We start from the raw sequence: 144,179 nt of genomic DNA on the forward strand, positions 1-144,179 counted from the left end.
AGTATCATCAAACCAGCTACAACTCTAAAATCTGCATGTAGATCAATACATTAAAAATAATACCATTGGACAAGGGTCGTTTTTATGCTTAATGATTAGGTAGCCTACCTTTTCTTTTGACACATCTCTTTTGTGAGTGATTAGGCTATTTTTATGGAGTGATATTGCTGTATTTTGGATTTCAGTACTTAATTTAGTAGGTTCACTCAGGATTGTTATTGGCAGTCAGCCTAGTTGTTAGTTTGGTGAGGAAAATACTTCAAGGTTTACTTTCCCCGCCCCGAGAGGGGCGCTGCACCCTGACTGAATAATGTATTTTGGTCCCTGCGCCAGCCTCCTGGAAACAGCCTAAGTTACAGTACACAACAAAATCACACATTTCACCTGCGTGCTCAGCTGTTTACAGACTTGTCGGCACAGCACAAACTTTTTGGAGGAAGGACCACAATGCGCAATTACGCACGGGACTGAAGGAATTTAACGAGCAGCGTCTCTTTTTGTTTCTCCTCCAGGGGATTCGCTGCCCACAGTTTTGAGTTCTCTCCATTTACAGAGACGATATCTATGCACGACGTCATCAGTGCAGCTCAAGCCTCTCCTCACCTCCTGACTCTGAAGGTAACTATACAGTCCTCTATGTGCACAGGACAGGATGGGATGCTCCACCAGTTCCCAAACTTCAGCGGTAGATACGACTCGACCCAGTGCAAAGCCCGAGGAGAGCAACGGAGCCAGCACAACAGGTGATGCGCAAAGCTTTACAAGTATATCTAATGCAACACTTAGGTTTGTCGGATATGTGGAAAATACAAATAACGTGTGTTATATTTGCAGCTAGAGAGCATTCATTGCAAGCATATTATAAATGGCCAAACACGTTACTTGTATTAGAAAACTGGAAACAACACACTGGAAACAATAACTTCCCTACAAAAATACGTTTGAAATCTTGTATAATTTACATGTAAAATAAGTAATGTGAGATAATCCATCTCTAAACTTTGAAGCGGTAATAAAGCACTACTATGACTGTGACATATCTATAAATTTCCTTTTGCTATAATGGGACCACTCATATTATGTCCTCAAATGATTATTGAAATCAAGTGCATTAATCAACATACTTTAAATAGTTATAGATACTATAAATAGCCTTGTACCATTTGGGGTCATCATGGAAGTTCACTGACATCTCTGAACAGAGTTACATGAGCCATATAATTATACTGTGGTGAAGGTTGCTCTGATAATGAGGACCCAGTCTGCATGCAAATGATCTTCAATGTATTTCAGTGGGTACAGTATCTGATATCTGTTGTTTTAGTTAGCCAGAGCTCCACAGTGACAAGACGGGAAAGTTTATTGTCATTACTTAACAGCAGTCTCTTTCTCTGTCCTTTTTGAGAGAGAGAGAGAGAGAGAGAGAGAGAGAGAGAGAGAGAGAGAGAGAGACAGTGGCATGAAAGCAGATTTGGTGACAGTCTATGGTTTCAATAGGAAATGGAGAAGCCACTTTGGACACTTGTAGTGGGCCAGAGACGGCCCAACTATGGTGCAAAGTAGCACACGTTTCAAAGTAAACCATCAACACTGGATCCTGTGTTTGCATTTAGTGGTGTAAAGGAGGAGTAGGGACTTAAAAATATGTACAGGACTAATTTAGCTTTACAGAGGCTGTCAAATGTTTATTTACAACAAATCTGTTCAGTGCGATCACAATAAATGTGAATTTGTTTGCAATTCTGCCAGCTTAATTATGATTTGACAGACCTCAAAGAAGAGGTAGGTTAGAAACTGGTAAAAGATTCACTAAGCGGGACCTCCTCTGAGCGAATGCCTTTTGCTCCGATTCTCTCTTTGCATTCCTTAAAGTTCAAGGCCTTTTAGTGCAACGACAGCACGGAGATGGATGCACTGTCACATAACCGAATATGCGGAAATACACTGAATTAAGAAACGGGAGTGAGTGTTACAATGAGCTGAGAAACTGCTAATGTGTGTTTATGTTCATGTCCGGCAGCTGACCTCTGACCTCACTGTTAAGATGTACACCAAAAAGAGTTTACCCCTACGACTCTCGATGTTGTATCTCATCATTGTTGTCAGCTGATAATGGCGCATTTTCGTACTCTGCTTGTAAGTCACTCTCCAGGTCTATCAGCAGTTGTGCCCTCAAGGCTGGGGACATAGCCACCCGGAAATAACTGCTGCACCCGACATTACAGGCAGACGTCACTGCCTGTAAGAGTCTGTGGCACGCTCATTTTTTTAAGTAAGCATGAGATAGTGCTATGGGTTGGCATCCATTGGTACCAGCCATGTCAGCATAGCTTGTCAGTAAGAGGGTTTAATAATGTTCTAAATTTAGGCTCAGTTTTGGTGAGGGAACAGCAGACACGGTCATTTTCAAAGGGGTCCCTTGAACCTTCACCTCATGATAAGTAAATGAAATTGGGTTCTATGGGCACCCATAGATGGATTACTGAACAGCCCCAGGAACCTCCCTGGCTTTCACTTGCAAAATGTGACTCAAATTAGCAGGTACCAAGCAGGAAGAGACAAAAAAAAAATGACCACAAAAGATACAAAATCACAAAAAGATACATAAAAAAGAGACGCAAAACAACAACAAAAAGAGGCAGAACCACCACAAAATCTGTTTGTCTTGCTCCTGTGTAGGAGAGGTGGTGGGGCCCTTTGCATATCTGTGCCCAGGGGCCCATTTTCTCATAATCTGTCCATGTGGGTACCCACAAGTTTCCCCTTAACTTTAGAAGGCTTTTTCCTTGTAATTGGTTTGTTGTAAAGCCAATGCACTCCTTTAAATTCATATCTGTCTTTTTAAGCAAATTGACAGCCAGCCTATTTGAAGAATAAAAACCTGTACATACAGGTACATGACACATTAAAATAGGATGGTGGTGAAACTTTAAATATATTATATTAGTTGATGCACATCAGAAAATTAGTAACATTAACTGTAAAATAATCACTTTGCCATTCCATAACTCCATATTGACATAGTTACTAGCTTTTATACTTCAACATCATAATCAAATCAGCTGAATGAAACTGAACAGCAAGGCATTCCTGCGTCGTCTTAGAGGTCAGATGGAAATGTGTCAGGATGTTTTCTTCTTTTTGCATGTGGCTCATTTCCTTCACCTGATGCCACTTGCCACCCCCAAGACAGAGAGATGAAATTATTAAGCAGAGGTTCGTTCTTTTTTAACATTTAAAGAATGCAATCTTTGTTTAAAGGAAAAAATTGTGGCAAACATGTAAAATAGAAAGACGTCTCCTTTATACAAACATAGACGGCTGATTATTAAGACTTCTATGATCCATGCAAATACTTGCAAATCCCTCAGAAAAACAAGGAAGTCACACACAATATCACTAAACACATAGAAACCTGTTCACAAAGTGGTGCAATGTGCAGTATGTTGAGGTTAATGTTTATTACCAACAATCCACAGAATCATTAACCCTTTGTGGTTACAGTTATTCGTCAGTGGGGGGGTCTCCCTATGCTATTTTTTTACTTCCTAGCCAATGATCTGTGGCAGCTAGCGGCATATTGTTTAGCTTTTTTTTTCAGCTATTCAAAGGAGGAACAGTTGATCAATTATTATTCTGTTTATAAAGAAGTCAACATACCATTGCTGATTTTTGGGGGGTCTGGAGGTTAGAGACTGGAGTTAAATCCTTGGATATTAAGAGTCACTCTGCCTTCAAAGGCTCTTATTTTTATTAATAATTTAATTCTCAAAGTATTAAACATGATAGTATTTAAATATAATATTAAAAACAGCTATATTTCTTTAAATTTCTTTTCAATTGCTGTCAGAAACTTAGGAAGCATGATAGCTTCTTTTTTTCACTTCCTCATTGGCCGCTCCTGCCATACTGTCATGAGAGTAATGAAGTCTGCAGAATTTCTGAAGGTGCCTGAATAGTGTACAATCACGTGTTGTATGGCACCCATAATTACATGTGTTACTTGTCTCTGGTTTTGGGTGAAGTCAGCCTCTATAGCCATTATCTAGGCAACATAAACATGGACTTAAACAACAGAAACCCAAGAGCATAGTGTTGATGCTCCAAATTGTCTCACATTTAAATATTGAAAGTAGTTCTTCCTGACAGGATCAGTGTGAGTTTGTTTGTGTCGGCCACCGTTCATCATGTAACCATCATAAGTGGTTGTGCTACTGCCCTGTGTTGCCATGATGTGAAGTGTGAGGAGACATTTGTTCAAGCGTTTTTTGGATCATTTTTTATCACAGACAGTTGTAGAGAGATAAAAGGAAACAATGGGCAGAGTGGTGCAACAAAAGATCTGAGCTGGAGACATATTCAGCGCCAGGACTTTAACGTCTAACTCAAAGGTCCAGTGTGCAGGATTCAGGGGGATACATTGTCAGAAATTGTATATGATATGCATAACTTTGTTTTCTTTATTTTATAATCACCTGAAACTAAGAATTGTTGTGTTTTGTTTTTTTTTTTGGTTTTTTGTTTACCTTAGAATGAACTCTTTATATCTACATGTAGGATCCTCTTCCACAAAGTTCACAATGTAGTTTCTACCGTAGCCCAGAATGGACATATCAAACATTGGCTCTAGATAGTTTCAGCTGGCTGCAATCTGCAACCTCACAGATAGATGAAATTATATCTCACACACTAGACCTTCAATAGATGCATGTGAGGAACGTTTTTACCAAAAGAAGATAGAACAATATAATTGGAGGCACTTTACGGTAAGTCAGTGGTTCTCAACCTTTTTCATGTCAAGGACCCCTGATATGATACACATTAGTTCACAGAAAAGCTGTTTAATTAGATGTTGATTCAGGGAGCTCCATCTGAAAACATTTTGGTTGTTAGATACGATTAAAACCAGAATGTTTAAGATATCACCTGAAGTTGGTGAGACAACTGTGGAGAAAGTGAAGCCTATCAGAGTAGTTACTGTTATGGCTCTTACTCACACTGAACTCACTAAAAATAAACTATTTCACATTTTTCTAGGGACCCTCTAAAACTCAAGAACCACTGCCATAGGTAACCCCTGTGTAAATTTATAATACCTTGATCCTAGACATACTGTGGCCCACTCTTATGTAAACATGATCATGTTTCTCATCTTTATAACATTCAAATATTTTGTGTTTCTCAATATTGATAATATGAGAATAGGAACAATATGCTGCATAACTCATGCACCTTGACTGTAGTTTTAGTAGATCTATTAATTTGAAAAAGTTTTATATTTTATACTTTAGTTTCACATGTCTTCAGACTGTGCTTTTGGATGTTTGGAATGCGTGCCATGTTAACACTTCTGTTCTTGACAGGGGTGGCAAATGAGAATGGCAAAGTAGCCGAGGACAGCGAAACTATTCCGGACCAGACACCCGCTGGGGGTGGCGATGCTAAACCTGCAGAGGAACCTGCTGCAGCTGCAGCATCTGCAGACACCACCGCTGCTGCTGCACCACCTGCAGGGGAGGAGCCTCAGCCACCCGCAGCCAGTTCACCTACAGAGGCAGCAGCAGAAAGCACCACAGAGACAGAAGCAAACTCCTCAGAGCCTGCAGCTTCGGAGCAAGGTAAATTGGGGTCAAAACAGCACTGTGACAGGCCAATGACAAGTTTTCCTCTATTAATAGAAATTCATTGACAAACTTGAGATTAGGCCCAATTCTACATACATTTTTAATACAATATTTAGTAGACTGTGAGCAAGCTGCAGATAAACATACTCATTTTTTGTATTTAGTTCTACATTAATTCTTCTATCTGCTGTATACATATTATAATCTTTATCCGATCAAACCCACTTTGTTTCTGCAAAATTACCAGTTGAAGGCTGTTATCTGAGCCCTTACAAGGCTCTACGTATTTTCATTGAGTTTTATTTTATATGCAAATAACACTTTTCCTATCTCATAACACAATGACTGTGGCTTTCTAGTGACATCTAAAACACTGATCTCACAGAGTTATAAAGCTGATAAGAATAGAGCTAAAGGTTATCAAGTTATAAGGTAGATAAGAATGGAGCTTAAGGTTATTATAGTTAATAAAAAATACACCAAAAAAGTAAAACTAACTGTGGAAATATTTAATATTTAAGTTAACTAAAATAAAAATAAAAACTTTAGGGGAAAAAATAACTGAAATTATATTGTGTACTCACAAAACAAACTAAATTAAAATAAAATCAAATAAAATAAAAATACAGAAAATGATCGACAAGTATGAGGAGGAACTGACACATATGTTTATTGAGACTGGGATGTCTTTTTGACTGTGAGTCAACTGCCTTTATAAAGTGTTGTTTTGTACTGTAATACCCATTAACTTATTCAATCTTGCCCCTGAAAAATACCCTATTATTAAAATTTTGAAAAGAAACCTAAAATTAATACTGAAACTAATATAAACGTAACATTTTTAAACAATAAAACACTACACTGATACAACAAAACTATAATAACTCGGATGGAGCCTCATACATGTTTGTGGATTTATGTAGATGTGTGTTAGCCTCATCAGCTTTCTGTTTTCTATTATAACATTCCAAAAAGATATGTTCAAGGATTAAAACACTACAAATAGGGGAATTTTCATAGGTTCATAATAATGATGAAACATAATCTACTGTAAGGCCATAACCACAATGCCTAGACACAAAAGTCACAATGTTCATGTGTCACACCGAGGGAAGGGGAACTTATTAGGCACAATATACAATTGTTACCTTTGACCAGCAGTAACCTGAGCACTGCTCCGCCTCCTGCATAGTGACCCAACCAACACCAGGTACATTATGTCCCTTCCATCCTTCCCTAGACCATCCACAGTCCCACTGCAATGGTAACCAGGCGGTATCCAACAACACACAGAAATAGCTTAATGAACGCAGTGGGACAGCCACACAAATGTGTTAATAAGTCACACATCTCATTATTTAGTTATTATTGAGGAATTAGTCAGGTAGTCATAAATTAATACATTTAATGTGATAATTTTCTGACAGTGTACATAGGACTCAGGCCTGAACAGTCCATTGGGCTGTTGGCTGTAGCTGTTGTTAGGGATGAAATGTTTAACCCCTTGAAACCTGGAGTAACATAATTTATCTTGTGCTGCTTTCAGATGCCTTTCACAAGTAATTTAACCTTTGAACCCTAAGGACTTTGGTTTGATTTCTTTTGAAAACATGGAAAAAAGGCAACGAACAACTTGCTTAGAAATGTGCTTTGGAAAAACGATATTCATAATTATGATAATTACAAATGGAAATAATGTTGCACAATTTTAATTATCATTATTATTTTTTTATCTTTCTTTTTCATTATTTTGTTTGTTAGTTTACAAATTTTGCGGTAATTTTCTTGTACTTTTTTCTAACTTCTTGCAAATGTTTGAATCATTTCTCCTTTCATTGCTAATCGCTGCTTTGTCATGTTTTAAAAGAAATCAAGCCAATTTGCTCAGGCTTTAAAGGGTTAACTTTGATTATTGAGAGACCTCAAGTTTTTTTAAGCTGCTCGTTTGTCTAGCCAACACAGTTTTGTTGTTAAAGGATGGCATGAGCAATTCCTCCCTCACTTAATACACACTTCTATAGTCAGGGTACATTTTAAGCATATTTATTGTCTCTTGAGAAAATCCTGAACCTGTTAACCTGCTAGTGCTCTGGTAACAGGGGGATGTGCTAAATTAAAAATAAGTGAGCATGAATAATCCCCGCTTTTAATTCCAGGAGAGTGCTTCAGAGCGACTGCAGGTCAGCACAGCGACAATCGCTCTGCACACTAAATGATTATCTATACATGGAAGTGCTCCGCTGGGAGCTGCATGACACAGTGCAGCATTACATTGACTGCTATCAGCTCACTTATTGCCTCATGATGCAAATGACAAGCAGCCGACAGGCTGAAGAGGTCAGCTCTTCAGTTTGCTCTTTGTTGAATGCAAAGTGTCCACCACTGTAATGCAGTCCATTGAGGAAAGATGGACAAAGTAGCAAAGGTAACACTGCGCTTCTGCAATGGAAGAAATACACTTTGCATCCTTAGATTACAACATATTTCCTTTAAAGGTTTTCTGCTGTTGTTGTGGTTCAAGCATTGATTTTCACTCTGTGCATGTGCCATTCCTTTTTGTAGTGCTTACAGGGTCTATAGAAATATATAGCTTTGTTAATACGACTGATGGAAGTAAGTCACATATGTACTAGTCTCTCACAAGTCCCAAGTTACTGTGGTGATAAATGAGCAAATGAAGTCCCTGCTATAAGTCCAGCAAGCCACAAGTCAAATCATACAGAAATCTGAAGCTTCAAGATAATAAATTTGCTAGAAAGACACATTTATCTGCCATCATTGCCATCATTGCAAACATAATCCTTCAATCCAAAGGTTCTTATGCCAGAAAATTTTAAGCATCAGGTACTTAATTTCCTGCATTTTGGTAAATTTTTAAGCACCAATTTGCCCTTTCCATATCAATTCATGTTTTTTTAAGAAGTCAGATCTGCTTTCTCAGGTTTAAACGCTTGTGAAAGGATGTCAGAATGCAGCCCAAAAAACGTAAGTGGTGTTGAGATGAATTAAAATTATGTATAAATGTAAACTGGCTTTAAAATTAGTCAGCAACTCTTCTCGAACTTGGAATTCACTTGATCTCGACCCTCTTTGGTATCCAACATGACTCTCTCTCTCAGTTCACGCTTGACCAAAGTCCTGTATGGACGGCCTGTATGCAGTGTGTGTGTGTGTGTGTGTGTGTACGTGTGTGTGTGTGTTTGTGTGTGTGTGTGTTGGCAACACTTTGTTGTCATCGTGGTCTCATTAAGGTGCAATCTGAGTCCACAGAGAAACTAGAGCATGCCAACACATATAGGGCTTCCACTGGCCACGGGCGATGTTGTTGCCTCTGTTTCACAGCCAGTGGAGAGAGAGGATCAGGTGTCACATAAGCTGAGCGGACATGGCAGCTCGTCCCCTCCTGGATCTGTTAGCTGTCGATTTGATAGAAACCATTTTCAACAGCCTTTGATAGAAAAGTAAATGTTACTGAATGTAAATACGTGTTTCTGTTTGTCACTGACGTGGTCTCACAACTCTGTATTAAACGGTATTACAGGCAAAATAATGAATGTTTTTGTGGTCTTAAAGGGTCAGTTCATCCAAATTACAAATAACATATTCAGTAACATTTGCCCACAGCTTTATCTAACCATGCAGATAGTTTCTGGTTTTAGTTTTGTTTGTTGTTTTTTTTTCTCTCTTTGTGGTTATTTTGTGTCTCTGTGAGTGAGGTCATTTTGTATCTTGTTCTGGTTGTTTGTGTGTCTTTGCAGTCATTATGTGTCTACCTGTGTTTTCTTTTTTGTTTTGTTTTTGCTTTTTGTTTAGGTCTCTTTGGGGTAATTTTGTATCTTATCGAGGTAGTTTTGTCTTTTTTGGTCATTTTGTGAGTTAGTTATTTTGTGCATCCATGTGGTTGTTTTGTTTGTTGTATTTTTTGTCGTTTTGTGTCTCTTTGGGATATATTTGTGTCTTTTTTGTCATTTTAATCTCTTTGTAGTCATTTTGTGATTTTTGGGGGTATTTTTGTGTTTTATTGAGGTACTTTTGTGTCTCTTTCAGACCAATTTTGTCTCTTTGGGGTCAGTTTGCATCTTTTCGTGGGTGTTTTGTGTCTTTTTGTACTCACTGAGGCAATTCGGTATCTTATTTAGGTCATTTTATGTCTCTCTTTTCTTTTTGTGTCAGTCTGTAATCATTTCATGTCTCCTTGTTTTTTGCCACTTTTGTAGTTATTTTGTGTTTCTTTGCAGTTATTTTTAATCGTTTTTTGTTGTTGTTATTTTCAGTTAGTATTAATTTGACATTGTTCAGGTAAAGGCTAGGTGGCCCCTGACACTTAGGGCCCTGACGCCTGTGCCTGGTAGGCCTGTTCAGTAATCCATCCAGCCTCCAAAGCTTTAAATGTACAGTACTTGTTTGTTGTTTGCATGTAAAAATATTTTTATCTTTCCAAACAGAAAATGCAGAGGCCACCGCCACTGATTCAGAGCCCAAAACAGAGGAGGCACCAGGTGAGAGGCGCTGTGATGCCAACAGTCACATCATCTTTAAAAATCATCTGAACCTCCCTGACATGTTCTCCCTCTTTGTTTTCAGCCCCCAGCGAGTGAAGTGAAACATGAACGACTGCATGGATGAGTTTGTTGGAAGTGTCTTACCTTGTTTGTATGTTCGTCTGAAAGCATGTGTAGGTGTGTGTTTGTGTGTGAAAGACTTCACCTTGTTGCCAAGATGCAGATCCCTGTGATAAACCCCTTTCAGTCAGGGTTCCTCAGTCATCACTGTGCCTTCTTCTCCTCATGATGGTGTGTGGCTGCAATTTCTGCTCGCAAACTGCATATAGACAGACATCTAAGGCACTTCGTGTTTGTTTTCAGAGGATGTCCTCATTTCAGGATAAATTAAATGATAAATTGTCTTTTAAATTTCTATGTATTACCTGTATGGAAAATGATGATAGCAGGTTTTCTTGATTTAACCTAAGAGTTCATTCTGTACTTTTCTACAAAATTATAATTCTAAGGAAACCAAAGCCAAAGTTTATTTGATTTTTAAAATTATATTATTTTTGGGTAGCTGGCTTTGATTTTACAACCATGTTTGTAATGAATATGAAAAGCTGAGACTGTCAACATTAATATAAGAGCACGAATGAGATAAAAGTATATGAGACCTTTTTTTTTTTTTGCTTCTGATGTGTCATTTTTTCTCTCTGGGAAGACGACCTGAAATCTGTAATAAGCTATGAGCAGTCAAAAAATTAAAAGGCTACCTTAAAAAAATGATACCGAATTCATGTACTTTCTTTGATATGTTAAAGGGACAGTTCACCTCCAAACATATATATATCCAAACATATATTTTTCCTCTTACCTTTGTTGCTTTTTATCAGTCTAGACTATTTTGGTGTGAGTTGCAGAGTGTTGGAGATATTGGCCGTAGAGATGTCCTATCATGTTTGACAGAAGGCAGACATCGCTACGGCCAGTGAAACACAGCTGAATCATGATCAGCCAGTTATCAAGCAGCTTCACAAGTTCATAATGAGTTGATCATTTGAATCAGCTGTGATGGAGCAGACAGAAATCCAAAACACGCAGGGCAAGTGGTCCTTGAGGAGAGGTCTTAGAAACACTGCTTTAAAGAAACATTGCTGTTGAGCTTTTTAAATGTATTTTTCTGCGCTTTTAGCACCAAAAGCCGAGTGCCATCTCGTTCCATTAAACTGGAAAGAAGGCAGACATCTCTACAGCCAATATCTCCAACATTCAGCAATTCATACCAAAACAATCCAAATAGCTCTACAGGAATGAGGAAAAATAGGTATTTTCAATTTTGGAGTGAGCTGTCCCTTTAACGCAGGATGAATACATGTGTCAAACGGGACATTTTAGTGTAAAATAACCACCCTATCATCAGAGATGTTACTACATTTTTTTTTATTAGCGACAGATTCACTTTTAAAATGTGTTATGTTTTCCTGAAGTAAAACAGAAGATGAGCTAAAAACAAAAATAGAAACAGCTCCAACAGGAAGCTGATGTGACCCTGAATCTGGACACTGTGACCAGGGAATGTTTGACTGGTTGTACCGATACAATCCAACTCATCCAACTTCATTATTAAGTTTTGTTCTATGCTTGTGAATTAAGTAAAGCTCTTTTATTAAGGGTTTTAATAAAGTGGTAAAATACTTAAAGTAGTTCAGATGTGAAGTCAACCAGCTGCAAGAGGAGAAACAGATTTATGCTAAAACCTGAAAATATGGAGGAAAAAAACATCAAGATCCCAGTTTGGACTTTCATGTGTCATCTGGAAATACAATAAGGCTTCCACTGTGCAGCTCTGAAAGGTCACTAGACGGTTAGACTACAACTTGTTTGTGATGTGGCCGTCTAGTCAGGAGTCTGAGAGAGGACCGAGAACAGCCACTGCCTCAATTTCCACCAGCCCACCCTGAAGAGAAGGAGGAGGAGACAATGAGGACATAGGGCAGAAGGCAATGGGGGTAACAAGAACACTGCAATATTGTCCAATCAGATCTGAGTCTACACAGCCATGCCAGCGGCTCTTAGCACAGCTGTGCTTTTGGCTGAATGCAGCTTGTTGTGCATCTTATTCTGTGGATAATTGATTTGCTGCTCCACTGTATTGTGGGCCGATTCTGAAAAGACACTAACTCACTACAACACCTTTCTGTTTCCATGATAACAGTATTCATCAGCACCAATTTAAACACCACTCACGGTGAAAACAGCTGTACGATGATGAAAACCACACGGATGAATGAGCATGCACCTCACCACCACGATTCTCCACCACCCGATGTTTGTCAGTGTTTACAGGGTTCATTCAGACAGGGCAAAGTCAAATTCAAGGACTTTTTCCAAGCACTCACTTTTATTTTCAAGGCTAAAATTGTCTTCCTCTACAAGCTTCTTTTTGCGAGACAATTGTGCAGATTTATAAAGGGAGCAAACACATGCTACCGGGGCCTAAAAATTAAAGTTTTTTAATTGATTAACTGGTTGTTTTTATTCAGTTGAGGTCTGCGAGTGGCGATGGACAAAAAAAATCAGGAAATATACAGAGCGAAGAGCAGGACGCAGCTCATACCGCACAGACAGCATTAAAATAATTAAATATTTTAAAAATACCTGCAAGCATTTGCGTTTTGATTTAAAAACTTTTTGTAATATGTTTCATAAAGTAGTTTTTCATTCTGTTATCCTAACATTTTTTCAAGTTTTTTTCCCCCCCCTAAGGACCGGGTTAAAAGATTTTCAGATTTTCAAGGTATTCCAGTACTTAAATCTTTGAGTGTCAAATTCAAGTACTTCATGCGCCTAAAGCACATTGTACGAACTTTGTATATATGAACTCATACCACAGGGTGCTGCAGTTCTATTTTGGTGAGCGGGTTTTGTTTGTACTCACTCTGGGGAGAGCGGCGACTTGGTAGGCAGCTCTGGCGGGGAAGTTCTTGCTGAAAACTTGGAGAGAGAACATTCACATTATATTTACATTATAAGAAAAGCATATTGGAAAACCCGCAGATAAATCTAAGACTCTATATAAAAGTGGAACATTTGCTTTGAGTGTACCAGCCATAGACGATATATAGTCTATGGTGCCAGCTTTTAGCAATACATGATATTTTTTTTCCAAATACTAGGAATCATAGTAAATAATCTGCTGGAAAACTGTGACGTAGACACAAACACAAAAAAAGTTTTATAATAGAGACAAATCTCCAAAAGCATATATGAGTTCAGTCAAAACATTGTCATTATAAATGAAATAATAGAAAAATTTGCCTGACACATGTGTACTCCATCCTCTCATCAGGGTCAGGGAGAGTTCCCTGCCTCTGGTTTAGGACTGAGCAGAGTCAGGAGGGAGAGCTCGGAGTGTGTGCCCGAGTCAGCGGGGAGTTTGCAGAGAGGGTTGGGTTACATCTGTTTGCCTGGACGGCGGTGTCTATTTACAACTCACTGGGCTCTGCAGCTTCCATTACAGCTGTCTGTTGTGATCCAGGAGGAAATGCCCGGACTGAGCGGCCTGTGAGACGAGGCTGCGTTCATACAGCAGAGGACGGGCCGAGTGAGCCTGTCTACATGGCACTGCTTCACCTGTCAGCAGTCATTTTCTGAAATATGAGGCGACACATGTTTGGATCCTGGAGAGTGGCGCTGGAATAAACTGTGTGCTGGATTTCATTCCATTTTTGGGTTGAATACTATACACACATCCAAACACTTAATTTCCTGCATTTTTGTGAATTCGTATGCATCATTTTAACTTCTTAATATCTTTACATATATAGTTTGGCTAATATCAGAATTATCAACTGTCAGACTTGGTTATTTTTTCATTATATAGTGCTTTTTCTTTGACTAACATTCATGCAATGGTGAGAAGTGATTTTTAATGATATTGACCACGCACTTTAAGGGAACATTTCATAGATTTAAACATTTTATATTTTAAATTCAAAGTTTGTTGTGTTCTTTATCAGTTCTTTATCAGCAGTTTGTGTGTAGATATTATGGCAATTCATGATAAACTATGTATAAAAGAAAGTGAAGAAAAGGAACAAGCCACTGATCTATTTAATGAAAGTAAGTGATGAGCCAGTCAAGCGGCAAACTGTGACTCAGGTGTTTGTGCAAGCACAACGATCATTACTCTGTGACAGGATCAAAATAATGATGTTTATATAAAGAGAATAAAGTCGAGTGTGTGTAACCAAGACATGATGGGCCCCTGATGTAACAGCAGATTTGACAGTCTTGGTTACAGGCTGCCCCTGTGTGGCTGCTTTTAAGAACACATCTCCTATTTTCTATTATAATCTGCTTTCTGGCAAAACACTTAAAGCACTTGGCATGAAAATGAATAAAGTAGTCCCTCACATGTTTTGTAGACTTCGTTGACGCTGTTGAAGTCGTTGATATCAGCGAGCAGCACGGTCGTCTTCACCACTGAAATCAAAAAGTTTGCTCCATCAAAGAGTTTGAACATTTAAATGATATAAAACACACAAACAGCAGCAGCTGAGGTCGTGCTGAGATCTCACCGTTGGTGTAGTCACAGCCGGCAGCTTTAAGGATCTCCCCCATATTGACCAGAGCCTGAGGGAAGACAGTCAATCAGTTTTTGATATCACCTTTCACATTTCAGATTTTTAGATTAAATTGATATGAGGCCTTTTAATTCATTTAATTTATTCATTAATTTTCATTTGTGGCTTTGTCTGTTTTTATCTGATTTTTTAAAAGGTTTTAGTCCTGTGGCTGGAAGTAGTTATTATCTTTATCTTTAGTGACCTCTGTCAGTTTCTAATTTCTTTGGTTACAAAAAATAATGCTTTAGTTATCAGAAGCATTAAAAACAATTTGACATTGTACTACAACAATAATCCATAATGCTAGGATTATTAACACTTGTAATCTGAATTTAAAGGCAACTTTTGTTTTGGGCGAAACAAGACAATTGAACATGTTGTTGATTTAATATCAATGAACCAGAGCGCTCCAAGTCTCTGCTCTCTGTGCCAACTGCTCCATAATTAAAACAGACATTGATTGCAAGAATAATTTATCTGTGGAGCTCAAAAGCATTTTGCACACAGCTATGCTTCTTTATTATCTTCTATGTTAATTACTTATGGAAATAGTGTTACTGCTCTGGGAAAAAACGTCCTCACCTGTTTGGCCTGTGCCTGCACCCCCCCGTCTACCAGCTGACCAGAGGCCACATCCATCCCCAGCTGACCCGAGATGTACATCGTTCTGTCCACAACCACCGACTGGCTGAGGATGAAAAACACACACACACACACACACACACACACACACACACACACACACACACACACTCCTGAGGCCTGGCAGTGATAATTATGTTCATCCTAAATATAAGCAATGAAAACCACATTTAATTTTGATCCCAAATATTCACCATTACTTACTAAAACAAGAAAAATAAACGTATTTATTGTGGCTTCAGAAAAATGCAGTGTTGGGGAATAATATCTAATCAATTTACAAAATAAATGATAATTAAATAGGTGATAATATTCTGAATATTCATTCCAATAAAAGTTTATGTATAGAATGCAACATTCATTTCGTTACTTTGTGTGGGTTTGTTGTGCAGGAATGCCTTATTTTGGCAGAATCTATTTCCTGACATTTTTCAGCTTTATTGCCAAGTTTAAAACATTTGTCAGAAAAGTATTCAAACATAGTAAGTCACATTACTTAGATGAAGTAATTCAATCATTTACTTTTTTTCACAGGGTAACTTATAATCTTTAACGTATTGCATTGCTGGTGAATGAGTAGCCACTTTCGTAGTGATGTGCCCATTCTCCAAAATGTTTTTGTTTGTTTTTTTGTTTCATTCTTTTTTGTATACAACCATAAGAAAATTGTGAGTGCAAAATATCTCAAAGACATGTTTGAATCATCAGTCTAATGATCCCGAAACCTAAAATTCACCTCACAGCCAGTCTGTGTTATTCATTTGTTGTGTTGTTTATCAAGTCAGATTTTACCCCCAGACACCAACGGTAGGTGAAGAATCGTTTATTGACTTGATCCTGAATATATTTTTTAAATTGTCTAGTATGAGTATAACAAAATGAGGTATACAGAAATAAATGTCAGCCTACACAATACTTGCGCACAACTTTTGGTCTAACACTTTGTACAAAACCATACTTTTGCTGATACACTTTAATTAATGAACCACAAAAGAAATATGTCTGTAAGAAAACCAGAGAGAAAAAGATAGAAAAAGAAGAAGAAAAAGATGATATTTTGACCTAAAACACACCAACCTCACCAAAAATCCCAGAACTGGAGTTTCTACATTGCTATGAAGGTCACAGAGACAACATGTACAAACAAATAAATAAATATTCTTTTTAATAGGTTTCTAATTCCGATTTATTTATTTTTTTTAAATGACTTTATAAATAATATATGCACAACCTCATCAGGAAGCATCACATAGAAAATGATCGCCTGCAGAATCCTGTAACCCAACATAAATCAGACGCAATTTAGTCTGAAGTGACTCCACCCACTGACAGCCAATTGGTCAGAGCAGGAACACCCCTCACACTGTGCACTGACTGTTAAATTAACAGCAGGAAAAAATACTTGACTGTCACATTTACATTGTATGATTTCATTATTTCTGATCATTTCAGATTTATGTTTGTGTGATTAGAAAAAATATCGCTTTTTATGCTTTTCTGGAGAGTTAAACCCATGCAAACTTAATATACAGTATATCACAGAACACTGGCCCTTACCTGTATATTCCCTGTCTGACAGGGGCTTTTGGTGTGTAGGGGCAATATCGACGAATAGATGCCATTTCAAGTCAGCTGTGTGTCTCTACTCTGCGGTGCTTCTTCTGCTCTGCTTAAACTTTAACTGTGACCTCGGTTTTCACATGGTCAGGTGAAGCAGGTGAGTTCATTGCACGCTAAGACCCGCCCCGGATCAAATACTGCTCTATCCCTGTGATCCATCCATTCACTCAAACACTTTATGCACCTCTGCAGAGCACGTGCCACTGTATGAGTATATTTTTGTTTTTTAAAGTGTCCTTACCTGTAGGGTCCGATGGCAGCCGGGCCGATACTGTGTTGATGATCTTTCTGTTGAGTGCAGACATGTTTTCCTGTTGTTTTCCAAACTTTCTACCCAGCAGAGTGGCTGTGAATGACAGGGTGAGGTTGTGCAACAATTTGTAGAAAGCAGGAACAGTTGGTGACTGTCGTAAAGTCTACCGTAATGTCTGTCAATGAGAGCACGCGTAATATTTGGAGAATTTGTTCGTCCCGCACCTTCTTTATTTTGCACAAGTTCATTTACAGAAATGCAAACAGATTCATGGATCCTAATACTACTACTACTTCTACTACTACTACTACTACTACTACTACTACTACTACTACTAATAATAATAATAATAATAATAATAATAATAATAATAATAAATTAAAATGAAATAAAATGAGAAGACCAAAACTAAACAAACCAAAAATAATTATAATTACTTACATACATAAATACATACATACATACCAGAGTTTGTGTTTACTACTAAAATAACTAACCTAACTTAAAGGTATAAATTTATTTATTTTTTTAACCTTATTAATTAATATAATTAAGTGCAGGACATCTGACAATTGTCAGTTTAGTTTCTGACAATTTTTCCTTAAAAATCTTGAATATTCCAAAAATAATAAAAAGCTTTATGATACACAACATGTTATTTTCACTGACTAAAGTAGCTCTAGCATTACATCAAACACATTTATTTCAGCATTTATCTCTTTTTCTTCTGTTAGAAAGTTGGCAGCGTCAATACAAAACATTCTGGTTTGTATTTTTGAAGGAGCTTCTTCTTCCCGCAGCAAAATAATATTTAGCCACCTTAATAATGTTGGCGTATGCTATATTTAGAATATTTCTTGCCTTACACTCTAACACAATCACTGCTTTACCTTTGCTGCCTGACAGCCCTTTCCAACAGGCAACTGAAGCCGTTATTTCACCCGCTTCCAAAGCCACCAGACTGCTTTGACAAAAACATGAATTGTAGCTGACAGAACACAAAAGCCTCTGACCTCCTGCTGCCTAAATCAGTCAGCTTGTTTGTGTTATTGTGTGACTTTGGTGTTTTAAAAGGTTAGTTCGGATTCATCAAAATTACACAATGACACAAAAAACGAACCAATCAATGCAGCAGCGGACAAGCAAGCAAAAAAAAAAAAAAAAATTTGTCAATGGACTCCAATGACAAAATTTCTTTTATTGGCTTATTTTATGGCTTCAGCTTTCGGTTGGGAAAGGCTGTCAAACAGCAAGGTACAGTGGTAAAAACATTCTAAATATAGTGTACACTTAAACTGCTATGAATTTTTTTAAGATGAACCTTTTTTTTTTAAGTGGCTAAAAACTAAACAACTGACGCAGCAGTTGCTGATCGCCATTTGATTTCATGCATGTGATTCTGGGATTTTCTACACAGAACTTACTGAAAACAAACATTGTGATTCTGCTTATGAAAGCAGCGTCAATAGTAGAAGACTTACGGTACGACAGGTGCTAACTCATGATGGTTTTTGACCTGGAGGTTCATGTGTCCTTTTATAAACCCAGAGATAAGATCAAAGCACAGTCATGGTTAACTATAAGTTTTTATTATTTCTTGCACCTCTTCAAAATAAAGTATTACAAACAAAAGATAATAAATTAGGTGGTTCAAACATATATGCTTACATTCCACTCTACACCCTTAAGTCATTATATAGCAGAAATAACAGTAAAATAAATGAGACCAAAATCAAATAGCTATATATCAAATAGTGATTTCAGATTTTACTATACATATTATGGCAGATTCTCCGCAATGTCATTGTCACATCATTTCAAATGGGGCTTTTTAATTGTACAGAGCAAATAATTTCTGTTAAAGCTGAAAATCCAGCTTTCATATTAACAGTGCTGTCACCTGTACAGTTACTACAATAGCATTCCACTAAATAGCAAACATAATTATAAACATGCATAGTCTAGAACACGCAGAAATCAAGCCACATATATTTGACAAAGGGCAGAAATATAAACAGCCAAATCAGCTACCATATTTAAACCAGTGTCACAAAGAAATACGTTTTAAACACATTTAATAAATAAATTGTGAATGCTTGTGTGTAAGTTGCCAATGCACTGCCGACTTAATATATGAAAACAATTCATGACAAGAATGTTAATGATTTCTGTGAAAGAAAAGGTTAAAAAAAAAAAAATCACACAAACATACAGACATGATTATTCAAAAGCTGAGACAAAACTGATTGAAATTTGGTGTTTCAATATGTCAGCTCATTTTGGCCACACTGTCCGTCAGATGAGAGTGTAAGAGTGTAACAGGTCTATTCATAAGATTATGGTATTCGCAAAATGTCAACTAATATGCAGTAAGTGTGGGCTGAACCGTCAACACTGCATATTGACATTCATCGGTAACAGATACCTGCAGATCTATTGTACCCGCAATTTAAGACAGTCAAAACTCATTCAAAGGGTCATTATTAGCACATGCGTAAAATCAATGAGTCCAAACTAAACTACGACCACAAAACAGCAGTTTGTTTCCCTCATGAAGTAGGAGTAGAAAGAGATTTCACTTAAACATTCACACTGGTGATATAAAACCCAGTTGACATTGGATTTTTGAGGCTCACAATGAAATCAATATTTGAGAGCTGGCAATCTGATAACAGCCAATATTTATATTTTTTTAGGATAAACGCATGACATGAACCAGTTTGATATTCCTTACAGGCCAAGTGTGCAGGATTTAGGGGTATGTTTTGGCAGAAATGGAATACAAATTTGCTTAACTATGTATTTATTTGTGTATAATCACCTGAAACTAAGAAATTGTTTTGTTTTGTTGTTGTCTTTACCTTACAATAAGCTGTTTATCTCTACATACAGAGCAAATCCTCCTCCACACAGTCCGCCATGTTGTTCTACAATAGCACACAAACACTTGCCCTTTTTAAAAGCGTCTTCAAGACCGGAATTTCACGGCATTGTCCGACCTCGCTGTTTGTATAAAAGGTACAGTCGTGAAATGGTGGGAGAGTTGTCTCACCTTTAAGCTGGCAACAGCGCCAAAAAAACAAAGTCTGTATAAACAAGGCAGTAGCTGCAAGTAGTTAGTTATCAGATCAGAAGAATAGCAACCAAAAGTGTCTCCAAATTGCAAAAACAATGAGGTGCGGGAACTCCTAAACCTTGTGAGCAGAGGATGAGATCAGCCGCCATGTAACAAAGATGGCAAATGATTATTATTGTTCATAAAGTGCTGCACGTATTATATATTACACTACAGGCCAACGCTGTTGTTATATGTCATGCCCCTCACTTCTCTTTTGATTCCACTGTGCCAGTATGCTGTCTAAAATCAATGTTGTTTGGTTCTGTGTAAAAATGCAAAGGCAGCATGAAAAGGGTATTTTAGCGCCCCTATATTTTGACCTCTGTGTATAAAGGACCCCTTGCATTTTCTCATCAACCACTGTAGTTCTCCTACATGCTTAGCACACGCTCTGCAACCTCACCACGTTGCCACTAAATCCTACACACTCGACCTTTGTTTAAGAAACAATGTAACAGTTTTGTGTAAATTTTAGTAGATATGTTAAAATTAATTTGAGATAGCCCTTTTTTTATTTGTATGTATTCATTGTTTATTTTTTAGCTACTTTTATCATTTTGTATGAAGGTTTCTGCTCAACCTGATACAAGCTATTTGATGAAGAAGGCTTGAAAATGTGCCAGTTTACAGGATTAGCTGTGCCCGGTGACTTGGTGTTCCCTCACTGAGTGCTGAACTGTAAGCAAATTTGACTATCCTAAGACAATAAAGGAATGACAGACCCTATTCTCCCTATAATTGGCTAATGCGCATTGCCTTTGTTGGTTGGATTGGTTAGGTTTTGGCAAATGGAGTGGGATTGGTTAGGATTAGAGCGGATGTCAAGGTAAGCCAATCAGAGGCTTTTACTTCACTATCCTTGGACTCGCAAATTTGCAAAATGTTACTGTTATGCCTTTTCACAGCTTTGCATACAAAATACTTCAACATCTAGTTGAAATGTTCTAGAAAATCATATTTGAAGTAAATCATAGTGTTGAACAGTTACAGAAAACATAATCAGAAGAACCTTGAAAGAAATCTGCAGGACGTTTGTAGGGACATTAAAATAAGAGTCATACAGTATTTTGGAATGCTTTCACTTGTATGGAAATCTGTTTTGTTTTTTTTTTAACTTGGGAATGAATATTGGTGCCAACTCTGGTTTTAATTTGAGTACGGTGGATCATTTTGTCAATTAAAAGCTCCTTTCAAGTCCATGAAGAGCAGCGAGGAAGTGGGACAGGTGTGTTATGAGGCACTACGATGCATGGAGTAAATGTAGACAGTGCACTGGATGATTAAAAGGAGTCCAGAACATCAGACTCAAAAACTTATCATTAAGTCAATGATAATTAAGACGAATGAAATAAGTTTAGAATTTTCTGGTCCGCCATGAAAACATGCACAGTACGTTCTTCACCACCCACATGATTTCCATCATTTCTGTCCATTCTTGCTGCTTTCCACAGTCCACTTCCAACACATCTTCAAGTGCAGAAATGGATTCAACCACCTGGCGACTTGGTTGTTTTTTGTTGTTGTTGTTGTTTTTTTGTTGTTTTTTTTTTACATTGCTTACTTTAAAACCAGGTTTCAAATATTTTAAGGCATTCTCAACTTCACCTTGATTGTCTTTGGTCATGGACAAGCCTCCACAGCTTTGAGTTGCAGGTATTTCCAAACTACGCTCTATGTTACATTTACACTGAAAAAGTCTGAGGAAAAGACGACCACTCGTCATCGACCGCTGTGGTTATCCTGCTGCTACTGCCAGATGACTGGCTCCTTTATGTGCTAACGGGGATTCCCAGGGTTTTTTTCTGTGTGACAGGAAACTTCATTTCATTTGGAAAAGGGGTAATTCACAATGTGACTTTCAGATGTCTCATATCCAGGCCTCAGTTCTCTTTGGCTGCAGTCCTGAGCATCATTCATGGTAAACCAACTTTACAGGAACCAAAGACAAAGAGACAAGATCTAAACTGGAGGTACAGCATCTCGACATTATGTAGAAACAAGGCAGACGAGTGAAGATTCCAGGAGCCAAAATGGATGCAAAGAAAGCATCCTACTTCATTCAGAGGCCAGTTAGCAGTCAGAACAGCAGTGGGCTTCCAACAAGGACACTACGGTCATCTTAGTTCCTCTGAGTCAATAGGACGTAAGTTTTGCGGTGATGGTGGTTTTGGGAGACTAGAGGGAGGGGGGCTCAGAAATTCTGTTGTCGCCTCTTCTTGGCATCCATGGCATCCAGAATGGGCTGCCTTTTGGCGGTGTAGCGCTGCCTGAGCTCCTCAATCTCTCGCTCCATCATGGGATCCAAGGCAGTCAGGCGCATCTGCAGCTCCTCAAAGTCCAAATTCTTCAGCTGGACGACAGCACACATATGGAAACACAGACAAACAGCAACAGAGATGAGATGAGTCATGTTTAGTGTCCTGTTGAGGATAATATTGTAAGAGCAGCTTCTGTTTTGCTATTTTTAAGCTGTGAGGCGCTGCTGTATATTGCAATCCCTCAAGAATTTTACTGTTGCTTTTTGGGTTTGTTTCGGCCCGAAGTGCTGGATTTAATGGCAGCTTTTTAAAAAAAATGTAATGCATGACTTGAAATTGCCCCCACATTGAAATTGTGGGGGCAAGTGAATTTTTTTTAAAAAACTGTGATTTTGTCTCAGATTTGGATCCTGTTATTATAACCATTCAGTGTTTCCCTCAGAATTAGAATTTATTTGTGATGGTAGGGTGTACAACAGCTGTTCACCGACAATCAGCAGTTGCTGCCGTTTGACAGAGGGACCATCGCTGTGAGCTGCTCTTCTCCTGCTCCCTCTGCTAAATTAGCATGAACAAACAGCAAGAGCTACAAGGTACTGCTGTGGACAGTGGCAGCAGCAAAACATGTTTTAGCCACTTTAAAAAAATCAATATCAGTTCAAGTTTGTGCTATATTTAGAATATTTTCATTGCTCTCAGATGGGGAGCTGAAGCCTTTATGTACTCTCTCTTCAAAGTCACTTTGACAAAAACAATCATTTTACCTCAGAGAGCCTGGGTTCTGCTGATTTAGTGCCGTTCAATCAGTTATTTTGTGTTATTGTGTGATTTTGGTGGAAGAAAAAATACTTCTAAATAACCTCTTTAATTACAGCAGTGCCATCACATGCTCAAGGAAGATGTTACTCACAAAGTCAAAGTCTCCGTCCTGAGGCACCTTCCAGTTGTCGGGGAAGACGTTCTTGGACTGGATGTGGTAGCCAGGCTGCTCCTGTGGCTGGTTGTGGTTGTAGTTTTCCTGCTGCTGGGCGGCCTTGTTAGAGTCCTGCTTGTCAAAGTAGTCCATGAAGGATGGACGTATCGGCTGCTGGGGGGTGGCGTGTCCTGTGGAGGAGGAACAGGGTCGTGCTTCAACTTTTGATTAATTAGTGTCTTTAATTAGAACTCCTGTATGACAATGTCACAGACCAAAGCCACAACATTGACACTCTCCTGTTAGTTCAAGCCTTCAATTAACTTTCATCACCTGAAATGTGAGATTTGGAGGAAACTCTTGTTTTATGATAGTGGTAAGTGATGATTACACTTGAATTTTGATCACTATTCTCCACATAACTGGATCAACATTTGTGTGTGTGTGTGTGTGTGTGTGTGTGTGTGCTCTCACTCCTCATGGATCCCTGGTCCTCCTCCTCCTCTTCATCATCATCACTGTTGATGACCATAGTACCCAGGTCCGACTCCAGCATGGTGCTGCCGTGTTCAATCATGGTCTGTGCCCCATCACTCATGGTGCTCGTAGCCCGCATGGTTCCTGCGCCCTCTGAGCCCGACTTCACCATGGTGTGAGAGTCAACCTCCGTCTCCTCCTCCTGGAGGACATTCGGTCATATAGCATGAACAAAGAGCCGTCAAACCCAGTCAAGTTTACTATTAAGATCTCAGCATACGCACAGAGTTGTCGTCCTCCTCCTCCAGCTCTCTCTGCTGCTCCTGCTGCCTCTTGGCTTTCATCTCCATGGCCTCGGTTATCAGGTCTCTCAGAATCGTGACCGGCTTGGCCTGGCTGATAAACGGGTGCTGGACATTCACAAGAACAAAAAAATAAAAGTGTTTTGTGTCACAGTGTATACACAAATTGAACATCAATGTTACTTTGTTCAACTCTTGCATACACTTATAATGCACTACATCAGAGTTTCTCTGAGTGTATACACCCGGGCGTTTATGCTCTGCTTGTACAAGTTTTAATCTGTGTGTGAGTGTGTGTCCTTCTTCCAACCTGTAGGAGCTGTGTGGCAGTTGCTCTCTGCTCTGGATTCTTCACCAGACACTTCTTGACAAAGTCTGTGAAGTCATCTGACCAAAGCTCTGGCTTTCTGAATGTCGGAGGAGGGTTGGTGGGGATCATGAAGATCGCCTGGAGGAAAGCAGAAAAAAGTCAGGTGGAAAGATTCATTGAAAAGGATTGCAACACATTTTGATGGATGACACCTCAACACTTTTCCATGACTTTTCAAGGACCTATAATGAAATATCCATGAATAATGTAACTTAAATAACAAACAAAACTGTATAGTACATTTACTCCAAATGTTAACTGTATTAATATAAGCTGTCCATGAACACGGAGCAGTAGTGCTTTCACAGTGGGGAAGTGACAGCCAACAGTTTGATTTGCCTGTTGATACATTTCTTTAAAAAGATAATGCTCCGTACCTTTGAACTACCACGCTCTACATTCAGAGCAGTTAATTTACCATGATGGTAAATAAAACGTCACAACTTATTAGCGCTACGTCACATTTAAGATTACAGTAACAATTTCATGACAAGCAAAAAACTCCTTGTGATTTTCTGAACCTTTGAAGTATTTAATGAATTAAAGGATTTTTTCTGTTCTGAAAAAAAAAATGTGGAAGTTCATGACTTCACCAGCTTTCCATGACCGTGGCAAGCCCTAAATTAAGAATCATGTCAGTTGATTCTTTAGGTACCTCAAATCAAAACTTCTAACCAACCCCTGCTTCAGAGCGAAGTGGTTGGGTTTAGGCACCTACTACATCAAACTATGTTTACACTCACTCTCATGGGATGGATGTCAGCATAGGGAGGTTTGCCCTCTGCCATCTCTATGGATGTGATGCCCAGGGACCAGATGTCCGCCACACAGTTGTAGCCGATCTCCTGGATCACCTCTGGGGCCATCCAGAACGGAGTGCCAATCACAGTGTTTCTCTTTGCCATGGTGTCCTTCAGAAAAAAAAATGCTGGTATCATCATTATGAACTTGAAAATCAGTTTTTAAATTAGTGAAAGATCATGCACTATCAGTGGAAGTTAGATGAGAACATTCACTTTGCCATCAGTTGGACAAACCCTCAAACTGCTGTAATGTTACCGTTAGCTGTCCAGCGACTCCGAAGTCTGCCAGTTTGGCGTGTCCCTCAGTGTTGAGGAGGATGTTTCCCGCCTTAATGTCCCGATGGATCTTCCTCATGAAGTGAAGGTATTCAAGACCCTTCAGTGTCGACTTCAGGATAGTGGCAATCTCATCCTCTGTCAGCTGATGGTCAAAGGAACAACAGCACAAAGAGATGGAAAAGAAAATGCAGGAGTAAACAAAGATTTGATGCAGGGATGTAACATGAGTGTGACCTATTGGGTTTTTTTTTTATGTAATCAGCTGTCACACACACTGTCAACCAGGACACTTTTTCTCTTACTACATGGCTAAATGAACTCTGAGAATTAATAAAATTGTTGTGCCAGTGTTATAGCCAAAGGCGTACTCAGAAATCGATCCTTTCAGAATTTGTTGTGCACAACTGTTCAAAAAGTTTGGTAAGAACTGTGTAACAGCTAGGATAGTCATCGTGACATTGAGGCTTTTCACCCTCCTAGGTACTAAAAACAACTTCTTGTTAATGTCAATCTCTTGGACAAAATTTATCAGACTACATATTATAAACAATTTGCTCTAAATAAACTATAAAACACAAATATAACCTCTGATCAGTTGTGAACCACTGACAATTTGGTTGAGCACCCACCGTCTTGTTGCGCAGTCTGATAATGTCAGACACGGAGCCGGCCCCACAGTACTCCATGACAATCCACAAGTCTGTATTCTTGAAGTAGCTGCCATAGTACTTCACTACGTAAGGGCTAGGGAAGAAACGTAAAACAGAGTGGTTATCAAAAGAGAAGTCTTGTTTAGAACAAAAACAGCAGAAGTGAAAAAACGTGTAAATCACGACATCAGAGAGCTGTGCAGGCTGCAGCAGCTGACTACTACTGTTAAATTAAACATCTCATTTAGAGCAAAGTGAACTACTGACAGCAAATTTGAAGTTTTGAGGACCAAAATGATATTTAAGTCTAATTTATGTCAGGAATTTGGAGGTCTGGGGAGAGCTGTGTTCTCCTCTGACCTGTCACACTGCTGCATGATGGAAATCTCCTTGATGATCTCCTGCAGATCTGACTCCACAGGAACCTGCTTGATGGCCACCACCTGGCCCGACTCCTTGTGGATGGCTTTGAACACGCTGCCATAGGAACTTAACACACACATAAAAGTTAAAATATGTCCAGAGAGCATTTTATAATAATGATATTATTATTAAGAAATGAATGCATTTGACAACAAAGGAGAATGATCTTAAAAAGCACACTTGGTCTAATGGACTTAAAATAGTTTCAGTCAGTGGCACACAAGTGGAAACAGTTAGTCATGACAAAACATCTTACCCTTCCCCGAGTTTCTCTAAAACATCAAACACTTCCTCTGGTTGTTTGGTCAAACTGTCTTCACTCAGCTTTTTCAGCTTGCTGGAAAAAAATGGAACAAGTTAAGGATAACGTTGGTAAAACAAGTAGTGAAACCAAACTAAAACACTCTAGCATAGAGGCACCTAAAATCAAAGTTACAGGGGATTCTCACACCTTCGCATTCAGCTATAGACATCAGCTGAATTAGGTGTTAGAATATGTAAGTGACCTGAAAGTTTTTTTCATGTGGTCACTTTTAACAAACAGTTCAATGGTCTCATTTATACTGGTTATTAAGCAGAGATATTTTGGGTTATTTCAGGTGACATAAGTTAGTCTTTGAAAAGTGATGTGGGTGAATGGCAAGGAGATAGAGACATTAATTTCACTCACCTCAGTCAGATAAATTTGACATTTTTATACCTTACATTGAATCAGAATCGCAAAAGGAATTATTTTATTGCACTATTTTGCATTATTTTCTCTTACAATAAACCTTGGTTTGGTTTTAGGTGCATACATGAAAGAAGTAACTGTTTCAGAATAGGCTCATAATTTTTGAGCAAGATGATGTGACAAAAAAATTAAAGGGGGACACACCACCTACTATAAAAACTCTAATACATCATTCCCATGACCTTGGAAAGTTCAATCAATATTTGGGAACATGAACTACTCTCTCTAAAAGCCAGAAACCAGAGAAGTTAGTCTAAAATTTGTTATGTTATAGAGTATAAAGTCTGGATTCGCTCCATAGACAGTGAATGGGAGCGTGACACGAAGATTTCTTGTTTTCTTTTAATACCAAATTGAGTTTTATTTTAGTGTGGTGTTTTAGTTCTAAAGCAGAAAATGTGCTCATACACTCAGAGCATTTCCCCTCTCGGTGTCCCCTAAAACATTTTTCACTATTCATCATCTATGGAGCAGCTCCAGACGTTGTGACATCACAAATTTTAATTTTAGCACTCTAGCTTTTGGATTTAGGAGAGAGATGTTCATGTACAATTCTATTTTTTAGACTATCTTTGACCACTGGAATAACATGTATGTATTTTGAAAATTGGCATAGTTCCCCTTTAATATGGGGATGTGAAAAAGTTCACAGCAGAGCATTTGTAAAGTACAAAGAAAATAGTTCAGTACAGTTTTTCAAGAATCTGTCCTGAAAGTTTATTGTTAATCATGTAGGCAATCAATGGATTTATTTTTAAAAAATGTAACAAATTCAACCAAAAATGAATATTGTAGTTGAAGTGTCAAACGAATTTGCTTGTATTAGCCCGTTTCCAGTTTCTCAAGTGTGATAATTTAATGCATTTCTGTTTTTAACACTATCGTCATTTACATAATGTTATATAATTGGGTTTTGGACAAAACGAACCCTGTGAAGTCCTCAATAATAGAAAATCAATATGATTATTAAAAAAAAGATTAACATATAATGAAAATGCAGCCCTTAGTGAGTACATCATAGCTGAACAATTATAATAATAATAGTTATAATAATAATAATAATTAAATGAAAATGCATGGTTAGGAAAGCTTACACATAGACCTGAGTGACTGTACTGTTGTGTATAACGCTGCATCGCAAAGCTGTTTCTCCACCTCAGGTAATGAATGATCTTCAAAGAAATGAGCTCCTGTGATGTCAAGTTGGCAAGACGACCACACGAATCACCATGGCAATTAATCAAATGGATGCAAAGGATACTCATTTGCTTTACAGCGCTGTGTGAAATTGTTACAACTTAAACACAATTATTAAACTTGTATTATGCAGTTAATGGCCAAATATTAATGTAACATTACGTCAGATCAAAATGTTACAAAAGGTACTTATGAAATAACACAGTTACTCAACAGTGAAACTGATTGGAAAGAAACTAGCAGTTTTAACACCAGACCAGTAATTTTGAAGTAGAATGACCTCTAAAATCACTAACTCGTCTTTAGTGAGTGGAAAGTTTGACAGAAAAACTGTCGAAGCTAACTAAGTTAGCATCAGCTAGCTGACCGAGAGCTACCGCCTACGTTAGCCTTTGAGCTAGCTAGTTAATAGCTTACAAGCACGTTTTAAACCAGTCGAAAGTACACCAACCTTTTGGGCGCAGACGGCTCCATCGTGTTTAACGTCAAATAATAAAAAAGCAACGGACTAACAGCAAGTTATGGCAATTTTGAGGCCGATAGTCAAGATGTGAACATTGTCGACAGAGTCGTTGTTGTCAAAAACTAGTGGAGGGCCAGCTGAGTGTCCGTCAGATGGTGGACAGTTTGGGGATACAGCGCCCCTGTTGGACCGGCGTGCAAAACGAAAACATAACCTCTAGATTTAGGGACTGTGCGTTAGGTGTGAGAGGGGAGGGGGTGCTGCAAAAACGGGAAGGTATGTGGAATGTTTTTTTTTATTATTATTTTGGATGAGGGAAGGGTATACAACCTTAAAAGGCTGTATTTTGTTAATTTTACTGCTACAATCTTTTTAGCTTTGCACCTCTCTTTTGCGATCATTGTTTTTATTATGATATTTTAGATACAATTGATTGTGTTGGTGAGGTTACATGTTCATAGGTCAGAATGCAATAAATAGCCTAGACAAAGCATAGAAAAACAGCAGCAAAATTAAAGAAGAAAAATAACAATACAACTAAAAGAAAATCATTGCATTGGTCAGCCTATAAACAGGTCAGTAGTTCAAAGAAAAAATAATGAATATAATAAATAAAAATTTGCAAACAGCACCAACAACCCTACCCTCTTTACACCACCCACCACACACCCACCCCACCCTCCCAAGGACCCTATGGATATGAGGGATGATTAAATTAAGGATTTTATTGTACTTGATTGCTTTGCACCTCTTGTCTGCACGTTTGGTTTTTTTAATTCTTTCATTTAAAATTGTAAATTATTTAGAGACATCTCATATCTTATCTCTTTACTCTTTTTTAAAATCTGTATCCTTTATTACGTTTATATCTTATCGCTTTGTAAAGCACTTTAAATTGTCCTGTTGTATGGAACGTGCTATACAAATAAAACTTGCCTTCAAATTTGCTGGGACCAATCGTTATTTATGAGAGGGGTGCTGCATAAAGGAAGAGGCATGTCAAAAAACTTTGCATGGGATGGGAGTTGTGCTTTTTTTGTTTGTTTTGGCTCAAGGGAGGGGCATACAACTTTAAATGGCTGTATTATTATTATTATTATTATTATTATTATTATTATTATTATTAATTGCCCGATTTTTAAAGAAAACATGCCCTCCAAACCTGGTGGGAATATTAATGAAATGAATTATTATTTATTATATTATTTTTATTTAATTTATAAATTGATTTGAAATGCCTAATTAAGACAAAACAGACGAACAAAAGAAGTCACCCCCAGCCACCCCCCTCCTTTGATAAATAAAGAACAGCCCCTTATATGCTTAGAAACAATGAACAATGTAGAACAAATACATCACAAACATGATTTAATCTATTTTATTCTCAGATTATCTACATTAGTCTGTATGGGCGCAAAAGCACCATATGACATATCTTCTGACCAATCACGAACCGCTTTGCTTTGAGGTGCACGACGGTGGTTGTACGCATGCGCACAGGCAGCAGTGTGTGTGTGTGATGTGAAAAGAGAGGTAAACAGCGATCATTAAGCGAATTAAAGCGGTGAGATGTCTCTTATTTTATCGTTCGTCCTCTTGTGTATTTTATTTTTACTAAGATTATAAATTATTTACAATTTCTGAAAGCCCTTTGCGGTTCACTATACCCACCAGTTGAGATTGTTTGGGCTAACTGTCGGTACCACCATGCTGTTAATGTGTTAGCATGCTATAACGACACTTTGTGATTGCTTCTGCTGTCTTCTTTTTTAGAAACAAAAATGGATCCTCAGAAAGATCTGCAACCACCCAAACAGCAGCCTATGATCTACATATGTGGAGGTAAAATCCAACTTTTGCTTGTGTTGAGGGAACCGTTAGCTACTACAGTTGTACTACTGCTAACGATGCTAATTTACCAGCCCTTATTTTGTGCTGTAATGCAACTCCTACGACTGTCACAACTGCTACTGCTTTTACATTTTTTACCACTGCTAGTACTCCCATAACTATTTCTGTTACCGTATACTATATAATTACACACAGTTCTTTTCGAGCTGAGTCAACAGTAGCAACGTTACTGTTAGTACTGCTGCTGCATTTTGAAATAATTATTATGTAACTTTAAGTGCCTCAGTTTAGGAATGAATACCATTAAGTCCCAATAGTATGGTTTTATTCAATTAATGAATTTAGTTTATTTTTATCATTATTAGTGTTAAGTCATATAGCTGTGCCCAGACTAAACTGAATTACAGGATACCACAAAATAGATCCTAAGAGTCAAAAGATAAACTACTTCTTTTCAATAAAATCTTCATTTTGAACAACAAACAGTGCATTTAGCTTACAGATTCAACAGGTTTGTGAATGAAAAGTAAAATATTAACTGCTTCAAAATGCTATACTCTAATACTGATAAGCTAACATTTGGCAAATTATTGTCCAGCTCATAAAGTTAATTGTTTTTGTAATATTGTTTCTGTCTGTATTTGCAGAGTGTCACACTGAAAATGAAATTAAGGCCCGTGATCCAATCCGATGCAGAGAGTGCGGTTACAGGATCATGTACAAGAAGAGGACAAAGAGATGTATCCTTTAAATGTAATATTATGTGATGGCAAAATGTTTTTATAAATAATATGTATGAACTGAGTGTTATAACACCTCTACACTTCCTTGACTCTTTGATTTCAGTGGTTGTCTTTGATGCCCGATGAAGATGAGGAGAGCAGCCGTTTTGATTATTTTAGTTGTGTACTATTTTTGTAGTGTATGACCGTGTAAATAAACCGATTGACAGCTCCATAAGTTTTGACCTGACTACAGATTTCTGAATTATGGTTGACGCTCACTATTTTCATTTCAACACAGATAGCACTGTTTTATATGCAAGTAATGGATGAAAGGTTTTGGTTAATTAAAAAACAAAATTTTCACTTACCATCACAATGTTTGTGTTTTTCTTCATTTGACTCCATAATTCATCACTATCAGGTCACCCACATATTGCCATAATCTTCAACTGTAAAGAAATTAACATCTTTAAATGACAAACATTTAGATGGATACAAGAACATGTACAATAATTTGAGCAATGTTTTAAAAACAAGCACATTTCTATTTACCTATTCCTCTGTTCTTTTATATTAATATTTATTTTTTGTTTTACATTGTTTTTAGGTAGTACAATAACAACAATTAAGAACAATTAACAATTAATTGCTGTACAATGTTCCAACCTCTCTGGCTTGATATCCTTTAAAATAAACCAGTTTCTACTTTGATCCCCACTGGTTGCATATCTTTGACAGTTGTCACCAGTGACTGATTCTCTTTTTCATTATCAACTGAAAGGCTGAAATGCCTAAAGCTATCCAGCAACTTGCAAGAACAAATGCAAAGATGAAGAAACCTTTGAAAAAAAACAAACAATTTTGTGAAGCTAAATAATTTAGAAGTTAATATTAAGAAGTTATCCAGAGCTATGTAACGTAGTACTAGTTATAGGGAAAAAAGAGACCACGTATAACTTTTGATACATTCTCATCCACTGCCAGTGTTACCTAATCTTTCAATAAGTTTGAAGACAACTGAACATACAAATTCAGGCGAGTAGCTACACATCTGTCACATATATATATATATAAACACATGAGAATATATTAATGAAACAATGAAGTGTTACTAGGTGGTTTTCAGCTTCCCTATACTCTTAGTAATGCTGCGGCCCTTAAAATCAAACTTTTTGGGGGAGTCCCAACCCCTAGGTATTTATTTATTTTTTTTTACAAATTTATATACATTTTTAAAATAAATAATTATTTTCCACATATTATTGACTGATTTATTTTACCCTGACTTGTCTCAGGGAGTCATGACAGTGAGCCAGCATCCAAAATAGACCTTGAAACCAAAGCAGCTAATTGATAACATTATTTAGACCTGTGCTTTTACAAGTCAAAATGTCTCATTGAAAAACACTAATTGGAAAAAAAAAATCAATTTATAATGAAATGAAAAATACATACAAAGCAAAGTTTTAGTGTTGTGACAGTGTGAAGGGCAAATATTTGAGTAATTTCACTTGATCAGTTGCAACAACAGACCATGAAAAAATGTACAGTTAGTGAAAACTGTAATGGGCTGTTTACCTGTTTATTGCTGTAGTTGCTCTTAATCTGAATTAAAGTGCATGTATTTGTCCATTTAGTCATTTAATTTTAATATTTATGTTTATTTGTCTGTCTGTCCGTCCACCCACCAGAGCCTTTTACTCTGAGGTCTAACGTGAGGCTCTCCCATCAGGCCTGTACTACTGCAGCACTCATGGATGTATCACAGGCAGCACTGCATCACTGTGGCACTTCCCCCCTCTGTGATGTCACACCTAACGTGTCATCCAGGGGGCGTGTCCAACAGAAATCCCCTGCCAGGCTCAGATGTAGCTGCAGCTCTGTCAGAGCGAGAGGCAGGGAGGAAAGAAGAGTTTGAACACACTGCAGAGGGAGAGCAGCGATGGGGAACGCGCAGGAGAAGCCCCCCGGCTATGGAGGAGGGGGAGGTAGATGGGATCAGGCCACAGCGGGGAGCGGGACGAGAAGCCGGGGTGGAGGATGTGAGGAAAAGCCCCCTTCTCACAGTGCTTCAGGGAAGGGGGTGGCCAATGGCACTCAGAGAGAAAACAGCCCTGGTGGACAAGAGGAGCAGAACAGCCCTGCAGTGGACACAAGTTATCTGGACGCCCCTGCTGGAGCTCTGCCTCCTCACCTGGCCCGGCTCAAGAATGCAGGGAACCACCTCTTCAAACATGGGCAGTTTGCGGACGCCTTGGAGAAGTACACACAGGCCATTGATGGATGTGCTGAAGCAGGTGGGAAAGATATGAACAGTTTGTGTAATTTCTTCAGCTTATCTGTGGAGAAACACCTTTGTTTATCAGACAAATTTAGGTTACAAAACATATTTTACTGTAAGACATCTCTCCGGTTTGTAGAAACAATTCTGCTTGTTTTTGTGTTTTGTGCACACACAATATACAATACAATTAAAAACACCTTCAATAACCTGAATTGGCATTGTCAATTGCATGCCACATTAAGAAACGAGGCTTATTTTCTCGATTAATCTATTACGTTTGGTCTAGAAATTGTCAGAAGACAGTAAAAATGACCCGGTCAACTACCCTAAATCACAAGTGGAGATATATAAATTGCTTATTATGTCTGATCAACAGTCCAACTGCCAAAAATATTCACTTTAAAATTGCGTTAATTGTACAGTATGCCATTTGTAAAGATGGAGTCTTTGAATGTCGGTATTTTTTGTTTAAAAATGATTTGGAGAAAAAAAAGGCTCATCATTTTAACTAAAGAGCTGTACAGTCAAAACATTAATGATAATATGACTGCATACCTTAAACTTGAGATATGCCAGTCTTAAAAATCATGGTTAAAGTGACATGTCTCTGCTACTTTTGGATTAAGAAAAATCTTCGTCTCATGGCCACAAGCAGAGGTGTGAACTCAAGTCACATGACTTATCTTGAGTCAGACTCAAATCACAAATCACAAATCTAATGACTTTAGACTCGACTTAGCAAATCCAAAAAATACTTGGATGCTTGGATTTTAACATGACTTGTGACTTCACTTGGACTTGAGCCTTTTGACTTGACAAGGCCACAGATTAAAATGTATGTTATAAAAAAGTGTGTGATAAATTAATTTATGTTCCCCCATTTCCTGAATCAAAAAACGTTAATGATATTCAATCCCAGCAGTTTGAAGGACAACATTGAAGAACTAATGGTATGTTACTGAGTGCCAGTTAGAAAAAATTATCCAAAAAATATTTCAATCATATATAAAACTATGTGTCTGTAAACAAAAGAAAGAAAGAAAGATGCAACAACTTTGTTAAGTTGCACCAGGAACAGAAAGTGGAAGCAAATATTTACACAGTTGACGAGCTAACGTTAGCTTAACAGCTAAGTAAACTTGTTATAGCAAGTTTGTTAAATAGCTAAATAAAGTAAAGTAAACTTGTTATGACAAATAAATGCGAATTTATGAGGCAATAGTGATTCTTGTAACTGTAACATATTGCATTACATTTATTGAAAGCACATTATGACTCATTTAGGACTCAAAACACAAAGTTTAGGACTTAGGACTTCACTTGAACCTTGTAAACTGATTCGGCACTTGAGTCAAGATTGACTGTCCTGGCTTGGGACTTTGGACTTGAGTGCAAAGACTTGAGTCTGACTTGTGACTTGCCAATGACTTTGTCTAACCGCTGCTGTCAAGTCATTAATGTGGAAACAACATGGTGACACAGAGACAGACGGCCTCCTCTGAGTATTCGCCCTTTTAATGCTATCAGATATAAGTCGACTCAGAGTCTTTAAGCTCCACAATCCACAGTATCCGGTTTCAGTTTTAAATGCCTTATGCCTGCCATGCTGCAAAATTTCCTCTATTTACCAAATCTGCATGCAAGTGTTCACCATGCTGCATTATCAGTCTAGTAAAGGATAAGTATTGGTCACATTTCAAATCTGCCACCAGTCTGTGTTCTTAAACTTTCAAAAACTGCTACTGAGACATGAGGCGTCGTAGCTGATTTGTGAGTGCAGTGTTGGCACGAGACAACAGCGCTGACCGTAGATAGAAGTCATATGCCGGGGAATGGGGGCTTTTAGGGGAGATTGAATGTCATGCTGCACCTTAAGGAGCACTCAGCCAACTTTTACTCTCATAGCAAGTGAGAGGGATCGCTTTTTATACAGCACTTGAAACAAGCTGACAAGACTTGATTTCATTGTAGACTCTATAAGAAAAGCACTGAAAACAATATGTGATTTCCTTTTTTAATATAATAAAAAAAAAGAAAGAAATGTATTAGTATCAGCACTGTTGACATCAATTTTGGGGCACTGAAGCAGCACATAATGACTGATACTCTGCTGGAGGTTGTGAAACTGCAGTAGAGGCTCAGAGGAGAAAGGACCGAGTAGAAAATGACTACCATTTATCTGTCCAGCATGCACCCTCTCAGCATCTCTGGACAGTCTTCATATTGGGCATTGTCTGTCGTTCTATTCTCTCGTTGGCCACAAAATATAGCAAAAGTTAAAAAAAGAGCTATTCTGTATTGAAAGTCTGTCCTTACACGTGTGTGTTACACTGACATGAAAGGTGACTGGACTGTTAATTCAGCATGGGGTCTCTCAGATAAGTGTATTTGTTCCCCTGCAGGTGTTGATAGTCCAGAAGACCTGTGTATCCTCTACTCCAACAGAGCAGCCTGTTTCCTGAAGGATGGAAACAGCTCAGACTGCATACAGGACTGTACCAAGTATGTGACAGGCTCTGTGCATGTGTTTCTGTTAGATTTGAAAATCCACTTTATCGATTTAGCATTGCACTGCTACGACTTTTTCAGGCTCATTATGGATGGTTAAAAAAAATATCGTCTTTTTTTTAAATTCTACGAACATTTCTTCCTTGTCAAACTCTAGTGCCTACATTACCCACAATTCAGCTCAACCAGTGACAGCTGGGACAGAGGATTTGGGTGTGTTATGCTAGTATCAGCTAATGTTGCCCTGAGCTGCTAGTCTGAAGCAGAAACGAGGAGCAGGTTACAGAGGTCTGGTAACCTTACTCCTTTAAAACTCCACCCTAGGGCTGCTGGCACGTTATCAGATTTTCACAACAAGATTGTTGTGGGCAACAGAATCCATAATAACAATTTTATTGCAGTATCTTTAGAAAATTGACAATAATAATAATGCTATCAGTCAAATGTATAACTTTACAATGTGTTTTGTCTCTTAGTGATTGAATACACTAAAAAATAATTGCATGGACATGGAGAGGGAGACAAATTGAGACACAAAACAAACATAATATGAAAATGAAAAATATATGCGTATTGTTAACAAGATATCAATATCTTATTTTTCATCGCCACAATCATCAGTAGTGGTGTACCGCAACACCCAAACTCCACACCCTCAGATTTTTAATTTTTTTTAAACTCGTACTCTTTGACCCAGATCCATTGACTTAAGTGAAATCACTTGAGGCAGATTTTGTGCAGCTCCCTCTGCAGCCACAAAAGGCTTATATGCAGTCATACTTCCAAGCACTAGTAAAATAGATTTTGATTTGTAAAATCAGATGCTCCCTCTTTCTTTTTCCCCAAAGTAAAAATTTCAGGTTTTGGAGTTAAGTTTAGTCACAGTTTTATTCCTTCAACAGTAGAGCTTGTACAAGATAATTCATTTTGGAAAAACTACATAAAAAGTAGTTTACCAAACCACTAGCTACTTAATGAAAGACGATTAAACGACAGTAGAACATCTTTAAAAAATGTTGCTTGTCAACATTAAACTAGTCTCAAAAAAAATTCAGCTACAGCCAAACTACACCACAGACATTGAAAACAGTCTGTTTCAAGAACATGATATTGAAGTTAATCTAGTAATTGAACTATACTGGCGGCAGGTATCACTACAAGGCAATCTCATGTTATCTCTGCATGTCTATTGAAATAATTTCAAAATGTATTTGAAACTTATTTTTTAAAAGGTTCAGTCTACATCTTGTTTTTTTCTGTGTTAGGTATCAGGCATTATCATTTCTCATATATTTGCTTCACAGTTGCTTTTTTGGCTTTAATTTTTACCTTTAATCGCCCCTTATAAACTATAAACACACTCCATGCGGCTGCAGGAATCTCTTTGTCTAAATACTCCCTCACATGTTTATGAATGGAGAGCCACAGATCAGCCCAGTTCCACCTGTGACAGTGTGCAGGTGTAGACAGTTTGATCCTCTGTCTGTGCGTCTCTCTGATCCTCTTAGGGCTTTGGAGCTGCAGCCCTTCTCCTTGAAGCCTCTGTTGCGCAGAGCTATGGCCTATGAGTCACTGGAGCGCTACAGAAAGGCCTACGTGGATTATAAGACCGTCCTGCAGATTGACACCGGGGTGCAGGCGGCTCACGACAGCGTCCACAGGTCAGCTGAAGACAGCCACACATTATCAACTTTCATCTGTGTCTGCTTGTTCTATCCTAACACTGAAGATACATCATTTAGCATTACATTACATTCTACAATATGCATTTAATAAGGGCTGAAGAGCTTATTAATCGCGTGCCATCGAGGCCTTAGAGTTTGCACATTTTAATTTTACCAAACACTGAAGATGAAGCTGATTTCACCAGCACAGTTGTGTTAGAAAACTATGAAACTGTCCCACGTAAAGACAACAAATTCAGTACCACAGAGCGTTCCCACTCAGTGTTGAATGGAGACAAGGAAAGTGTCCCAGTTCAGTACTACATACAGCATTTAATCTGTACAGTATTCTGTTTTTGCAGTTAGTATAAAAGAAATGAACATGTCCATTTTCAGTCTTCTGATCAAACAACAAATATGTTCTACATAAAGCTTATTAATTGTTTTTCTGTAAGTTCTTGGAGTTATGTCACCACAATCTACAATTAGTTTTACTTTATTTCTCACTCTCTATTTTGAATAGAATCCAAACTTAAAACATGCTTAGAATCCGTGTGTTGTATGGATTTGAGACACAACTATTTTGATTTTTTTTATTTAAGGTCCAGTGTGTAGAAATTAGGGGGTTTTATCGGCAGAATTGGAATCTAATATTCATAACTATGTTTTCATTAGTTTGTAATCACCTGAAATTAAAACTTGTTGTGTTTTCTGTAGAATGACCCGATTATGTCTACATTAAATAATTTCATTCCCACTGAAGTTAACAGAGCACTGAACTGAGAGTTAGCCGCTCGACTGGTGAAAGTCTCCAGTGCGCCTGCTCTATGGGCCCTATGATGGAAGAGCAGGGCGGAAGATTAGGGTAATTTCACATGTGGACAACAAACCTTATTGGTTTTGTATGTCACTGAGCAAATTTAATTAGAATGAATGGGTCCCTACCTCTGACACTGTATCCAGTTCTCTTTATACATCCATGAGCAGGTTTCTTCCAGAGAGTCCGCCATGTTGTTCATGCAGTAGCCCAGAATGGCCAGTCCAGCTGGCTGTAGACGGGGCTGTTTGCATTTTCACGTCAGCCACCGTAGTTCTCCTGCATGCACAAATTACAAGAGAAGTTTCAAATATCTGCTACTTATCTCTAGATGCCACTTAATCCTACACAGTAAAGCTTTAAAGGGCCTACTCATGTATTTACTACTCACACTGGTATTTTCACTTAATTTGGCTGATCAGAAAGAAAAATCATTGGTGTACTTAATTAAATAAATGATGGCTGAATTGCATTAAGCTTCTTCAGGTTTAGCGTCCTGGTACGCTGGTTCGCTATCACACAAGGCAGGTTTCCATTACAGATTAGCACAAAACAAGCCATATTTTCAAAAATGTCGATAAAACACAATTGCAAGATGGCTGCATTTCCAAGAAACATGGCGATAGATGTTCAAAACATTAGCAGGTTTATTTCTATTGCAGCTGTCATTATTTCCAATCGAAGGCATGCGTGGGAATGTTATGCGAGCGATAATGGAAAAGTGAGCCCCTATATGTGGGAGTGGACACGTGTGAGGGATGTCAGGGAGGTGATAGTCCAAGATTTCACAGAGGACTTGTGGATTAAAAACTTCCGGATAATTCAATCAACTTCTGAAGAGTTATGTGATGCAATAACACCTCTTGTAGTGTTTGCTCCATCATGAGGGAGCCAGTTCCCACAAAGCACATGGTCATAGCATCATATGACCTATAAAAGAGAAAAAAAAGTTTCTCCATTGCTGTCTTGCAAAATGTGGCCTTTTGGAATCACCTGAAATACCACCTCATGCAAGCGTAAAAACTTAATTACAATAAATGGGAGTTTTTTCGAAATTTCCTTGTTTCTATTAGGCCTGTTTTATATTCGCAATTTCAATTTACGCAGTTTGAGGGTTAATGGGAACCCACCTATTTTCACACTGTCAGGACTTAGTGGGACACTTGAATAAAACAGAGCTGTCATTAATGTTCTTTTCACATCACAGAGGAGCACATGAACCCAAAGCATTAATCTATTTAATTACACTGTCCGTGCTCTCACTGCACGTCCCACTCTCCGTGTCCTCTGCCAGGATCACCAAGATGCTTATCGAGCAGGACGGACCTGAGTGGAGGGAGAAGCTTCCAGAGATTCCCTCCGTCCCTCTGTCCGTCCAGCAGCAACACAGAGACAAACCGGTCAGCGCCGAAGTGGCTCAAGCCCGAGCCGCCAGGGCTGTGCAGGAGGAAGGTCAGTGACATCACTTCCTTTTAGCTTAGTGAGGAGTTTTTTAAAAATAAAAATGTGCTAACGGTTCATGCACCCCTAGTCTTTCCCCTAAAACCATCCTCAAGCACAGGCACTCACACTCTGCAGGATTATTGCTATCACTGTGATTTACTTGATTTCAAGGTTTACCGAAACACAACTGTTTCTTGTCTTATTGCCTGGTGCATTATGGGTGGTAAAGCCTGAAATGAATCCGTTGAATTATAGAATCATAAGGCAGAAGCAGCAGCAGAAGTCGGTCAGTGAGAATCAGTGTGTCAAGCTGATGAGCAGCAATGAAGGCACTCCAGCTGGGAGATAGTGTGTGTGTGTGTGTGTGTGTGTGTGTGTGTGTGTGTGTGTGTGTGTCATCAATAATGCAGAAGGGAAGGCGATCCACACAGAGTAGTGCTGCTGTAATGGAACAATCCAGGTCAGGTTTCTTGTAGACTTTTGCTGCTCATCACACAGAGAACTCTCCACATGTATCATATATTCAAATATATTTAAATACATGAAATGTAGTATATTGCTATAAAAACACATACAAACATGCACTGTAATATAAATGTGTAGCATTATTAGTATGCACTACATGACATATACACAGGATTTAACTGTAACATAGATAAAGACACAACCTACACAGAGACAAACATTCATAAACACTTAATGAATATAGCTCAAAGTCAGAACAGAGCACATCTTTGAATAGCACACTGCTGTTGCTGGGAAACAGATGGGAAGTGGTTCATGTGGTTGTCAGTGTTTAACATCTCATATTTACTGGCAAAATCTGCTTTGTCACAACAGCATTTTGTACTTTTAAATGATAAAATACCAGAAGTTACAAATATCTGTATTTCTGACCCACTGACCTAAAGTCAGTACCTTGATAACTAGATTTAAATGCCTTTTTGTTGGCAACTGGGGTTAAGTTTAATTTATTTGCAGATGTACATTATTAGAAAAAAAATAAATTAAAAGAAAAACTTTGAACACTGTGCAGTAGAGGTTAGGGGCCATACATGGATTAACCATTTAAAACCTTGGTTTGATATCTTACAAAAATACGGTGAGAAGACAATGAGCGACTAAACAAGACATTGCCCAAAAATTATCAAGCAGTTATTTAAAAAAAAAAACCAAATACAAGCAAATTCTCTGAAATAAGGGGAAAAAAGTAAAGTAAGAAAACAAAAACCATCAAGAAAATGAAAAAAATTACACTTATACATTTTTTTACTGTAACGTATTTTGAATACATAATTAATTATTTTAAATATTGTTTTATATGGATATTTTCCCCCTTTATTCAAATGTTTCCCTTTTTTAAAAACTAATTTTCTGGTCATTGTCTTGTCACCCTTGACAAATTTCTTGCAATTTGTGGGACATTTCTTTCCCAATTACTCATTGCCCTTTTCTCCATGTTTTCAAAAGAAATCAAACCAGTTAGCTCAGGTTTTAAAGGGTTAAATTGCTTTAAAAGGTGTGTGAAAGCAGCATCAGGAAACTGATGTAGATCCACATTTCAAAAGGTTAATATCAGTAGCCACTGTGTTAAAAAAGAAAAACAAAGCAACAAAGACTGCATAATTCATCAAAGTTTCAAGACTAATCATTAATGCAAAAGTGACACAAACTGTAACAGCTGAAAGTGTGAAATGTACCTTTATAGCATAACTGTGTTGCCTAGATACAAGAGATGCATCAGACAGTGCCTTGAGCTCCTGTTTCGTTTTACCTCTCAACCCAAGTGTAATTTTTGGTGTCATGGGGCCTCTTTTTTGTTCGTGTATGATAAGTTAGTAGCTGTATAACCGGAGATAAGGTTGATGTGTGTTTTAGTGTTAAACGACGAGCATCATTTAATAATTCAGTGTTGCTTAATTTTTGACTATTGTCATCTTCCACGTTCCCCAAGCAACCTAAACTAAGAAAATGGACCCAAACATACAATTTATGAAAGAAGTTTGTTTACGATTTGAGACTAATTACAATGAATCCATGAAGTGTTAAAAAATTGAGCTTGTCCTTTTTAGATGTTTTTTGAATAACGATAATTTGTTGATTGCGTTAATTAGTAGTAGGTTGTATTTCAATGATGATTTGAATGGTGTCACATTCTCTGTCCGTCCCTCCAGTCACACTCCCACGTCCCCTCACCTGCTCGTTCTTATTCTCCCCCTGTCCACCTGTCCACCTGTCCACCTGTCCACCTGTGCCCTCTGACGGTTCCATCTGCTCCAGTCACCTGACTCCCTCCTTCACACGTTCACGTGTTTCCACTTTCTCTCGTCTGCTCTGCAGTAACCTCTTTCCCTTTACTCCTGGTCACCTGACCTTCCGCTTGTGTCACTGTGAGAATTTCAAATGAGCAGCCTCCGTTCGTGTAGACCAGCAGTTGAGTTCACTTTCACTTTGCTCTGTTTAGAACACAATGCTTTTCTTTATAAACCAGATACATCAAAATCTTGTTTTCTTTGTGGTTTGTTTTAAATAAAAAAAACAACAATAAAATCCATTCACAGAACTGACTGGATACATTAATAACACACAATTAAAGCTTGATCTCAAACTCAAAATGCTTTGTGATTGGCTGTTAAAAAAGTGGGATACAGCAATTTGCATGCTGTATCCCACTCTCCTGTGTGAAGATTATCTTTAAGTGGCAACAGATGATTTAGCACTACTGCTGATTCAACATGGATACCTGCACATTATTATGTATCAGATGCATTGTAACCTTATGTTTTAGCAATGATGTGCTTGCAAGTGGTTATGTCAGGCGCAAAAAGCACTTGGTTATATGGTTAGGAAAATATGCTTTGGCCTAAAATACATGTTTTTGGGGGCCACAATACTTGCAGGAAAAGCAGCTATGTCATGGGGAAAAGAAAAACCATCCTATCCGACAAAACACCAACATTTTGAGCCAGAAAAGCTGATTTAAACACAGCATATTATAATATCATGCAATATTTCTGTTTCAAATGAGACTGAACAAGAACAGTGGTACTCTGCTCATCAATGTCAGCTACAGAGCAGTGTTTGGAATAAGTCTGACTGAAGACAGGTGCAAAGCAGCATGTAACAGTATTGACAAACTCCTCAGCCAGAGGAAAAATAACCTTTGGTATACAGACATGGCCAAGTGTGAATTTCAAGCCTTGTCTTGTCTCACTTGATAGATAATTTAGAATTGGGTTGTTTCACTTATGATGATCTGTGTGTGTATCCGTGAGTCTATGGATATGTTAGAGTTTGTGTTTGTTCCTCTCAGCACAGCAGAGAGCTCAGTAAGCAGGAGTTGACTCAGACTGCTGCTGAAAGGCTGATGGATTTATTGATCACTCTTGAAAAAGACTGTGAGCTGAATTGATGGGAAAAGCATCTTGAAAGACAAACAGTGTTCAACGCAGTCTGCCTTGACATGAGCAACATCTCCTTAACAAGCAGCAAAACTGAGGGAGAAGTACGAATCGAGTTTTAAGGTGTTTTTTTTTCATGTGTTTCAATACTGAACTGTTGCAAATTTCTGTCAACAGCCAGAAGAAAAGACGCCCGCTTCACTTTACTGAAACGAGAAGGCAACGATCTGGTCAAGACAGGCCACTTCCAAGAGGCTCTGCAGAAGTACAGTGAATGTCTCACGTTAAAACCCGATGAATGTGCTGTCTACACAAACAGGTACGCATGACACGACCCCTACGTGCAACTTTAATCCATAACTGCACACTTACAGCAGGATAGTCCCTGAATTAAACACTGTACTAGCATTGTATCAAATGATTTTCAAACGATTTCACTGTCACAGACACATTTCTAATGTGGAATAAAATCATGAAAGTTTTACCTCAGCTGATTCGTCTGGTGTGAGGTGGTCAAAAAACTCCGTCTAATCTGTCTTTTTCTCGCCTTGACGTTCCTACAAAATAAAATGTTAAAATTTTATTGCAAATTTTTAGTCTTGGCTCATGAATGTAGTGAAGGTAAATGGCACCAACATTGTTGATAACCAATAGCTTCACTTTCTCCAGCACCAAACAGGAAGCAGTTAACCGGGTAAACAGTGAACATGGAGGGGATGCTGTGGAGGCTAACAATGTGGACAAGTGTTGTTCTTTTGTACTGTGGAAAAGGAGGAGAAACTGTTGTGGAGTGAACAAGATATTTAGATTTGATTCAGTGTGCATCTGATCCACAACCAAAACTTATTTTAGTGAGAAATCCAATTTTTTTAACGGTTCGCCTCTCATTCTTTTGGTTTCCTCTCAATAAAATAGTGCAACAAACAAATAGCCAACAAAATGGAATATATAGTTATATTTAATATGAAGTTTGTACAAACATACAGTTTTTCTTAATGGATTATATTGATACAGAATTGACAAGCATACTGTTGACACATGGTGCCTTTTTATCTTGTGTTTCTATAATTATGTATTTGTGTTTAGATGTACAGAATTATTTATATGTTGTATTTATTAAAGGGAGTTTGGTGTAATATTTTTGTAGGAGCAGGATGGGAATTATTCTCAAAAGGAATCTAGTTGTAGTTTTGCAAATAGTGACCCTGCAAGATCCCCAGTCTTTGCAAAATCTTATAGACTGTGACTAAATAAGTTTGTAGGTTGGCACAAGGTAGACACTGTAGGTAAAACATAGGGCGTAAAAAAAGTCTAATTTAACCTACCCTATCTGCTGTGGGCATCTTGAGCCAGTAAGTAGCTCTAAGGATTGTAAAAATGGGGACCAGAGCTTAAGAGGTAGCATAACGTTGGTTCTAAAACTGTCTGAGCTCTTTTAAGGACAGTATAATATGAAAAACAGTAGAGGGCACCACATGATTATTCATCTCTCTAATCCATAACATCCACTACCTGCAGCAGTACGATAAATGACAGAAGGGGACGTGCTGCGTTCACTGACTCCTGCCCTCTTTTCTTCAGAGCCATTTGCCTCCTGAAACTGAGTCGCTTTGAAGAGGCCAAACAGGACTGTGACTCTGCACTGCAGCTGGAGCCGAGCAACAAGAAAGCTTTCTACAGACGGGCCCTGGCTTATAAGGGTTTACAGGTGCCCGTCACTCCCACATCATAAACACATACTTTATTTTAGGCGCGGTTTGTGCATTTATTTACTTAGAATATATATTTTTAATCTAAATTCCTTCTATCCAGGACTATCTGTCAGCCAGCAGTGACCTCCAGGAAGTCCTCCAGCTGGACCCTAAAGTTCGGGAGGCCGAGCAGGAGCTGGAAGTGGTGACGAGCTTACTGAGACAGAGCCTGATGGACAGCAGTGCACACACAGGGAGGGTAAAAGATCTGTTTATATGCCTCATACAATAACCTCCTCAAGAATTCTGTGATTCTTTAGGACAGGAGCAAAACTGAAAAAACTCACTTTTGAAAAGTTAGGAAACAACCTGTCAGTTAAAATCATTTTAGCAAATATGAGTTTTTCACAATTTTTCATCAGTATCATTATATCGACGCCATCGGACATTGAAGATTTTTTTTGATATATATATAATTAAGTTCAGAGATTCTATTTTATTGACCAAAATCTCCTTTCTTTTCTTTAAATTGCCCATACGCACTAAAATTAAATGAAAATATATTCATTTTGTAAATTCAACTTTGAATGACTTCCTTTTAGATTTTTAACGCTAAGCCTTATTTGCATTTTAAGAGGCTGAATCTGAAATTCAGAGCTTATGAGTTGGCTGCACACAGTTCTCAACATGGAGGCAGCTGAGCCGGCAGCTAATGGTGCTATCTCCTTAAAGAGCGCTAAACAGCAGCAACAGACGGAGCATGTGTTAACTAGCAGGGAACCAGGGGTGGGCACTACTCAAAACACAGTAATATCTTATTTTCCGGATATTTTAAACGAATAAAAAACTCTATAAGTATTTTATTTATTTATGTTTTATCAATACCCATAGATCCTACACACTGGACCTTTAAATGTTGCACTTATTCAAAAAACAAAAACAAAGAATGAAACCATTAACAGGGCGATTTTTTGCTCATTTCCTCCAGGTTTGATGTTTGCGGAGGAATATGGAGGCAGAGGAGTAAAACAGGTGTGGACACAGTGCTGTCGCAGCTATGGAGGAAAAGGACTCTTAAAGCCATCAACTGTCGTAAGTAAGACCTGTAAAAAAAAATGGAAATGACTGGTGTTGCATCCAGGGACGGGCTCCCTGGATAACCAGCTTTCAGCTCTGCACCATCTGCAACGTGTGCAAACCACACCATAACTCCTGAGTACACACTACCTTACATAACAGGCAGCTTTATTTGAAAAGGCTAACGTCAAGGTACTTGTGACCCGCTTGCACTATAAATCATTCACATTATGATGTAAGGTACTGTACATACAGACTCATGTAACAGGCTTTGGAGAGTTGTTTCATGATGGAGTAACACAGGGAAAGTTGGAGTGTATTATGTGTGCCTTATTGAGATTTCTACCACAATTAGGACAAAGAACGCCAAGATTAGAAGTTTCACTTTAAATTGTTATAAAGATTTTGTTTGGTTCACTGAGCTCAAGACAAAAAAACACCATTCACACAAAGACACTAATTCAATTCCCAGAAAAAAAGTTTAAAAAGGTGAACGATATCTGGCTCTGTCTTTATGTATCCACGGTTTCAGTTATTCCAGCTATTTCAGGACTTTTGTCTTTGTTTACATGTAATATCAGTTGCTACATATGACAAAATATAAGCCAACACATTATTGACAGCTGCAAAACAACCTCCAAAGTGAGGTGTTTAAGTATAATTTAAGATTTAAAGGGCCATTTCACCCCCAAAATAAAAAATACATATTTTTCCTCTTACCTGTAGAGCTATTTGTCAATCTCGATTGTTTTGGTGTGAGTTGCTGAGTGTTGGAAATATCGGCCGTAGAGATGTCTGCCTTCTCTTTAGTATAATGGAACTAGATGGCACTCGGTTTGTGTTGCTCAAAGCACCAAAAAAATACATTTAAAAAAAACACAACAGCAATGTCTCTTTCCAGCAGCGTCTCCCAAACCTCTCCTCGAGCACCACCCTTTCCTGCATGGTTTGGATCTCTCCCTGCTCCATCACAGCTGATTCAAATGATCAACTCGTTATGAACTTGTGAAGCTTGCTGATAACAGGCTGATCACTCGATTCAGAGAGATCTAAAACATGCGGGACAAGTGGTACTTGAGGAGAGGTTTAGGAAACGCTGCTTTACAGAAATTATGACCCACTTGATCAAGATAATCCACAGACTCACACCAAAACAATCTAGACTGATTAAAAAGCACTACAAGTGAGAGTAAAAATATGTATTTTTGATTTGGGGATGAACTGTCCCTTTAAGATATCCCGAGCTCAGTTATTGTTAACGATAAATTGTCACTTTACGAGTTTAGTTAATGTAAGTTAGCATTACTTCATCGTGTACTGTAAGACTTATTGTAGGTCTCAGGTTCAGTCTTGAATGTAACCAAGATGACTGAGTGTTTCTTTGTGTGTGAACAGGTGTACAGTACTGACATTTGGAGAGTCTCTTATCAAAATACTGTGGTTTTATTGATGGAAGTTTACACACATTTCCTGCTTCACATTCTTGGTATTATGCACACAGTCAGACACCAGAGACAAAATATGCAGGGTTAGAAATTACAGTATGCGACCCCCAAGCAGTCCAGTCTGCTAAAACAAAACGGCTTGTTGTTTTGCGTTTTCCATCAACTGGTTGAAGTCTCTTAAAGAAAAATTATTTGAGATGCTGCAGCCTGGAAAAAGAGACAACTAAATTGCTTCAAAAAAGGGCATATCCAGACTTTTGGTCAATATGTTTAAGCCCTGTAGCCACGACCCACATATACGGGTGTTTATACTCCTGTGGATGTGTACACTGCTTGATTAACAACTACCTGACTCACCTGTTTGCATTTTCACACCTGTTTTTGAGGTAGAAGTCTGACTTCTGTCACTCTAATAGCCTAGCAAAAGGAGTTTCTTGCCTTCACTTGACTACAGAGCAGAGGTCTAATTAACCAAAAAAAAAAAAACCCATCTGTGTGGATGCGCAGGGTTTTCTTTTAAACATAATTTAAACGTCTCATGTCAGCACTATATCACAGAAAAAAATGTAAATCTTTGTATAGCACAACGTGCCACAACTTTAATTTCATTCATACTTTGATGTACCTTTTTACCCATTTTTCCCTGTGTTCCCTAAATAAAAGCATAAAAATCTCAACTAAACGAAAAACACCTGAGGCTTGAAGTGTTGCTTGGTGGAATGTAAGAGCATGTACTGTATGTAAATAGTTTGAATGCAAATGTAAATAATAAACTGCTCCGTGGATGCTGCTTTAATGAGCCTTTTGTTTGTTTTGTAAACTGAATATGTGGCAATAGGAAAACAACGAAATCAATTAGATTCGCTGATCTGTTCTTGAGGCACATTACACGTGTTATGCTGAATTTGTGAAGATTTATTTTTCTCGCATGCATTTACAAAGATTCCAAAAACAAATACAGTTCTTGATGAAATGAAGCCACAGGGGTTTGTGCTTATTAACAACAGCAGAACTATACTAAAATATCTGTATACAAACTGACATAGCTCATGCAGTATAATCCAAATCTCATTTATCCAGTCGTATTCTCAGTACTTCCCAAACTGACAAGACTCCATTGACAAAACAGCAATTTTACCTCACTGAACACAGGAGCTGCAAATTCAATTTCAAATTTAAAACATCAAAGCCACATAATGACACAAGCAAACTTACTGATCGAGGCAAGGGTACGTTAGCAGCTCCCATGTTCAGCAAGGTAAAATTACAGTTTTTGTCAATGAAGTCTGGTTGTGAAGAGAGTTTAGATGAATTTTTACTTTCGGAAAGGGCTATTAGGGAAGTACTGAGCGTACAACTGGAAAAATGAGACTTGGATCATACTGCACGACGTTGTGTGAGGGATGTAAACATGGTAAACATGATATAGTTTCACTGCTATTTAACACAGACCCATTTTAATTAAACTGATTAAGAATTTTCTCTGTTTTTGGGTTCTTCCCTCACTGGAGGCATGCAAAAAAAGATTTCTTCAGAAATTCAACATAACACAGTGAGTAAGTGATATACAAATGCTCATGGGGGGGGGCAGTAATCCTTTAAAGTTGAGCTGCTCTGATGTCATGCATTGGACAATTTTGCAAGGCAGCACGATCAGTAAATGACTACATTACAGAAAAGCAGCAAAAATATACAGACAAAAAAGCAAGCTTGATTGAGACTTTTATTGTTTAAGGATATGCATTTACATGCACATTATAAAGCAAATAATTAGGGGATATACTTTTTCAAATAGCATAAGCTTCTTTTGACCAAGTTAGAAAATAGACCTGGCACTCGTCTTCAAATAATAATATAAAACTCACAGGAATTGGCATTTTTAACAGAAGGACCATGAACAGGGTGGGAATATCCTGCAGCTGAAGGCTTTTGAGTTGCACCAAAACTCTTTTAGTCGACATCAGATTTTCTCTGATGAGTCTTTACTCCCAGACAGCTCCTGCTGAGCTCGGCTGGCCGACATCACAGCAAAGCAATCTGTGATCAGGCTGGAAATTCACCACAGCTGCTGAACGCATCTGATGCTCGAAATGCTGATTGCTTTGGATAAACAGGGTTTATATTGCCAACAGGAGCTGACTAACAACACAAGTGAGCTGAGTTTGGCTAGTTCAAGGAAACATTCTTTCAATATTATGCTTAAAAATGACCCAAACAAATATTTTGGTCTTCAGTTTTTCAAGTACTGCCCCCAAACCAGCATTAAAGTAGAGAGCAGTCTTTGGTCAGCTAAGGGGGACAGCTAGCACTCAGGGGAAAGTGAGTATTTAGTATCAAGTTTCATGCATTACAAGCTTTTTATGAGGCAAATATAATCCATTCTCTCGTGATTTTTATGTTTATCATTTGAAGACATACAGAATAGGGAAATAAAAAGAAACAGAAAACACTATACAAAAGATCTTTCCCCAAAAAGGCACTGTGGGTCCAAAAAATATAAAATTATTTGCATTAATCATTTGCGAGGATTTAGGAAAAACAACTTAAAACACATTGTAGTTAAAATACACCCGAAGCTCTGAATCAAAAAGTATATTTTGATTTGGATATTACAGAAGGAGAATCAAAAACCCTATTATAATTGTACATTCACTAATGAATATTAAATCACTATCAGATGTATGTGCTCTAATACATAAAGAGTTTCCCATTGCACCTTTAACTATATCAGAGCTTTTTTTTTTGTTATTAAGTGGATGTGTTCCTTTGAATAGTTATTAAAAGCTTCATTTCCTTATTGCTGATACATTGTTTGGTTGACTTTCCAGATGAAGTGAGTAATTACTAGAAAATTGTATGAAATGCTACAGTTTAAATTTTAAAACAAATTGGGCTTTTCTTAACTTAAAATTCCCTTTCTTAAATATATTTCTCATAATTTATAATGTACTAGATTGCCGGGAAGACTTGGTTACATTTGCACAGGTGCAACCACATGAACACTATTATTTTACCAGTGCAGACTAATGTTTTAAAGGAGCAGTGTGTAGGATCTAGTGGCATCTAGCAGTGATATTACAACCAGATGAAATTTCTGTGCGCCAAACGTGAACTCCCCGTAAGAATTCCTTCAGTGTTCATTATTCAGGAGCCAAATTATCCGCAGAGGTCTCTTCGTCTCAAAAATAAAGGGACCAGGTGATTTAAACTTGTGAAAAAAACTGAATAAAGAGTTTTTACTTTAAAAATCTTTTTTTTTCTAATGCTGTTTGGCCCATCACAGAGGGGCTGCGAACTATAGTGGCCAACACAAAAAATGCAATTGACCCCATCTGGGAGCAAATGTTTGGTTTGTCTGTTCGGGCTACTGTAGAAACATTGTGGTGCAACATTGCATGGAATCTCTCCCTACGTAGATATAAACGGCTCATTCTAAGGTAACAAAAACACAATGATTCTCTTTTTCAAGTGAATATACACTAATAAAAACATAATCAAGAATATTATATACAATTTCTGACAGAAAATACCACTAAATCCTACACACTGAACCTTTAAAACCACAATATTATTTTTAAAAAAAGGGCTACGTTTTGACTCGTCAACCCAATTCCCCACCCGATCATACTGAAAAGTTTGGACCCAACACGGGGCTTCGATATTAAACCAACTTTCCTAAAATGGAAAATAAAAATAAGTAAAGACAAAGCACAGAAAAACAAAACAAAACAGGAGTCACATTTTAAACATAAGCAACAATAATATATTTTTTTGTAAAGACGATTATGGAAAAATTAAATCTGCTACTGCACGGACTGGTCCCTCTCAGGTTCAACAATCCTTTAGCGGTGGCGCTTCTAATGGTGTTCGAAGAACAAAGTGGTGGCACAGCGGTGGACCACAGTGATGATCCCTGATTCATGCAAACTGGATGTCACGAGGGAGGATAGGTTCAGGCTTTAAATAGCAGCTCGACTTGCTACAGAAAGACTATCAGACGTTTTACCTGCTCCTATCCAGCGTCATCATGTCTGCTTTTTGCAAGCATCAAGAAAAACGGTAAGATCTGCCTCAAGCTTGGATTCAGAGCATCATTCAGTTTAGACTAGGTTTAGACTCTGCAGATCTGCCCGATGACCTACTTTACAACCTGCCCATGTACATTCAACTCCACCTGCTAAAGGACTTGCTGCTGCAGTCGACGCTTCAACGTGTCTTTCTTATTCTGTCGCTGAACAACAGAACCCACTGATCTGCTTTGACTTTACTGGTTACTTTATTCACCGATCTCTCTCCAACTTAGACCTCGATCCTCTCTGTATAAACTGACATTCACACAATATTCCTGCCTCTACAGCAGATGAAAATAATTAGATTTAAATTTAAAAGTTATAAACTTGGGGGACGCTCCACTTAAGAGTGAAATTAGGTGATAAGGCTAACTGAGCTAGCAGTGTGACACTGCTAACGCCCAAAGAACAGTTCTGTCAGATATCCGTTTGTATACAGCGGTTCCTTTTTGGGCTAACAGGCTGTGCGGCAGTGTTTTTGACACTCTCCTTTATTTTCCTGTCCTTCTCTGGCTCTGTGTCGGCGCCTCCACTCTCCTCACTGATGTACAGAAACGTCCCGCTGCTTCCCTCTTTTGGCGAAGCAGGTGGAGATGACGACAGCAGGCGGTGGTGGGTGAAGGCTGCATGGCTACTCTGAGGTGGGTAACGCTCCAGGCGGTCGTTCTCCACCTCGGGCATGGGCGTGATGGTGACGTCGTTGAAGGTGGTGGCGGGATGGTGATGGTCTGTGGGGGCGGAGCAGAGCTGATGAGCTGGTCTTGAGGTTTCAGGGTCCGAGCAGCTGAGCTCTGATGAGAAGTGGCTACAGTGCGAATCGGCCACTGAGGGCAGGCTGCCGCTCAGAGATGGAGAATCAAACTCAGAGGAGTTGGTGCTGCGCTGTTCCAGGAGCTGAGGATCCATATCTGCTCGTGTCTCGTTTATCTTTGTGTCTCCTTTGCTGCTGCTGCTGCTGCTTGCTCTTTTCCAAAGCTTTCCTTTGCTCTTCTTGCCCCCTGAAGTGGAGGGTTCCTTTGACCAGGGGGACGACGGGCAGCAGTGGTTGTCGTGCTGCACGCAGCAGCAGGTGGAGGCACACGTGCACGTACCTCCAGTAGCACCTTTGAGTCCAGCAGTGCTGCTACTACAGCTGGCTTCATCCAGGCTGCTGCTGGCGCTGCCGTGCCTCACCTTCTCCTGTTTGGACTCCACGTCTGCCTGAACCTCCAGACTGTTGTCTCTGCAAAATAAGATCACTAAAAATTAACCAATATATTCACTTGCATAATTATTAAGCATCAACTGTTTGTCAGTTAGGGCTGTCACAACTGTGAAATTGACAAAGAGACTGAGGGGGGTGGCAAGCAACTGCCATAACTGCCTTGTTCATGTTTTTCCTTTTCTGTATGGGACTGCCACGTATTTACACTGCGCTGCAAATGTCAGCAGTGTGGCGAGGCACTGAGTGTCTTGTCTACACTGAATGCTACCTTTTTTTTTTTTTTGGTCACTAAGAGTGGAAAGTTGTCCAATCACAGTGGAAGACAAGCAGGACAAATAGCACAAAACACAGACTTTTGCATTGGTTGTTTTTTATATATAAATCTCTCCCTGGGTTGGTTTCTTCTTATCTGTGTATATACATGTGATAAAAAAGAAAAAGAAAAAAGGCCCACGCTCACAAATGTTGGTCCCCAGAGTAAGGACATAAAAATATTTTAAATATGGTGTCCCCTCTTAGAATAATTATCAGAGGGACCTGAAATTGACAGAGCTGATTAATTATAGGAGATTTTGAGTCCATTTTAAAGGACAGTGAAAAAAGCACTCTTAGTCAGTGAAGTGTGACTGCTGTTCAAATGATGTTTCTGTTTTGTTTTGTTTTTAATTGCATTTTAACTGGATATTACTCAGTAATGTGCTGGTTTTGTATTGTTTGTGTTTATTATTACAACAATGTTTATGCTGCCCTCTTGGCCAGGTAGGTCTCAAAAAAGAGATTTTTAATCTCAATGAGACTTAAGCTTGGTTTTATATAAGACCAACCGTCACATTGCTAAACAACAACAACAATAACGGACAAGAAATTAATATTGAACCCACACAGACCAGTGAGTCTGTCCTCTCTCTCTCTATGTGCTTCAGCCTGCCCTTCATCCAGAGCAGGTTCTCTGTATCAAAGCAACCAGACTGGTCATTTTAAAAGTATTAAAACCAGGATAAATGTTAGTAAGTTACTAGAAGAAATGGCAGTAATACTGCATATCAGGGTGTTGAGCCACTCTTAATCACCAGATAAGTTCCTTCACTGCAACAGCCCTACTTCTTGTATCAATTTCTACTACATGCAGTGAATACTAATAAACACACAGTGACTTTTTTCAAACTGTTTTACCACAGGGCGTCTGATAAAAGGTACTAAAACAAATCTTTTTAAATAGGTCACAAACATGGTGATGCAGCAGGAGGAGTATGCTCTGGCTGCTGACCTTTCCAGAGGCATGTAGGCACTGAGGATGGATCCTGCCATGGCTTTTGTGCTCGCGTTGTCACTGATTGTCCCGAGACTGACGGTGGCCGACTCCCCGCTCAGACTGCAGCGCTCCTTCTGGACATCTGCCTGCACCTCCATCCTGGAAATAACCAGGAAATTAGGAAATTGTCCAAGCCTTGATGAGTCACTGCATGTTGAAAAACAAAGTGGATAATTTTGTCAATGAATATTTGCAGAGATCGTCCAGGTCTATTACCTGTTGTAGCAGCTGCCAGACAGGCTGCCTGTGATGCTGGTCCCAGCGAGGGCCGTGGTGCTGGCGTTGTCGCTCATGTTGTCTCGCTGAGTGGAGCTCATGCCGCAACGCTCCATGTGGCTCCCGCTGACACTCAGGCTGAGGCCCGTCAGGCCGCCGACACTCGCTCCATCACCAAGGCTGGGGTTGTTGAGCCGAGTCTCAGCCACCGAGGTCGTGTCTGAGAGGAAGAGGGGGTGTGATTTTGTTAATTTTGAGAAGAAAATGAAGAGCAAGGAAATACAGACTGAGCCATAGTGAAGAACTGGGGCAGACGACCCTGAACAACATCACTGAGGTCAGGGCGCAAAGTTAATTCTTCTCAAGTTTAATCAATGACTTCAGACTTTTATCGCCTTTAAATTCATCCTGGAACAACAGACTGATAAATTTGTAGGTGTGAATAAGTGTCATCATGTCTCGCACCTCATGTTCCTGGAAAGGTCAAAGTCCCTGCTGTCATTCAGATTCATAATCATCATTCGTAGTGTTGACAGAAGCTGTGAGAAATACAATCTGTCTCCCTAAACACCTCCTGGGAAAGAAAGGCGACCTCGACTGCACACAGCCGTCAGTTTGTCACTGACAAACACACGTTGACAGGAAAAACCCCTGACACTGCGCCAGTCATTTCACACCATCACACACCTCCTATCAACTGTTTTGATGATTCAAAGCTATGAATAATCCACATATACACACAAAGGCACTGACAGGTGTAGATATACTTCTGCAACAAAACAGCTGCCTTCACCCCTTCTTTTGTGTTCTGGTTGTGTAAAAGCTGCTGGTATTTTTCCATCTATTCACGTGCACTGTGAGATGTTAATCAAGATTATTATGCCGATAACAATGATGTATAAATCAGTCTACAGCAGGGTCCTGCATCGGGTCTGCCGGTACTCGAGGGTACCTGGCAGACGACCGCCAAAAAAGGTGATTTGCAGATGGTATTTTGTCTAAATTTTATTTCTGGATTTGGTTCTGAATGAAAAAATACATAAATAAATAAAAGCAGAATGAAAATAATAATAGTTTTTACGGTCTAATCCTCTGACTGCTGACTTTGTGTGTCGGATCCATCTCTCAACTGGAATATGAGATGCGCTTCAAACAGGTGCATAACTAACAAGCATGTTACCTGTTGACAAGTGCTTCTAAATATTACAAGAATAAGCACAAAATTATGTGAAATTTTATATCCTGAAATTTGTTATAAAATACAACATCTTAGTTTCACATGTATGAAACATGTGACAAAGATAAAGTTAAGTTAAAGCTAAAGTTGACGTTGTCATTTCGCCTCTTATTGTATATTCTGCATATTTTTGGGAACGTGAAGAAAATCAGCAGCACTTCTTTTGTCAGAGATGCTCACCTGTGGCTGCTGCCCCGCTTCCTATGTTGTCATTTTCGTCATCAAACTCGATCCGCACTCCTTTGCCATTGCCGGCAGACACCCCGCAGCCGCCACTCCGGCACAGTGAGATTGGGACAACTCCGTAAACGTAAGCCAGCATGATGGGGACACCGATGCCTAAACAACACAAAGAAAAAACACACATTAAGAGTGGAAGTTTTAGCAGGGTTCAGTGGTAAATCTACGACATTCACCTTTTCAGACACTGCAAAGCAAAGACAAGAACTGCATGTGAAGAATGTTTTTGGGACAATTTTACAAACTCCAATCATTAAAGTAAAACCTTTAAAATAATTGAAAAGTTGTCGAAGAACAGATGGTGAAGGAGAGAAAAAGACTTCATTCTTACCAACAGTGACAGCTGCAACCACAGGTGACACGATAACAGACAGCGTCACGCCACCAGCTATCACCAAGTTCCTCTTGTGTTTAGAGATGTCCTTGCCTTCGTAGCGATTATGGATCTGAGAAGGAAAATCATTATTAATTACTTTTAAATTGAATCACATTATTGACCACATTGGCCACATATTTAACAAACTAGATTTTTTTAATGCATGCTTAAAGGTACATTCAGTGTTATGTATTTAGATTATATACATGTGTTAAATGTCACGACACAGTTCTATTATCTGAATAAACTGTTGGCTATTGTTCAGTATCACTCCTCAGCTGTCTGACTCTCACCTTTCTGCCCACATAGACTGGGATGCCAATGATCATTGCAGGGATGGCGATGCCAGCTATGAGGGCGATGCCCACGGGCGCGCCCACCAACGTGCCGAGCTGCCAGAGGATCTTCTTCTTTCTGCTCCAGGGCTTCTTCCCCCAGAAGGTGCAGCCTGACGGACTGAGACGATTGGAGGGAGAGAGAGGAAAATGGTTGTTAGGGCAAACAGAGAGAAGATTTTTTTTTAAGTATGTATCATGTTAACCATAATTGCTAAAGTTAGGGTTGAAACATAGGTTAAAGTGATCATGCAAAAATAATAAAAACAGCTGAAACAATGGTCTGTGCTTCTGAAAAAACTTATTATATAAATAAAATCATTAAACTTAAGTTCTATTTCCAGACTATCAGTACACAGAGGAAAGAATCAACGACTAAATATGCATCAAAACAATAAATACAATGTCAGATATAGGTCTTTTTTTGGTTGCATTGCTGAAAAAGGTCCTCCCATCACAACAGTTAATGAGCTGTAAGCTGCTAAATTGTTGACTGAACCTGAACTGGGTAGAGAAAAAAAAACAAAGTATATTATGCAGGAGTTTCATAAAATAATGTAATGACTCATACAGAAGTAATCCCTCTCAATCATCACTTATAACCCACTAAAAGTGTGTTGTGGTGTATTTATCTGCTGTGACTCTTCCTGTATTTTATTTTTTATTTTCTTCTTAATTTGCTGTGGTCGGAAAGATTGGGACTGAGGAGTGACGCAGAGGACAAGTAGGTTTTCAGTTGGACAGGTAGGTGCTTGCACTTAGCTTGCTAATGTATTGGCCTTTCAATTACAACAAAAGTTACATTCCTACAATATTACCTTCCATTATATGTGCAGACAGTGCAGGAAGGAGGAGCCAAGTTTGAATATTATGCTTACTAACAGTATCTGACAGTTCTGCCATAGTATATACTTTTAAGAGACACTTTAAAAAAAGGAAACATCTAGTAACTGGACCATGAGATAAGAATATTTTGTCGTAATATTATTTAGACATAAGTCAAGAATGAACTTTCACACTCAAACAAACAGAAATTCAATGCACAATTAAAATCCTCTCTCTCATCATGTTTCCTGTTCCTCAAATAAAAAGCAAAATGCCAAAAAAACCCTTTAAAAACCCCATGAAACACTGATAGAAAACACAAATCTACTGAGTGCAATTTCTTTCCTTCTGTAGGTTTGTCTCACCTTAAATAGTGCAGGTCAGAGATCTCCTTCATGCAGAGCCAGCAAAACTCGCAGCCGCAGACAGCGCAGGTCATATGATTACAGCTTCCATCATTCATCTTGATGATGTAGGCCGCACAACGAGGACATGGCTTGATGTCATCACCTGGTTTATGTTGATTGAGGGAAAGCAAGAGAAGCATTTAGCACACAGCCTTTCTGTGGCTTGTGTTTTGTGGCTGCAAAAGGTAATGAGCGTGCTGAATGTGCTGCAATGTATGTAGGTTTTGTGTGCATGTGTTCATTTGTTACCTGCAGCTCCGCTCTCTTGGCTGTAGCTCAGGGAGGAGGACCTGAAACTTCTCAACCGAAAGGTTTGGGCCCTTTGTTGCCGTGCGGTGTCACATGTCTGGTTGGGATGCCACAGCTGTTTGCAGTGGTAGCAGAACTCTGTCCCACAGCCCTCACGCCCACAGGTGATCTTTGGGCAGCTGGCACAGCCGAACGCAATGACCGCGTAACTGAGTGAGGAAAAAAAATCGAATGGTTGTTATTAGCAGGTGGGAAAGCGTGTAGTAGTTCAGCCCAACACTAGGGGTCAGCAGGGCTAAAATAACAAGTGTAGATGTATTGGGGGCAGGAATATAAGTGGAGTCAGCCATTGCTAGTATGTTTAAATACAAAAATTCAATAAACTTACAAATTATACACCACTTCTACTTTCATCATCAGGAACCCAACACCCTGAGAAGCATTTGTTCCATAAACACAGGAAATGAGCTGACTTTCCATGATGATTTTACCAATGAGCTGTTACAATAATCAGAGCTGGCACAATCAGTTCTGCATGAATGCATATTTCCATAATATTCCTTATTAATCAACAGTGAGAGCTATTATTAAAATGTACATGGCATGACTGAGGCAAAGTCCACGTTTTGTTATGAACATGTGAATCTAATACCACTTGACAAACGGACACTATAGAAAATGTTGCAACACAATTACTGCCGTAAATAAATGTCTTTATCATCTGTGAAAATAATAAAAATGAAGTGCAGCAATTGTTTCCCCTCGCTTGCTGACTCATAAGCCTACCTGTGTCCCTCTGAGTATAATACTAGAGCTGCAAATAACGATTGCTGTAACTGTCAATTTCTTTGACCATTTTTTTTTTCAAGATTAATCAATTTATGGTTTGGTTTAACAAGATAATAGTCAAAAATGTCCATCAAAGTCTTCAAATCCCAAACACATTCAGTTTAAAACTATATAAATAAGAAAGAAGCAGAAATTATGCATACTTAAGTGATTGCATTGCATACAATCACTAATGATTATTTTTTTGTCGACTGACTACTTGTTGCAGCTATAATGGATAAGATGAAACATTTATAATTACTCTATTAAACAGAACACCTTAGAAACTGTAGAAAGGAGAGCAGAGCAGCAGGTCTATAAATAAGGTTAGTACACGTATGACAACCACAGTTAAACCCTGAGACTGCTGCAGCCGTAGCAGGGTCATCATGGGAACATCGGAACAGAAGATAAATAAAAACAAACGCAATGTTAGATATATTAACTGGACTATACTGGATATCACTGTGAGCAAATTAAGCAGGAAGGGCCAGTGTAAATGATCGACGTAAGCGTCTGCAGCTTGTATGATTTTTTTTGCAGATTAACTTAAATACTGTAAGCATACAGCCTAATATCTTTATTTAGAAATGTATTTTAGTAAATAATTAATAAAATGCAGTAAAGCAAAACTTGCAGCAAGACAGAGCTGCTTATTCAGCTAATTAGGACTGCTCTCTGAAAGTCAAAGACTCAAATGATCAGTTAGAGAACTCTTCAAAATGAGCAGGCTTTTTTTCTTTTTTTGGTAAGTCAGTGTGCAGTGTACTCCAGGGGATGTTTCGGTCCCAAAATTTAGCTGCAGAGTGAACACCCCTCACTTTTATGCTGCTCTCCCCAGATACAGGCAGCTACAGAGCCAAACTCAGGTCAGGGCTTAGTTCAAGTTATATTTAAGACTTTTTTTATGCCACTCTAAATGAAATTGAGAAAAAATATGACACCACTGATAATTTTGCCTAAATGTTCATTGTGACATCAAACATTACCTTTTTGATCTATTTAAAAGTCACATTATCTTCTTCAAATGTTGAAAATATTTTAAAACATCCTAGAGAGGAACGTGGAAAACACACATTCATGTCATAATAAAAGTATCCATTGGTATGAAAAAAAAGCTTGTTCTTTTGTGACATTTTCATACCAGTTAAGGCCTTATTTTTAGATTAATGAATTCAGTGGCTTTCAAACTCTATATGGAAAAAAGGGAACAAAGTATATGTAATAAACAGCCAAATCTGATTCGACTGACATAATTCTGAGTCGGCTACAGTCCTACAGCTACATGAGAAAAAAACGTAGCATCACCTGAGACAGACCATGGCTGTTGGCTGATAATAAACACAGCCCATAATTTATAAAGTGCTTTTTTAAAAGTGGGATAAGTATTTAATGACAGACTTGAATGAATGAAGTGAATATCAGCTGATAACAGACTCAACAGTGACCAAAACTGTGGAGAAAGTGGACGTCAAAAGGGCTTTTATCAATGTTTCATCAAAAACTGACACAGTTTGCAGTCCAGCATTAGCTGTAATGTGTGTGGGCACCGTATACCTACAGAGCATTCAGTCTAGACAATTTCCAGACAGTCTCCACTGACACCTCAGTGAGGCAAACTGATGGCATATGGTGTGTAAGTCGTAAACTGGATGGGAGAACTTCCAAATGGACCTTTTGGTATGTGCATGTACACTGAACTATGCAGGACACCACTGTAAATTCAAGAATCTACCCAGCAAAAAAATATTATTATTATTTATCTCTTAATGTCAAACATTTGTTCAGAGGATTCTTATGTTTGACAAATCTAACTGCGGAGCTTGACACACACAGCCCAGCAACTTGCGAGAGCAATTACACAACAATTAAGAGCGACAACATTGGGTGGAGAGTGTGACAGTGAGTCAGAGACAAACTGATTAGATGATGAGAGCAAGAAGAGCTGAAACAAGCTCATGAAAGAGCCATTATTCCAACATACAGGGTCAGCAGTGTTAGAGAGAGAGAGAGAGAGAGAGAGAGATTACTGAACTCAGCAATCACTCAAAACCAAACTCATGGTTAGTAACTGCTTCAAATCTCTATGAGAACCTATTCATGAATAGTTTTCTGTTAATCGCTACAGCCAGCATCTGCATCATTAAAAAAAAAACAAGCTGCTGCAAATACAGATGAGCAGTTTTCATTATGCCGTGCGCAAGGTGGTTGTCAAGGCCTACAGGTGCAGTAAACAACAGGTAAAGCGAGGTGACCTGGTGAGCACGCAGAGTATAATGTCAGCCTAAGCTCGGGCCCCTGTGAGCAAACTGCTGAATCCCGATCGGCTCCAAAGATACAAGACCCTGACCTGACCCTCACCTACACTGTCACCTCCTCGTGAAAGAGGAAACCAGAACAACAATCTCTCCCTCGCAGAATCGCCAGAGTTTCAATAACATCTTTTTTAAGCTGTGGCTGAGGGAGAGGACTTGGGTTTACAGAACCTCATCTGACCTCAAGATCATAATTTACATTCCTAAATACTCAGATTTACAATGCAGTATTAGGACCACAATGAAGATTATGAGAATAAATAATAATAATAATAAGAAGAAGAATTTCAAGATTATGTAATCTTGTTATATTTTGGCCTTCAGCTACATGTCCTTCCTGGGTGTCCTCGTGATGTCGAAATATGAAGCTAACACAAACGTGCTTATTAATATAATCTGCTACAGTTCATGTAAACAGTGTGCATTCAGCTGCTTTATAAATCCTAAAAACTGGAAAGGTAGCATTTGGGATTTCAACCCAGATCTCTGGAATTAAAGTCCCTCGCATTAACCACATTTTCTATCTGTCAAGGACTCTGCTGCTCTGTATACTTTGTCATCTGATTTTTCTGGCATATATTTATGGCTTTTTCTAAAAAAAAATATGACTTTGGATTTGGTCATCTAAACTTTGTTTTGACTTTTTTAAAAGTTATTCATTGATTTTTCTGTCTGGTTCTGCAGTCTCATTTTAACAGAATTTATGGGTTTACTCAGTGTTACTGCAAAACAGTTTGTGAACTGTATAAGTCCTTTACAGTAAATAACATATGAGGGCAGGATGATTATTATTTTTACCAGGCACTACAAGCTTTACTCATATTATATGTGACTTTAACAACTTAATATTAAGTTTTGCAACACTATAGCATGACTAACTGTTACTCATATATAGTTTTAGTATTATTCATAACGGGTCTGAGTTGCTTTTTACTGTTTAATTATACGCTCCTCTATTTAGAGATGCATGTATCTAAGTCCCTCTTCAGCATTTGACCATCATGTGGTAAGAAAAATGTCAGGTACGGTATGATAACAATAGGCGTCATATCACTTACTGCTTGCGTCTTTTTTAGCTGACTCATTAGGCTGACAGAATAAACAGGTCTATTGCTGCTGCCAGTTATTTATAACCCAGGCATCAATGCAGAGCCTGGGGTGAACTACAAATGGCCCGATTACAGCCTTGAAGTTTCTTTAATGTACCTGCTCGGCATGTTATTTTGGGACTTGTGTATTTGTTCCATCAGAAGTACAACACAACAGGCACATCTCAGGTAACCGAAATAGAGATATTAAAATAAAAATTGTAGTCTGTGTGGAAATATTTTTTATGGCTATAACTGGTCTTGTTGCCATAAATGTTAAGAGGATATAATTGATATTAAAAAACATAGCTCAAACTTGTTCCTATGCTTTAGTTACACCTGTCCGTCATTTGTCTAAAAGACTAAAAAAAATGGAAAACCATCATGTCACTCTCTCTAACTTAAAGAGCAGTTTGTTAAAAGGTGTTTTTCACTGAGTTGTCTTTATAATCCCGCAGCTGTCGTTCTTACCCACAGTCGGGGGCCGGGCACCAGCGGCAGTCAGGTTCCGCCACCAGCCACCTCCTAAGCATGAACTCTTCGTACTTCTCCATGAGAGCTCGGTCCCCCAGGATCATCTGGATGTCATGGGGATTGAAGCGCTCCGAGCACTCGGGGCAGCAGATGTTGACACGAGACTCTGAGATCTCGATGCGCAGATACTGTCGCAGGCAGTCTGCGCAGGAGCGGTGGTGACAGGTCATGATGTCTGGGAAGCGCTCACGTGCATGGCGCAGTAGGCACAGAGGGCACTCCAGCAGCTCTGATGACCCTGACACTGATGAAGTTGACGCTACACCGGGTGCAGAGTGAGCAGACGTTTTATCGTGCACAGTTTCCGACTGGACGCTTTCTGTGCTGACAATGCCGTCCACTCCAACTGCACTTTGCAGAGGCCTGGATTTGCGCTTGGGGTCGCGGTCAGGCCGCCGTCGACGACCGAAGAGTGAGTGGAGGGACAGACGCCGCTTTTTGGGGGGCTTTCTAACTGAAGGGAGGCTGACAGAGGAGGCGGCAGAGTGAAGATCTCGCTCTGAGCCTGTGCTGCCATGATGCTGCTGGTGCAGGCTGCTCATCACGCCAGAAGGAGCGCTGCTGGGGTACGACCAGAAATCACCACATCAGGTGAAGAGATGAAGGACTGGGAGAGGGAGGAGGATGGAGAGAGGGAAAGGATGGTCAGGGGAGGGGGCTGAGCCGCGGTTAGCTAGGACATAGTGGCTGGATGCTGGTACAGGAGGTCTGTAAGTCTGTGGTGGGCTCTGTCCTTAGTTTGAAGCACAGAGATGAGATGTAGATGTTCAGATGTTGAGCACCAACCTGACAGAGACAGAAAAAAAACAACAAATCAGGTACTGAGCCAAGGCTGAATGCATTAACTTTTAATGTTCTGCGGCAAAAACATAAACATTTGGATGATTCAAGATGGAGAACAACCAATCAACTGGAGATACAACAGTGCAATCTGACAAAATTTAAGACAACACGCTATCACTGAAGTGTTTCTCTGGCTCGTGTGTTAAAGAGAGACCATCCCTTTTATAATTAACAGTTTTCTGGCAGGCTTGAGGCATTTTTTCAGGCACATCTTCTGTGTGTTTGTGTATGTGAGACCGCTTACATAAATTGTCTGCAGACTTTCCCTGGAGAGTGTGTGTTAGTCATGTGTAGGCAAAACAAGACAAAAATCCTGCATTTCTTTTTCCCATCATAGATCTCAGATGTGGCCACAGCTGTGTCAGTGTGCCTCCAGAGCAGCCACACCTTGACTCAAGTGCTTCCACATGCTCTTATTTTGCACAATGTGAACAAATAACTCATCGTCTCTGAAAGCAGTGTTCGAGTGGTCTTGTAGTGGATGTGAAGGATGTTTGAAGGTGATGCTCAACAGAGCCAAACAAGTATAAGTAGTTACAGTAGTAATCGTTTCAAAGCAATGAGAAGCTGAAATAAATCAACACAGTTTGTGGGTGTGGTGCTACACGGGCTTTCATGGAAATGACAGATGACCCTGCTAATTAATTCACATGTTTTGGATAAACATCTCCGCCTCGGACGGATTCCTAAAGAGGCCGACTAATGGCAGGAGCACAATGAGCGCTAAGGTCTCAGTATTTAGCAGCAACAACACCCACATTCCAGATGAAAAAAAAATGCTGGAAAAATGACAGCTTTAGCTAGTCAGAGACTCAGTTGGGAAATAAGAGATTTGAGGGCTAAAGCCTTAAACTCTGCTACATAAAGCCTGCAGATATTTAAGGTGACCTGTTTTTTGCAGAACAGTCCACTTTAAAAACAATTACCATGGCCAAATCAAGTTATAATTTGGCATTAAACAACAATAACCTTAAGATTCTGCTGCGAGGGGTCTCAATAAAAACAATAACAGAAGACAAAGCGATGCTGTCATTGCAGTCACCTTCTCCTCAGTGTTCAGGAGGGTTTTACCTGGAGCCGAATTATCCACAGAGGCCTTTTCCTCTCCAAAACAACTGGACCCGGTGATGTAAACCATTAGAAACACTGAATAGAGCAGTTTCATGTTAAAAAATGTGTTTTTCTAATGCTGTTCAGCACAGCAGAGCTGGAGCCAAGAGGCCACTAATGTCTGCTCCGCTTGTTTCTCTGACAACTAAAAATCCAGATGTCTGATGACTTAAAATCCTTTGTGTGGTAAAATAACACATTATATATTTGACTCTTGTGTTCTCAGCTTAAGTTAATAAAATGTATGTTTTATTTATGACCTTAAATACGTCTCTTTTGTAATTTGGAAACACATAAAACGCAGCACTACAGACAAAACGACTGACATCAGCAAAAGGTGCTGCAGCTGAGGGCTATGAGATGCATTTTAAAAATACTTGCTTCTCCTTGGAGTTTACTGTCTGACTGAGACACACAAAACAATTTACCATGTGGGTTTGTTATTTCATTTCAGCACACTGTTACCGCTACCCTGACAAACATTCAATCTGTTAACCAGGACATTTTATGTCCTAGTTAAGAGATTGTATACATCTTATGGTTAATTTCTCACTTGATTTAAGCCACAGGAATTTGAGCAAGAGATCAAAATCATGCTTTTCAGAATTGGCTCTGAGTTGCACTGACAATCTGACAAATAGGGAAGTTTTAGGGGCAGTGTGATAGTGTGAGAGTTTGCTTTGACTGGTCCTGTCCTCAAAACTGTAGCTGCAGATTCATCTTTCAAATGATGTCCCTTCCCATCTGTATGCTCTGAACTGTGTTTGTGTGTGTTTGTCATTAGGGACTAATTTCAGGAAAATTCCAGTGGGAGCCAAAAGGTGACTAATTAACAAGCCTGCTGCAAATCTCAACTGGGACAGCAATCCTGCAAAGCACCAACACTCACTCCCATAACCTACAAACCTTCGCCTGACTGGCTGCGTTTTTTCTTCCCTCGTGATGACACGCAGGCGGCAGTTAAGTTTTACTATGGCTACTTAAGCGTTAGAGGAGTTTTAAAATACTACCTTTTTAGCTACTCAGCCTGAGGCCAGATTCAATCAGCATGTGCCTAGAGTGCACGTTTAGACTCTCCCTATCAATTCAAAACTTACTTGAATAATTCTGCATTGACAGCTAACACTGAGATGCACGTCGCTAGGTGTACATGAAACCAAAACACACCAACATTAAGAAAGTGTTTTGGGATATGCGCCCAATGTCTAACCTGTACTGTGTAGTGTAAATCAAACTCATAGCTCCTAAACAGTCGATCTCTGCTAAACAACTCAGACAAAAGCTAAGGTATCAAACTGCTAAAGGTGCTCTGGAGTGTAGTTCATGTACTGCGATGCGGTACGAATCAGGTATGAACACCGATTCTATCTAAACATGAAAGTGGACTGCTATTTAACACGACTACAAGGAGTTTTTAACTAATTATGAGACAGTCTTAGTTTATTTCTAAAGCTTCTATACCAGATGCTGGCGCAACCCACTGCAGCCACCATTCATCTGCAGTCTGAGCTGCAACGGGAGGCGAAGTGCTCCGTGCCGGACATCAGCATCTCCTCCTTTGGCCAGAAGCAGAATTTTACCTCCCTGCTCCACTGGTCCCCGCTGATGATGACCCCCTGGAGCAGCAGTGTCTGTGTACGGGGGCCTTTTCTACACTGTAGCATGACAAAAATGTCACGTACATAATGACACAAATGTACTCTGGTGCGGAACAATGTCACTAATGTGAAAGTGGAGTGGTGGAGGAGTGGAGAGTGGGGGCAATTGTACTCAGGCCAGTATGAATCCATCGTACCTAATATGAAAAATGCCCTTAGAATTCAAACGTCAACATTATGAATGATGCTTTGAAGCTTTTAACTCTTCAGTGCAGCCTTAGAAAAATAAGAGGTGGAAAGCAGAATCTCATTACAAGTAGCACTTGTAATGGACCTGTGTGCATTTAAGAGGTAAACTTCAATCCATCTCAACTGGCTCTTAACCACATGAGACAGAAGGTCCAAATACGTCCGCTGTCGCACCTCCCTGATCACCTCTGCAACATAACAGCTCCTACAGTTTGCTGGTAGTGGGATACACAACATACCACAGATGAGACTTAAGACGAGTGAGCCTTACCTTCTTAAGCAAATGAGCAGTTATCTCACTAACAACAAATAGGTATGCACACTAGAAAAAGGGAAAACAATCAACCCCTCGAGCCCAAAGATAAGCTCCATAACCAATATGAATTTTGCAACATTTATGCAACAAAAATCCGTGTCTGAAAAAGGCCGAATTGGAACCAGTTCAGCAGAGAACAGGTTACTGACACAGGTCAACCAATTAATCATTAGTCATTGACCTGCTACATTTATGGACCTAACTGTACTGCAGAAGTACACAGAGGACACTGGTGGGTTTTGGGTACTTGAAAGATGGCGTTTGTTTCGTTATGCATGTTTATTTAAAGACTTTTCTCTGAACATTATAAATCCTCTCTCTGATCTCTTAACCAGTGTACCTGACGTTTGGCCAATAAGGATTTCTTGGAACTGTTTGATGTCTCATCTTGATTTGAGAATTTATATTAAATTGCAAATTGTCATAACTTTTTCAGAACTGATAGATGCTAACTAGCAATCAAATCCAGTAGACACCAGCACGTTGTTGAAGTGTTTACATTCAATCTACTCCGCACACCGTGATTGTGATACAATGAGCATGAAAGCTCTGTAAAATATGAGCAGATTAAAAATCTAGTTTTTTTAACCTTATTTAAGGTCACATTCAGAATACCACGGGATTTCTGTGATATAAAAAGTGAGAAAAGGGCTGTTAGGACTTGGAAACAATACTTCAAGTAGTAGGTCCATTTTTTGATTCATAACAAGGAAAACTTAAGTACAGTTTGAATGACAGGTGGCAAAAGCTCATAAATGACATCTTAAAGCCCAGACACACTAAACCGACATTAAAGATCTAGTGGCAGTGAAGGCCATACAATTGCAATTTGGTTGTGATTCAAAAAAGAATCTGCTGGAAAAAATAAAAAAATAAAATAAACATGAGGTGGACTTTAACTGAAGTTAAACATTTGTGACCAAAGATAAATATGATTTGAAAAAAAGTCTAAACCATAATTACATGTAATTAAGTCATTAGCACTGCAGCCAAGTTGGAAAGAATAATGTGTTTTAATTGCTTGTTCTGAAAGTTTAAGGGTGACATTTAAAACCCCAAACCGGCGTATGACATCTGAAATTTAAGCAGCACAAAACACCAGTGGGTAAGGCAACATGAGTTGATGCGAGGTGACGTGAGACGACACATCAGAGAGTTCGTTGGCTCCTTGAGGTGTGTCACGACTCTTTGTGGATCTCCCTCAGAAAATGAGGACACAACGATTTCACTGACTCACAGACAGACTGTGCTGAATTTTGAGACATGGCACAATATTGCTGCCGGTAAATGTAGCTGCAACAGTAGCTTCACATTATCCGGCAACATTTGTTAACTTTCTGATTTGTAATACTTAATTCTGTAAAGTAGAATGTTTTTTTAATAGCAACTACTTAAAACTTTTTAGAAGGAAATTTTTCAGTCATTCTCAAGTACTGTAACTGCGTCTTGGACCAAATCAATGCTTCTCTAATGATTAGTCTACTGATCAGATAGCTTAAAGAGGACCTGTTATGCTCATTTTCATGTTAATACTTGTATTCTATGTTTCTACCAGAACATGCGTACCTATGTTAATGTTACAAAAAAAACACTTAACTTTCATCATCATTGTCTCTGCAGGAACACCTGTATTTAACCTCTGTCTTAGATGCTAAATTTTAGCTCCTGTCTCTTTAACTCTCCCTCATTAAAAAGCCCAGTCTCCTATGGTTTCTCACTGTGTAAGGGTCTCGCTGGTACAGGAGGTAACGTGGCCCTCATTGCAGCCAGAGAATGACTGTATAGCTGCACTTTCACCATGAAAAATCACAAATAAGAACTTCTAAACACAACTAGACATATTCCAGCAGGGATATGACATGAGGGGAGAATTTTAATGGCAACAAAGATTACATGTTTTCCTGACGTTAACATGTAGCAGTCAAGAAATGTCTGTAACAGCGAATAATGCCACTTTCTACAAATGTTTGCCCAATTATCTGAAACTTTGATGAAGTTTAATATAAATATTCTTCATAACATTATATATAAAGCCACAAAACACAGTAAAGCATACCTTTAACTAAAAGGTCCCACGTAAGTTAAAGGGGAGCTTTATTAAGTTAAAGGTCCCCTTTAACTTAATAACTTCCACTGGAAGGCTATCTGGTACTGGCTAAAGTGATGTCCTAACACTATAATTCCACATCATTACAAAGCTTGATGAGGTATTGGGTCAACTAGCCAAGTCATGTGAGCAAGAGGAAATTTTAACAAGACAGAGGAGCAATTTCAAGCTACCCGCAAGTGAATGTGAAATTACACTCCCAAGGCGTAATTAAACTGGAAAAGCCTGCCTCTGCACTGTAGCAAGAGTGAGTGGGACTTTCCATGTGACTGTGGTCAGTGTGTGTATGCATTTGGGCTTGTGCACGCACATGCATGTATTCACGTTCTGTGGCTCGAGGGCAATCACATGCAACCGCGGCTCACACACTGGGATGGTGTCCTAGTTCCTGAGACGACCCCGGGGCAGGAAGCCTACTGCGGCAGAATAAATGGTTTCAACCTTCTGTCCACTCTCAAAAGAAATCACAGACTTTGCATCAGCTGATCATGATTGCCATTGTAGTATGACTAAATCTGCGGGTTTCTACTGAAGAAACAGGTCGGCGCAAGGTTGCTGACGTTTTTTTGGGAGTCACGCTATAATTTACATGTCAAAATGGATGGGGAAGAAATAGTGACACTTAGGGCTGCAGTGGTAATGGTTTTAACAAGTATGGCCCTCCAGACCACGAAGCAATAACATGTTGGCTCTTGAGAGGCAATAAACAAAATAAATCCAGGTTTCTAATGCCTGTAATTTTGCAAAGAGACAATTAGGTGCATAACCAAACTGCAATGGAGCGTTTTATGTTACAAGCCTGAGAGTCCACACCATCACGTCAAATCCTGCCTCACAAATAGGTTTTGTATTTTTACACTATGAATAAGCTTTTAACAGAGCAAAGCCCTTTCCCAAAGAAACATACTTTCCTGAATATTCACATGAATAATGTTCCACAACGCTTCTTCTATTTCCAAAGTAAACAGGGGAGAAAATGAAACAAGGCAACAGTAAACATGTCCCCACTGCAGATGCGATTCCTTTTCTGGAATAATTTCATAACAAATATATAACCTTGTGCTGACATTAAAATGTTTCCTTGAACCATTCAGTGCTTTCAAAAATATTACATACCAATGAGATCAACATGATACGGGATGTCATTTCAGTGTACAATGTACTTTCCAGAATAATTGCAACTGTTCACTTGTTCATCCTGTTGAATCTACTAGGCAGGAATTTAACTTGCATAACCTGCTTTCACCGTGGAGCTTGTAAAAATGGGAAACAAGAATAAATTAAAAGAATTTTTGTCTCTTTGGATTACATCCATACCGACTGGAGTTTTGGTCTTTTGTAATCCACCTCTCCTGATTTTGACAAAAGCTGGAGCTCCACTTTATCACATTTCTGACAATCCTGCAATTTCAAGAGTTGCACATCATCTGACACACTATCAACACAATACCCCTGATTTTAAGTCTTGGTTTATAACGTTGAAAAATGGTGTGTTATCAAGATCAGATGGGTTTATGGTAATCAGTAGTGTATTAATACAGAATCCCTGCTGTGTTTAACAATGCCGATGTCTAAATTTGGGGATAAATGATGTAAGCTTCCAGGAATTTTGTCATTTTTTGTAGATGCCTACCTTCAAAGAAATCCAACATACAACGATCAGCTTCCAGTACTGGAAGCAAAAGTCTCCAACTCTTCAGCTGAAGAGTGTTCATCACGTACGCTCATTTCCGGTGACATTCCAGCCAGAGAACAGACTTCCTGATCATGACAATACATTCAGTTATTACAGCTTCAGCCACGGGAACAGCTCGAAGACTGAATCACAAACTCTATAGAAAAGCTACTTTTTACATAACTTGTTTATGTACCACATTGACAGGAAATATTTCGGCTTTATTTAACCGTTGCTACTGTGTACACCCAAATCCCTCTGAAGCAAATTCACACTGGGGAAAAAAAGTTATTGAAAGACTGGCCAGCAATTATCAGGTGTGGGCCAACTTTCTGTCTGCTCGAAATCAAAATAACCCTGTAACTTAATGAATCTCTATTGAGCCTATTATCTGCCAGCCAAAGTATAATAATAATGTCTGACGCTTAACAGAGAGTGGGAAGACGAGGCAGTGGAGCCAATGTCTCTGTGACTGTTTTCAGCACTATTTACAAAACAGTCTGACATACAGCTAACGGAGCGAGGTACTTTTCCACTGTATCTATCTATGTCCACTATGATGAGGTAGTAAAACTGAGGATGCAGCATAGACTGCACTGATTAGGTAATGAAATTCTCTAAAGTATAAAAAAAGTCTATCACGCCAAAAAGCAAGTTAAACATGAGGTTGTATTATTTTTCCAATTATCCATTCGGCACCATGGAGACAGCTAATAAAGACGGTTTGTGTTTGCCTCGGCAACAGAAGGAGAGATACCATTTGCCTCTTGCATAGAGGGACATCTATGCCACTCAGTGGGGGGTCTGACAGGGACAACAAAGGAGAAGAGGCACATCATGGGTGTATTCTATAAAAACTAAATGTTATTGCCCATTCATTTAAATCACAGCTTGAGTAAAGAGTTTCTTGCTGTTCTGTAAAGAAGCAGTAATGTACACACGATTTGTTTGTAAAATCTTGGTCAGGATTTTCAGTATACATTATATTATCAAATCATGTTTAAACAATTCCTTTCACATAGTCATTTATCTGGGATATTATCTGGGATGTTCAGGAAGTTTGTTGTTACCATGCTGGTGTATGGCAAAGTATTTCTCGGACACACCAAACCAACATCAGAGAACTAGCAGTGACAAGTCCTCTGCTGTGTTGCTTCATGTCACCATCTTTTAGCCAAAAAGTTGCAAATTAACAAACCTTATAGACATCATTGGTTTTTAAATAATTTCCCTTGGCTCAAATAAAGTTCTACAAATCTAACACCTGCATGGATCAATGAATTTATAACGGAAAGAGTCATAAATGACCTTGTTTGCAGTTCAAGGTGTCCTGTCAAAAGTTTTATAGATATCTCTTTTATAGTGGTGGTCTAGGAGGCAAATGGGAATTTTTTTGCTGCAATATTGCGAGATACTGCTGGGAAAAATTGGAAGCAAGACTGAGTGGTGTTCCTGCAATGGTAAGCATGTGCCCTTGCTGCCATACTTTGTGCATGAGGCAAACAAAACAGCAACCCAATCAAGAAAAAACTGCCTGCTGTAAACCCACCCTCCTGCAGAGGTGAACTGCAGAAACTAAAGGAAGAATGCAATACCCGAGCTATACGTAGTGCCGTATACGGGTGTTCTGGGGTGAATCCACTCTATGAATCCTCTACATCACACATCATCTGATCACACAGCATGACAGTCTTTTCACTGTCTCCCTTTTCTGCTTAAGTCTTTTCCCCCAAAACAGCAGGGGGAGGAAGCAGATGGGTGGTGTGATGAGGACAGCCCTGGTCCATTTGTGCTACATTGCAGACCAACAGCTTCTCACAATTAACCAGCAGTGCTGGGGCTCAGTGTTAAATCCAAGCCACTGATGTACTGACTTGGCTCCTTTGAACATATTTAGCAAGAAAACTTAAAGTGCTAAACTTAAAGACTTGAACACAAAGCCAAGCTGTTTACATTTACCTGTATAAATATAGACTCTCTCTCGATACTTCAATTACAATCTCCATTAGAAGACTTCACCTTCAAGTTAATCTCATAAGTATCCACATGGCTGTTAATTCTTTGTAATTCCCCGTAGATTAAGAGGAATATCAAGATAACCACAAACTGCGATCGTGCTTCTTCTTTTTGGCCTTCTTTTGGTACCAAAACACACAAATGAAACTAGGAAAGACAGTCAAAATAGTCAGGGAGCATCTGTCCCTGGTGCGCAAACGTTTGTTGGCTCATTCATCAATCCAAAGGAAAAGTCAAGACCGTGTCTGCAGATAGGACGCATTATTGCAAAATAGCAAATGTTTGCTTTCCATTTACAGCCCATGGGTCTTGTGTGTGTCTCTGTCACAAGCTGCTGCCTGGCTGTCAGTCAGTGTCACATTCACACCAATGACTGAAGGGTGATGATCACTGGATTACACAAATACGGCTTAAAATAAAATGTTTCGGTTGGCTGTATACAAGGAACTTTGAAAAACAGGGGCTAAAACAGCATATTTACTGGTATACACACAGGGGGCTCTTTCATCTGCACAAGTATAAATATGAATTTCACCCATTCAAATATTGTTTTTTTCTGGAAAGAATAAAAAACAGACTGTCAAATAGCATATCTAAAATACTATTCTTATAATTTTTTTTTTTTTTTTTTTTTTTACATTTTTTCAACATGAGGTCTTATAATGTTGTCCCCTGTACAATTGAGCAACAAATTTAGGTCAGATAACCTGAAACTAGTTCAAACCGAAGAATTTTTGCCCTAGTTAAGATTTTTTTTTTGTTTGTTTTGCAAATTAGGGTGTGTTGGTGATGGTTTAATCCCTTGTGTCAAGAAGTGACACAGCAAAGGTGTCTGTTATGTAAAATGAAAAATCCTTTTGAATTTGCAATAAAATAACCTTACATGTTACTTTTGCATAAAGCTAAGAACAAAAGACTGTCTGAAAATATACTGCCTTTCATTAAAACTCAAATGAGTCAGTTAAATTGGTGATGAGAAATGTCACTGACAAGTTACTGAATCATGGCATGAGTTGAGTTTGAAGTAATGTCCTTTCAACAAACACATGGATCCCAAAATGTTACCAAACTTAGGAGCATAAACTACTTCAGGCAGTTAATTTAAGCAAGTTTGAGACTATAATGGAAGTTAAACAGTAACGGGCCATTCGAGGAAGCAAAGCAAAATGGTTCACTACCAGAAATCTTCTAGTGTGGATGGCTTGGATTAATTTCACAGGTATGCTATAAAAGTCACACATTGAATGAGGCAGGGCTGTTCCCAGTAATAGATATGTTATCTATTCAGTAAAACATTGATGATACTATAAAAAGAGACAGCAGAAAAGAAAACATTGTAAAAAAGCATGTTAAACTCAGACACAAGCTGGACTTCAACTTTACATGAAAAACACTTGCTGTAAAGAAAAATCGATTCATGTTTAAAACAGGGCACTAAATGACCTATACATTGACTGCATTTATGTCAGTGTATATAGCATGTTAAATCCTAATGAAAATCCATATTCTGCCATCTGTTCTACAAAGATTTGTCATCTGTTAATTTTAAAACTGCACAGATAATTTACAAAGTAAAAACACATTTTATTTCCTAACTGTATTTAAAGTCTGTTTTAAATTAGAGAGAGAAACTACAAATTTCGGGGAATAGCTGTGATTTTAAAAAAGGACAAACATAAGAATAGATGTGTATCTGTCAAAAACACCAGCTCATTGTGACAAGAGACTATGTAATGCACTTTGAATATTTAAAAAATTGTTTAAAACTAAAGTGGTGAACAAATATAAAACTGGGGTAGGATTATTATTCTGTATGAAATGTTTTTTTTTTTTTGAAATTTTGTAGTAATTTCACTTTTTGTCTTTCTGTTGTTAATTCTTTTTCATTTTTGTTTTTTTATATATTTTGATTTTTGGTTTGTATAACTTAAAATTAGCAGTTAATGAGTAACTCATGAGAATATGATAAGTTTAATTTTCAGTCCACACCTTTCGGTCTATATTTTTCATTTTCCTTTCGTTTTTCCTTTCATCTTAATGCCTTGATGATGTTTATTCAATGTCATGAGCCATAACTTATCAAAATTCCCCGTGAAAACGAAACTAACCATCCTGTGCTCCAACGTCACACTAATGTGTGAACATGGCTCTTAAGTTATGGATGCAACATAAAGGTAGAGTAAGGTTACACGAGTTTTTAGCTGTGTAGACCTTTTCTATACAGCAAGTGAGTTCGCTTTTTTCAGATGGGTAACCACGTCTTTTAAAACCCTAACTCGTGAGTACAAAGTAACAAAATGAGAACGATTTGGCATAAAAAAAAAAACACAATCCACGCACAAATGCCCTGTTTTACAAGTAGTGGCAACATTTAAATAGCTCACAAGAAAACGAAAAAGGCACCGTATGTGTCATCTGGCGCTCAGTAGAGAAATTACCAAATTCTGTTTACATTTTACACCTGGCTAATCACCGTTAGCCTGCTAGCTAACGAAAACAAGATTTGGCTAGCAGAGAAGCTAGCACACAACTTTAATCGCCTATAGAGTTGCTGGCCAGCTGAGCTAAAGTGTTTGCTAACTCACCGGACAGTTAAATCGACAATATCGGAGCAACATTAACGGTCATAAAACTTTACCTGCCGCCAGCAAGAGGCTTTGTGCTGACCCAGAGTTTAACGAAGAGAGTCTACAAGCTAACAAAGCTAAAAACTGCTAGCTGCTCGTCAGCCTCGAAGAGGAGGAAGTTGTGATCTGTGTGATATTAACCAAACGTTAGCTAGATTTCGCTAGAAGGATTATTCGGACTCTTACCGTTTAAATCCCACCGCGTCTCTTTTTACTTGACAACACGAGTGTACACCGCTGTCCCCATCTCTCAGTTAACGGTGTAAGTTGAAAATGAGTTGCAGAAAACTTCCCAGGACAGCCAGCGTAAATTCCCCGAGTGAGTCTGGCTGTTGTTGTGAAGCCGGTGAACATAATAGACACAAACAACGTTCACGCTTCCGGTCAAAATTTGTTCGCTTTTCATAATAAAAGACATCCATCTGCTATCGATAGATGTTTTACAGTCGTAGGAGGTAGCACGTTATTTACCTACGTAAAACAATTTAATAACACTGGAAAAAAAAGTAACTCCTTTGTCTTTTTATTTAGTAAGTAAAAGGTACATTTATGACAAAAATATTAGTAAATGAAAGTGAAAGCACGCAGCTCCTCTTCAGAGTTACATTAATGTGTGTATTTTAATACCAGATTACTGTTGTTACTGTTGTTGTTCTTGATGATGATGATTGATTAACATATACGTATTAATTTGTTAGCAGTAGTATTGTTTGGTCATTTAATTAATACAAAGATATCTAAGACAAGCCTATTAAATGACTATCTTCAAAAGTAAATGGTAACTGTTAAAGAAATGCAGTGGTGTAAAAAAAAAATCCAATTGTCCCCTATGAGATGTAGTATTATGCTGGATAAAATGACAAAGCATAAGTAAAGTACAAGTAGTAGCTGTAGTGGTTGTAGTAGCGGTAGTAGTTGGCCTTCTGTTCTTTTCACCTTCCTTTCTTTTTTGGTATTGTTAGTTTGTCTCCATTTGTATCTGCCTGTGGCTTCTTGACCTTTCTTTACATGTCTTATTAATAACTATCTGGCTTTTATGCAGTTTTATGTGTGTGCAAATAAAACATAAAAATAAAATGAACATAAAAATAAAATAAACATTTTAATCTTCAAAAGTTCACTGAGCAAAATACTGTTGTACACACAACTGCAATTGAATGGAGTAAACTTCCAGTTTCTATGAAACAAACTTTAAGTGAGATTTGAAGTAATGGCCTGCAAATAGTTTCTCATAATATGGACCCTGCAAAACCAAAAACAGCTTTGTCCTTTCATGTCTCTTCTAATTCCTGTATGTAATTAAAGAGGATCACAAAAGAATCAAAAAAGCCTGCTTGTGTAATTTCTTCCTCAACAGTTGATGTATGTGATAACTGCCTTCGGGTAAAGCAGTTTTATGTGTATTTTTATGTTATTCAAATCTATCAACATGCCACAGTAGGAAAAGCACGGGTGTAAATGATGAAATTAACAATTCCATGTTGCTGCTTTGATTTCAGGCTCCTGGTACTGTGCATGCTGCTCACTGTCACACTCACTTAGACATTTGAATACAATAGAGCCATAGTTAGCGTCATTCGTAACACCTGTGCTTTTCCTACTATTTTTTTTTTAAATCCCTTTAATGAACTGATTTTATTTTCCCTCAGATAATATGATTTATCTGCTTTTATTTGTAAGCTACTTTTCTCATTTCCTCACGATAGCAGCTCTTGCCTTTGACACGCTGCCAGTGTTTGTGTAGCAGAGGAAATACTGACACCACGTGGCCGCCAGGGAGTCGTTTTGTCCTACACTCATCATGTACCATGTCCCTCCTATTATAGTACACGTGTAGTTTTTGTCACTTAGTGAGAACTTTACAAAACCCACATTCACTCCAGATTTATACCAACCTTCAACTTTATGTATCAGTTTCTAACCATAGAAATAGAGGCATAAGGCATATAGTTGTATATATTTTTTAATTCAATACTTATACACACTTCACTTCGCATTATGCCTCAGTTTTACAACATAGAGCCATAGTTAGCATACTGTTGTAAAACTGAGGCATAATGCGAAGTGAAGTGTGTATAAGTATTGAATTAAAAAATATATACAACTATATGCCTTATGCCTCTATTTCTATGGTTAGAAATTGATATAGGCACATAACTGATATAGGCACATATTGTATTCATTTTTTAAAAACTTTTTATTTGTATCTTTATTTTATTTGATATTTTTACTTAATTTTTTGGTCAAACTTCTTATTTCTACTTCTAAATTCTTGTCATCAGAGAGACTGTACAAATTATAATTTCCCCCAGGGGATCAAGAAAGTATTTCTGATTCTGAACTAAATCCTGTCTGTAACCTTAAATGTAACTCTGTCCTAATCAGAATTTAAACATATAATAGTAAACCTGGTTGTCAGCAACATTTTGTCCTCAATTGACAGTACTTTCCCAACTCCACTGATACAAGTGCACACAAACACAGTTACCATTTCTTAAATGGAATAATCTAGATATATCCAGCATCACTTCCATGAAAGTCAGTGTACCAGTCATATTTATCACATTTCTTGAAATCTTTAGTTTGTGACCTTGTCTCAGTTTAAAATAATGTACGGTGGCTTTTCAACTATGTCTGTCCATACAAGGTATTTCTACACTGATTATTAGTCTCCGGGGGGATCATCACATCATTATAGGTAGCTTCATGTCTCAGACATGTTCAGACATGTCCACCATTTAACCAAACAGACAGTCTCATGAGGCCTTTTCTCATTTATATAGTGTCTCCAGTAATCAGGCTCAAAAAGAGAAGTTAATGGAAAAAAGATAACAGATTGGTGAACCATAAGCTGTGCCAGTAAGACAGACCTGACAGAGGTGGAAAGGAAAATGTAACATTAGATATGCTGTTTGTTGACCTGTAATCGGTCTCATGAGAATCAGATTACTGAAGTTCTTTCCAGCACAATGAGCATCACATTTCTCTTCAACTGAACAGATGGTGTTTGGGTCTGTTGGTCAGAAAAAAAAAATACAATAAAAATTAAAAATTGAATGTGCAAAATTGTGAAGTTCATTGTTTAAATTATTAGAATTTTCTGACAATTTATTGACAAAATATATGTAATTGTATAATATATATATATATATAATAATAGTATATACTAAAATTTGATATGATATGATATATGATATGATATGATATGATATGATATGATATGATATGATATGATATGATATGATATGATATGATATGATATGATATGATATGATATTATATGATATATTATGAGTTCAAATTTTGGGAGCAGTACAACAGATAAATAGAGAAGTAAAAATTCTGAATAAATAAAATAAAAAGTGTATACATATTATTAGAGTACATGTAAAATATAAAACATGAACTTTTATTTTTATACATTTTTGAACAAAGTTACAAGGTAAAGTGACACAGTATGATAAATAGTAGAAGGTTTAATGTTACACAGACAGTGTACACCAGAGTGATATATATACTGTGCTTAAGTGATGATGTTTGTGTTATCTGTATTAAGAAATTTCAACACTCTGTGAAAGAAGGCAAAACACTTTTGACTAATAAATATCACCATGAAACTTCCCAAGTGGATTACACACATTCACAAAATATCAAAATAATATACTGTTATCTAAATCTGGCTATGAATGATATGTGAAAAAGTCCCTTAGTTGGACTTTATATTCACTTGTGCGAAAGAAGACATGTTATTGAAGCATAATTAGCCCAAAATTCACCCGTGTGTGTTTTGCCCATCTTCCATAAGTGAAATATACCAGAATGACCAATTGTATAGATCCTTATATGTTGGTTTCTTTGTTTGTCAAAATTAAAGTTCTGTCTTCTAAAATTCTTACTTTTGTATTGATTCACATCTTCTCAGTAACGTTCACAAACTGATAAACACTGTGAGAAAACATTCACCTGTAGTTGATGCACATAGACAAGCCCTGTTTTCACAATTGGGGAGTTATGTGTAATTAAATAACAAAATGAATTACTTATCAGTTACAGTTACTGAGAAAATATATGTAATTCAAGTAGTTACTTATCAAAATGTTGGACATCCAAATATATTATTTTAAATAAAAAATTAACATGTAAAATATAACATGAATTTGGTTGCTTTGTATGTTTTGCATGTTATTTTTCAGAGACATTGTTCTGTTAAAAATATTTGTTAGAAAAGTGGCATTACTTTTATAAAGTCAACAGAATAACTAGCAATCTGTGCCCTATAATATTTCAAAAGTAACCTTCCCAACACTGCTTAAAAGTTAGATCTTTTGTATGTAATTCAGAAGCTGCTTATGACCAGAAAAGAAAAAGCAAAGACAGGATGTTATGCAAACTAGATAATACCAGTTTTATTTGTAGATTACACTCTAAGAGAAAGAGAAACTTAAGACGATTTCATTTCAAAAGGAGAACAAGTCATCAAATCAGCTTTCTACTGTATTCAAATCTGTAACATTGTCCTTTGATTTTTTTCTTTTTTTAAACGAGAAAAAATATGTCTTTTTACACACATCTTTTTAAAAGAACACTATGTACATCATGGACATCACATGCCACTGGATTTCTCATGTGGGAGGAGGCAATGCTTTTCATCTGACCAACCCCCATCGCTGTGAAAAACTTCAAGTAATCTCTTATAAAAAATAGAACATATTTATTTTTGCCTCTGAAAAAAAGATTTTTCTAAAAATACACATATGAACAGCATTACAAATTGGCAATGCATAGCTCCTGGTATCAGTCTTAATTTCATAAATGCAAAGAAGCATAACAGAATGACAAAGCTGCAAAAAATAAAATTAAAGCAAATAATTTTTTTAAAAAAAAAGGTGTGACTCCTGCAGCAGCGTAGGCTGTGGTTGAGGTTGTTACGGTGGGAGAAAGCGCTGGTGTGTTCTTGTTTTCTAATGTGCTGTCTTCAAAGAATGTCGAAGTGTTTGCTGTAAACAGTTCAGAGGAGACGTGGGAGAGTGGTGAGGTGGAGGACTGAGGAGTGACATGTTGCAAATGGGAGGTAAAAGAGGGAGGTATGTGGCGGCTGAATAATGTCTCAGGGCTGGGACAAAAAATAAAAGTGGTAAAAGAGAGGAGAGCTGGCTGTTTGAGGTGGAGGTGAAGAAGAGAGGTTTAGAGTGGAGGAAGAAAGACACAGAGGTTGGGAGAGAGCTGGAGATCCCTGCCGATGTTGGCTTCACTGCCAGAGCTGTAGGTGCATGGCCGCCGGTGGAGGTGGTTAGCAGTCACTGGTTTTCGCCCTGTCACATGACACAAAGAGTTTAAAGAGGTTGAACTCAAAAGCACCATTTTCTACCAGAGTGTCAGTGAAGCTCAAGAGTGATCAAAGGACCTAGTGCCACATCATCAAGTTAGCATCTTCAGCCTGGTCAAGTTTACAAGATAGAACTAAACCACAGAGAGTGGAAATTTAAAAAAAAAGAACTTTTTTTCTCAGCTGCTAATAGGAGCTGTGGCACCATGCCGTGTCTTGGATCACTTTAATCACACCAAGTTTAGATTGAGTGTAAATGCAGTGAAAGCAGCCATCGTGTTTATCAAGCAACATTTCACACCACATTCATAAGTTCTTAGCAGGAACTTTTTCAAGAAAATTTCTCTTCAATTCTAGCAGAGCACAAGAAAACTTGATTAAATGAGACTCAATCCAGTATGATGTACACATTTTTTGAAGGTAAGAGCAGAGCTGATGCAAATAGTTGATTGATAAACCCTTTGAAACCTGTGCAAACTGGCTTGTTTTCTTTCATGAAAAGAAGGCAATGAGAAACTTAATTAGAAATGGCCCAAATATTTGTAAGATATTAGTATAAAGTTACAAAAACAAAGGTAAAAAAATAAAATAAAAGAAGTGACATGGAAGAAAGTATTTAAAATAGAAAAAAAAAGAATACAATAAATATACATTTTATATACATTTTATATATATATTTTTTATAATTTTCAGGTAATTTTCTTGGCACCTTTTAAGAATGTCTTGTCACTTGCAAGACATTTTTATACCAAGTTGTTGATTCCCATTTAAAAAAAAAATAAATCAAACCAATTAGCTTAAGTTTCAAAGGTTTAAATTCTTGTGAAAGGTTCCTGAACACAGCACAAGAAAATGTATGTCAATCCAGGTTTAAAAGGGTTAACAGAAAATTAAAAAGCAACAAAGGTGATCACTGATTAATCACTTCGGTCAATTATCAAGTAAAAATGCCAAATATTCCCTGATTCATTTTCTGTTCATGTCTTTTTTTAAATATCATTCTATACTGAAGATCTTGGGTTTCGGCCTGTTGCCGGACTCTCTGAACTTGAGATGAGCGCTGTGACCTACTTCCACGTTCAAAATCCTACAGTGCAAAGGTTATGCACTATGGACATCTAAAGCTTCTAAGTCCAGGGTAGGTAATGCTGCCAAGCTGGCTATAGCTCAAACATCAACTCCCAAGGTTGAAAAATGAAGCCAATGAGAATGTACCAAAAACTGCAGTTCCTCGAATAGCCACTTGAGAATGAATCCAAGAGCAGGTTAATCCTCGGAGACAGCTGTGTTTAAATACCCAACTTTACAACAGAAATAAACATGTTTGCAGCCTGGTACAAAACATTCAAACTTTAAAAAGGCCAAAACATAACTGATGCAGTTTAAAAACCAACAAACCAATTTAGGAAAAAAATGTCATGCTAAGGTGGAGAAACATAAAAATCTCATTAAACAACTCTGAAAGTTAAGAGCAGCAGTTAAACCACAGGAACATGCAACACACTTGTGAGCTTAAACCCAAACACGTTTGGTGTGATGGATGAATGACCCCGGACAAGAATTTACTCTTCGTGGCTTAATTATTTAAGTTCTTCCTTAGTGTGTCTGTCAAGAGACCATCAGTGACCCTACATTTTCTGTCCTAACCACCAAAAAAAAAGCACTTTAATGTGCAAAAAAGTTTAGTGAGGTGAAAACTTTAGTGGTTGTTGATTCTAATTGTGTTTTATGCCGGCATGCTTAATGACATTTGACAAGAAGATCAGACAGATAAAGAAATGCCACCAAATTTGAATATATGATGCACGCACTGGATTAGCACCTTGCATTATTCCAACCCAACCTGACATTTCAGAGCTTCAACAACCATAAAACCACAAATGTACACACACACCCACACACGCACGCACGCACGCACGCACGCACACACGCACACACACACACACACACACCATGCTACAGTGCAACCAAAATTAACACAACTCCAAACCATAAGGGCTGAGCAAATCATGAAAGGAAGATCAAAGCATCAACAGAAACAAAAACACAGCAGACACCAAGTACACACGCACACACACGCACACACACACCTCCATGTACAAGAGTGGGCGTTCTTTTTAAAGGCTGCGGGTAACCATCGTCCTCTAAATGTGCTCTTCGTGGTTGTTGTCGCTGTCACAGAGGGGGGTAACGATACACTGCCCCCCACTGGACAGGCCAGCTCTTGTCATGTGCAGCAAATGCAGCCCAAACTGTCCGAGAAGAACCACAACAGCAGAGTAAAGGCTCGTCAGAAATGGTGCAGTTTGGGCCGAATTACTGGAACAACACTGACATGTCACACAACAAAGGAGAGGCTTCTGAGAAATGACTTAGTGAGCCATTTTTGGAGTGGCACAGTCATCAGAAATAAGTGCTTCATCAGGGCAAACCGTCCCGCCTTTATGAGAGCATGAAGTAGTTGTCAGTTAGCTACTCTGCTGGTGGCTTCACACTAAATATCTGAGAATGTCGAGGCAGAGGGAAAGAGAAAATCAGCACTGCACGAAGTCTAATCTCTGCTATTAGGAGTTTGAGTCATGCACTGGGAAAGCCTGCCTGGATTCCCTCTGTGAGGTTAAAGAAATTCAGCCGAACACTGACTCATATCTTTTCTTCCTCTGCATCTGTTTCACATCACAAGAGTCGTAGAGTAAGTATGCTGCCTTTTTACTCTTTCTAGAGGAAACTAGAAAAGAAAGAAGCACGCAAAAATGATTACACAATGCAGATTCTCTCATTATTATATATGCATTGCACCAACATCAGTTCTTTTTCTTAAACTGATGGATTTGATCTGATCCTCAGTCTCTTTTGATTAGTACTTATGTTTGTATATCACATTTGGCTAGTGATGATGCTTTTTAGCCGGCGCAAAATTGATATGAAACAACAGAAAACATCAGCCACTGCCATCAGTGAACGCCATCTTATTTGCCTATTGGCCGATGGCGGTCAACAAGGTAAACCTCGGCCGATAAACTGGTGCATCCCTAGTAACAAAATCTGATGCTTTGTGGATCAAGAATAAGCGTTGGTTTGAGCTAAAATATATATATGTACCTTTTTCTCTTCTTCTCCGACTCATTTGTCCTAGGCTTGCTTTGGGGTGTCTTAGGTGTGCCTGATTTGGAGATGCTGTCTTCTCTTCGTCGTTTGCTGCGTAAAAAGGAGGTAAATTGGTTTAAAAAAGAAAAAAAAAACCACCATCAGTGACCCATACAGAACATTTATCCACTGATCGTGACCAATGGCCAGACTGAGAGTACTGACTGTGTCGTGCTGCCGTCCTGCTCCTGTTCCTTGCAGGGAGGCTGTGCTGGTGCTTTGCTATCCTGTCTGTAGTCTCCTCCCTCCTCCAGATGACCTCCCCGCTGGCTGCCGTTGTGTCTCTCTATTGGACACCTGGCCTGGGGCTGAGTTGAGGGGGGAGACTCCGATGTCGGCTCCTGATCTTCTCTGGACAACTCTCGCCACCGTCTCTGCACAGACAGGAGTGAAAGATGAATTAAAGGCCTAAAATCAAGGAGTTCTCGGTTATTAGAGTTTATCTCATTTTGGAGGAGTCCACATGGCATTTTGTCTTGCTATAATTGGGTTAATGATATCCAGGTGTTGCACATTGGAATATAATATTTTTAATTTAAAAAAAGTTGCTGTCTGTGGCTGTCTTGCTGGCAATATTTTATGAATTAATTTTCAGCACGAGAAGACTGATAAAGTATAAAACAGAAAAATATCAATCACCAAGCCAAACCTAAGCCGTACTTTTAAGTTTTTCCTCTACAACCAAACTCACTTTAACATCACTCAGCTGCAGTTGCAGTTTGTTTTTAAGGGATGTCCAAAAGTTGCTCTTGGCACAAACAGCGCTTCAGGAGCATGATGCCAAAACACAGAGAGCTTTGCGACTAAAGTGTCTCCATGTGTTTGAATCCATCACACACACCCTGAAGTCTACTGAAAAACACCACTTATCAGAACACTAAATCTTTCTTCCTACTGAGAAAACAGGACAGACAACAGATTTGGAGATAAAATCAAGAAAGTTAGTCTCTGTGTGTGTGGTGCAGGTACCTGTACAGAGGAGTCTCCCATGATGTACTTGGACCCTTCGAGGACAGCCATGTAGGAGAAGCGTAGCTGGTCAGGGGTCTGGATCAAGCCCATGCGGTATTTCCTCATGTCCAACAGGATGCTTCTGATGTCCACTGATGAGGGGTCTTTCCTCTTGTCCATCTGGACAGGACAGCAAATGTAAATTAGCTCAGTTAAGCCAGTTTTATTTAATACTTTGTAAGACCGTTTCAAAATAATTTAGTACTTCACTTAACCCTTTCAAACCTGAGCAAATTGGTTTGATTTCTTTAAAACATGGAGAGAATGCAACAAACAACTCAATAGGACATGGCTAAACAATTAGCAATAAAATACTAAAAATAAAAATGAAAATGTGCAAGTAAAAAAAAAACCCAAAAAACAAACCAAACCAGAAAATACATTAGAATGCTGAAAAAGTTTTTTTTTCTGTTACATAATTGAAAATATAATATTATTATACTACTAAATATAGCTTTCAGTACTTTTTCCTATTTGTTTTGATAATTTTCTAATAACCCTTCCCTCTTTTTAAAACTATTTTAGGTGATTTTCTTGTTATATTTTATAATTTTTTTTTAAATTTGTGGAACATTTCTTGACACGTTGGTCATAGCTTTTTTCCCCCCAATTTTTTCGAAAGAAATCAAACTGATTTGTTCAGGTTTCAATGGGTCAAATAGCTTGTGAATGCAGCACAAGAAAACTGATGTTGATCCAGGTTTCAAATGGTCTGATTTTTGAACAAAATTTAGAGTAAATGAGGTTAATCTACATTATGCCACTATAAAGCAAAAGGACAGTATAAGGTTCGGTGGTAGGTTCAAACATTTGTAACATCAGAAATGTGGACTGTCACACGGAAGAGAGTATGAATCATGAAGAAGAGCTTGAATCATTTTGACAAAAAGAAATTAAAAGATGGAGAATTGAAACTAGATAAAAATGTCTGTGGCAGTTTCGACTTCACAAATTCAAATTGAAGACTCATGACTTTTGGAATAAAATGCTGTAATTGACCTTTTATTATAAGTAGTCTGTTTTTCTTCATCATATTTTCATGAGTTTCCCAACATGCCATGAGAAAATGTTGCATTTCAGCTGCAGGTAGTACATAACCACATAAAAGTTAGTTTCTGTTTTAACTTCTTGAGGTGTTCTTGTTCAGTAGTTTTCATCTTTTAACTTCACTCTGAACCAGATATCAATCAGAATAAGGTTTTTTTTAAACTTGAATTTAAAATATTTTGATCAATCCTCAAATAACTCATCATTTCAGTCATGGGCTTCAATCAATAAAATTACTGTCTGCCTCAAAAATGGAATACTTTGATGTATTAAAACTCATGTACTGATTGACTATTTGATGCAAAAACACACTCACGCTATGTGTATTTATTTCCATGCTTTATATACAAGCAGGTCAAGCAAAAATCCCTGGTAAACATGGCAACACAGAATGAAATATGTCTGTCAGCTCTAACACACAAATGTCTACATATCAAATAACGGCATCAAAGAACAAAAGAGACAAAGAAAAGTTAGTCAGAACATGGAAACACTGATAATAAGCAAAACTTACCAGGACCACACACGTGTCGACTAATGAAAACGTCCCCGAGCGTCCGATTCCAGCGCTGCAGTGCACCACAGCTGGCCCGTGATCCACCCCCAACGTTCCTGACTCCCTCACTTTGAAGAGGAAGTTTAGGAAGGATGCTGGGGACTCTGGGACACCAAAATCAGGCCACGTGGTGTAATGAAAGTGGTAGATCTCTCTCTTCTCTCCCGTCTGTGGATGCAGACAAAGAGGTCTCAATAGCAGATAAAAAACGTCTATTTGTTCACAGTGAGACAGTCAGCACTGATTTTTACAAGCACTGTGTTAGGCGGGTTGTTATGTTTCTGTTTCAATTCATGCAAGAAACCAGGTTCTGAAAACCTGCCACACCAAAACAGCAAATCAAGATGTGTGTGTTTTTCTGTCTTATATATATTTTCATTGCAATCACCTCAGCGGTTTAATTTTAATTTAGTGGATTTTTTTTTATTTTGAATGTTAAATGTATGTGTTCATTTTAATATAAAAACAGGTGAAAGATGAATCACAGGATTATATAGCATTAGACTTTGCAGCAGAAATACTGTAGTTGTAGCATATGCTGTGTATTTTACATACTGAAATGTCTCTGTGGCATCTAGAGCTCATTTACATTCTCTGCACACCTACACATTACAAAAACATTGAATGTGTGGGGAGCATAAAACTATGATGTGAAAACAGAATGCAAATAGTTGCAGTGATAGAAAGGGTTTTTTTTTCTTTCAGTTCAAGGAAAAAGGCCTGAAACCCTTAAACCATTTCAGTTCTCCTTTAACTGCCCCTTGTTGTAAGTAACAATACTCTGGCCTACACTAAGATTCTGCAGCTCCAGCACTCTGGTGGTGTAGTAAGACTTGATGTCTTCTGACAACAGCGTGACCAGGAAACGTGTGTCTCTGAAGGCCATCTCCCTCTCTTCAGCTGTGGGCCAGTACTGAGCACACTTTTCCTGTCGCACAAGGAAAGAGAAGACAAACATGCTCAGAGATTCCAAAATAAGTTACACGTCTGACAAAGAAATACACCTGATAAAAAGCAGATTAGTCAATATGTTGACTTCACATAGACATAAACAACAGTATGTACATCTATACACCAAAAACAAGAGATGCAGATGTACATCTACACACCAAAACAAACTAGTATATGTTGTTGCACCTCTGCATATTTTAGGGCACCTTTTGAGTTATTTCACAATGCACCAATAAAAAGAATACAAAATAAAATAATAAAATAATAAAATTTCTGATGTATTACTTTTAGGTATTATCATTAATAATAATAATAAAATAATAATAATAATAAAATCAATAGTCAATCAATTTTCAATCAGCACAAAAGATACATTTTGCTGCAATAATGATTGAAGTGAGATGAACACACTTAAAACACATGCTGACAAAGTATTTTTTTGGGAACATAATTTGCAGTGGGAAAAGGTAAATCACAGTATATGTTATTGCAGCATAGGACTGGCATGATATCAGATTTTCAATACATGTTGTGGTCAAAAAAATTTCACATAACAAAATAATCACAATATTGATTGGAAAAAAAGGAAAAACTATACATACAATTGCTATCAGTAAAATTCTTTTCAGTTTTGTTTATTGTGCGTTTTTTTGGCAAATAAATTCAACTCAAAACACAGATGTAGCGAGGTGGAGAGAGACTCTGTACCCATAACTGTACTAAAGTGAACAACAAACGCGAACACTTAAAGGACAGGAAAAAAGTAACCAAAACGCAACAGGGAGAAGGAGACAAAGCAATAGCGGGATAAAAGAGGAAATGATTCAAGAGGCGACTGATTATTTACAAGATATTATCATGTGTGTGTTATGAACGTGATATCAATATTTCATTTTTTGAAAATCATGGTTGTGGTCAACACCGTTATATTGTGGCACCCCTAACTCAGAATATCGCATAACATTCAAAATTGCACTAATATTGTAAAGTGAGTTAAATGTCATGATAACATGGTATTGCAGGTCCTCTGGTGATGTCCACCCCTTGTTAGAAATCATTAAAATAATTTTTTTAAAGAAATGAATTTGAAAAAAAAAAAAAAAAGGTTTAATCCTAAAATATACATAAAAAAACGACAATTATTTTACTTCCCTCTTCTTTTTGAGAGTATTTCAACAGTTTTCTCTTCTTTTTTTATGTACTTTGTGTGGTCAAATCCTAACACATTTCATCATTCAGTATCTTAGTTATCAGACAATGACCAGAGTCAGTTCAGGATAAGTCTTTTATGTAACCACCACTCTGCAGGATTGGAGAGCTGGCCTACATTAAAGATCCTTGCGAGGTTAATAATATCTGTGGACTAGGTACTCTTTATCTTCTATTTCCAAGAAAACAGTGAGGGAATCTCATGACTCGGCAAGATCCACCCCAGCTGCTTTACTGAGAAAGCGAGAGATCCCAGCTGCTCTGCGTGAGAGAGTATCAATGTGTGTGTTTCATCGGCATATTGCGGGATCACTGGATTTAAAAGGAGTTGCGAGGTTGGGCTGCATCCCAGTCCCTCACATACATCTGTGAACACGCTGTCAAAACACTGAATTCCTGTAATACTGCTGACAGGAGAGTAAAGCTTCACGGCGGACAACTTGAACAAAAAATTAATCAGAATTATTTTACACTGCTAGCAAGCCACAAACTTGTGTTGCTGTGGATAAAGTGTGTATGACTAGTCTTTTCTGTGGTCTATTCAGTATTATTCAGCAGTCTATCTGTGTGTGGGTGTACACACAAGACAAATAACAGATGTCAAACCAGACAATACTGTGTGATTTGTCTTTTTTCATAACTATATTGAGCACTTACTGAGCCTTTCTCGATGACCCTGTTTAGCATGATGATGGCCTTGGTCTTCTGCTCCCAGATCATGAGCCAGAAGTGGCCACAGGTGTTCCTGAGCGGGCCCTATGGACAACAAACAAACAAACACACACACACACACACACACACACACACACACACACACACACACACACACACACACACACACACAAAACACACTTTGATCAGTTACGTGGCAGAAGGAAATTAAATCATTTGCAGTGTAAATGTGTGTAATCTTTCAGTCGTGACTGAATGTTGAACGCTTTAGGCAGAGCACTGTCTTTATTAATGTGATAACTGTGCAAAAGCGATTTGCTGAATGATAACAAATGTTTATTTAAAGGTCAAGACATCTAAAGGTTATGATGTGGTTGAGTTGGGAAAAAAACTGCTCTCTTTCAAATGAAATATTCTTAAATGTCAAATGCCTTTCATATAATACAAAGATAACATACAGAGGGGCGTGGATAGAGCTGAGAAACAGTCAACAAGTATTTACTTTGCTCTTCATGTGTTTATTGTAATTTTATGTTACTGTTTTTGCACCTTGTTTTTTAAATCATACTTGGCACCTTGTTTCTTATTCTCTAACATTTTAATATTTTAAAATTTGTATTTTTTTTTTTTACTATTGTATTGTTCTTTTGCTGCTTAAACTGTACCTCATAGCTGCTGTAACACTGTGAATTTCCCCACTGCAGGACTAATAAAGGATTCTCTTATCTTAATTCAATAAAACTGTATTGTTGTCCACAAAGGTGTTAGTAACAGGATTAAAAGAAACACCATCGTGCACAACAACACAGTTTGGTTCCATGTAACTAAGCATGCAAAAGACTAAAAGGCTGTGGAATAGCTGCAGAATAAACTGCTGCAATTCACTTTTTCAGGATACCAGAAAATTATCGGACAGAAGCAAGCATTTCCTCGATTTTTTTCATTTCTCTCATATTTTTTTATTGTGCAACAACCAAACTGTATTAAGTATTTTCAGACTGTCGCTTATCAGTGTTGCAGTACATTCTAATGCCTTAAAGAGATACTTTCCAAACAATTTTGTACCATAACAATGTGGTTAGTATGTGTAAATGAACTACGTTAAACTTCCCTTCATCTTGCCTGCACCCAGATCTCACAGCTTATTTGCCAGCTTTTTTATTTGCTCTTCTGCTTTTGCTCAAACTACAACTTGTACTGTACTGTCGGCATGAGGACACAGAGTACAGAGACGAATGAAGAGAGAGAGAGAGAGAGAGAGAAACACACTTCTCACTCCCTCAAACATGCTTGACACTTTTAACAGTAAAACTAACCACTGCTAATCAAATACGATGTTATCGTATTATCTATTTCTCACTGAAAACGACTTCAGAAATGTGTTTTAGTGCAGCGTTTGGCTGCAATATGAGAATTTGTGAACTCGAAGTTAATGCCAAGCTGTTAATTGAAAAAACTGGTGGCTGAAAATACTGAGATCAAAAAGTAAAACTAAGCGACTCTGATCAAATATGAACCAGATTCTGTTACGAAATTGCCTATTTCTTGCCTAAAATGTTTTCAGAAACATTTTTTAGTTTCCTGTTTAACTGTAATATGATATTGTTCCTTTCGGGCAGCCACCATATTATTTCCTGTGGACGAAAGGGCCAAGCTTGCATTAAATCACCCACCAGCAGGAGTGGTTATTGATCCAGTGAGATGCAGTGCATTCTGGTACTTGTAAGTTTTCTACCTCTTGAAGCAAAAAAGAGAAACCCACAGCCCCTTTTCTCTTTCTTCTCTAGTCGTGTAGCACCAGTTTCAAAAGCATTTGCATCTTTCTACTGCATAGATTTATGAAAAGGTCATCTTTTCAGCAGTAAAAAAAACTTCTTCAACAAACCACAAATGAATACTATAATCTCTTCCTCATCTAAACACAACCAATGCACACTGAACACTTGTCAGCAAACTTACCATACTGTGAGACAAGGTCAGTGCGTGTTTTTGAACATCCAAAAAAGCATTTCACAAAAGTTCTACATGTTTTTGCTTTATAACATCCCAGAAATGTCTGTCTGATGTCTAATTCTTGAATTACTCAGCAAGGCTACAATCCACAATTACTGTAAGAATTAAATTGAGCAAACTTTCTGTGGCTTTCAATGACTGACGCAGTATGCACAAGAACAAACAAGAATCAGTATTATCAGCCTAGTCTGACTTTTCTGCGGTCATGTTAGCAAGAAAAAAAACATCACATGAAAAAGTTCAGTGGTTATTTGTAATTTCATTTCCTGAAGACAAGTAAATATTCAAAGGCGTACGGGATAAGGACGCCTTTGTGTTGGGTTTCTGTTTAAGAGCCAGTGTTTACCACTTTAGCTTTATAAAGTACTTTACATCAAGCATTTGTACTCAATAATCGTAGTATTTTAAACTTCAAAATATCATTAATACTTTTTTCTTTCTTTTTTTTTGGCATAGCAATACCAATAAAAAAACTTTCATGAATTCTTTCCTTCTAAAGAGCGGATTGCTTCTATGTTAACATTTAATCATTATCTTTTCTCCACATTAAAAAAAAAAAAAAACAAAAAACTTTGCAGTGTTTTTCTATTTCCACTGGTTTCTATGTCAATGTTATTACATAAATAGTAGCAGTATGTATGATACCAGTAGAAAAGCTCAAAAACAGCAAAAAAAACTAACTGACTACGTAAAACAGGAGGATGATTTCAAGCAAACGGCCAGTGTGACTGGTGGTGTTACATACACAAACTGATGTTAGACAGCATTTATCTTTAAACGGTACCCAGAAATATTTAAGATCCTGCATACAAATGTCAATACCAAGCAGCTGACTAGGATGATTGTAAATATTTTGTAAAAGCACCAATAGTCAACCCTAAAGTATCTTTTAATATCTATATCAAGGTATTTGGTAAAAAATATTATGATGTGCAATTCTCTCCATATCGCCCAGCATTACTACACACTGATAACATTGTAGGCAAAGAACAGGACACAAATAATACTGATTTGAAGAAACTATTACCTAATTATGTATCACATTACTTTTTTTTCTTGTCTATTGCAAAGTATGCAGAAAAGAACAGAAAAATAAAGCCACTCTGTGTGACGGTAGAAATACAACAAGTGATACTACAGTTTTTCATTTTCCAGTTTTCTAAAACTTTGCAATTTTGCAAGAGTATATATATATATGAGAGACTCATGTAATAAATTATCATGGAAATGAAAAAACTTATATGTCTTTTACATAAATATTCATTCATTTTTTTCTGTGTTCCAAAAAATTGTTTTAAATAATTGAATTAAATCTAGGACACTAGCAGGAATTTTTTAATGCATTTTTTAATAAAAATGCTACGTTGATATGAGGCATGAAATCAACACTTGTATGAATATTGAGACATTTCCAGACAGCCATTTCATTGTTACTTTACGTTTTTGTTTATTTGGTTTGTGTAACACAGTTTTTTTGTGTTGACGTTAATGTGCTATTCTGTTTATTTCTCTGTAAAAACTCAATCTAAACTTCAGTGAGAAAAAAAATCATAATTTTCTGTGCTTTACTGCATATAAAACAAGTTTAGAATTCTTGATAAATGTTAACATATTATGGAGGATATGTTTTTACTGTTTTAAAATAGGCTACTACTACACAGAGAATCACTATATATTTGAGAGATATAGCGACTGAAGGAGCACACATCGACCAGATCTACTTTACTTTGTATGTAAACACACACAATGTGTCTTAAAACCACAAACACTCCTGCAGTTTACATTATATAGTGAAACTTTACTAATCACTGATTAATTCATTTTAACCAAACAAGCTCTTCTTATCATCCATCACGCTCAGTGACATCACACATACAAGCACAATTACACATGCAGTCCAGAAAACAGAGCTGGTCCACTCAGCCAATCAACACAGTTATTTGCTTTACAGGCATATCGATCTGTCAGCCACAAGTTTTCTGATAACACCACCTGACTGGCTGACTTCTCTCAGTGGAGCTGTACTGCTGTTTACGAGAGGGTGATGGCAAAAATTGTCTTAAATAAATAATGGTGTGCTGTTATGTTACATAATAGCAATTTTTGTTTGTTGTGTTGTTTTTGTAAGTTTTTGTTAAGTTTTGTCGCAAACTGGTTAAATGGTTAGTTTATGAATTGATCAGTTGACCAAAACTTATATGCATCTTTTAAAATAATTCTTTATTGTGTTTCTTGTTGACAGACAAGTATTAAAGTGTGTAAAATTTAACACGCTTTAATACTTGTCTGTCAACAAGAAACAAAGTAAAGACTAGATTCAGTTTAGAAACAATGAATCTGTTTGGACTTTTTAAATAATTGGTTAACAATTCATATAATTCAATAAGTTAATAATTCAGTAAGTCATTTTTGGAAGAAAAAAAAAAAAGACTAGCATACACCTGTTTGCCTAAATGTGAGGGTTTTCAGCTTTTTCTTTGATTGACTTCATGGTTACTTTTTCATCTTTGCAATTTCCATACTGTTTGTTTGGCCTAACCAAGCAATCCGAGGACATCGCTATAGTGTTAAGGTTGTAATAATAGTGCATGGTTGTTTTTACGGTAATAAAAAGCCTTGGACTTGCCTGAGTCAATATGTAACTTCTCTGGGCTTCCTCCATGACTACCAGACTTGCGTTGATGTAGTCATTGTCTGTGCTCTCCAGCTTCACCCGGCTGTGATCAACTGCGGGCAGCATGAAAGAGAAACATATTTAGGGATCGGTTGTAAATTGACAGACACTGTTAAAAACGTCACACTGTAAACAGTTTGGACTTTACACAAATGTTTACCTACATGGACTGACATCTCTGTATCTGTTTCGGTTGCGATTCTCTGGATACTTTGCTACTTTGTAAGAGCACTCGTGGGACTGATTCCTTATTTCCTGAAGACAATAGAGAAACAGTTAGAAGCAGGCGATGCACAACGTGTATGACATTAAATTTGGTACAGTGACAGCGGCTCGATCACACAACTACTTGTTTATGATACGATTAAGCGTAGCATCCTATGAGAAGCGTGTTTGTTCAATAACCACAGCGTACAAACACTTTTACTTTCAACTCTGAATATTATACAACTTATCCAAATTAAATCCTACTTGTACAATGGATCATTAAAGTCAAACAAGTGCGTTAAATGCTGTGGCTAATCACAGCGAGCTTCTAACACATGCAGATTTTACGGTATCATTTGTCATATTAACGTGTCTATTGATAAAAACTGAAAATACTAATAACAGGCAGAAAACAAACACATAAAGGAAACAGTCGATAAACAAGAGTTGAGATAGCGGATACTAGATAAGGTAGCCGAACTGTTAGCGTGCTAAATTATTGCGCGTTTTAAGTACTATCTATTTTAGCTTTATGCTAACTATGCTAACAGACTTACTAGGTACAGTTTTTGCCACCGGCCCTCTGAGTCTATGTCTTCAAACTCCTTTTCCATTTTCACCGTGGCACTGTCAGTCTGTTGTACTCAAGTTAGGTATAATCAGCTGTCCGACTGTCTACCTCATTACTTTAGTTAGGCTGGGGAAGTTTTTGGTCAAAGACGTGTTACTTCCCTACGACGCAAACGAGCTCTCTGAGTGTCCGTTGTCTCTCTGCTGTGCTGCAGCTGACATCTGAAGAGGTGACACGTGCGCATGCGCCGACAGAGGTCCTCCAGTAGCTGTCAAAAACAAACGCAGCAAAGATATTCAGTGAACACACGAGATGTCAAACAACCTGCTCACTCAGTCTCAACAAATCTGTAAATTCTTTTTGAATACTTTATACTTTAAATAATATAATGTAATATTGTATTCTGTATTGTACTGTTTACTATATTGCACTATAGTATACTATCCTATCCTATACTTTACCATACCATACCATACCATACCACACTATAACATACCATACTATACCTATACTATACTATACTATACTGGGCAAGGCAAGTTTATTTATATTGCACCCTTCAGACACAAGGCAATTCAAAGCGCTTTACAGGGGCACTGAAATTCATGAGACGCAATACAGAAAGAAAACATTAAAATTGCATTCACACTTAACCAACACTAAATAAAAACACTTAAATAACACTGGTGATTTTAATCAACTCATCCTTCAACTCCAAAAATGTAGCAGGATCAAGGACAAATTAAATTTAATTTGATAAACTTTGTTTAAATATAACAAATAAATCTACCTTGTACCTTTTACCTCCAAGGACAACAGCAAGAGAAAAAAGTCACTGGAAAGCAACAGTGAACAATAATGTTTTAAGCCTTAATTTAAACAAGTTAAAGTTTCAGCAGACCTCAGGTGAGGAGCATAAGGACTAAAAGCTGCTTCACCATGATTAGTTTTGATCCTGGGAACACAGAGCTAACCCGTCCCACATGACCTGAGGGGTCTAGATGCATCATATCATACAAGTAAATCAGAAATGTATTTAGGCCCAGGACCATGTAACGCTTTATACATGAGTAACAGTATTATAAATCAATCCTTTGACTCACAGGAAGCCAGTGCAGAGATTCGAGCATTGGTGTACTATACCATACCATACCATACCATACTATATTATCTTAATGTTATTCTGCCTTGCCACATCTTATATTATATCAGTCCTATATCTCTATTTTGCTCTTGAAATAAGTGAATGAACAATAAAATGTTACTTTTGATTTAATTAAATGAGGCATTTTGTTGGCCGTGGATTTTCTTAATTAAGGAGCAAATATTTAAAGTGTTATCAAACTTCTCATTTAACTATAACTTACATCTCTGCCTGAGTATTTTACTTAGGCAGAGTAAAGTGCTCTTCTAAAAATGCTTTCAGGTTAGACAATATTGTCAGAATCACCCTTAACTGCTTTCAAGCAAATATTTGTAAATGGCTTAATTATAGTAGTTACACTTTGAATTTACCTTTAAGGCCTGAAGTATTTTTCGAATGATGGATGTGTCTTTTTCAGGGCCAAACCTTTTTTTTTTTAGAAACTTCCCTCTTAAAAAAATGCTGTCAGGACATTCCTCTCCCACGAGCAGTCCTACAGAGAAACCACCCAAAACAATGATGCAGACAGAGAGGAAAACCACAAACTTGGCAAACAGCGATTTATGGTCACAGATGAATCAGAGTGCTGTCTTGTTAGCACTATGTAAGTTGTTGTAACGTGTTTGTAAAAAAAAAAAAAAAAGGAATCAAATTACAGGGAGGCGGGACTGCCTGGAATACAGTGTGGCACTTGGCCAACCACTTTCAGTCAGGCAGGCGGAGGCAGGGCCCACTGAGAGTAACACCATCAGTCTTTATGGTTTTGGATAAATTCACACTGAATTTTTGTCACAATGTTTTATTGAAAAAAAAAAAAAACATTTAAATGCTGCAATACTAGGAAATAGTATTCTAGAAGTGCATGTTTGGGTCAATTTCTGTAAATGAAATAATGTTTGTATATCTAAAAATTATTATCAAACTAAAGGAGATATAAACTCAATATGATACATATAGTCTTTGCTGTATTTCCCAGAAATCATGTGTTCAAAATCGCAAAAACTTAATATATGTGCATCAGAACAGTGCTGGAGGGATGCCGCTGCCAAACAGAAGACTCCAGGAAGTCGGGATCTTCCATTTGTTGGGTGTTTGGCTCTGAAATGTGAAGCAGGGAAAAAACATCATAAGAAACTTATGATCGCAAATCAAATTGTAGAACACAGCAATTTGTACTGAATCAAACTAAGCATGTTGTCCACTACCACAGAAGACTTTTCTTAGCGATTCTGATTTCATACAGTACAGGAAAGACGGCTCTGTAACCTCACGGTGTGTAAGGTTGTCACTTACAGGACCGTCCAGCAGATGAAGCCAGTCGTTGAGGTGGTTGACTAGAGTGAAGGCGTCTGGGATGTTGTCGCCTTCTGAACAGAAGAGCAGCAGCACGGCCAGCGGGATATCCTCTGCACAACTGAAAACGTGCAGCACACATGGTCAGACATATAAAAACAGCTGCTTTGTCTTGGTCATACTGAAGATATTCTGGAGTTTTTAAAGCACATTTGAAAGAATACTTTTGAACATAAATAACGCTCAATAAATACAACAGCACTACATCGTAAACTTCACATAAAAGAATCGTCCCAATTAAACGTCAAGTCCCTTTTATGAGCCCGCTGTGGCGACACATTTTGAGAATTAAAGGCCTGCAGAGGCCTTGTCTGACTGACATTCAGTTCATAATAATCATAATAATTTATTCAAAATTATTATTATTATTTTTAAGGATTTTTTTTCAGGTCATGTCTTGCTTTTTTGTTTGTTTTGCTTTCTCTTTTTGGGGGCAAATTTTCAGGGAGTTTTCTTGTACTTGGGTCATTTCTTCTTTTGCTGCTCATTAACTTCTTACCATGTTTTTTGGAGGGAAAAAGGCCAATTTGCACAGGTTTCAAAGGGTTAAATGAATAATTTGATTGTATTTCCCATCTTTGCAGATAACCATTTTTTTGTGAAAGGAATTAAAAGACTGTCCCACATAGACATCTGTCCCAAATATAAGCCTGTTGTGATCAATTGCTTTAAGCAAATAACAGCTGGGTTGTGTTAAAAAAAAAAAAGAAAATGGTATACTTTTCCACTGTTTATGGCAGTTTCCCCAAAGTTTTCAAAATAGGCTAACATGCAACAATTTTACTTAGAAACAGGTCTGTTACAGAATGATCCAATATCTAAGACTCTGTCCTTAAAAAAAAAAACATACATGCAATCAGAGGTAATTGATCACTCTTGCACAACATCTGGAGTCTGTGAAAGCATGCAAGAAAAAAAACGTTTTCTTCATAAATTCAAGGTAACACGTGATGAGCAACTGTTACACAAATGGTCATTTTGCAGGGCGAAGTAGCCCTTTAAGTTGACATCTAGTAGTAGACGCACACAATTGTTATGTGACATGACATAAAAGGTCAAATCACATAACCTGAGTGTGATGCTTCAGAGGCATTAGATGTTGGGATTCGGTGTTATTTTTTTGCGCCGTATGTTAGATATGTACAAAAAGGCAACGCATTCACCAAAGAACAAACTTTTTCATAATTATGACATGGTTACAGTCACCACACATTACATGCTTCTGGCTGCACACACACAGCGGGTGCACAGTTATGACTGCTTTTAATGAGTACATTTTATCAGAATGCTACATAACTAACTCAACATGCTGTTTGCTGCTGGAAATGATTAAGTATGGAAAACCATGAGTCGTGTCTCATAGACAGAGGGCAGTTACAAACTTTATATGCACTTCCTAACCTGATCATCAAAACGAGTCATCAGAACTTCTAAAATTAGCCTAACTTCTGAACCCTTTAAACCAGATCAGATTGGCTTGATTTCTTTCAAAACATGGTTAAAAGGCAATGAGCAACTTTGGAAGAAATGACCCAAAAATAAGCAAAAGCACAAGAAAATTACCGTAAAAGGGTGGAGGGGGTTGTAGTGTGCTTAAAACTGAACTGGGGGGGATTTTTTCCCAAGCTTATTAAAAAATCATTTTCTCAATCTACCAATTTCCTGTAATTTGCAGAACATTTCTTTCTTTTTTCCCATTTTCCCTGAGGGCTTAAAGGATTAACTAACAAATTACAATACAGACAAATAGTCCATGTCATTTCTTCCGTTGCGTTCTGTCAGCTCTCTCTCTGTACCTGTCTGTGTAGAGTCCTTTGGTTATCCCTCCTCCAGGGATGTAGAGGTGAGGCTCTGCGTTGGCGTCCGTCAGTCCTGGGAAGGCCGACACTCGCTCCATCTCCCTCCAGCCGAGCTCCTCCAGCGCATCGGCACTCACCTTCAGCATGGACGGAGTGACCAGGTACCTCAGAGGAGTGCTGACATGAACATATTTGTTAGTAAGAGATTTAGAGGCAAAGAAACAAAGCGGCGAACTGAATGGTTAATTACCCCTGCAGCTGCTGGTCGTCCCGCTGGTATGCGTGGCTGCTGGACAGAACTACAGTCCTGGAGAACCCGCTGGATTTGATCCAAGACACGAGCAGCTGACGGAACCTCTTGGATTTTTTCTGCAATTGAAACAAAATTGAAATTTGAAACCCCTTTCAAACTTTTTTGTGACTTTTCAAGGACCTATACTAAAATAATAATAATAAAAAATAATAAAAAAATCACAATGTAAAACATGAACAGAGCTATATTGTATACTTTACTTCAAATGTCAATTATTTTGTAAAAAAATTAACGGCAACCTTTTCCAATCTAATTGGATACGTTTGTGACATCATTAGGGGTGTGCGGTATTGGAATATTGAGAATAACTGATGTGCCAATATTTTTACAACTCATTTTGACAGATGGCTGTCGTCGATATTTTCAAGTTTTTCCACCAAATTGCTAAGAACATCAAGTTGCTCTTTTAGCAGCATTAACATATTACACCTACTCTAACTGTGATGGGTGGCAAATACGCATATAAAATACAACACTTTTCAAAATGTACACAATCATTGGGCAAAACAATAAAACTACTCTAACTTGAGTTACATGTAAAACAAGCCATATTTATTCTTATGTAAGAAATTATAATCAAAACTGTAAAATTCCTTCCACTTTAGCAGGCTTTGATGAGACAGTCCTGACAATAGCCGAAAACCAAATCTGACCTATTTCAATTATTTAAAGTCAATTATCAAGTGTCACCTCGCCGGCCTCTTATATCGCCATAAAAGACGTTCATTTTGGGCCGATGCTGAAGTTTCATTCTAAACACGTTATCTCCAGACATTATGTGGGTCATCCAAAAAAGGCTACTCTAACAACTGATTTCATCAAACACAAGAAAATTTCCTGACTTTCAACAAAACTTTCAACATTTTTTTACAAATTCCATGACATTAACAGGTCTTGAAAATAACATTGTGAAATTCAATTACTTTTCCAGGCTCTCCATGACCATGTGAAACCTGTACAAACACAGTAAAGCCATTTCCATTCTAGGTCCACAGTACACACGTCATGGGAGACAGTAAAGATGTAGTTAAAGCTCTCTTAAAATATATCTCAGATTAAAAAAAATAGAAGGTAGGCCCCAAATATTTAAAAAAAAACCCCACTAATTTGGATCATTAAAAAAAATAAGATTCAAGCCATGCTGAAGCAAAAAACTGTGGTTTTACCTGAATAATTGGCGCCCTGATTTGAAGAACTGCTATCTTCAGTTCTGCTGCTGTGTAAACTGAAGGTGAGAAAAAGTTGATGATTTAATTAGCAGCTGACAGGAGACACAGAGGCAACAAAGTATTAGTTTTTTAGCAGAATTTAATAGTTTAATATTAGTAATAAGTTTATTGGTATAACACTTTTCAAAAGCAGGGTTACAGAGTGCTGTTCATTCATGAAATAAAGCAAAGTAATGGAAGACATGGGGAAAGGAGAAATGATCACCTAGGAAAGCAAGTAATTACAGGGCCAACTACAAATATAGTTAAAAAGAAAAAATCGATTATGTTTTTGTTTTTGTGCAAAAGCACTTTGTATCAAGCACTCTGATTGGCTGTTAAACACTACAGAAAACAGTCATAATCAAAACAAACAGACAAAAAAAACCTAGGTAAATAATAATAAAAAGCGGAATCGAAATTAAGAACTTAAAGCAGCTTTATACAAGTGTGTTTTTTGAGCTGTGACAAGCAGCTCAGCACGTCTGATCTTGTCAGGCAGGAGGTCTCAAGTCGGAGGACTCGAACAGCAAATGCTTGGTTGCCTTTTGTTTTTATCCGTGACTTTGAACCAGATGACTGGGGTTACAAAGTGGCTCGAACAGGCCCCCGGTGCCTGTTTAATAAAAAACTAACTACACAGGTGAAATGTGCACACTGACTGAGACGCTACCTTCTGCAGAGGTGTGCAGCTCCTCAGCGTCTTCTTTGCAGGTGGCGTACGGGTTGTTTCCAGTCATCGGGATGAGACAGTCTGTGTGTATGAAGCCCACTCTGCTCATGTTGAGAGTAGACACGATGAGGTCCACAGCCAGCTGACCCACATTACCAACAGCCACCGCTGGCTGCAGGGAGAATAAACAACAACACATCAGAGTACAGTTTATTCTCAAGCAGGTTTTCACATGCCAGGAATTTACCCTGGTGTATTGGTCAACAGACAACAAACATAAACTGAACAAATACTTAAATTCAAAACTTTGGTTTATGCTCCATTTTTTTATAGGTCTGTGTTAAAAATCTTAGACTTTGTACAGGCACACAATAGATATATTTCTCTCAAATCTTAGTCACAAATTAGTTAAAATCCATGTAAGTGAGCACTTCTCTTTTTAGAACATAATCCATCCACCTGACAGGTGTGGCAAATCAAGATGGTGATGAAACAGCATCATTACGACACGGGTTTGCCTTGGGACAGTCACAATAAAGGACACTCTAAAAACTCTGCACAGTTTTATCGCACAATGCCACAGATGTTTCACATTTTGACTGAGTGTGTCATTGGCATGCAGACTGCAGGAATGTCCACCAGAGCTGTTGCAAACAAACTGAATGTCCATTTCATCATAATAAGACGTCTACAATGTCATTTCCCTGAATTTGGCTGAATTTTACACCCAGTCAGCCTCACAACCACAACCTGCTGCCAAGTCAAGACCCTGGGGAGGATGACGCGCATGCAGATGAGCTTTCCTGGTAAGTTTCTTACAGTTTTTGCACAAATTATATGATGTTTAAACAAATTATTGCATCTGCTGTTCCGGTGGCTGGTTTCAGACGATCTTGCAGGTAAAGACCATGGATGGCAGTGGATGGCAGTGAAATGAACAGTTAGTTCATTCCTGCAGTCAGCATGCCAATGACACACACCCTAAAACTTGAGACGTCTGTAGCATGTGTGATCAAACTGCATGTTTTAGAGATTCTGTTTATTGTGACCAGACCAAGGCACACCTGTGCAGCAGTGACGCTATTTAATCAGCATCTTGATTTGCTGCGCCCGTCAGTTAGATGGATTATGTCGCACAAGGAGAGGTGCTCACTGACAAGGATTTCAACAAAACTGCAACCAAAATTTGAGAGACATGTCTATGGACTGCATGAAAAACATCTTAGATCTTTAACCTAAACCTGCGACAAAAGTGCTGCATTTATATTTTTGTTCAGTACAAATTTTAAATAGAAACAAACACAAAAGTTTATCTATCTGTCTATCTATATACATATATAGTGCAATAATGATAATATGTATTGAGTAATAATAATTATAGCACAAAATATGTACTATCAATGAAGTGTAATTAGCAACTATTTTGATCAAATGCTTCAGTCTTCTCTGTGCAAAAAAAACAAAAAAAAATTTCATGGCTATAGCTTCTCATTTGTATTATTTGTTGTCTTTACTTGTCTACTGAGCTCTTGGTGACGGACATTTGCAGTTATTTCTGACACGAACCAAACTAATAATCTAATAGTTGAAAAAAATAATATCAGCCCATAATGTAAATAATAATTAGTTGCAGTCCCACATAAAATTGTTAAAGGGTAACACATGAATGTAAATGCATGAGTGTTAATGATCTAAGATTTGATATTATAAGTACCGAGGTGCTTAAGTGCCGTTTCTCCGCATTGCGTAGTTTTTTTTTTGTTTGTTTGTTTTTAATCTTCACACTTTCACTTTTACTGTGCAGGGCTTTCATTGGTACTTTTACTTTGAAAAGGGGTCTAAAACAGGACTTCCGGTGAGCGGCGGTAGAGATGGCAGCGTATCCTTTTCACGAAGGAAATGATACTCAAGAAAGCATGGCAGAAGCGGATAAAAATAGACGGCAAGCCTATATTTTTCGACCACGACTATGCAAACGAGGTGGTACAAAAACGCAAAGCATATGCAGAAATAAAAAAAGGTGCTAAAAGAAAAGGGGATCAAGTTCCAGACTCCGCTGACTAGGATTAAAATACATTGGTCAGACGGCCCTAAAATCTACAGCAGTGCACAGGAGGCAGCGAGAGAGATGGAGAAGCGTGGAATCGTCGTTCAGTGAGAGACAACGAGGAGGAGAACCGGATTCAAGGAGAACCGGATTCAAGGAGCCTCCATTGAGAAGATGGAAGAGTTAAATATAGAGAACTGTCATGTGCAGAGTATGATTGCTAATAGAAATATCTTCAAACAAAAAGAAGGAAAGCTGGATCCAATCACCAAATTCACCTTGGAGATTTGGTTCAAAGTAGTAAGGAAGTACAGATTGGAAAATGAGATAAAAGTTTTGAATTGGATGGCCTATGACACTAATTTCAAGCCAGGGACTCTGAACCAGAAATTTAAACAATGGGCAAATACGGGCCTAAATATATTAGACACAGTAATTGAAAAAAGAGAAATCAAAAGCTTAGGGAATATGGATTAGAGCATCATCATACTTGGGAAACGTAACTCGAGAAAGCATCCAAGACAAAGACTGGTATCTGATCAAGATTTTACTGGCGGCTTCAAAAAAAGCCATCACAAGGAAATGGCATAAAGAAGACCCCCCTACTCGGAAGAAGTGGATGGAAATCACTGATGAGATACACGTTATGGAGAGACTCACGCATATTATAAAACTGCAACAATCATTATGCGAAAGCAGATGGGAAAAATGCACTGTCTACAAAAAACATCATAAAGACTGAAAGTGATTTCACTGACACTATGTTCTATATGTATTGTGTTGTTTAAATGAGAAAATCAATAAAATATGAGTTAGAAAAAAAAGAAAAGGGGTCTAAATACTTCTTCTAAATCTAAATTTCTTCTTCTTTTTTTAATCTCAGTACCTGGACTTGGCTGGTATTGCTACAAAACTTGCTGAAGCGCTTACTCATTAGTAATAACCTCAGACTATGATCATAAAAACACATTTTAAAAGACAGACGAATATTTTTGTGTCAAACTCCAGATGCGTCACTCACCACGACGAGGGTGAAATCTTTGAAGGAGGGTGGGGAGTTTTGTGAAGACATAAACATGGTGCCGTTTAGCTGGCAGACACGCGGGGTCAAACAGGCTAAAAATATGAGATTTAAATCAAATATTTTATCTAAAATAATATTCTCCCGGCAGTTTTCACTTCTGTTTTCATGCCTGCTTGTGAGGACCTTCTGGCTCTGACGCGCGTCGATTATTGATGATTCAGCGGCTGCAGCACCTGCTGTAAAATGCCTTTTTAAAAATATGTATGCGAAGGTAAATTTCGGGAAAAATGTTTAGTAAACGTTTGTGCCGGCTGTCTAGATCTGTGTTTATCCGTCTTTATTTCCCTGTTAGGATATAAATGTGAAGTAGTGTTTGAGGAGTTTATTTTGATCAGGCACTTTGATGGCCACACTGCAACTCCGCAAAGATTTCGCACGTAGTAAAGATCGACAATTCATTTCCAGTGCCACTAAACTACTACTTCCATTACAAATATCATTTGAAATTAAAGTAATTTTCACACAAGGTAATCACAATATATAGATATTAAGGGGAGTACAGTATGCTTTAAAAAGTAATTGAAATGTAATAGTATAATATGTCAAAAAAGTCAGTTTCTGCAATTTTCCTGTGGAACCTGCAATCATATGCTAAGTTCCTAAAATGTCACTCGGTCATCAAAACTTTGAAAACCCCTAATCCAAAATTTTTGTTTCAAAATGCTTCAAAATGATCAGTTAAACTGAAAAGTTAAAAAAAAAAAAAAAATCCTGTTCCCCACCTGGAGGGTTGAGTCAGAGGAGTTGTAGATTGATAAAGTCCTCCACAGTGTTAAAAAATTGATTGCCCTGTCATAAAAAATATATACAAAAAGACTGATGAGAGAAAATCAACATTGAGGTGATAGTGTATACTATGATATTACCAGAACATTTATTCCTTCTGCAAATGATCAGCAAAAGACTATGAAACACTGGCGCAACATGCATAACCTTGCATAAAATGTGCATTAAGTGTGACTTAAATTGAGCAAATCCCCTGCCAGTGGGAATGCACCGAGGTAGAAATTACTATAACACAAGTCTAGTGACAACAATATGGATACAACTATATGATAAAAGACATGTGACTTAAAATGTTAAAATGCATATAAAATGTTTTTTTTTAAATGACAGCAAGAGAATGGACTAGTTTTAAAGAGAAGACTGCGAGGTACAAAATTTGAGGTAGCTTTATTTGTTTAAGTTAGTGCAACAGTATATTAAGTTTGTATTTTAATGCAACATACAAAGATGTAAAGTTACATTAAATGTTAAAATCATTCTGTAATTTCATATCCAACTATTTTTGTAATAAAAAACATTTCAACCTTTATTTATTGCCAATCCAAAACATCGTGTTGCACAACAAAATGCATTTGATGCATTAGTTATCTTATTGTAACAGTAATGAACGTGTTAATGACAGTTACTGGTGCAGATTCTTAGACAGAACAATCTAAAAGGTTAATTCATCACACAATTGGAAAGCACTCCTAACTGCAGACGGATGAGGTCACCGTAACTAAAGTCATTTTGGTTTGACTTCATTGGGGATAGATTGGCCGTTCACTGCAGCCACGGCGTTTTCTACCATCCTCTCCACCATCTTTCTTATTGTGGTGTAAGTGTCGGTGCCAGTGTGGGGGGTGATCACCACATTAGGAAGACCAAGGAGAGGATGATCCCTGCACAAGATGAAGAAGAGGAGTTGGCTGAGTGTTGATGAAAGATAACTTCTGTTTTTTTAAACTATTGTTAGAGAGCTGTCAGCTGAAAACTTTGATGTAAAGAGAAAAAAAAACAAAAAACAACGAGCTAAAACATACTAAAAACATCACAGAACTGTACAGAGCTGTAAGGAAATAATTGTCTAAGTCTTTATAACTACATGTGGCATCTTTCACATTATAACAAGTCATTTGATCCATACAAAACACTGCCACTGGTGCAGCTTTAAAGACAAATAGATAATAATTTAATAGAAATACAAAAAGCAGCCTTGACCCCAAAAGAAACACATTTGTATCTTTTTTTTAAAAGACTAAATGACACTGATTTTGATCATATTATCTTTGAAACCTGAGCAGATTGGCTTGATTTTTTTGTATAACTATGTAACCATGGAAAGAACATGAAAAGAAAAATGAGCAACTTAACAAGAAATTAGCAACCTTCATAATTTTAGAGAAATCACTCACTTGCTCTGAAGAATAACAAAATAAAAAGGCTCACATAACATTGCATGGGTGAAAACATTAACTCAAGCCAGATGATGGACAATACGTAATGAACAGTACAGTTACAGACAAGATAATGTGCAGAAATTATAAGAGATGAAATAAGTGAAGAAAATTTAAAAATAGCAATAATAAAAGAAATAATGATAACATTGAATAAAAATATAGTTTTCTTGACATTTTAACCTTGTTATTTGAGAGCTTTCTAATTATTCTTGCTTTCCCCTTTTAAAGCCATTTTTCAGGCCATTTTCTTTCTTGTCAAGGTTTACATGCTTGTGAAAGGCACCTGAACACAGCAGAAGAAAACTGACTTTCAGGCTTCAAAGGGTTACAGTGCCAGTTCAGTCTCCTCATTTTCCCTTCCCCCCTCGTCCTCTCTCACTCTCCTGCTCACAGCACACCTGATCACCATCTGCAATCAGCACACCAGGACCCAATCAAACCCGCTCGTCTCCACTGCTAATACTCTGCGTCAAGCTCCAGTTCTAACAGCACTGTTGCTCCTACACTGTTTCGATCGCCTGTTTGCCAGAAAATCTAGATTGCTTGTTTTTTTGCCTGCCTGAGACTTACACCTGCCTCACCAAGAGAGGCGCTCTCATTCTCAGATTTTTCCCCTTCAGCCCAAACCCTCCACCTCTTGACAACACCCTAACCCCCTCTGCCGAAACCCCTGCTCACCTCCCCAAAACCCTCCTGTCATTCCCTTTAACATAAACCTTTTGAAAACTGAGCATGCTGTTTTGATTTCTTTCAAGATCACTGGAGGAGGAGCAGCTTAAAAAGAAATGACCCAACAGGGTCAACATGGGAATAACCTGCTTTCATCACTACAATCAGCATCTACATGATCATTTTTTTAAAAAGGGCTCTAATTTGCAAAGACTCAACGCTTTATTGATTAATTTGTAAAGCATCTCAGTTTGTAAATACAAACTTTTTTGTCATTTGCACATTTTTATCAACTTAGGAACTGTTTAGTCTTTAAATTTTGATCACCTATGCAATATTTTATATTATCTTTTTATTTTTATTAATGATTATGGTTATTTGAAAGGGGAGGTATCTCTATGTGCTACTTTTAGTGTCTAACTTCTGCACCATGTTTAAACTTTTTGATTTTTTTTCCCTGGCTTTTTTATATCTATTGATGTGCAAACAAATAAAACTAAACTAAAATTATAAGTTACAAACCTATTACCTAAAAATAAGAAAAGAAAGACAAAAGTAAAAAAAAAAAACAAGAAAAATGATCTCAAGAAACTGCTATGATTATTTTTTTTGGAACATAATCTAAATATATATTAATATAATAACATCATTATTAATATACTTTTTCAGACAATTTAAAGACAATTTCCCTTTTGCCCCAGTTTGTGGGACATTTCTTGCCAAGTTGCTCATTGCCTTTTTTCCGTGTTATTTTTATTTAAAAAAGTTAAAATAATCTCACCATTTTTTCTCAGGTTTTAAAGGTTTAAATATTTGTGAAAGGCATCTGAAAGAAGCACAAGGAAGGGATGTTATTCCAGCTTTCAAAGGATTAAAGAGTGTAGTGTGGCGAGACCTTGGTAATGGTTCAGGGTCGGTCACGTCCAATGCCGCCGCACGAATTGTCCCCGACTGCAGAGCTTTGACTAAAGCATCTTGGTCCACAACCCGACCTGAGGCATGAAAAGTTAAAAATTAAACATCAGTGTTTCAGAATGACTTTGCTTTAACTTTTGTAATTCTTTAACTGAGATAATTAAAGTCAAGGAAACATGTTCTTCTCACCTCTGCTGATGTTGACCAGCGTTGCCATGGGTTTCATGAGGGCCAGCTCTCTGTGGCTGATCAGTCCTGTGGTTTCAGGGGTCAGGTTGACCGCCAGCACAACAAAGTCTGACTCTTTCAGCAGGTCGTCCATGTTCTCACGGTAACTCGCCCCAACCGCCTGCTCATCCTCAACGCTCCTGGGTAGCACAGAGAAAAGCAGAAGCTGAGCACTGAAATTGCCTCATTAACTGATTGTTTTAAATATCTAGTTATGATGTTAAAGAGGCTCATCACACTGATCACACATTACTTACTGCCGTGTTCTCTCAGATTTGTAAAAACCCAAATTATGAGAAAAATATAACTACCAAACCTTTACCTCCTGTTCCTGTTGTGATACAGGATCTTCATGTCAAATCCTTTGCCTCTTTGAGCGATTTTGAGGCCAATGTGTCCCATTCCAATAATCCCCAGAGTCGACCCTGTGACTTCAGCTCCCATCGGGCATTGTGACTGGTCAGTGATGTTGGAGATAACAGCTATTTGGTGCCCTATGCAAAAGAGAAATTTCCTCTGAAAAACTGAAGGTTTTATTATTTGTTTCCTTTTTAAGGCCACTGCCACATTGAGGAGTGTCATTTTTTATGATCAGATATTTTGATTATTTTCATCATTATTTTAACAAAAATTGAAAACATGACTAAAAAGTGCAACAAACAACCTGGTCATATATATTTTTTAAAGACAGATGAAAAAGAGAGACAGAGAGAAAAATATTTTAAAAATAATTAGTAAAAATATATAAACAATAATTTTCTAAATTTATTATAATTGTAGATTTAAAGTAAATTACATTTACAATTTTAGCAGTTTTTTCAAGCCTTTTTCTGTGGGCTTCTCTGTTTGTTTGGTTTTTTTTTTAATCTATATTTCTTTTTTTTCTGTGCTAATTTTCAGATGATTTTCTTCTAACGTTTTACTAATTCCTTGCTAATTTGGGGTAATTTCTTGTGAAGTTTCTCATTACCTCAAAAGTTATTAAAAGAAATAAAGCCAAATCACTCAGGTTTCAAAAAGGGTTTACATAATAACATTTCTTTCAAAGATTCAGCAGTATTTCAGAAGGCATTTCATGTTTTCTTATTAGCGCCATATATTCAAACTGTTGAAACTCCATGTATATTACATCTAAAAAGGAGATGGTTTACAGCAAGTTTTAATCATTTTCTTGGCGGCGGTCGGTCGCACTAAAATTACGTGCTTTTGGAGTTTGGAAAGGTTAAGAATTGAAAACTTATTTAGAGTCAACACACTAATAGTAACGGGCACTGTTTCATGTATCAAAATAGGCTGAAGATTGTTCTTTAAAATGTTATACATCCCCTTGTTTTGCCATCAGCAACAAACACTGAGCAAATTACATTTTAGTTTTGGTCAGACTTGCTCTCAAATCAGTGTAAAAACCCGTAAGTCCTGATTTTGTAATTGTAAGGATTCAGTTAACCTTTGACCTTGAGAGTCTTACAATAAATGCTGTCATTTGGATTTTAAAGCCCTTTAAAAAATTTTTGGTCCTAACTCACCTTTAACGATGTTGCGTGCTGCTGATGCCAGAAGCAGACCCATCGCCATATCTGCAGTGGCGTTGCTCACCACACCGGGTGTGTTGGTAACTTTCACTCCCAGACTGGATATGTACGGCACATCCAGGTGGTCGACGCCCACTCCACCGTTGGCGATCACCTTCAACGAGGGAAGCAAACTGAGCAGCGAAGGCTTGGCTGCAGGGAGGGCACACCACATTAATATGGCCTGGATTTTCGGACCATGCAGATGAGGGTTTTGAAGCAATTCTTTATGGCACATGATTTGGAAGTGTTGTTTCAATATGTCGACGAACTCTTTAAAATGACCTTGTTCCTCCACATTTGAAATCAGGGCCCATGGCTTACTGTCGTCCATTGCCTGAAGGGACAAAACACAAGTTAGAACACAGACGGGCAACACTTGTTTGCTTCTTTGAGCAGTTTGAAGCCCAATGTTTCCCATTCCAATAATCCCTAAAATCGAACCTGTGACTTCAACTCCCAACGGGCACTGTGACTTGTGGTTGGTGTTGGGGTAATCATAGTAATAATAATAATAATAATGGAGCCACCCTTTAAATATCAAACTTTTACCTTCTGTTCCTGTTGTGATACAGGATCTTCATGTTAAATCCTTTGCTTCTTTGAGCAGTTTGAAGCCCAATGTTTCCCATTCCAATAATCCCTAAAATCGAACCTGTGACTTCAACTCCCAACGGGCACTGTGACTTGTGGTTGGTGTTGGGGTAATCATAGTAATAATAATAATAATAATGGAGCCACCCTTTAAATATCAAACTTTTACCTTCTGTTCCTGTTGTGATACAGGATCTTCATGTTAAATCCTTTGCTTCTTTGAGCAGTTTGAAGCCCAATGTTTCCCATTCCAATAATCCCTAAAATCGAACCTGTGACTTCAACTCCCAACGGGCACTGTGACTTGTGGTTGGTGTTGGGGTAATCATAGTAATAATAATAATAATAATGGAGCCACCCTTTAAATATCAAACTTTTACCTTCTGTTCCTGTTGTGATACAGGATCTTCATGTTAAATCCTTTGCTTCTTTGAGCAGTTTGAAGCCCAATGTTTCCCATTCCAATAATCCCTAAAATCGAACCTGTGACTTCAACTCCCAACGGGCACTGTGACTTGTGGTTGGTGTTGGGGTAATCATAGTAATAATAATAATAATAATGGAGCCACCCTTTAAATATCAAACTTTTACCTTCTGTTCCTGTTGTGATACAGGATCTTCATGTTAAATCCTTTGCTTCTTTGAGCAGTTTGAAGCCCAATGTTTCCCATTCCAATAATCCCTAAAATCGAACCTGTGACTTCAACTCCCAACGGGCACTGTGACTTGTGGTTGGTGTTGGGGTAATCATAGTAATAATAATAATAATAATGGAGCCACCCTTTAAATATCAAACTTTTACCTTCTGTTCCTGTTGTGATACAGGATCTTCATGTTAAATCCTTTGCTTCTTTGAGCAGTTTGAAGCCCAATGTTTCCCATTCCAATAATCCCTAAAATCGAACCTGTGACTTCAACTCCCAACGGGCACTGTGACTTGTGGTTGGTGTTGGGGTAATCATAGTAATAATAATAATAATAATGGAGCCACCCTTTAAATATCAAACTTTTACCTTCTGTTCCTGTTGTGATACAGGATCTTCATGTTAAATCCTTTGCTTCTTTGAGCAGTTTGAAGCCCAATGTTTCCCATTCCAATAATCCCTAAAATCGAACCTGTGACTTCAACTCCCAACGGGCACTGTGACTTGTGGTTGGTGTTGGGGTAATCATAGTAATAATAATAATAATAATGGAGCCACCCTTTAAATATCAAACTTTTACCTTCTGTTCCTGTTGTGATACAGGATCTTCATGTTAAATCCTTTGCTTCTTTGAGCAGTTTGAAGCCCAATGTTTCCCATTCCAATAATCCCTAAAATCGAACCTGTGACTTCAACTCCCAACGGGCACTGTGACTTGTGGTTGGTGTTGGGGTAATCATAGTAATAATAATAATAATAATGGAGCCACCCTTTAAATATCAAACTTTTACCTTCTGTTCCTGTTGTGATACAGGATCTTCATGTTAAATCCTTTGCTTCTTTGAGCAGTTTGAAGCCCAATGTTTCCCATTCCAATAATCCCTAAAATCGAACCTGTGACTTCAACTCCCAACGGGCACTGTGACTTGTGGTTGGTGTTGGGGTAATCATAGTAATAATAATAATAATAATGGAGCCACCCTTTAAATATCAAACTTTTACCTTCTGTTCCTGTTGTGATACAGGATCTTCATGTTAAATCCTTTGCTTCTTTGAGCAGTTTGAAGCCCAATGTTTCCCATTCCAATAATCCCTAAAATCGAACCTGTGACTTCAACTCCCAACGGGCACTGTGACTTGTGGTTGGTGTTGGGGTAATCATAGTAATAATAATAATAATAATGGAGCCACCCTTTAAATATCAAACTTTTACCTTCTGTTCCTGTTGTGATACAGGATCTTCATGTTAAATCCTTTGCTTCTTTGAGCAGTTTGAAGCCCAATGTTTCCCATTCCAATAATCCCTAAAATCGAACCTGTGACTTCAACTCCCAACGGGCACTGTGACTTGTGGTTGGTGTTGGGGTAATCATAGTAATAATAATAATAATAATGGAGCCACCCTTTAAATATCAAACTTTTACCTTCTGTTCCTGTTGTGATACAGGATCTTCATGTTAAATCCTTTGCTTCTTTGAGCAGTTTGAAGCCCAATGTTTCCCATTCCAATAATCCCTAAAATCGAACCTGTGACTTCAACTCCCAACGGGCACTGTGACTTGTGGTTGGTGTTGGGGTAATCATAGTAATAATAATAATAATAATGGAGCCACCCTTTAAATATCAAACTTTTACCTTCTGTTCCTGTTGTGATACAGGATCTTCATGTTAAATCCTTTGCTTCTTTGAGCAGTTTGAAGCCCAATGTTTCCCATTCCAATAATCCCTAAAATCGAACCTGTGACTTCAACTCCCAACGGGCACTGTGACTTGTGGTTGGTGTTGGGGTAATCATAGTAATAATAATAATAATAATGGAGCCACCCTTTAAATATCAAACTTTTACCTTCTGTTCCTGTTGTGATACAGGATCTTCATGTTAAATCCTTTGCTTCTTTGAGCAGTTTGAAGCCCAATGTTTCCCATTCCAATAATCCCTAAAATCGAACCTGTGACTTCAACTCCCAACGGGCACTGTGACTTGTGGTTGGTGTTGGGGTAATCATAGTAATAATAATAATAATAATGGAGCCACCCTTTAAATATCAAACTTTTACCTTCTGTTCCTGTTGTGATACAGGATCTTCATGTTAAATCCTTTGCTTCTTTGAGCAGTTTGAAGCCCAATGTTTCCCATTCCAATAATCCCTAAAATCGAACCTGTGACTTCAACTCCCAACGGGCACTGTGACTTGTGGTTGGTGTTGGGGTAATCATAGTAATAATAATAATAATAATGGAGCCACCCTTTAAATATCAAACTTTTACCTTCTGTTCCTGTTGTGATACAGGATCTTCATGTTAAATCCTTTGCTTCTTTGAGCAGTTTGAAGCCCAATGTTTCCCATTCCAATAATCCCTAAAATCGAACCTGTGACTTCAACTCCCAACGGGCACTGTGACTTGTGGTTGGTGTTGGGGTAATCATAGTAATAATAATAATAATAATGGAGCCACCCTTTAAATATCAAACTTTTACCTTCTGTTCCTGTTGTGATACAGGATCTTCATGTTAAATCCTTTGCTTCTTTGAGCAGTTTGAAGCCCAATGTTTCCCATTCCAATAATCCCTAAAATCGAACCTGTGACTTCAACTCCCAACGGGCACTGTGACTTGTGGTTGGTGTTGGGGTAATCATAGTAATAATAATAATAATAATGGAGCCACCCTTTAAATATCAAACTTTTACCTTCTGTTCCTGTTGTGATACAGGATCTTCATGTTAAATCCTTTGCTTCTTTGAGCAGTTTGAAGCCCAATGTTTCCCATTCCAATAATCCCTAAAATCGAACCTGTGACTTCAACTCCCAACGGGCACTGTGACTTGTGGTTGGTGTTGGGGTAATCATAGTAATAATAATAATAATAATGGAGCCACCCTTTAAATATCAAACTTTTACCTTCTGTTCCTGTTGTGATACAGGATCTTCATGTTAAATCCTTTGCTTCTTTGAGCAGTTTGAAGCCCAATGTTTCCCATTCCAATAATCCCTAAAATCGAACCTGTGACTTCAACTCCCAACGGGCACTGTGACTTGTGGTTGGTGTTGGGGTAATCATAGTAATAATAATAATAATAATGGAGCCACCCTTTAAATATCAAACTTTTACCTTCTGTTCCTGTTGTGATACAGGATCTTCATGTTAAATCCTTTGCTTCTTTGAGCAGTTTGAAGCCCAATGTTTCCCATTCCAATAATCCCTAAAATCGAACCTGTGACTTCAACTCCCAACGGGCACTGTGACTTGTGGTTGGTGTTGGGGTAATCATAGTAATAATAATAATAATAATGGAGCCACCCTTTAAATATCAAACTTTTACCTTCTGTTCCTGTTGTGATACAGGATCTTCATGTTAAATCCTTTGCTTCTTTGAGCAGTTTGAAGCCCAATGTTTCCCATTCCAATAATCCCTAAAATCGAACCTGTGACTTCAACTCCCAACGGGCACTGTGACTTGTGGTTGGTGTTGGGGTAATCATAGTAATAATAATAATAATAATGGAGCCACCCTTTAAATATCAAACTTTTACCTTCTGTTCCTGTTGTGATACAGGATCTTCATGTTAAATCCTTTGCTTCTTTGAGCAGTTTGAAGCCCAATGTTTCCCATTCCAATAATCCCTAAAATCGAACCTGTGACTTCAACTCCCAACGGGCACTGTGACTTGTGGTTGGTGTTGGGGTAATCATAGTAATAATAATAATAATAATGGAGCCACCCTTTAAATATCAAACTTTTACCTTCTGTTCCTGTTGTGATACAGGATCTTCATGTTAAATCCTTTGCTTCTTTGAGCAGTTTGAAGCCCAATGTTTCCCATTCCAATAATCCCTAAAATCGAACCTGTGACTTCAACTCCCAACGGGCACTGTGACTTGTGGTTGGTGTTGGGGTAATCATAGTAATAATAATAATAATAATGGAGCCACCCTTTAAATATCAAACTTTTACCTTCTGTTCCTGTTGTGATACAGGATCTTCATGTTAAATCCTTTGCTTCTTTGAGCAGTTTGAAGCCCAATGTTTCCCATTCCAATAATCCCTAAAATCGAACCTGTGACTTCAACTCCCAACGGGCACTGTGACTTGTGGTTGGTGTTGGGGTAATCATAGTAATAATAATAATAATAATGGAGCCACCCTTTAAATATCAAACTTTTACCTTCTGTTCCTGTTGTGATACAGGATCTTCATGTTAAATCCTTTGCTTCTTTGAGCAGTTTGAAGCCCAATGTTTCCCATTCCAATAATCCCTAAAATCGAACCTGTGACTTCAACTCCCAACGGGCACTGTGACTTGTGGTTGGTGTTGGGGTAATCATAGTAATAATAATAATAATAATGGAGCCACCCTTTAAATATCAAACTTTTACCTTCTGTTCCTGTTGTGATACAGGATCTTCATGTTAAATCCTTTGCTTCTTTGAGCAGTTTGAAGCCCAATGTTTCCCATTCCAATAATCCCTAAAATCGAACCTGTGACTTCAACTCCCAACGGGCACTGTGACTTGTGGTTGGTGTTGGGGTAATCATAGTAATAATAATAATAATAATGGAGCCACCCTTTAAATATCAAACTTTTACCTTCTGTTCCTGTTGTGATACAGGATCTTCATGTTAAATCCTTTGCTTCTTTGAGCAGTTTGAAGCCCAATGTTTCCCATTCCAATAATCCCTAAAATCGAACCTGTGACTTCAACTCCCAACGGGCACTGTGACTTGTGGTTGGTGTTGGGGTAATCATAGTAATAATAATAATAATAATGGAGCCACCCTTTAAATATCAAACTTTTACCTTCTGTTCCTGTTGTGATACAGGATCTTCATGTTAAATCCTTTGCTTCTTTGAGCAGTTTGAAGCCCAATGTTTCCCATTCCAATAATCCCTAAAATCGAACCTGTGACTTCAACTCCCAACGGGCACTGTGACTTGTGGTTGGTGTTGGGGTAATCATAGTAATAATAATAATAATAATGGAGCCACCCTTTAAATATCAAACTTTTACCTTCTGTTCCTGTTGTGATACAGGATCTTCATGTTAAATCCTTTGCTTCTTTGAGCAGTTTGAAGCCCAATGTTTCCCATTCCAATAATCCCTAAAATCGAACCTGTGACTTCAACTCCCAACGGGCACTGTGACTTGTGGTTGGTGTTGGGGTAATCATAGTAATAATAATAATAATAATGGAGCCACCCTTTAAATATCAAACTTTTACCTTCTGTTCCTGTTGTGATACAGGATCTTCATGTTAAATCCTTTGCTTCTTTGAGCAGTTTGAAGCCCAATGTTTCCCATTCCAATAATCCCTAAAATCGAACCTGTGACTTCAACTCCCAACGGGCACTGTGACTTGTGGTTGGTGTTGGGGTAATCATAGTAATAATAATAATAATAATGGAGCCACCCTTTAAATATCAAACTTTTACCTTCTGTTCCTGTTGTGATACAGGATCTTCATGTTAAATCCTTTGCTTCTTTGAGCAGTTTGAAGCCCAATGTTTCCCATTCCAATAATCCCTAAAATCGAACCTGTGACTTCAACTCCCAACGGGCACTGTGACTTGTGGTTGGTGTTGGGGTAATCATAGTAATAATAATAATAATAATGGAGCCACCCTTTAAATATCAAACTTTTACCTTCTGTTCCTGTTGTGATACAGGATCTTCATGTTAAATCCTTTGCTTCTTTGAGCAGTTTGAAGCCCAATGTTTCCCATTCCAATAATCCCTAAAATCGAACCTGTGACTTCAACTCCCAACGGGCACTGTGACTTGTGGTTGGTGTTGGGGTAATCATAGTAATAATAATAATAATAATGGAGCCACCCTTTAAATATCAAACTTTTACCTTCTGTTCCTGTTGTGATACAGGATCTTCATGTTAAATCCTTTGCTTCTTTGAGCAGTTTGAAGCCCAATGTTTCCCATTCCAATAATCCCTAAAATCGAACCTGTGACTTCAACTCCCAACGGGCACTGTGACTTGTGGTTGGTGTTGGGGTAATCATAGTAATAATAATAATAATAATGGAGCCACCCTTTAAATATCAAACTTTTACCTTCTGTTCCTGTTGTGATACAGGATCTTCATGTTAAATCCTTTGCTTCTTTGAGCAGTTTGAAGCCCAATGTTTCCCATTCCAATAATCCCTAAAATCGAACCTGTGACTTCAACTCCCAACGGGCACTGTGACTTGTGGTTGGTGTTGGGGTAATCATAGTAATAATAATAATAATAATGGAGCCACCCTTTAAATATCAAACTTTTACCTTCTGTTCCTGTTGTGATACAGGATCTTCATGTTAAATCCTTTGCTTCTTTGAGCAGTTTGAAGCCCAATGTTTCCCATTCCAATAATCCCTAAAATCGAACCTGTGACTTCAACTCCCAACGGGCACTGTGACTTGTGGTTGGTGTTGGGGTAATCATAGTAATAATAATAATAATAATGGAGCCACCCTTTAAATATCAAACTTTTACCTTCTGTTCCTGTTGTGATACAGGATCTTCATGTTAAATCCTTTGCTTCTTTGAGCAGTTTGAAGCCCAATGTTTCCCATTCCAATAATCCCTAAAATCGAACCTGTGACTTCAACTCCCAACGGGCACTGTGACTTGTGGTTGGTGTTGGGGTAATCATAGTAATAATAATAATAATAATGGAGCCACCCTTTAAATATCAAACTTTTACCTTCTGTTCCTGTTGTGATACAGGATCTTCATGTTAAATCCTTTGCTTCTTTGAGCAGTTTGAAGCCCAATGTTTCCCATTCCAATAATCCCTAAAATCGAACCTGTGACTTCAACTCCCAACGGGCACTGTGACTTGTGGTTGGTGTTGGGGTAATCATAGTAATAATAATAATAATAATGGAGCCACCCTTTAAATATCAAACTTTTACCTTCTGTTCCTGTTGTGATACAGGATCTTCATGTTAAATCCTTTGCTTCTTTGAGCAGTTTGAAGCCCAATGTTTCCCATTCCAATAATCCCTAAAATCGAACCTGTGACTTCAACTCCCAACGGGCACTGTGACTTGTGGTTGGTGTTGGGGTAATCATAGTAATAATAATAATAATAATGGAGCCACCCTTTAAATATCAAACTTTTACCTTCTGTTCCTGTTGTGATACAGGATCTTCATGTTAAATCCTTTGCTTCTTTGAGCAGTTTGAAGCCCAATGTTTCCCATTCCAATAATCCCTAAAATCGAACCTGTGACTTCAACTCCCAACGGGCACTGTGACTTGTGGTTGGTGTTGGGGTAATCATAGTAATAATAATAATAATAATGGAGCCACCCTTTAAATATCAAACTTTTACCTTCTGTTCCTGTTGTGATACAGGATCTTCATGTTAAATCCTTTGCTTCTTTGAGCAGTTTGAAGCCCAATGTTTCCCATTCCAATAATCCCTAAAATCGAACCTGTGACTTCAACTCCCAACGGGCACTGTGACTTGTGGTTGGTGTTGGGGTAATCATAGTAATAATAATAATAATAATGGAGCCACCCTTTAAATATCAAACTTTTACCTTCTGTTCCTGTTGTGATACAGGATCTTCATGTTAAATCCTTTGCTTCTTTGAGCAGTTTGAAGCCCAATGTTTCCCATTCCAATAATCCCTAAAATCGAACCTGTGACTTCAACTCCCAACGGGCACTGTGACTTGTGGTTGGTGTTGGGGTAATCATAGTAATAATAATAATAATAATGGAGCCACCCTTTAAATATCAAACTTTTACCTTCTGTTCCTGTTGTGATACAGGATCTTCATGTTAAATCCTTTGCTTCTTTGAGCAGTTTGAAGCCCAATGTTTCCCATTCCAATAATCCCTAAAATCGAACCTGTGACTTCAACTCCCAACGGGCACTGTGACTTGTGGTTGGTGTTGGGGTAATCATAGTAATAATAATAATAATAATGGAGCCACCCTTTAAATATCAAACTTTTACCTTCTGTTCCTGTTGTGATACAGGATCTTCATGTTAAATCCTTTGCTTCTTTGAGCAGTTTGAAGCCCAATGTTTCCCATTCCAATAATCCCTAAAATCGAACCTGTGACTTCAACTCCCAACGGGCACTGTGACTTGTGGTTGGTGTTGGGGTAATCATAGTAATAATAATAATAATAATGGAGCCACCCTTTAAATATCAAACTTTTACCTTCTGTTCCTGTTGTGATACAGGATCTTCATGTTAAATCCTTTGCTTCTTTGAGCAGTTTGAAGCCCAATGTTTCCCATTCCAATAATCCCTAAAATCGAACCTGTGACTTCAACTCCCAACGGGCACTGTGACTTGTGGTTGGTGTTGGGGTAATCATAGTAATAATAATAATAATAATGGAGCCACCCTTTAAATATCAAACTTTTACCTTCTGTTCCTGTTGTGATACAGGATCTTCATGTTAAATCCTTTGCTTCTTTGAGCAGTTTGAAGCCCAATGTTTCCCATTCCAATAATCCCTAAAATCGAACCTGTGACTTCAACTCCCAACGGGCACTGTGACTTGTGGTTGGTGTTGGGGTAATCATAGTAATAATAATAATAATAATGGAGCCACCCTTTAAATATCAAACTTTTACCTTCTGTTCCTGTTGTGATACAGGATCTTCATGTTAAATCCTTTGCTTCTTTGAGCAGTTTGAAGCCCAATGTTTCCCATTCCAATAATCCCTAAAATCGAACCTGTGACTTCAACTCCCAACGGGCACTGTGACTTGTGGTTGGTGTTGGGGTAATCATAGTAATAATAATAATAATAATGGAGCCACCCTTTAAATATCAAACTTTTACCTTCTGTTCCTGTTGTGATACAGGATCTTCATGTTAAATCCTTTGCTTCTTTGAGCAGTTTGAAGCCCAATGTTTCCCATTCCAATAATCCCTAAAATCGAACCTGTGACTTCAACTCCCAACGGGCACTGTGACTTGTGGTTGGTGTTGGGGTAATCATAGTAATAATAATAATAATAATGGAGCCACCCTTTAAATATCAAACTTTTACCTTCTGTTCCTGTTGTGATACAGGATCTTCATGTTAAATCCTTTGCTTCTTTGAGCAGTTTGAAGCCCAATGTTTCCCATTCCAATAATCCCTAAAATCGAACCTGTGACTTCAACTCCCAACGGGCACTGTGACTTGTGGTTGGTGTTGGGGTAATCATAGTAATAATAATAATAATAATGGAGCCACCCTTTAAATATCAAACTTTTACCTTCTGTTCCTGTTGTGATACAGGATCTTCATGTTAAATCCTTTGCTTCTTTGAGCAGTTTGAAGCCCAATGTTTCCCATTCCAATAATCCCTAAAATCGAACCTGTGACTTCAACTCCCAACGGGCACTGTGACTTGTGGTTGGTGTTGGGGTAATCATAGTAATAATAATAATAATAATGGAGCCACCCTTTAAATATCAAACTTTTACCTTCTGTTCCTGTTGTGATACAGGATCTTCATGTTAAATCCTTTGCTTCTTTGAGCAGTTTGAAGCCCAATGTTTCCCATTCCAATAATCCCTAAAATCGAACCTGTGACTTCAACTCCCAACGGGCACTGTGACTTGTGGTTGGTGTTGGGGTAATCATAGTAATAATAATAATAATAATGGAGCCACCCTTTAAATATCAAACTTTTACCTTCTGTTCCTGTTGTGATACAGGATCTTCATGTTAAATCCTTTGCTTCTTTGAGCAGTTTGAAGCCCAATGTTTCCCATTCCAATAATCCCTAAAATCGAACCTGTGACTTCAACTCCCAACGGGCACTGTGACTTGTGGTTGGTGTTGGGGTAATCATAGTAATAATAATAATAATAATGGAGCCACCCTTTAAATATCAAACTTTTACCTTCTGTTCCTGTTGTGATACAGGATCTTCATGTTAAATCCTTTGCTTCTTTGAGCAGTTTGAAGCCCAATGTTTCCCATTCCAATAATCCCTAAAATCGAACCTGTGACTTCAACTCCCAACGGGCACTGTGACTTGTGGTTGGTGTTGGGGTAATCATAGTAATAATAATAATAATAATGGAGCCACCCTTTAAATATCAAACTTTTACCTTCTGTTCCTGTTGTGATACAGGATCTTCATGTTAAATCCTTTGCTTCTTTGAGCAGTTTGAAGCCCAATGTTTCCCATTCCAATAATCCCTAAAATCGAACCTGTGACTTCAACTCCCAACGGGCACTGTGACTTGTGGTTGGTGTTGGGGTAATCATAGTAATAATAATAATAATAATGGAGCCACCCTTTAAATATCAAACTTTTACCTTCTGTTCCTGTTGTGATACAGGATCTTCATGTTAAATCCTTTGCTTCTTTGAGCAGTTTGAAGCCCAATGTTTCCCATTCCAATAATCCCTAAAATCGAACCTGTGACTTCAACTCCCAACGGGCACTGTGACTTGTGGTTGGTGTTGGGGTAATCATAGTAATAATAATAATAATAATGGAGCCACCCTTTAAATATCAAACTTTTACCTTCTGTTCCTGTTGTGATACAGGATCTTCATGTTAAATCCTTTGCTTCTTTGAGCAGTTTGAAGCCCAATGTTTCCCATTCCAATAATCCCTAAAATCGAACCTGTGACTTCAACTCCCAACGGGCACTGTGACTTGTGGTTGGTGTTGGGGTAATCATAGTAATAATAATAATAATAATGGAGCCACCCTTTAAATATCAAACTTTTACCTTCTGTTCCTGTTGTGATACAGGATCTTCATGTTAAATCCTTTGCTTCTTTGAGCAGTTTGAAGCCCAATGTTTCCCATTCCAATAATCCCTAAAATCGAACCTGTGACTTCAACTCCCAACGGGCACTGTGACTTGTGGTTGGTGTTGGGGTAATCATAGTAATAATAATAATAATAATGGAGCCACCCTTTAAATATCAAACTTTTACCTTCTGTTCCTGTTGTGATACAGGATCTTCATGTTAAATCCTTTGCTTCTTTGAGCAGTTTGAAGCCCAATGTTTCCCATTCCAATAATCCCTAAAATCGAACCTGTGACTTCAACTCCCAACGGGCACTGTGACTTGTGGTTGGTGTTGGGGTAATCATAGTAATAATAATAATAATAATGGAGCCACCCTTTAAATATCAAACTTTTACCTTCTGTTCCTGTTGTGATACAGGATCTTCATGTTAAATCCTTTGCTTCTTTGAGCAGTTTGAAGCCCAATGTTTCCCATTCCAATAATCCCTAAAATCGAACCTGTGACTTCAACTCCCAACGGGCACTGTGACTTGTGGTTGGTGTTGGGGTAATCATAGTAATAATAATAATAATAATGGAGCCACCCTTTAAATATCAAACTTTTACCTTCTGTTCCTGTTGTGATACAGGATCTTCATGTTAAATCCTTTGCTTCTTTGAGCAGTTTGAAGCCCAATGTTTCCCATTCCAATAATCCCTAAAATCGAACCTGTGACTTCAACTCCCAACGGGCACTGTGACTTGTGGTTGGTGTTGGGGTAATCATAGTAATAATAATAATAATAATGGAGCCACCCTTTAAATATCAAACTTTTACCTTCTGTTCCTGTTGTGATACAGGATCTTCATGTTAAATCCTTTGCTTCTTTGAGCAGTTTGAAGCCCAATGTTTCCCATTCCAATAATCCCTAAAATCGAACCTGTGACTTCAACTCCCAACGGGCACTGTGACTTGTGGTTGGTGTTGGGGTAATCATAGTAATAATAATAATAATAATGGAGCCACCCTTTAAATATCAAACTTTTACCTTCTGTTCCTGTTGTGATACAGGATCTTCATGTTAAATCCTTTGCTTCTTTGAGCAGTTTGAAGCCCAATGTTTCCCATTCCAATAATCCCTAAAATCGAACCTGTGACTTCAACTCCCAACGGGCACTGTGACTTGTGGTTGGTGTTGGGGTAATCATAGTAATAATAATAATAATAATGGAGCCACCCTTTAAATATCAAACTTTTACCTTCTGTTCCTGTTGTGATACAGGATCTTCATGTTAAATCCTTTGCTTCTTTGAGCAGTTTGAAGCCCAATGTTTCCCATTCCAATAATCCCTAAAATCGAACCTGTGACTTCAACTCCCAACGGGCACTGTGACTTGTGGTTGGTGTTGGGGTAATCATAGTAATAATAATAATAATAATGGAGCCACCCTTTAAATATCAAACTTTTACCTTCTGTTCCTGTTGTGATACAGGATCTTCATGTTAAATCCTTTGCTTCTTTGAGCAGTTTGAAGCCCAATGTTTCCCATTCCAATAATCCCTAAAATCGAACCTGTGACTTCAACTCCCAACGGGCACTGTGACTTGTGGTTGGTGTTGGGGTAATCATAGTAATAATAATAATAATAATGGAGCCACCCTTTAAATATCAAACTTTTACCTTCTGTTCCTGTTGTGATACAGGATCTTCATGTTAAATCCTTTGCTTCTTTGAGCAGTTTGAAGCCCAATGTTTCCCATTCCAATAATCCCTAAAATCGAACCTGTGACTTCAACTCCCAACGGGCACTGTGACTTGTGGTTGGTGTTGGGGTAATCATAGTAATAATAATAATAATAATGGAGCCACCCTTTAAATATCAAACTTTTACCTTCTGTTCCTGTTGTGATACAGGATCTTCATGTTAAATCCTTTGCTTCTTTGAGCAGTTTGAAGCCCAATGTTTCCCATTCCAATAATCCCTAAAATCGAACCTGTGACTTCAACTCCCAACGGGCACTGTGACTTGTGGTTGGTGTTGGGGTAATCATAGTAATAATAATAATAATAATGGAGCCACCCTTTAAATATCAAACTTTTACCTTCTGTTCCTGTTGTGATACAGGATCTTCATGTTAAATCCTTTGCTTCTTTGAGCAGTTTGAAGCCCAATGTTTCCCATTCCAATAATCCCTAAAATCGAACCTGTGACTTCAACTCCCAACGGGCACTGTGACTTGTGGTTGGTGTTGGGGTAATCATAGTAATAATAATAATAATAATGGAGCCACCCTTTAAATATCAAACTTTTACCTTCTGTTCCTGTTGTGATACAGGATCTTCATGTTAAATCCTTTGCTTCTTTGAGCAGTTTGAAGCCCAATGTTTCCCATTCCAATAATCCCTAAAATCGAACCTGTGACTTCAACTCCCAACGGGCACTGTGACTTGTGGTTGGTGTTGGGGTAATCATAGTAATAATAATAATAATAATGGAGCCACCCTTTAAATATCAAACTTTTACCTTCTGTTCCTGTTGTGATACAGGATCTTCATGTTAAATCCTTTGCTTCTTTGAGCAGTTTGAAGCCCAATGTTTCCCATTCCAATAATCCCTAAAATCGAACCTGTGACTTCAACTCCCAACGGGCACTGTGACTTGTGGTTGGTGTTGGGGTAATCATAGTAATAATAATAATAATAATGGAGCCACCCTTTAAATATCAAACTTTTACCTTCTGTTCCTGTTGTGATACAGGATCTTCATGTTAAATCCTTTGCTTCTTTGAGCAGTTTGAAGCCCAATGTTTCCCATTCCAATAATCCCTAAAATCGAACCTGTGACTTCAACTCCCAACGGGCACTGTGACTTGTGGTTGGTGTTGGGGTAATCATAGTAATAATAATAATAATAATGGAGCCACCCTTTAAATATCAAACTTTTACCTTCTGTTCCTGTTGTGATACAGGATCTTCATGTTAAATCCTTTGCTTCTTTGAGCAGTTTGAAGCCCAATGTTTCCCATTCCAATAATCCCTAAAATCGAACCTGTGACTTCAACTCCCAACGGGCACTGTGACTTGTGGTTGGTGTTGGGGTAATCATAGTAATAATAATAATAATAATGGAGCCACCCTTTAAATATCAAACTTTTACCTTCTGTTCCTGTTGTGATACAGGATCTTCATGTTAAATCCTTTGCTTCTTTGAGCAGTTTGAAGCCCAATGTTTCCCATTCCAATAATCCCTAAAATCGAACCTGTGACTTCAACTCCCAACGGGCACTGTGACTTGTGGTTGGTGTTGGGGTAATCATAGTAATAATAATAATAATAATGGAGCCACCCTTTAAATATCAAACTTTTACCTTCTGTTCCTGTTGTGATACAGGATCTTCATGTTAAATCCTTTGCTTCTTTGAGCAGTTTGAAGCCCAATGTTTCCCATTCCAATAATCCCTAAAATCGAACCTGTGACTTCAACTCCCAACGGGCACTGTGACTTGTGGTTGGTGTTGGGGTAATCATAGTAATAATAATAATAATAATGGAGCCACCCTTTAAATATCAAACTTTTACCTTCTGTTCCTGTTGTGATACAGGATCTTCATGTTAAATCCTTTGCTTCTTTGAGCAGTTTGAAGCCCAATGTTTCCCATTCCAATAATCCCTAAAATCGAACCTGTGACTTCAACTCCCAACGGGCACTGTGACTTGTGGTTGGTGTTGGGGTCAACAGCTACTTGGTGACCTACAGAAAAAAAACCAGACTTTTTTTTATCAGACTTGCTTTCAAATTGAAGCAAAAAAGCTGGAAGTCTTGGTATTGTCATAGTATTGATTCAGGTTTCCTTTGACCTTGAGAGTTTAAGGATATATGGTGTCATTTAGATCGTAAAGCCCTTAAGGAAAGTGTACCATTTTGGTCCTAACTCACCTTTAACGATATTGCGTGCTGATGCCAGAAGCAGACCCATCACCATATCTGCGGTGGCGTTGCTCACTACATCGGGTGTGTTGGTCACCTTCACTCCCAGACTGGTAATGTACGGCACATCCAGATGGTCGACACCTGCTCCTCCGCTGGCGACCACCTTCAGCGAGGGAAGCAAACTGAGCAGCGAAGGCTTGGGCACAGGGAGAAACCACACAAAAATGACCTGGATTTTCGGACAATACAGATGAGGGTTTTGAAGCAAGTCTTTGTGGCAGACGATTTGGAAGTGTTGTTTCAATATGCCAATAAACTCTTTAAGGTGACCTTGATCTTCCACATCTGAGATCAGAGCCCATGGCTTATTGTTCTCCATTACCTGGAGGGACAAAGCATAAATTGAAACAAAGCATGAAAACTTGAATACTAAAATGAGTTGCATGTTAGCACTTCCAGTTCATTTGTCTTGAAGTCAATGGATTTTTCATTTGGTTGTTGGTTAGATGTCTGAAATAAGGTCTGTGGTTAACAGGTTAAAATATTTTTCACTGATCATAAATTAGTATCATGAGCTTTTACTTGTGACAGAGCTTATTTTTTTGCAATAAACCAAATTCCAATGGTAAAAACACCACTGACCTTTTTTAAGTAGAAATAAACAGAATGATAGCAGAAATGTCCTTAAAGAGCTGATCAGATTGAAATTCGGATGCTATCTGTATCTGAACGTATGCAGAGGTTGTAGGTCATAGAAATTCAGAGTGCAATAGCTTAACAGACACAGAAAGAAAGACATGGGCTTAATATTTTAAAAAGCATATGCAATTCAAGTAAGGTTGGATAAAATCATACAGGTCTATGTGTGTATGACTGTGTGTGTGAGTGTGTGTGTGTGTGTGTCAATAAGTGTATATTTTTGAACGTTAAACCTCTGAAGGCTCAAATTTTTTAACAATTGAAAAAACAAAACACCAATCAGAGGCAGCAACTGACAGAGATTTAATCACCATCAGAATCACCAGTGTTTCTGTCTGAAAGTGATGAGTCATGGTTAGGCTTAGCTGATAAAACCCAGGAAGCACTGCCTGAAAAGACACCCAGTGTCAAAAAATCTTAGTTGTATTGTTGAAATTTCTTCACTTTGATCCCAAGATTTTGCTGAAGACATAGAAATGTCACAATACATCTCATTAGCATTTTTTGTTAGATTATTTCTGCTTAGTAAATGGTCCAAATGTTTTAGACTCCACAAAAAGTAATAACAAGACCAGTTCTTTCAAATAACTGAAATTGGTGTATTCAACAACTGTACCTTAGGCAATATGTGTCTGAAATTGCTGTTCTTTGGCTTACTGGTTTTGTGCACTTCCTCAGCTGAGACTCTCGTCCTGATTCTTTCTCTTGCTGGGTAAGGTTGCTGATTAAAGAAGCCTGTCACTGATCAGCGTCTCTAACTCATTCTTTGGCTCAAGGGGTGTGTAGGCTGTACTTTGGTTACAGTTCTCATGTGAGACTGCTGTTAGTGTTTGAAGCTGCTACGATTGATCGACTCTATTTATTCATTCGGTAGGCCATTGTGATAGACATGACAAAATTACCAACTCATCATTTAACTGTTTTTAGAGAGGTGGTAGGCCATTCTGATCGACATTTGCACCTATCAGATCGACCTACTCTAAATTTAACTCTATTTATATGGGTGGGAGGCCATTCTGATAGATATTTGTCTGTGTCAAAATGAGCAACTCATCGTTTAACTCAATTAAGAGAGGTGGTAAGCCATTTACACCAGACAGAATGACCTAAGCTACCTTTAACTCTTTTTATTCATTTGGTTCTGATAGACGTATGTACCTATCAGAATGACCTACTCCACATATAACTCTCTTTATACAGGTGGTAGGCCATTCTGATAGATATTTGTCTGTGACAAAAAGACCAACTCATCATTTAACTCTATTTAGAGAGGTGGTAGGCCATTCTGATATACCTTACAGAATGACCTATGTTACCTTTAATTGCTAACTAGTTTGAAAATTGAATTATCATTTCAGTCATTATTTTAAGGCAGAAAAGCCAAGCTTTTTAAATGTAAGAATTTAATGCTTTTTTTGTCATACATGATAATGCACTGAATATCTCCCACAATAGGCAGGATTTTGTAAAGGTGGTCAATGAGCAGGTTACTACTGAATAAGCTTTTGATATGGTTTCATTAAAATGTCCACACTTACAAAAACTGTAAGAACCTTTGCATTCAACCTACATCAAGATAAAATGTCAATTGAACATGTAACCACTGGGAGGCAGCAACACATTATCTTGTGTCTGTGTGATCTGATTAGCAACTTCACATGTGTTTGAATGTGCTTTAAGTCCCACCTTTTCCGACCTTTTTGGTGTGTAATCTACTTCTTGTAACCCATTAAAGTGAAGAAATACCCAAGCCCTATTACCATGATGGTTCTCTGGCCACATATAATAAAAAGGGGCAACCTTTTTAAAAATTTTTTTTTTTTTTTGTTTTTTACACATGAGAGGCTGAGAATAACTGCATAATGTGAATGTGTCTAACCACCTCAATGTACCTATAGTGGGTTTAGAATGTGAATTGTTTTTTTCTTTTTTTTCTCTCTCTTATTTAATCTTTATTTTTATTATTTATTCACTTTTTATGTCTATTTTAAACTGCATTATTTAAGTATTTCACTTGTGATTTGTACATGTTCAGTTCCTCTCGATATACGTATGTTACATACTTGACTTAATATAGGAATTTGAAAAGTTACTGTCTTAACACTTGTGTGCTGTTGAAAATGAAAATGCACAAAACACATTTGAGGGAAAAAAAAGTAAAGGAATATGTATGGGGACATAAGAGTGAGTGAGTCATGTAATGCAAATGATAAAACTTAAAACTATATTGTAACTTTAAACAGCTTTTAAAAAATCCTTTATAAATCTGTTGTACAGGTCCAGTGTGTGGGATTCTGGGGCATCTATTGGCGGAAATGGAATATAACATTCATAACTATATTTTCGTTCGTGTATAATCACCTCATACTAACAATTGTTGCTTTTTTCTTTTTCTTTTTTTTTCTCCCTTAGAATGAACTGTTTGTATCTACATACAAAGCATTTCCTAGAGTCTGGCTAAACACTGGCTCAGGACACAGCCATTAGCATTTTTTTTTTTTACATTTTTGTGGCAGCCACTGTACCTCTCCTACACACTTTGCACACAAGTTCAAGTTATGTAACCTCACCACTAGATGTCACTAAATCCCACACACTGGACCTATAAAATGCATCTAGATTGTGAGATTGAAAACACATTTTTACAGTAATTTACTAAATGTATTTCGGGTACAATGTTTTTTAGTTTTGTTTTTAATTTTGCAAACATTGTGGAAACAGTATGTCTTTGGTAAATTAGGAGGATTAATGTCCCATTGTTTAACATTGTTTCACTGTAAAGCTTTTTAGACAAGATTATTATATTTTTGAATGTAACCTTTTTTCTTGGATTGCACATAGGTCAATTTGATTATTAAAATTTGCAGCATGTAACATTCTCAGAAATCTTGCCATAAACCTTATGAGTAGAAAGTAGTGGTTCTCACTGAGCTGACTCACTGGTGCTCACCAGGATAAGACTCTGACTCTCTGCACAGTCACAAAGTCACCTGTCGAACTTTCAAAATGCAGCCTCCCACTAAATTGATAAAAATTTGGCAAGGCGAAGGTAGCTGTAACATGATTGTTTGTGCATGTGCATGTGTCTGTATGTGTATGTGTTCCTGCAACCAGTCAGAGCATCAGGAAAGGCCATGTGTGCGAAGCAGCTGCAGATCAGCAGCTTACCTGCTTTTTACTGTTATGTAATCTGAAACCAGCTGAACTTAAAGTATCTTCTCCTCCTCTCTGCCTTGCAGCTCCTTATCCCTGCCTTTGTCTACTCACACCTCTCCACCCCTGTGTCTGTAGTTCTTCTTCACCTCCTTCCATCTCTCCCTTCTTACCCCACCTCTCTGTCATCTGGGTGTCCCCCAAACTTTAATCTCCACAGTCCACTTTTCTCATCCACCTTGTCCTCATCTCCATCTCCCTCTGTTCTTTTTAAAATTTTGGTGCCCTCTCTTTTTCTCTCATCCATGAGGCTGCAACCTCTTTAACTTTCTTTAACTACATTGGCCAGGAGTCATTAAGGGTTTCATTAAGCCGGTTCAGATCTGCGGCTCCATGTGCCGCCATACAGCATGTTGCCTTTTAGCAGTTAAAGTGCTGACTCACCTGGTAGACACAGGGCTCATATCTCTGCATCATCACACAGCAGTTTGGATGTTGTTGACAATGCTCTTCACTGATCAATAAACATACAAGGAGGTATGATCAATGTTTTATCAGGAGGTCAAAAGGCATTTTTTGTTTGTATTTTGAGGATGATGCATCATACATTTTATCAGGTTCAAAGTTTCACCCCTCCTCATAAACACTTAACATCATGTCTCAGTACGAACTTATTGTGCCGCGTATCATGATCTCATGTTGTTAGACAGGTGAGGACTTATACCTGACCAGTGCTGTCACAGTTGTCACAGTACAGCCCAGAGGACACTTGCTGACGTGAGTCCACAGCTTCATCCTGACTCAGCTTATCAGAACTCTTTGAAGTCGAGGTGTAGCTGCTTTTCACTCTGCCGCCGCCGAGCAGATAAAAATAAAACTCCCAAACAATGCACATGACTTTGTCAGGTTTATAAATGGTGTTGTGGTGTCATATCTGCTTTCTTGTGTTTGATGGCAGAGGGAAACTGCAGTGAAACAAGGCAGGAGAAATTCAGTATATAAATACAGTATTTTACTCTTTTTTTACAGTCACTTCCAGAGACAAAATAATAAAAAGGATCAGTAAAGACTCAGAAATGATGCAGGTAAATGTTGGTAATATGGAATATGATAAGTATGTATTCTTCTGTGTATAATCACCTGAAAATAAGAATTGTCATGTTTTATTTACCTTAGAACGAGCTATTCATATCCACATATGAAGATCGCGATGTTGCACCGTCATGTTTCTACTTTCATAGTCTTGTAAAACCTACTTTACTTCTATATAAGATAATACTGTGAATCTAATTAAGACATAACTGTTTAATTTTATCCTCTTAGCACATGTGTAATTGCAGTGAAGAAAACTGGATTTTCACGTGTGTATAGCTGATTTTGAATGCATTCACTGCCATTAAACTCTCTGGACAGCTGCATTTTCTTTTTTTCTTTTTTTTAAATAATTTTATTTTGTCAGGGAGGTCATACATATTCTAAGGTAGTATATAAATCATTGCACTTATAAATTATATTATAAATACATCATGATGTAAACATGATTCAGATAAATGTACCAATCCATTTGGCAACAAAGCTTTCCTTTCCTCTATTGCTCTCCCTTTCATTTTACTTTAAAATATGAATATCTGAACAAATGAACAATAGATGTAACACTCACTCATTTATACATAAAGATCCATTCACAACACACTCTTCTTGGTAATTCAGTAGGGATGGCAATTTAACAAATTAATTAAAGTAAATCTGGTCTCTGTGGGCTAATGTACCTGAACTATTTTGACCACAATCCTTTAAACTTCTCTGATTGCATTTTTATAGAAAATGTTAGTGTCTCCATTATGTAAAATTCATGGACAATTTTTAACCAATTTTCTAATGATGGAGCAGACAGCTGCATTTTCATCAAAAATATAGAAAAAAGTGTCTCCATTTTCTTCGCTGTTCAGTTTGCTGTGTTTTTGCCACTAGTTTCATGTTTCTGCCAACATTACATAGCTAAATCCTGCTGAACTCCTTAGCGGACATTTGCAGAGCATTGCTCTGACTGATTAAAGGTTAGATGCTAAATAAAAAAGAGCATGTCTTTAGTGACTCAGGCTTCCCCCACAGGGTTTCCTTCCCAAGATATTCCCGGACAAGTTACAAGGATTTCCCCTCCCGCAGGTGCTGCTGTCTTGCAGAAATATAACAGAGAGTTCACACCTGTGTGTCTTCTAATGGTTTCGAAGAGGCTCAACATGCAGCGCTCAGCATGTCCCGGTTGAGAATAAATTCCCCCTTTGGGTAATCCAGTCAGCCTGAGCATTAGTCTGCTGCTCATGACGCACAGATCAATTTAGTAGAGCCAGCCTTGTTCTCTGACTGATGGAGAATCACCTGCTTGTCACTGATGTCTTTTGATACTTTGGACACCTTTAATATTCACTGAAGATCTGTAAAAACTTTCAGCACAGATGAAAATATCACATACTGTTGAGTAAATCTGCAGAATCAGTGGAGATAAGAAAACAAGCAGTGTAACAGAAACATCATGATCCAGTCCTCTAATTTTCTTTTGCAGAATTTTTCTGGAACTTTTAGAGACCTCTCCTCAATAAGATCACAGTCCTCAGCCCCGGGGACGGCTGCCAGAAAGCTTAGCTCACCGCAGAACTTTTGGCCACGCTCCTCAGAGGGTTCAGAGCAGCACAAGGTTAACTCTGTGTGTGTGGTTAGATAACAGATAATCAGTGAGAAGAGGTGTTTGGTCCTCTACTGTGCAGCTCAGTAGCTTCTCCATCCAGCACCAGCTACTTAGCCTTGTCTCTAAAGCCACTGTTACCTAATGACGGAGCCCGTGTAGAGCCATGGGCCGGCTGATTTAGAAGGTGGCTCTCCAGTTCAAAGCCTCTTGGCGTTTGAGCTGTGGCAGACCAGGCATATCTGGTGTGTGTTTGTGTGCAGAGTTGGGGATTGCTCTCCAGTCAGATCAATGTTATGCAAACCTATTAGTCAGAGGTTGCAGTGCTAGCTCCACAGTACTCAGGGACTCTCCCTCAGGGTCAAACTCACTGATGAGCTCTCACTTCTGCTAAGAGTGAATAACAATGTTGTCTGCTGGTGAAAGCTAACAACAGAGGATTAAACAATGATGCCATGACACCAAATTACTCACCCTGAAGCGGCATTGTCACAGGCAACACAGACTCATGATATAAGTTCATTATTAAACATTCATTAATTGACATTTCATAAGCTATGTTTTTTTCTGAATATTTACTTTGTGATTAAAAAACTGCAATTTTTAATTACAGCAGTGTAGCATAACACATAAAGATGTCATTAATTAGACAGAAATATATAAAACAAAATTTACAGACAATGACAAGACAAATTTAATTGTACATTTAAAGGTCCAGTGTGTAGGATTTACGATGATGTATTGTGAGAAGTATGATGTCTTTAGTGACTAATCACCTGAAAATAATAATCATTGTGTTTTCGATGCCTTAGAATAAGCAATTTATATCTACATGCGAACGGCCCATTAACTACAGAGATGTTGACCGCTATGTTTCTACAGTAGCCCAGAGCGGACAAACAAAACAGTGGCGCTTCTGTGTCAGTTGCTGTAGTTCGTAGCCCCTCTGTGATGAGAGAATTGGGGAAACATCTTTTTTTTCTTTTTTTTTTTAAATGTGAAACTGCTTTATTCATTGTTTTTACCAGTTTAAATCACTGTATCTGTTTGTTTTAGAGAGGAAGTGACTTCTGTGGGTCATTTGTGTCCTCATGAAAACGTATCCTGAACAATGAACACGGAAGGAAATCTTACTGGGAGAAGTTTCAGTTGGTTGTGATTTTCAAACTTCATTGCTAGATTCCACTAAATCCCCCGAAATCTTACACATTGATCCTTTAAGGTTTTACAAGATTTTTTGTATGATTGATCCTAATCACAAATTGCATACCGCATCCTGTACAGTTTTTGAAAACTTTTGAAAATGCGTGAATAATCCAAATGACGCATTCCCTTCCATGAGCAGTGTTGGTTTACACCAGTAGTGCTCCTGCTACCTTTATCTTTAAGTAAATGAAGTGCCTGTTTTCAACCTTCCCATGTTGGCTGTCCTCACACATTTTTGCTAAGAGGCAAATCCAGTCGCAGCAGTTCTGCACAGGTCAGGTGTATGCAGGGCCATTTCTGGGCTGTGAGAATGTTCCGGGCTTGGCTGACCATGAACCACAATGTCCCCGGTTTGAGTCTGGCCGGGACCATCACTGCATCTCGTTCCTCTTTCTCTTCCATTCTTCCTATTATCTATAATAAAGACATAAAATGACCCCCTGAAATATTTTTTTTTGTGTGTGAACAAGACCCCCCTCTTCTACTAATTATGATGAAAATTATTTTCATATCTTTGGAGCATGTCTGCTCACTGCATGCTGACCTTAGTTCAGTGTTGCATGTGTCACCATTACTGTATGCATTCATTCATGCATCTTAGGGTTTATATAAGATGATTTACCCCCAGCATTTCAAGCAATAATGTTCCCATTCTGTTAAGACTCCTATAAAACCTTTTTATAGCAATGTTAGCATTGTTATTCATTAATCTAGACTTTTGCAACACTGCAGAGAAGTGCGTGGATGTTTCCTGAATGTTCTTCAGACATGTATAATCTCTCTGTTTTGTTCAGTTTTTGTAAATTTTAGTTTTTGAGGTCAGGAGTTTGCTGACTCAGCAGGCAGGAGGAGTTCTCAATGTGCTTTATAAGGCCATTAAGAAAATGCTCCCTGGAACACCGTCTGAATAAGCCCTGTGGCTTTGACTTCCACTAATCATCTTAGGCAAAGCATGGCTCTCAATGTGCCTGCAAGGGAACACCTGTACTGGGCCACTGTGAATGCATGGTGGTTATCATCACCATAATCTCTCTCATCATTATCATGCAATACTCAGAAATAAATAAGCTTATTATGTTGCTGTTCCAGCAGAACATATCAACTAGAGGTGAATGGAGCAACGCAAATAAAGTAAAAATGAATAAGTAAATAAATAAAATTAATATATAACTATTCATTTTTATCATGTGAAACCCTGCAAAAGTTGCAAATACCCCTCATTAGCAAAAAATAGCAAGGCAGATAAATTACACATGATACATGCAAAACTAGCCTTAGAAATTGCATTTGCATTAAATTACATTTGCATTACACTTCATCATTGAAGACATGCATTTGGACAGGTGAAACCTGAGAACACTTGCACTGCACAGCTGCACAGCTTATAGCTACGCTAAGCCTGTAAGACTCTGAAATATATAAAATGTTGCTTTATTAATTTTTCCTATCCGCAACAAGTGTCCCAACATGCAAATTATTATTATTATGCCAAAACTGTTGTTTGTGTGGCAATGTAGCCAATATGTGCCAAAAACAACTCCCACTGTTAAGTTGTACAATTTCTTCACATTCCTGAGATATTTGGAAAACATTTTAAAACCCGCCAACTTTACTACACTTCTACTCTTTAATACTACATATCTTCTAGTACCTATTTTCATGGTGTTATACCTATGTTTTAAAGGGTTTATTAGTCAGACAAACATTTGCTAACTTCTGTGTGAATTTTTCACATGCTAAATTTAATGAATGGGCAGGGTTCTTGTTGCCAGGACAACGCGGCTTCCCATCCCATTGGTCGCCGCAGTACCACGTGACGAGCAGCCTTGACGTCACGGCGAGAGGCTGCAGGGCGAAGCGGAGTGAGAGCAGCGGAACAAGCCTGACAGAGTTTGGACTGAGAGCAGCCGCGAAACTGAAGCTCCTGAGTGCCTCCTGCAACCTGTTGCCGTCCCCCTCGTCTCTGAAAGTTTTTTGACACGAGGTAATGGACTATTAAGGAGACTTCTGACTTCCACAGCAACTTAAAAACGAGGTAAGTTGTCGTTGATGTTGTCCCTCCTTCGCAGTTTTCTCCTCTTCCTGTTACTTTTTTTTGCTTGCAGCTCAGGTGAGATGAGTTTACAGGATGAAGCTGCTACTCTGCTCTCGCTAACACTGATTCGTCTATGTGACAGAGCAGGAATAACTGTGGACTCATTTTCTGCAATAACTTTGCAGTTCGCTAGCATTACAAGATGCTAGCAGCGGATAAAGCTTTACCGAGTTTTCTAATCGGATGAGGCTTCTTCTTCTTCTGCTCTAAATGAAGCCTCAGAGGAGCCGGTGGAGGTGCTTGCTGTCTTTCCATATTTAATTGTAGAATGAGTGAGGACAGGAAGTGAAAAGGGAGTCCTGCCGCCACACAAGGCTGATTGAAGAAGGGTATCTCATTTCAGCAAATACACATCAGTCAGCCAGTGGATTAAAGCAGGAGACAGGAAGTAGCATTATAGGACCAGGGTTGGAAATTACTTTATTTGTCCACCTGGCATTGTGACTGATGGATACCACAATGTACCACCCACTTAATAATCACTATTGTTTTTTGGCTGATGAGTGAAGCAAATCTAGTAGCCACTTGCATATTTTACCAGCATTTGGCTGGGCACTGGAGCTCATTTCCAGCCCTGTTTGGACTGTGGGGGCTGTGAGTTTAAATGTCTGTTTTATTGTGAATGAATGCTGTTTGTGATTCCTCTTCTTCTTATATAGTTAGTGCATAGTGTTGTAGCAATCACTTGAATGAGCTGACCATCTCCAGTACATTACATTTCATAAAATATTTAGGACTTGAAAAGAAAGTAGCTGTCAAAGAAGTCATGGCGACCAATCAATCCTAAAAAGATCAAATAGTGGCACTGTCTAGTTGTATAGTTTATAGTTGGTATACTACAACAACAGAGTACTAGTTAAATAGAGCATAAAATAACAGTATGCTATTATTTTCATCATTCTGGCATACGTTTTTGTAGATTCATTGATTGTTTAGTCTATAAAATGTCAGAAAAGGTGTAGGGAAAAATGTCCATCACTATTTCTCTCTTCTTATGTCCAAAAGGGAGACTGTTTACACATACTTCCATTTAAAAGACAGTTTTGAGTTTCAATTATGGCAGTACAACATTTGCTTAACTAAAAAAAAGCCTTCCTTTTAAGGGACATTGTATCTGATAGTCATAATAATCTAATATAACTATCTAAGACTGTGACACCAGGATGTTTTCTGAGATGCTTCTCATACTATAAAATCTCAAAAGGTTAACCCTAATTTATAGCTTCCTTATGTTTTTTTCCTCATGTTTAGGTCCAAAAAAGGCCATTTGCAATTTACCTGAGCCCTAGATGCTGTCTTTAAATTGCTCATACTCAAACAACAGAACTTGACTTGCAGGATATATTTATTGAGAAATCTTTTTATGTGAGAACACATTATTCCAGTTATTTTACCAATTTTTGTATATTCATTAATTGAGTAGTCCATAAAATGTGGGAGAAAAAAAATGTCCATTGCAATTTCAACTGAGCCAAAGGTGAGGTCTGCTAGTTTTATCTGACAACAGTCCCAAATCCAAAGATACATACAATATAAAAAATAGTGCTGAAACAATTAGTAGAGTAACTAACAATTTTGATTGGAGACCAATAGTTTTTTTTAATTTATCAAGTAAAATGTCAAATATTTGCATATTCTTCCCTCTTAAATGTGAGAATTTGTAACATGTTTTTCATTTACATAAGATAATAGGACCAATAAAAGGCCTACCGCAATTTAACTGAGCCCGGGGTCAGGTATTTAAATTGCTCGCAACACAACATGAATTGCAAGATATATTTCATGAGGAAAGTTGACATCTCAAACATGTTTTTAACTAGAGCACAAATAACAAATTATTCCGTTATTTTCAATCTTTCTGACATTACTTTTTGGGGAGATTTATTGATGGTTTTAAGCCTATTTAATGTCAGAAAAGGTTGGAATAAAAATGTCTATAGCAATTTCTCCTGAGCCCAAGGTGAGGGCTTCAGACTTCTAGTTCTATCTGGCAACAGTCACAAACACAAAGATACATACAATATAAAGCAAGCAGTGCTGAAGTGATAAAGCAACAATTTTGGTTGTAGACCAATGTGAATAATTTATCAATTAAAATAGCCCAACATTCACTGTGGGAGAGAGAGAATACACTGCTTTTTTATTTTACACTAAATAATGAAACGAAAAAAACAACTCACAGATGCAAATATTTATTAGTTGCAACCCAACTTTGAATTCTGTATTGAAGAATTTGGAGGCCCTGTGCAAATGTACCTTCTTTGGCTTGTGGCTTGTGGTAGTTGAATGCCACTGGTTTGGTTTTGATGTGGGATGTAAACAAGAACCTGTCGTAGCTGAATTTCTTTTGGAGGTCCCTGCGAAGTGTTGATGAAGTAATCGAGGGCAGGCAATGATGTAAAGAGACATGAGTGGACACGGAAGGAGAAAATGAAACGTTACAGTGACGAGGGAAGCTTGAGTCGTTGGATTGAATAAAAAATGTAGCTGCAGGAAATAAGAGTAAAGAGGTTAACTCACACAGACAAAAACAAGAAAACTACCACTGACACACACACATCCAGTTTTGCTATCTTTGAAGCTCTGAGGCTTCCAAACGCTTGACATGTTTTCAGGGAATTTCAAACAAAACTGAAGTGAAATACTCTGTCCTGCTCCTCCCCTCACCTTAGGCAGCCAACAGGACCTGCAGAGGTGCTAACACAAGGGTGGAGTCCAGATAATAGCCCCCTTGGTGTCAAAAGCATCCCTCCAAACATTTCAAGATGCTGAACTCTTCCATACATGTGCTAAATTTGAACAGATGTTCTATTTTCATGTGCGTGGGTTTGTTTTGGGCCAGACTGACCACAATGGCAGCATCCTCTGTAGTTATGGTCGTCCGTGCGGCTGTCGCTGCTCTTTTGACTTGTATTAGATCTTTTTTAGAGAAAGCGAACCAGGAGAGAGTGATCAGAAGAAAGCAAGGACGTGTAATTAAACTGAAGGAGCAAGAAAGAGCTTCACACGCTGAGATAAAGAAACAAATTCTGGCCTGTCACACAGATTTTATTTTGGATAGAAAGCTGCTTTTCACACAGGCTGTGCAGCAGATATCACTGGCAGAGAGGGGTGGGAGTTGTTTAGTCATCGGACAGATTGACATTTCCATCTCTGTAGCCTTTGTCTTTACAACAGGCTGTTTCAGAGAGAGAGGCGCGTTTAGATATTCAGTGCAAAGTAAACAGCACTCTCCTCGTGCAATCAGTAACAATTTGCTGCGATTTTGTGCGTACGTGTGTGTGTGTGTGTGTGTTTGCCCAGTCTTGCTGCAGCTCTGCCTTCTTGCAGTTGTTGTCAGTGACACTTTTTTATCTTGTTCTCATTCGCTCCCTCATAATGGCTTCTCTGTCATGACTGTGGTTTTCTGCAGCGCCTTGACGCACGAAGCTCTCCGACTGACAATGGGAGCTCATGACATGTGTGCTGCATTATGATGAAGTTGCTGCCACAGGTTTCCTCAAAGGCAGGATGGATGGGATTTAGAGATGTGAAGAAAAGCTGTAAGAAATAGTCAAGAAAAGAAACTGTTTCTTTTAACGTGTTGTAATATACGTAAATCACAGTTGAAGACTACTATTAAAGACAACTTAACCCCTGTCATTTTTACTAGCATTTAAGTTGTAATAACAGTTGTGTTGGAGCATTTTCCAATAGTCACATTCCTCTGATGTCCACTGAAATGACTGATAGAGGCAGTAATGAAGGTCGTGTTGTGAGATAAACACAAATATTAAGGAAGGGTAAGAGGAAGTTGTGGCTATTTTTAGAGCTGTTGCTATGAAAGTTTGTGTTTTAGGAGTGATTTGACCTTCAGCCTCAGATTGATGTGAAACTGTTTTATGTTTGCATTTGGAGGAAGTTGGCTGCAACTAGTGTTTATTTCACATATAGATCAATCTGCTTATTATTTTCTCAATTAATGATTCAGTCTAAATTTTGATCTTTAGAGCCTGTGGTGACGGAAATAACCCAGTACCAAATAGAAATGTTCTGTTATCATATTTTGTCTTTCAGATACCTGCGCTTGTGTATCGGCCAATGCCAAACATCTATCAAATACAACATACTGTGCATGTTGCCTTTTTACTGGTGGGACGTTCCAGTGTAAAATACTCCTAATATTGCTGACATTTTTCTAACAGCTAATATTAAACTATTTATTGGAAAACAATTATTTTCACCTGCCTAGTAAAGTAGTTGCCAGTGGCTGCCCAGTGCAACTTACTGTATTAGCTTCTGTTTTAAAGCAGGATAGAAGTGATTTTCAGGAAAACTGGCGTTTTATCCTATTTCTTTTAAGTTTATTAATAAACTCTGTTGTATCAGATCCCTGCTTAGACTTAGACTTGCCAATACCAGATCCAACATATAAGGCACTATTAGAGACATCCTCACTACTGATATCAGTATCAGAACAATTCTAGTACCAAGTAGTATCAAATTTATACAGTTAAATGATACCTCCATTTGATCCTTTTGAACCCAGATCTAGAAAAGTATGACTGTTTGTATGGTTTTGCTTGCTGCCAATCACTGCAAGACTTCTTTGATTTAATGCGATGTGTGATTGGCCCACTTCAGCAGCAGCTCAAACTCATACAGTCTGTGGTGCAGTGAAATTGAGAGCAGTGTGTTTGACGGAGTTGACATTTCAGTGTGCCGAAATCAAAATGTTCAAAAGTATGGTGGCATTTTACGTGACTGAATGCTTCCATACACATGATGGGTATCAAATGAAGTACTCTCTTTGGTATCACTTTAGGGCACTGGTATTGGTATTAGAATTGCAGTTTTTTAAACAATACCCAGTCCTACCAACTGATACTCCAAAAACCAAATTACATTCAATTTAATATAATATATAACAAGGAAAAGCAGTGAATTTTCACATTGGAGAAGTTGAAAGCAGAGAAATTTGGGCAATTTTGACAAAAAAAAGTGACTGAAAAGATTTTTCAATTATACAAATAATTAGGGCTGGGTATTGTTTAAAGACAGTTAACAATACAAGTATATTTAAAGTGATACCAATACCAATAGAGTGCTTCATTTGATACCTTTTACTCTACTTAATTTAATACTTATCACATCAATTGAAGCATTCAGTTGTGTAAAATTTGTCTAACATAGCCATACTCTTTAACATTTCGGTGGAATTTTATTTTGAAAAAACTGCCAAATCCATCAAAAACACTGCTTGACTTCACTCGTAGCTGCTGCAGTAGTGGGTGAACCACAGGCTGCTTTAAATCAAAGAACACTTGTGCTGATCAGCTGCAAAACCATACAAATAGTCATTATTTTCTAGATTAGGGTACAAAAAGGACTGAATGCAGGTCTTGTTCGACTGATGTTTTGATACTTCTTGGTACTGGGTTATTTCAGTCAACACCTTAAAAGGAATTGACTACTGATACCCAGCCCTAGAAATAGTTTGACAATAAATTTGTGTCAATTAATGTGTTTCACCTTTAAACTAAAGGATGTTTATGTCACGAGACTATTATCATCAGTTCGCACAAATCAGCAGATTCACCTGAAATTGTTGCACGGTCTTTTTCTTTTATCTCACTATCTAATCCTTCTTGTCTTGTTCTGCTGAAGATGGTAGTTTCTGCTGACAGACTCAGCACAGGTCCGACCAACAGTAAACCAGCACTGACCTTACACTAAATAACACAGGAGATAGAGTTGCAGTTAGATATTCAAGGAGCCACTAAAGCACGCTACACTAAACAGCGCTCCTCACGATATTTGTAACGTGAGCACGGGTGCTCTCAGTGCTATGCCGTGCTGCAGCAGTGTTCGATGGTGGTTTGAAATGTGCTGCTGATCAGACGTGTGATTGCAAACGGGCTGCAGGCAGAAGACGTTTAAAGAGATAGATTTGTTTGGTGTGTCAAGATGTTGAGGAGCTGCAGGGCATTGGTTTCAGATCACGTAAAATTTGAGCCTAAATGGCACAAGTGAAAGCCGTAACCTCGTAGTTCATACGAGCCAGACTTATGAGAGCCATGTCTATCAAATGTAGTCTTTTCTTTTTTTTGTTTTATATATATGTAGCTGAGAACACATACTGTGCAAGCTCTCTGTGCTCAACACTAGAGGCTAGTTTCTGCTGGTTTAACCGCTCTGACATGACTTTGATGTGGTGGACATCTTCAGTTACTGATGTAGATCTCTGGCAGAGCGTCCAGAGTCACAGTTGTGACGTCAACCAACATGAGCTTAAAAATGTTCCCCAACGACAAGATAACATCTCTTTTTAAAAGAAATTACACACTTAAGCATGGAAGGCCAAGGATTATACATTAAGGAAACACATACACAATAATATGTTTTGTAAACTTTTGTCCATCAGCTAGGAGACAGAAAATACATCAACTACAGATTTAATAATGGATTAATTGCTTTAAGGCAAACTTATTATTGCTATGTTTGTAAAAAGGTTCGCCAGCAGAAGTGAAAATAAAAGATTCCGATTTATTTGATGTTTATTCTCGCTATTTTTGCCTTTTTTTCAGTGCTGTGTCTCTTAGATGCTGTTGCTTACACTCTGGCACCTGGTCTCTACAGTTTCATAAAGCCCTGACCTCACCAGAGTGCTGTGGGGGTGCACCATGGATGTATAAAGAGAACTGGATACAGCCTAGGAGGCAGCACTCTGTTCATTTCTAACTTGCTCAGTGGTGCTCAAAGCCAAAAAAGTACACTGCCATGTATAAAATTGACCTTGATGATCGAAACTGCTTCCACATCGTATGGCCTGAAGAGCAGGCGCACTAGAGACTTTTGATTAAGTGCTCCTTTAACTTAAATGGGAATAAAATGATTTAATCATCAGCTCTTCTCGACTATCCAAACATTATGGATTCAGTTCTGATAATGAAGTGAGTCATTTTGTGAAGGTTGTGACTCTCAAAAAAAATATTGATTTACAGATGGCTCTCAGATGTCTATATTGATTTCATGTAAGTCAAGGGGAAAAAAAATATTGTTTTGGGCCCAATGGACACATTCTTAAATTGTAATTCCACTGTTTTCCACTATAAAAAATGTCTTCAAAGCCTGCAAATAAGAAAATACAGGCAGACAGCAGAGTCTCTGCAGAGAAATACACCGCCACACACTGCTAGTGGGTCATAAGTGATAATTGAGAGGGATTTAATTTGTATTAGTTTATACATCGTGTTTTTTTTCTTTAAATTCTGCGTAATATACCTTTAAGCAGAAAACAAGCTCAAAATTTCAGCTTTTAGCTTCTTGAAGTACATTTTTGATGGGTTTTTTTTCCATGCTGTAAACCAGTTTTGGACTATGTTAATCAAACACACAACTCTGAACGCTTATGAAAACAGATGATAAAAAAAACAAATAAATTAGTCGCTTAGATAGCAGAAAAGAAAGAGTCCTTATGATGTTGCGTTCCTCTCAATCACATGTCTTTGCCTGAAATCAAAATCACATTAAACTCAGACTTAAGCTGCTGCCTCTTAAGTTTGTTTTAATTTCTCCTCGGCTGAACCTGTCTACTGTGAGACAGGGAAAGTTGTTGTTTTAAGTATCTTATCACAGCTGAGATAAAGCATAATTATTTAATTGTGGCCTGTGGGTTATAATCAGATTGCAGATCTCGCAGGTCTAATAACTGCTCGCCTGTTAGGTCGAGGATGATTGGCCTCAGCTCTGCAGGCTGATCACAGAGGGATCATGTTGCACTATGAATGTATCATTCATAAACTCACTATCTGTGATCGGGTCTCTTTCATTCGCTCTGCCTCTATGCCGGGCCTCCCGCCCAGCTCTCCTCTGCTCTCCCTGTTGTTGGATTATCTGTGGGACCTTTGGGTTGAGATTTACCTGAAGGGTCTAAATGGAGA

General features: G+C 38.1%; 10 protein-coding genes and 1 long non-coding RNA gene across 12 annotated transcripts in view; 3 read left to right on the forward strand and 8 right to left on the reverse strand.

Moving 5' to 3' along the window:
• The first annotated feature begins 352 nt into the window (after positions 1-352).
• si:dkey-284p5.3 (uncharacterized protein LOC557830 homolog) lies at positions 353-10,897 on the forward strand. Its single transcript, XM_042507098.1, has 4 exons — positions 353-743; positions 5,364-5,618; positions 10,070-10,123; positions 10,209-10,897. The coding sequence occupies exons 1-4, from the start codon at positions 653-655 to the stop codon at positions 10,220-10,222; spliced, it is 414 nt and encodes a 137-aa protein (XP_042363032.1). The 5' UTR covers positions 353-652; the 3' UTR covers positions 10,223-10,897.
• A 637-nt stretch (positions 10,898-11,534) lies between these two features.
• On the reverse strand, positions 11,535-17,384 carry rida (reactive intermediate imine deaminase A homolog). Its single transcript, XM_042506748.1, is given in 7 exon segments — positions 11,535-12,068; positions 13,050-13,105; positions 14,528-14,596; positions 14,692-14,746; positions 15,322-15,427; positions 17,243-17,270; positions 17,273-17,384. Coding segments are annotated over 7 exon segments (405 nt in total). The 5' UTR covers positions 17,307-17,384; the 3' UTR covers positions 11,535-12,011.
• Positions 17,385-18,821: 1,437 nt separating this feature from the next.
• On the reverse strand, positions 18,822-29,382 carry stk3 (serine/threonine kinase 3 (STE20 homolog, yeast)). The gene is made up of 11 exons (XM_042506032.1): positions 29,229-29,382; positions 27,104-27,184; positions 26,785-26,913; positions 26,404-26,518; positions 25,752-25,916; positions 25,436-25,603; positions 24,633-24,770; positions 24,305-24,430; positions 24,018-24,222; positions 23,541-23,734; positions 18,822-22,722 (listed from the first exon to the last, which is right to left on the reverse strand). The coding sequence occupies exons 1-11, from the start codon at positions 29,249-29,251 to the stop codon at positions 22,564-22,566; spliced, it is 1,503 nt and encodes a 500-aa protein (XP_042361966.1). The 5' UTR covers positions 29,252-29,382; the 3' UTR covers positions 18,822-22,563.
• A 4,339-nt stretch (positions 29,383-33,721) lies between these two features.
• spag1a (sperm associated antigen 1a) lies at positions 33,722-47,425 on the forward strand. Its single transcript, XM_042506033.1, has 8 exons — positions 33,722-34,113; positions 36,503-36,602; positions 38,117-38,269; positions 40,384-40,541; positions 44,111-44,252; positions 45,515-45,641; positions 45,746-45,883; positions 46,613-47,425. The coding sequence occupies exons 1-8, from the start codon at positions 33,759-33,761 to the stop codon at positions 46,616-46,618; spliced, it is 1,179 nt and encodes a 392-aa protein (XP_042361967.1). The 5' UTR covers positions 33,722-33,758; the 3' UTR covers positions 46,619-47,425.
• Positions 39,280-47,445, reverse strand: LOC121957457. The gene is made up of 3 exons (XR_006106779.1): positions 47,422-47,445; positions 44,419-44,490; positions 39,280-39,368 (listed from the first exon to the last, which is right to left on the reverse strand). It is a non-coding gene; the product is annotated as an uncharacterized LOC121957457 (long non-coding RNA).
• A 4,213-nt stretch (positions 47,446-51,658) lies between these two features.
• Positions 51,659-76,254, reverse strand: LOC121957494 (E3 ubiquitin-protein ligase RNF19A-like). 2 transcript variants are annotated; one of them, XM_042506087.1, is made up of 10 exons: positions 76,110-76,254; positions 63,320-64,168; positions 58,618-58,826; positions 58,327-58,471; positions 57,095-57,257; positions 56,757-56,871; positions 56,366-56,524; positions 54,949-55,168; positions 54,688-54,831; positions 51,659-53,438 (listed from the first exon to the last, which is right to left on the reverse strand). In XM_042506087.1, the coding sequence occupies exons 2-10, from the start codon at positions 63,922-63,924 to the stop codon at positions 52,634-52,636; spliced, it is 2,565 nt and encodes an 854-aa protein (XP_042362021.1). In that variant the 5' UTR covers positions 63,925-64,168; positions 76,110-76,254; the 3' UTR covers positions 51,659-52,633. The 2 variants fall into 2 exon arrangements, with proteins under 2 accessions (XP_042362021.1, XP_042362022.1); XM_042506088.1 differs by lacking the exon at positions 76,110-76,254 and adding an exon at positions 71,239-71,338.
• Positions 76,255-80,304: 4,050 nt separating this feature from the next.
• LOC121957598 (tyrosine-protein phosphatase non-receptor type 2-like) lies at positions 80,305-95,522 on the reverse strand. Its single transcript, XM_042506251.1, has 10 exons — positions 95,294-95,522; positions 94,694-94,784; positions 94,482-94,582; positions 89,828-89,926; positions 87,801-87,938; positions 86,969-87,178; positions 85,366-85,527; positions 84,562-84,770; positions 84,352-84,447; positions 80,305-81,235 (listed from the first exon to the last, which is right to left on the reverse strand). Exons 1-10 carry the CDS (start codon positions 95,348-95,350, stop codon positions 81,214-81,216), a joined length of 1,185 nt encoding a protein of 394 aa, XP_042362185.1. The 5' UTR covers positions 95,351-95,522; the 3' UTR covers positions 80,305-81,213.
• A 1,712-nt stretch (positions 95,523-97,234) lies between these two features.
• psmg2 (proteasome (prosome, macropain) assembly chaperone 2) lies at positions 97,235-105,074 on the reverse strand. The gene is made up of 7 exons (XM_042506253.1): positions 104,866-105,074; positions 101,798-101,969; positions 101,083-101,141; positions 99,854-99,972; positions 99,601-99,780; positions 97,745-97,865; positions 97,235-97,549 (listed from the first exon to the last, which is right to left on the reverse strand). The coding sequence occupies exons 1-7, from the start codon at positions 104,920-104,922 to the stop codon at positions 97,469-97,471; spliced, it is 789 nt and encodes a 262-aa protein (XP_042362187.1). The 5' UTR covers positions 104,923-105,074; the 3' UTR covers positions 97,235-97,468.
• Positions 105,075-106,105: 1,031 nt separating this feature from the next.
• Positions 106,106-110,876, reverse strand: LOC121957899 (probable 2-ketogluconate reductase). The gene is made up of 5 exons (XM_042506699.1): positions 110,492-110,876; positions 109,288-109,459; positions 108,927-109,105; positions 108,718-108,814; positions 106,106-106,595 (listed from the first exon to the last, which is right to left on the reverse strand). Exons 1-5 carry the CDS (start codon positions 110,868-110,870, stop codon positions 106,439-106,441), a joined length of 984 nt encoding a protein of 327 aa, XP_042362633.1. The 5' UTR covers positions 110,871-110,876; the 3' UTR covers positions 106,106-106,438.
• Positions 110,877-110,893: 17 nt separating this feature from the next.
• LOC121958186 (hydroxypyruvate reductase-like) lies at positions 110,894-127,831 on the reverse strand. The gene is made up of 4 exons (XM_042507055.1): positions 127,778-127,831; positions 126,428-126,803; positions 126,176-126,241; positions 110,894-110,925 (listed from the first exon to the last, which is right to left on the reverse strand). The coding sequence occupies exons 2-4, from the start codon at positions 126,798-126,800 to the stop codon at positions 110,894-110,896; spliced, it is 471 nt and encodes a 156-aa protein (XP_042362989.1). The 5' UTR covers positions 126,801-126,803; positions 127,778-127,831.
• Positions 127,832-136,005: 8,174 nt separating this feature from the next.
• The window catches only part of ncaldb (neurocalcin delta b), a 21,066-nt gene continuing 12,892 nt past the window's right edge, over positions 136,006-144,179 (forward strand). The window contains exon 1 of the mRNA XM_042506493.1: positions 136,006-136,197. The gene's annotated coding sequence lies outside the window, so the exon portion shown is untranslated. The remainder of the gene's footprint in view (positions 136,198-144,179) is intronic.

Source organism: Plectropomus leopardus, chromosome 18, assembly GCF_008729295.1.
Source record: "Plectropomus leopardus isolate mb chromosome 18, YSFRI_Pleo_2.0, whole genome shotgun sequence".
In the NCBI taxonomy this organism is placed as follows: domain Eukaryota; kingdom Metazoa; phylum Chordata; class Actinopteri; order Perciformes; family Serranidae; genus Plectropomus; species Plectropomus leopardus.

Bases quoted from the DNA above. Each gene is read 5' to 3' on its own strand.
- si:dkey-284p5.3 (XM_042507098.1), top strand. From the start codon at position 653: ATGGGATGCTCCACCAGTTCCCAAACTTCAGCGGTAGATACGACTCGA. The intron at 744-5,363 runs GTGATGCGCAAA...TGTTCTTGACAG, and splicing joins CAACGGAGCCAGCACAACAG to GGGTGGCAAATGAGAATGGC. The intron at 5,619-10,069 runs GTAAATTGGGGT...CTTTCCAAACAG, and splicing joins GCCTGCAGCTTCGGAGCAAG to AAAATGCAGAGGCCACCGCC.
- stk3 (XM_042506032.1), bottom strand. From the start codon at position 29,251: ATGGAGCCGTCTGCGCCCAAAAG. The intron at 26,914-27,103 runs GTAAGATGTTTT...GTGTGTGTTAAG, and splicing joins TTAGAGAAACTCGGGGAAGG to TTCCTATGGCAGCGTGTTCA. The intron at 26,519-26,784 runs GTCAGAGGAGAA...TTTCTTCCCTAG, and splicing joins ATCATGCAGCAGTGTGACAG to CCCTTACGTAGTGAAGTACT.
- spag1a (XM_042506033.1), top strand. From the start codon at position 33,759: ATGGGGAACGCGCAGGAGAAGCCCCCCGGCTATGGAGGAGGGGGAGGT. The intron at 34,114-36,502 runs GTGGGAAAGATA...GTTCCCCTGCAG, and splicing joins TGATGGATGTGCTGAAGCAG to GTGTTGATAGTCCAGAAGAC. The intron at 45,642-45,745 runs GTGCCCGTCACT...CCTTCTATCCAG, and splicing joins TGGCTTATAAGGGTTTACAG to GACTATCTGTCAGCCAGCAG.
- LOC121957494 (XM_042506087.1), bottom strand. From the start codon at position 63,924: ATGAGCAGCCTGCACCAGCAGCATCATGGCAGCACAGGCTCAGAGCGA. The intron at 57,258-58,326 runs GTGAGACAAACC...CAATCGTCTCAG, and splicing joins TCTGACCTGCACTATTTAAG to TCCGTCAGGCTGCACCTTCT. The intron at 56,872-57,094 runs GTGAGAGTCAGA...TTTCCTTCTCAG, and splicing joins CAGTCTATGTGGGCAGAAAG to ATCCATAATCGCTACGAAGG.
- LOC121957598 (XM_042506251.1), bottom strand. From the start codon at position 95,350: ATGGAAAAGGAGTTTGAAGACATAGACTCAGAGGGCCGGTGGCAAAAA. The intron at 94,785-95,293 runs GTAAGTCTGTTA...TATTGTCTTCAG, and splicing joins GGTGGCAAAAACTGTACCTA to GAAATAAGGAATCAGTCCCA. The intron at 87,939-89,827 runs GTAAGTGCTCAA...CTTGTGCGACAG, and splicing joins GGGTCATCGAGAAAGGCTCA to GAAAAGTGTGCTCAGTACTG.
- psmg2 (XM_042506253.1), bottom strand. From the start codon at position 104,922: ATGTTTATGTCTTCACAAAACTCCCCACCCTCCTTCAAAGATTTCACC. The intron at 101,142-101,797 runs GTAGCGTCTCAG...TCTCACCTTCAG, and splicing joins GCTGCACACCTCTGCAGAAG to TTTACACAGCAGCAGAACTG. The intron at 99,973-101,082 runs GTAAAACCACAG...TTTCAATTGCAG, and splicing joins TCAGGGCGCCAATTATTCAG to AAAAAATCCAAGAGGTTCCG.
- LOC121957899 (XM_042506699.1), bottom strand. From the start codon at position 110,870: ATGGACGACAGTAAGCCATGGGCCCTGATTTCAAATGTGGAGGAACAA. The intron at 109,460-110,491 runs GTGAGTTAGGAC...TCTTTTGCATAG, and splicing joins AGCACGCAACATCGTTAAAG to GGCACCAAATAGCTGTTATC. The intron at 106,596-108,717 runs GTCTCGCCACAC...CATCTTGTGCAG, and splicing joins GACCCTGAACCATTACCAAG to GGATCATCCTCTCCTTGGTC.
- LOC121958186 (XM_042507055.1), bottom strand. From the start codon at position 126,800: ATGGAGAACAATAAGCCATGGGCTCTGATCTCAGATGTGGAAGATCAA. The intron at 126,242-126,427 runs GTGAGTTAGGAC...TTTTTTCTGTAG, and splicing joins AGCACGCAATATCGTTAAAG to GTCACCAAGTAGCTGTTGAC. The intron at 110,926-126,175 runs CAGGTTCGATTT...AACTGCTCAAAG, and splicing joins CCCGTTGGGAGTTGAAGTCA to AAGCAAACAAGTGTTGCCCG.